The sequence below is a fragment of the Brachypodium distachyon genome, chromosome 4 (genome assembly GCF_000005505.3).
Source record: "Brachypodium distachyon strain Bd21 chromosome 4, Brachypodium_distachyon_v3.0, whole genome shotgun sequence".
Taxonomy (NCBI): Eukaryota; Viridiplantae; Streptophyta; class Magnoliopsida; order Poales; family Poaceae; genus Brachypodium; species Brachypodium distachyon.
The window spans coordinates 18,162,460-18,303,786 of NC_016134.3; the positions used below are offsets into that span (position 1 = coordinate 18,162,460).

The window sequence follows — 141,327 nt, forward strand, 5'->3', positions numbered from 1 at the left end:
GCACGACATCATCGTCGTCGTCGCTGTCCCCTTCCGCAGGGCTATCAACACCCTGGAACCCTTCGTCCCCGGATGTGTCAACAACCTCGCGGGAGACGTCGTAGCCGGTGGAGGCGCCCGCCGGCTCCTCGGAATCCCTGTCCGAGTCATCCTCCCCCTCGATCGGCCACCGGCTGCTTCCCGGCTCGGGACCTTGGTCACGGGGGAGGGTTGCTTGATGGTGTCCCCGCCATGATTCCCCACTCGTTGCAGGGTGGGTAATTACTTGCGCCCGGGTTGGCAACTTCCGCGAGGAGGGCCGTCACACCCAGCGGAAGCTCGGCGAAGGGGGGAATTGTCGCCGGTGATCCCCCTTAGCCAAGTTCGGATCTACTCCATCATCAGCCCACCCCGTTGTAGCCTCATCCGGTCGCTCTCCCCAAAGTAGGTCTAGACCAGGAGGGTTCGGTGTTGCAGCGAGGCGATGCGCCTAGCAATGAAGCTCCGGGCCACGTCCAGATCCGTGAGCCTCGTGCGCCGCAGCGCCGTGATCTTGTCACAGATCGGCGCAAGCTCGGCGTCCCTTGCGTCACGGTCCCGCCAGTCACGGGATTTCTTTGGCAGCGCGGTGGGCTTGGTGTAGGCTTCGTCGTGCTCCTCGATGTAGAGCCCACACCAATCCGCATGCCACTCCGACTTGATCTTCCGGTCCTCCGTCACGATGAACTCCGACTTGAGCCTGTCCCGGAACCGGAACGAAACCCCGGAAGACATCGCTTCACCCTTCTCGACACGAGGATAGTAGTAGTGGCGGAATAACGCCACGGATGGCATCACCCCCACAAACGCCTCGCAGAGGTACTGGAAGACAGCGAGCTTGAAGGAGGTTGGGTGGATCTGCGCCAGTTGGAGACGATAGGCAAAGAGGATGGCGTGAAGGAAAAGAGAGTGCGGCAGCACGAACCGGAGAGAATGAACCGCACGAACACTCGGTACTAGTGCTCGCAGGAGTTTGACCCGACGGGCAGGATGCGCATCAGGCCGTGTTCGTTGTGCTTGGTGGCCACCGCCAGGCGCAGCTTCTCAACGGCCTCGCCATTGTAGCCGGGCCTGAAGAACGCATGCTGGGCCCTCTTCTCCTTGTCTTTTCGCTCCTTCTCGGACATCTCCTTCTTGCTGCTCTTCTCCCCTTTGCCGCTGGCGCCCTTGGGGCGTGCTGGGCCTTTGGGTGCCATTGGTGGACTGGGGAGAGGGGGAGGGGGGAAGCTTCTCAGGAGTTGGAGCGCAAGGGGCTTGGGGGAGGCAATGGCAGGGGCAGTGGCAGTGGGAAATCCTTGCGGCGACGCCCCTGGGTATTTATACCAGACAGGCGAAATTGCAACGGGCGCCCCCCACGATCGGCAATCAAGTGCCCTAAAGTTTTGGAGGAATCAAGACGGTTTGCGCGATGTGGCCACAACTCCCTGTTTCGCAGGTGGGGAGTGAAGCCAGGGATCGTGCGCCCGCCCCTTCCGTTCCGACGGGAGGAGCCGTAACGGCGGCCTACGTGGCCGGGTTCCCAGCTTGGCCTGGGACCCATGCGTCGGGAGGGGGTAGCCCGGCAACCGACCTAGGATGACACTACCCGAGAGCTCAAGGTTGCCGGCCCACACCCGAGGGCTACTATCGTACCAGTGGCCCACGGGGCCCCACTGATACGGGACGCGTGGGTCGCAACGGACGAGACCCCGCTAGGCTGGCTTCCCGGGAAGGGCGAAACCAGGAAGCTAGCCCCCGAGGAACGAGCCAAGGGGGGAATATGGAAAGACGCTTAACAGCAGGACCGCACAGGGGTACTAACATCATTGGCAGCATCAGGGCCATGGCCAGGATAAGAAGGACAACCATCTCAACGGCTACCCGGGAAGTATCATCCCGGGAAGTTATCAGCTCGCCGCCCCCACAACTAGCCAGGCAATGGTACCGGGATACCTCCCGGGTGCTAGAGCTTTGGGCTTGCAGGTGGGACCCGCGGAACAGTGGAGACAAGACGAGACAGCAGGCACAGTGCAATTAATGCGTCGACAAGGGTCACATCGGCAGGGTTAGTCTTGCTCAACAAGTCTAGAGCGGCTACCCTAGGATACATTTTATTTACCATGCACAGTGGCATGGGCGTTGCATGAAGCCCAGGGTGGATCTACAGTAAGGAAATTCATGTGGCAATGATACGCGTGCCGTTAACGTGTCGTGCTGCATGCCTTGGCACCTGTGGTATCCCCTTGTCTATAAAAAGAGGACCAATGCCACCGGTCAAAGGGTTCCAACTTTAGTCAATAGCAAGTAGCATTGCATTCACCTGAATAGCAGAGTTCCTTAGAGGAACAAGTAGCCAACCCGGGAAACCCCCGGGTGATCTGTAAAGCACTCTAACTCGTGAATATAACCAAAAGCAGGACGTAGAATGTTACACCTCCGGGTGGTCCGAACCTGGGTAAACATAGCTGTCGGCATTTCGTGTTTTTAGTCATGCCGATGATCACCGGAGCGATCTCCTCACCCTCCACCGAACCAAAAAAGGGGGTGTCCAACATCCCCGGTGCCGGAGTCCTGTGCTCCGACAGAAAGTTATACAGATCATACAACACTGACAAATGTTATCCGGTAAACACACACTTGGTGGTCGATCATTCCAAGAAGTACCAAGTGAAAGATCCATAAAGTACTATATTTGGGACACGATTGCTAGGATAGGTGATTACTCGTGCAAAAATGTACTCGTCAATGTCAGTATCTTGAGGGGTTTCTTTTCCCCTCACCATATCTCTTAGGGTGACCACAGTGTGCAAAAAAGCTATCCTTAAGGCTTAGGTGGCAAGGCTTGTGGTTGACCTTATACATTGTAAAAAAATTGAAGTTGTCCTTAAGCTTATGGGTGACCTGAGACTTGTGGACAGCACATAAGCAATAAAATATTATTTTTCTTCCTCATCTCCCTCTTGCATGCATCTTATGGCAAAAGTGACTTTATACATTGTGACTATTTTCGCAAACTTTATGGGTCCCAGCTTATGGCAAATGTTAACCTTATACATTGGTCATGCCCACCCACAACAGATTCTTGGTTCTAATAAAGCAGAACTTACAGCAAAATAGCCTGGGAAAGAATAAGAAACTGACACATTCTTAACAGAATCACCCATGAAACAAAATTGCTTCAACGCTTAACCACAAACTGGGAATGAAAAATATGTATTAACTGGTTTTGTCATTTTGAACTGGGAGATAACTATACTGTTGAGTTATACTGGATATAAAAATAACATGAACTGTAAAAAAAATATCTTAATTTGCAAAATTCAAGGATAATGCCTAAATATAAATAAGATAAACAAAGACGAATCATGCAAGCCTAGGACTAGTAGATATATTCCTCTTTGTTGGATAATCCTATTGTCCATTTATAATCGAATTACGTAAAGCTACCGATATCAAATTTAGGAACTTGGCATAGGCGACCATTAGACCTGAAATTATGAATAACTTTATATGTCAAAACCATTCGACGATCACATGGGACACTGTAACAAGAACAAACAAGAATGATGCAAAGTAAATATTTCATAACAACTGTACAAGGCTACCAAATGTCATACTGTAAAGAACAACGGTGCAATGTGGTTGGTGGATGATGCACATCAATGACCATGCTCCACATTATTCTCCATTGGACAATGGATATCACAGATTTCAGTAACCATCTACCCTAGCAACTAATGATCTCCAATTCGTCGAAATATTCAGCCACCCTTTCAACTAAAAAATCCACCCATACAGCTAAGTTTTTCAGACGGTGGAATCTAAGCGATATCAATTGACATCAGAGGATCACAATATACCTAGTTAATTAGTGAATGGGCGCAACTCATCCTCATTCTTGTGCCACACTCTTGCCACCTACACCCTTCATCGGCAAATGCTCCATCTCCGCAACAGCCCCCGACGATGCCACCGTAGGAAGGGCTTCATAAGAACCTCCAACACCATTATGCCTCCTACCCGTCCCCACGCTTGCACCACCACCCCCAGCGTCAACTCCGCACCACCTTGCCACCCCAAGGTACAAACCGGCCACAGCAGCCGCCGCAATCACGCAATGCACGGAGAGCATGAGGTCCATGACAGCCACAGCCCGGAGCCTGACTTCGCCGACATCACAGCGCGTGGCCGGCGCGAGGGCCGCGTCCATTAGCCGGTGGCAGCCGGCTGGGACACAGGAGTCGACGTAGAGGCTGAGGCCGGTCTGGAGCGACCAGAGACCCCCGACAGCTCCCGCGAAGGCGAGCGCCGTCTCGGCCAACAAGTGGTGGTGGGTTCTGGGGGGCGACAGCGCGGAGACGAGGGAGGCCGCGGCGGCCGCGAGGAGAACGAGGGCCGCGACGGAGAGCGCGTGGGCCTGGAGGTCGGAGGAGGGGAACGCGGCGGCGAGGAAAGCCCCCGCGCGGGCGAGGAGGGAGAGCGGGAGGGACAGGAGGAGCGGGCGGAGGACTAGCGGGAGGTGCTGGTGGCAGGAAGGGAGAAAGGGGAGCGGCAGCAGGAGGAGGAGGGGAGGGAGGAGGAGGAACGGGAGGAGGCGGGAGACCGGGGCGACGGGGAGGAAGGGGAAGGGGGTCGCGGCGAGGACGGGGAGGAGGCGGAGGGTCGGGTGTTCTCGGAGGAAACGGAGGCAGCGGTGGTGGTTCGCGTGCGCCGGGGATAGGTGGGCGACGGCGGCGAGGAGGAGGTGGGAGAGGGAAGAGGAGAGGAGGGCGAGCGCGAGGAGGATGTGGCACGCGAGCAGCAGCGCCTCCGCCATCGGTGGTGGAGCACGATTTCCGAGGAGTGGGGAAGGAAGGAAGGGAGGCTTTGGGACAAGATCGAGAAAACGACGGGTGGGCGCGGCGAGGAACGCGGCGCGGCGGCGGGGACTGGGAGAGGCGGTCAACTCTGCCCGTGGACGGCGGCTGTGGCGGTGGGACGAGGCCTTGTGTTTGTTTGGGCCGAAACTTGACAGGTTGTGTTTGTTTGGGCTAAAACTTGACGGGTTGTGTTTGTTTGGGCTGGAACTTCACGGCTGCAGATTCTACGGTTGCAGCTCCTAGAATCAGCTGTCCCTGCTAACTACTGCTGCTGTAAAATTGAAGTTGTCTGATGTGTCTTTGTTTCATAGCTGTGGTCGCAGCTGAAATGTGCTGAAATGATATAAATGATCCTATAGTTCTGTAGATTCGGTATAAGTACTGATTGTATCATTTTAACTGTAGACAAGTCATTTAAGAGTTGTTTTTACCTGCAGCTGACCAACTTTCATTGAATTAGACGGTGTATATTTTAAGAGTGTATTATACATGTGACAAGAATTTGGTTGACCTATTTTCAAGTCATAGCATCTTACAGAAATACACATATATACATCAAAAAGAACGGTGAGCAATTTTGCAAAATTTCGACACATTCACGTGCATGCATACGTTAACTCACATCCGGTCATGTTTATACACTAACTCACCTCCAGGCATGTTCATTCAGTTATGCTGCTAAGTGGACTATTTATAAACAGATAGACAGTATGACAATGGGACCTAATAGTTCAGGTCTCTTCAGTCTGTGGTCTTTATATCGAGGAATATGTAGCGATCTCCAAGTCTCCAAGAATAGAACTAGAAGAACATAACCGACCAGAGTACCAGACCAAAAGCAGAGGGAGAAGGTGGCTCCTTCCGGCCGCATACTCCTACCTAGCAAGAACGGAAAAAAAAACCAGAGAGCATCCCAAATCGAGACAACAACCCGAATCGAGAGAACGGAGCGAGCTGGGCCTGGAGCAATCGACGCTTAGGCGCTCCAGTGCCTCCACCTACTCAGCTGCTCTGGCGTGAGCTGTTGTATGGGGAGAACTCGGGGGAGCAAGGGGCGGCGGGAGTTGCTGTAGCGCGACCGGAGGTACGAGGGGGACGGCGGGAACTCAGGGGAGCAGGGGGCGGTGGGAGCAGGATCGCGTGGCGGCGGCCTTGGAAGCTTGGTGCGGCGTCGGTGGCAAGAGATCGAGGGGCGGCGGCGCTGGTTGAAAGAGATCAAGTGGCCGCGCCGTCCACGGGATAGGAGCTCCGAGCTCGTGGTGGTGGGCTGGTGGCGGTTGGGGGCCACGGAGAGGAGGGATGCAGATCTGTTCCGCCATCCTGAGGAGCAAGGCGGAGGAGCTGACGGCCGGAGAAAGAGGCGACGGCCGCCGCCGGTGGCTGGAGAGATAGAGCGAGATAGGTGGCGGCCAAGAGACCGGAAGGGGTCCAGTCGTTCGGGTTGGTTGGGAATAGAACGAAGGGGTGAGTGGCAATTCGGGTGTTGTATGTGAATTGGTGGGAGGGTAAATCGGTAAAATGTTCAGTTCTGGAGCTGCAGCAGCGGTCGGAAGCACCGAAATGGCAGCTTCTCGTTCGTAATGTATTGGTTTGGAACGCTCCACGGTAGCCGTTGGTAGGAACCGGTCCAAAACAAGTTGTTTATTTGGGCTCCAGCTTCTACATCTCAGAAGCCGTTGGAGCAGATTCTTGGAGCCCAAACAAGCAGACCCCAAGAAGCACTGCCGGGCACCGGGATTCTCTGGCATGTACGCTTTACAAAAATAAACCAAACGTTTATCGCGAAACCGTTTATCGTTCTCCTGCTCCTCGCCCATGCGATAAGCCATACATGATGATCCGAATGAACATTGCATACGGATCCCCAACACTAGCATGTCAATTCTTAGTTCTGTCCCGTGACCCGGTAGCTAAATTAGCGTGGCTTTGGCCCTCGTGTTTTCGATAGAGGTGCGCTAGAATGCTAGACGGCCTATGATATTTCTCCTAGCCAGACCGTCACCTTTTTTTCCAGTCCGCATTGCCCCCATTGCAAATTAGTCCTCTATGGATGTTCACTTTTGGTTGTAGGAATAGCAAGAGGTTACATTCGCAGTTGTAGAAGCCATGTTAGCAATGTTAAAGTTTGCTAGTCCCTCCGATCCATATTAATCGTCTCAAGTTCATCCAAATATGGAAGTACCTATGGCTAAAAAGAGTTAGATAGATGTAATATTTTGACAATTAATATGGATCGGACGAAGTAATAGAAACCGCTTTTGGGATATTCGCTTTTGGGCACACCTTTTACCCAGTTGTACAAATATACATAAAAGATTGCTGCAAGTTTTGGGATCTACTCCCTCCGTCCCATATTAACTTTCTATTACATTTATCTAGACGTGTTTTACTATACACATACGTTTATATTTAGATAAATTTGAGTCACTTAATATGGGACAGAGGGAGTATAATACTACATACATACAAGTGCCTTTGATCGCTTCATGCTAGCTTACAACAAATTGAATAAGATGCAGTTCTCGACTGAAATGTCATTACAAGTTTGATGAATGAACAACTGACCAATTGGCGCCTTTTCACGAACTGCTAAATCTTCCAGTCGACACCATGGTGTATGGTACATGGGTTGGAAAGTAACACTACGTACCAGTTAGTTGAGCAATACTGCTGAGTTCCTGCCAGAAGACTTGGGAGGAAACTCGGTGATGTTCTCTGTTACGAAGAATCTGAACCGAGTTCTCAGATTCAGGTCTCAAATTTGTTCAATAAACCATGCCATGACAGGTAACGCCGTTGATCAACAGCATTTGGGGTTAGCGATTGTGTATTCCATCAGCCACTGCTAGCTAAACAAACTGTCAGTGAATGCAGAGATGCAGTTCATGCCTTTCCATCGAGCATCCTGCAAAATTTCCGGGGAAGTCAGACACGGAATGACATATATAGTTGTTAAAAGCTGGAGAAAAGATGAAATTCAGAGGTTTAAGATGGTACCAGGTCATGTATAGGTATAGTCCGTCACGCTACATGTTCATGAGTTTACTTAAGGAATACTGTATATGATTGGAATGCTTGGGCTTGCCTGAATTGCCAATACCACCACAAGAAGGGACCTTCCATGGTCCGACTAATCAAATACCTCTGTTTGCTTTCTCATTTTCGTGAGCATGAATAGTTTGCTCCATGTTATAGTGGTTGTCAAACCTTCATTTTGATGAAAGAATCTAGTACTTCACAAGGGCGGGCATTACTGCATAGCAATCTGCTAAGCAATGAAAAAGCCAGTTCAGAAGTAGTGTATCTGGCAGAGTGACCAGAAGTTCAGCCTGCAAAAGAGCAAACTTGTTAATACATGGGAAAAAGAATTTTCAAAATTGTACAAGTTGGAAAGGGTAGATACAAGCTCCCAGGCTTTAGTGCAAAGGAAATTTATGTGTTGCTTGTATGACAATAAATCTTCACGAGAGCACTCAACAATGCAGCTTTTATCGAGCACCATGAGATGTTATAAGTGGACCAAATCACAAAATTCTCGGATACACACCTAAACGTGTGTCGTTTTGTATTAGAAGAAAACACCAAGGCACAAAGCACAATACCACAAACATGGCTGCAGCCAAAAGCCAGCAAGTATACAGAAATGAGAAAACACTAAAAAGTAAAAAAAAAAAACCCAAAAGAAGTGCCAGCCTAACCTAACAAAAAGCAAGAGAAAAAGAGAAAGCAGAAAAACAAAGCTAAGCTACGGCGATCTTTTTTTTTTGCTCGAAGCTGCGGCAATCGGTTGCAGAATCTCAGGGGATCAAGCGTGCAACCGCAGCTTCCTGAGCTCCTTAGCTCCAGCCAGCCACCAAAGTGCTGCCTCGTTGATAACGGCCCTGTTGAAATCTTCACCATCACACCCTTTCAAATCTACAATTATATGTCCAATTGGCAAATAGGCTTACTGAGTGACCCTTGCCAGCAGGAGTAGAGTCATTCTTGTTTTTATCTCTTCCACTCAGACAAACCAGTCACTTATTTATTAATAGAACGATGGAATTCATTGCTGCACATAAATATACTTCTATGGACAGTCAGATTTTAGAAGAGACCTTACGAGTACCAACAACTGTCATACACATCTATTAATAGTCCATATATGAGCTTATTGGATTCTCCGACATAAAAGCTTTGAGCGTTGTAGTCAATTATGTAAAGCAAATGAGAGTTTTGTTAATAAAAGCACGACTTCTCTCAATGATTCCTTTTAAGGGGATTTTCTCACATACTCAAGGAAACAGCATACCATTGTTTAGCACGCCAATACTTTTCACGATGAGTATTTATGGGGATTTCCTTTCGAGATCTAACATGCTCACAGAAACTACATGGGATGTCTTGATATTTACCTTAATTTCCTTTCCAGTCAATGTTAAGGAGTTCCGATGTGTTTCAGAAGCCATTGCTTCTACCATGAGCCTAAAAACCTTCTTGTTCATGTTTGTTTTCATGATGATCGTTTTGCCAGATGGATATATTCGACAGATACCAAGATCTGCTGCCATCCGCCTCACATAGAGCTTTTTCAATAGCAACTGCGAGAGAAAAAGGCATTAAACCACCAACCTGTAACATCAAGAACACTTAGTATCAGTGGAAATATTAACAACTGTAGACCTCCATATCACGGGGCTCCTTCCCATATTGTCGACGAAGATCTTCTGTGAATTGTGTTAAGGTCCATATATCCTTTTCTGCAGCTTTTGCTGCTTCATTGAGCAATTCAACAGGATTCTCAAGATAACTTATGTATTCAGAAGAGAGATGTGCAGAAATGTTTATATCCAGCTGTGCAAAGAATAGAGGCAATCAGATAGTGTTCGTGAACAAAGTAAAAGGGCAAACAATATGAATAACATGCCAAATCGGTGATTGTGTAAAGCTGTTCGACCCAAAAGGTATTTTAGGTTCACCTGAACATCTTTGTAAGGAACAGGGTTAATACAAAATTGATCAACCTGAAAATAAGAAAAAAGAACTGTCAAGATTCGAGAATAATTACAGCAAGAAGCATACAATGCAGTAATTTAAGCACAACACTTGGCTCATGCTACTACTTAAGCATTTTAAAAAGAAAAGAAAATCGCAATACAAATACATCACCCAATCCCAATGTACGGCCTCCAGAAGCTTTCACGCATGTTCATCTTAATTTAATTGTCTCTCCCATTTTCTAGGAAGTGTAATTATGATTGCAGATTGATCACTTTGCGAAACATGGTTTTTCTTTTCTTCACTCACTACCATCACGCCTGGAGATAAGTGTTGAATATGTATGAAATCGATCAACGGTGTGGATCTTACATCTTTTGAGAGCAAGATAATTAAACTGTACCAATGAAAATCGGGGTCAAAATCGGTCAATCTGACTTAGGGGATGGGGGGGGGGGGGTATTCTAAACGGTTTTATAGTTAGAGGGGTACTTCAAACCAAAGTAGAGTCAAGGGTTGTAATGTGAACTTTGATACAAGTTTAGGGGGTAATGTGCACTTATCTCTAAAAGATAAGTGTTGAATATGTATGAAATTGATCAACGGTCAGTGTAATGGTGATCATACGGTCTTCTACGAACACTCAAAAGGGAAAAATCACTATCTAGCAGTGTATGTAGATGACATCATAATAACCGGAGATGATGAAGAAGAAATAACAAGATTGAAGAAAAATCTGAGCCAAGCATTGGAAGTTAAGGATCTCGGAAATTTGAGGTATTTCCTTGGAATAGAGGTGGCCAGATCAAAGGAGGGAATAGCACTATCACAAAGAAAGTACACGCTGGATCTCCTTAGTGATGTTGGCATGTTGGGCTGCCGTGCTCTCCAACTCCTATGGATCAAAACCATAAAGTTACAGCTGAATCGGGCGAGCCAATTGACAAGGAGAAGTATCAAAGACTCGTAGGTCGATTGCTATACCTATGTCATACAAGACCAGACATCGCTTATGCTGTAGGAGTCGTAAGTAGGTATATGCATGAGCCTAGGAGTGAGCACCTCGAGGCAGTATACAGAATCTTGAGATACTTAAAGGGGACTCCAGGAAAAGGACTTATTTACAAAGGCAAAGGACATCTTGATGTAGATGGATACTGTGATGCTGATTGGGCGAGTTGCTTGGATGACAAAAGGTCAACTTTGGGCTATTGTGTGTTTGTTGGAGGAAATCTAGTGTCATGGAGAAGTAAAAAACAGTTAGTTGTCTCTAAGTCAACAGCTAAAGCAGAATTCAGAGCCTTGTCCCAAGGATTGAGTGAAATGCTGTGGGTGACAAACATGCTGTCTCTAAGTCAACAGCTGAAGCAGAATTCAGAGCCTTGTCCCAAGGATTGAGTGAAATGCTGTGGGTGAGAAACATGCTTAGTGAATTGACGGTGCTGAAGAACGGATATTTGAACATTTGGTGTGACAACAAGTCAGCAATCAACATAGCAAATAATCCAGTGCAACATGATAGAACCAAGCATGTAGAAATTAACAGATTCTTCATAAAAGAGAAACTGGATGCTGGAATCATAAAGCTGGATTATGTGACTTCAGGACAACAAGTGGCAGATTGCTTAACTAAAGGCTTGGGGACAAGAGAATGCAATTTAGCTTGCGACAAGATGGGAATGATATATATCTATCACCCATCTTGAGGGGGGTGTTGGATATGTTACTAGACATCTTTATTACTCAGTCAGCTCAGCCCATGGTGGCTATGACCTAACTACTTAAGGCTTTCCTGGAGGAGCTCCCCTTGGCTCCACAGAACACAACCGCCACACACACTTCACACACAGCAGCAGCAGTGCAAGGTTAGTCTCTGCTTCCTCCTCCACACCACAACTATAAATGTGAGTTTTCTTTTACACAGCATATTGCGTCAATGAGGGCTTGTTTGGCACAGGTGGAATTCACGGGATTTTGAGGGAATTCTGGGGATTCTATTTCAAAAATGAACAACCATCCACAAAATTCCCTAGAAATTCCGTGGAATCCACCTGTGCCAAACAGACCTAAAATTATTCATAATACAGGTGTTTCCTAGTAAAAAGGTCTAAATGCTCAAGCCTGAGAATTACATCAGATAAACAAGAACATGATCATAAATATGAGATGTTAGAAAAGCAGGCTCTGTTGCAGACCTAAAACCAAGTAGTATATTATGAACAGAATGACTATACCTTTGACAAGCTATCAAAAAGCATATCAAAGAACAAATCGATGCCAACATTTGCAACATCTCCAGATTGTTGCTCGCCAAACATGCTTCCGAAACCCCTAATACCCATATCCTTCTCTGCAACATGAAAACCTTGACCAAGATCCGAATGCTCTTCAATAGCTCCAAGTCTATCCTGCAGATGCAAGCATTGAGTTGCAAATGAAGATACGTGAAGGTCTACTAGATTGTGGGGAAAGGCGCATAGTTTTGGAAGAAAGCTACTCCCTCCGTTCCATATTAATCGGCACGGATTTAGTACAACTTGTACTCCCTCCGACCCATATTACTTGTCGCAGATTTAGTACAAAGCTGCACTAAATCAACAACAAGTAATATGGGTCGGAGGGAGTACTAAATCCACGCCAATTAATAGGAACGGAGGGAGTATATTTTTGGTAAATCGGAGGTGGAGTCCATTCTCCATCCTAATAGGACACAATCTTTTCAGGTTGCAGGTAAAATAAGATGGCCTTCTGTCGTGCTACTTCCAAAAGGAAGGTGTTCTAAACTTAATTTTATGTGGGACCTCTCCTTGAAAACGCACAATGGATGTGGAAGAGCTTTTTGCCCAAAAAAAAACAGAATCAGCAGTGGAGGAATCAGGGCATGAAATTAAATGGGGGACATGGAACCCTCAAGGAAGTAGGATACAATAGGGCCATGCAAGATAAGCATAGGTAGTATAGAAATCCAGGAGATGATAAAGCATCTTTACCAATGCCAGTCTAATGTTTACAGTTATATGAGTTTTAACTGTTTTCAGATAAGGTGATTCTGTTACTGTAATCCCAGAGAGCAGGTTGGTCGTTGCACATCTGTTTGGTCACACATTTAGAATTGTTATTTTGTAATTCTTCATACAAGACATCTGGTTCTGACTTTCTAATTTTCTATAATAAAACTGGGGGAAGTACTGTTTCAAGAACCAGCGAGAAAAGGTAACTCTAGTTATCAGAAAATTGCATGGACAATGAACTACTCAGCTAATGAAAAGTTCAGTAAGAGCCGGGAGAACTGTCCAAAAGATGCAGCGAAGCAAGGAGATGATGAAGACAGTGGTTGAGCTGTTGAGGACGGCTTTAGTTTCACAATGGCATAACACAAAACAACCCTGAACTCACTGTGCAAGATATCTTAAGGCGACACGAAATCAATTATCCTTTTACAACATACCCAGCGCAGATTCCTCATAAAGATCAGACATCAGATGCAATAAAAGCAGTAGGCACTAGGCCCCATAATGTAGTTTGCTACATCTGACTGTAGAATAAGACAGAATATGAAGGGTTTATTTCTTATTTTACCCGTTTGTACTTTTGTTTACATAAGGATCTTGCAGACTCTTTTGTAAATGAGTTTACTCTTTAATTCATTTTCAGTTGGGATTCCCCTACTGCTCCCTGTACAAAAAGGAGTGGTGACGCTAGAAGCATCAATACTAACCAGAAACTTAGTTGAGAACATTTAGAACCAAGTTGTCTTCAACAAAAATACATCTAAATTATAGGTACCATCGTACAACCAAAACTGGACAATAGGCCTTAGAAAATATTTGTTATTGGAACTTCAATATTCTATAACAACCCAAATATGCTTTCAGCATCAGGCACAGGTACGTTTAATTCTATGAGCATAAATATTCAATATAAATAGGAAATTAGAAGGCAACATAGCTCACCATAGCAATTCTTGAGAGCAAAGACTTATCAGTGTAGAAGAGGTATGTGAAACCCTCTCTGCCCGATCTTCCTACTCTTCCTCGCAACTGTGAAGGAAAAGCATAGCAGTGAACTTGTGATTTAGAGACATGGATCAGAAAGAACATGAAAGGATAAGGCACGGATTGGATAAAAGTACTATAACAGTGTCTCACAGCAAATTAAGTAGAAAAGACAGAAATCAGTTAACAGTTTATGGCAGCAGCGGGCAAGATATCTTTCTTCATAACTTATTTTGTATTTGTACAATGAACAAAGATTCCAGCAAGATGATCAAGCAATGCTTGTCCATGAGTATTATTATTCTATTATTAAATAATCAACCAAATTTACATGAACCCAGATTTAAAATATCAATATTTTGACAAAAAGGCAAAGTAAAACACAAAAGAAAAGAAAGCCACCTGATACAACTGGGCAAGCCCAAATAGTTCAGCATACTGAACTATCATTGTGTTGGCATTTGGAATATCTATTCCACTTTCAATTATGTGTGTGCATACAAGAATTTTTATTTCCCCGCAAGAGAATTTTTCCATGGCAAGTTGTATATTCTTTGACACTTTCTGTGGGAAAAATATTTCACGAGAAAATTGGTTAGTGAAGCCAAAACAACATTCGTCTATGCAACAAGAACATAAATTATTATCAAATGTAGGTACCATCCCATGATAAGATGACTTGAGTAAAGCGAAGTCTACATAAATTGAATGGGGAAAAGCGACAAATAATTCTTCCTCATCCCGCTTTTCCTCTCCCATTCCGTCCTATTCCACCTTCCCACTTCACCTCCTCTTGTCCTCCACTCGACCACCACCACTGCACCTCCCCATCCCCCCCCCCCCCCCCCGCCCCACACACACACACGCACCACGGAGGCCATTCGCCTAAGGCCAGGGGCACCAGTGAACCCATCCACCGAGCATCAATCCATCGCCGCCTCGCAGGTCAGCATCCTGTCCATCTAACTGCTCCTACCCCTTGTTCCTCCTCCAGCTTCTTCCCTTTGCAAGGAAGATGAAGCACTCCCTTTCCAACTCGTCCACAAACGCACCATCAGATGGCCAAGAGAGGCATTCGCACAACAAGACCAGGTGGAGAATGTTCTCCATATAGATTTACAATTATGAAATATCATGGTAAATGCAGAGTCTTGCATACTTAATCAGCTTAGTCAGCTAACCTTCCCATGAGCAACAGCCATCGGTACATCTGGAAGAGAATCCTTGAGAAATTGCAATACATCGTCTATTGCTGTTGAAAAACGAAGCAAAACATGAGAAGTGCATAGGCATTTTAAAAGGCCAAAGTGCATTGTTATACCAAGGTGTTTGCATGAAGGAACATGATATTCAATTAGATTTAGTGCATCGTTACATATACTGAAAAGGGCACATGCACATGGTAATAAATTGGGCTGGCCATTGGTTTGAGTGACGAGGTAGAAAAAGAGTTTGACAAAGCCATATATAACAACCTAATACCAGTTGACCAATACAATTTTGGCATTTATCTCATGTTCTTGCCTATAACAATGATTCTATCATTTTCTTGCCTCTAAATTACTCACTGCAATAAATATATTATGTCAATCTATGTGTTGCTGAGATTACAATATTTTCTTTTCAGTGGCAGAACTTTTTCATAATCATACTTCATTTTGAGAAGTTTATTGCCATTCCATCAATGAATGTGCAGAAAGTTCAATTCAAATTATGGCAAGCATAATCCTTTACATACAATTTATTTATTCTATATTATAAGGCTCAGTTCAAATTATGGAAAGCATGTATAATAATGAACTTTTGCTTTCAACATTTCAATTCCAATGACAGATGTATTACAGAATACAGATACGTTTCTGCACTCTAGATATACAAGGTAAATTGCACTACTTGCTAAAATAAAGAAGGTAAATTGGACTACAGCGGTATGCAAATGTTGAACAGTTGGTATTTGTATCATCCATGTTGCCTTCATATTGCTAATTGTCACGTATATGCCTTGAATTGAAACTTGCACGATTAAAATACTGAAAAGAGTCTATGTTGTTTCAAACTGAGGTCAGGTCTGCTGAAAAATGTTGTCAAATCATTGTTTGATCGGATGAATTCTAGGAAAACCAATTGCTTTCCATACTCACAAACCTGACTTAAAAAACACCAGACTGCACATTGGTAAAATATAAAGTTGTGTTCACACATCATGAAGATATATTACTATATCGTAAAAATGTCATCTGAAGATAACAAAGTTGTGACCTTTTATTCGAGGAACAACGTAGAAAACTTGACCACCACGCTTCAGCTCCAATTTGATAGCTGATAGGGCCCGTTCTCTACTAAATGCTGACACATAGGTCTTGACAGCAACTCTTTCTGGAGGTGGTGTAGACATTAAACTGAAAGCAAGAATACGCTTCTGTTAGAAAACAAAAAAAGTGAAAACCACATGACAGAAGTATGATTAAATTGTCAGATGTATTATGTACTCACATTACATTAGTGTTGACGAATTCTGTTTGCAATCTATATTAATGCATCTATACATTGGCTGTAGTACGGAATCTAAATGATCCATTGACAGCACAGGGCTAGCAATCGCTCATCCTTTTACCAATAGACGGTAATCCTCCAAAGGTTGCACTATCAAAATGAGTTTGTTTGGAACACTAAGGTAAGGGAGCTAGCAATCATCCCTCTTTTCAACAATCAAACTAAATTGTAATAACACAACAAACTTCTGTTGCATCTTAGTTTTACAGTAACTTCACCCACACAACACACTTAAGTGATATATCAGCAAATAGTTACAAGCAAACAACATTAGTTCTGCCAGCTAATGTTCTCCAAGCACCAGAATTTCTGGTTGATTACACCCCATAACCTGATAACCATCATTTAGGTCTCTAGCAATTATCTCAAAAAATCGGTAACCATATAGTGCCATCAATAAACCATATTTGTTTAAGAAAGAGAAACGTCTTCCTCCCAACTAAAAAGAGAAGGTAAAGTATAGTAAGCATTGCAACAAAATCTTACTACCTTGCGTCACGAAAACCAGTTAAAGCAAGATACAAAGTTCGTGGAATTGGTGTTGCAGAGAGAGTGAGAACATCAATAGAAGACTTGTAGGATGCAATCTTCTCCTTTTGTTGGACACCAAACTTCTGTTAAGAAGAAAGATAAAAGCTAATGAAGATGTGTATACAAAAATATGGCAAGCCAGGAGTTTTCTTGCAAGATATTTATCCATACTTTTATTAGTAACCATTTACTTGCACTTTCTTCCAAAATGTCTATCACGGCATTAAACTGTGGAGCTTTCTAAGAACTAAGCTTTCAGCATTTACAAAGAGTGAATTAAGTTCTTTTATTAAAATGAAAATTACACTAACTTTAAATTAGTCTTCTATCTCTTCGATACATCTCCAACAACGTACTTCACCAATGCTATATCCCCTCAAAAAATAGTCAAACCATTTTTTATGCATACTGGTACAACCATCAGTATCAAACTAATGCACATCACCAGACTAAACGAAGACAGCTCAAGGATATGAAATCAACATAAGAGAAACATAAGGATTCATAATCGGTACCTGTTCTTCATCCACTACTAGGAGACCAAGATTGTTATAGGCCATCCGTTCTGTAAGAAGAGCATGAGTTCCAACAATTATTTGTAAATGTCCACTCTTAATCTGTGTTATTAGCTCATCTTTTTCTTCCTTGCTCTGCAAAGAAGATACATATCAAGTCAGGCAAATAATAGTCAATCCATTAAGCAAACAAATGTACTTACTATTGAATAGCTCTCATTAACAGAATTATTTATCATGATTTGAGGTCCTAGAAGAAAAGGATGACGACTTGAGAAGATATTTCCTTAAATGAATTTGTGCGATAAGAGTACGAACATTGAGTAAAATATGAAAAAAGGGAAACAAGATAGTGCTGCCACGAATAGCAGAACCCAACATGCATTTTAAGACCATTCATCTTTTCTGCACCGTGACAAACTAGAGTATCAAGAACGACGATATTAGGGTGGAACACTTTCTAGGGTCAAGATAAACTAAACATGTTTAAAAGCGAAAAATTACTGGAAATAAGATATTATTTGGAAACAGAGAATGAAAATCGATGCAATAGGCTGTACTAAGGTTAATCCTGTTTCAGATCATGGTATACCTGAGCACCACTAAATATGGCAATTTTTATATCAGGGTAGCTGGAGAAACGATCAGACATTACATCATAGTGTTGATTAGCTAGTATCACAGTTGGTGCGAGAACCATAGCTTGATATCCTGCAGATACAACAATGAATATAGCACGCATTGCAACTTCCGTTTTACCAAATCCAACATCTCCACAAATCAATCTGTCCATTGGTGTTTCTCTCTCAGTCAGATCTTTCTCAACATCTATGAAAGCCTGCCATTAAAATGCAGATGCAACAATGAATTTCCTAAAGCGGGCTGTAACTATAAAGGGAGCTGCTGAAAGGCTCCCAAGCAGAAGTAAATAAAGGTGTTCCTGAGCTCAGAAGCAATCAAACTATCATTACCATGCATTACACTCTTTATGTAAGCAAACACTGCGCTATCAGATAGTATGTCAACCGCATTAGTCCATGAAAGAATTAACGAATTGTATTCCACATTCAAAATTCAAAGGAAGAACAGACGCGTTTAATTGAAAACAGACCTGATTTTGATCTGGGGTAGGCTCATAAGGAAATTCAGCAGCAAACTGGTCGATTGCCTCAGGCCTTGTGTATGGAGACCTTCTTTGCCTCATCCTCTGTAAATATAATTCCATCAAGTTTACAACCATCTTCTGAACAGCAAGCTTTCCTTTCAGCCTCCTCTTCTCCCATGTAGAAGGATCATTCAGCTTACTCAGACTCCGTGGACGCTTCTTCTCATGAGGCCTGCATAAAACATCAAACTGGATAAATGGTCAACATGAATTTTAATTTCCAACAAACTCAAGGGACCAGACCACAATATAACATAAATCAAACTGCAAGCAACACCAGCGAAAGAAGAGGTGCAACTACAGTGCTTGCTTAAGCACATTTCAGTATACTCAGTGGGGTTTTCTGGTTCTAAAAGATTGAAATTCAGCTTCCAAGGAACTGTTGTGGGAAGTTCCTATAACACAACCCATGCATTAGTTCATTAATTGTTGGTCAAAGCATGGAATTGGACAGTATCCAACAGCTTCCCCAAAATTGACCCCATATCCCTATATAGGTGATCCCTATAAAAGATTTGTCCACCATATTTTTGTTCTCTCCGGATTCCCCATATTCAACTCTCCTGTATTTTATTAATATTATAAGTAACAACACATATATAAGAAAATTAAGCATGCTCATGGTACTTTATCTACGTTGAAAACACCAAGCAACATCGTAATTAGTAATTACATGTAACATAAGAACTACTAATAAAAATAACTAGCATCAAATTACATGATTAGCGCATAAAAATGATTAGCACCAAAGTATCACTAATTAGAATACAATCATAGCACGCAACACAATCCTTCACATAGATTAGCACACGATAATGATTAGCATTAGGGATAGGGATCCATATTAGCACACAATAGGGATTAGCCTCAGCATCAGCATTAGCATCAAATCCGAGCAGGATATGGGGAATGGGGAACGGGATAGGTTATCTGTTGGAATCGATTTTTGGGGTGTAATCCCCAAATAAGACTGTGGAGAATGAGATACGGAACCACTTGGGGTTTGCCTTAGATTTTGCCACGAGTTAGAAATTAGAAGAGCTGCATAACATAGATATGAAACGGGAAGAGGTGGGTTGGGTTAATCGCGGGGGCATACAGGTTGTATCGGTAGAGCATGCGCGCGGCCTGGTCGACGGCCAGCTTGGCCATGGCGTCGGCGTACTGAATGAAAACGTAATCCTCGCCGTCCTCTCCGCTGATGCAAACAAACTTGCCGACGCCGACCTTCTTGTGCACGACGTACTCGCCAGGCTCCAGCTCCCGCGGGTCCACACGGTGCCCCAACGAGCTCCCGGCTGCCATCCCCTTCCTCCTTCCGCCGCCCTCCTCCTCCTCGTCCCCGTCGTCGACGCCGCTGTCTCTCTCCTCTTTCTGGCCGGCAGGGTCCCGTCGGAGCTGGCGGAGGCCGAGGCGCTGCTGCTCACGGATCATGTGGAGGTAGGCCTCCGCCTGGACGGGGTCCATGGAGGAGGAAGCGGATGAGGCAGAGGAAGCGGCGTCGCGCCGGCGAACAAGCACGCGGAGGCGGTGGTTGAGCTGGGCGATGTCATCGGGGGCCGTGGCCGTGGCGGTGGCCGCGGCCGCGGAGGCGATACGGGGGCGGCGAATTGGAAGGCGGAGGCGGCGAGGGGGGGTTAGGGCTGGCGGTCTGTGGAGGAGGAGGTGATGGGGATTGGGTGGCGGAGCGGGGGGGATGGGGGTGGCCATGAATGTGGCGCGGAGGTGGGGGTTAGGAGGAGAGGAGCAGCATGGGGGTTTAAGCCGAGTGGATAGTGAAGGAGGCTGGGGAGAACGAGAACTGACGAGAGCTACGAGGAGAAGGATAATTCCTCGAGTTTTCGTGGACCGGGTTCACAGGCGGGGGATATTTGGTCGAGGGACCAGCAGCTGGGATGTGGGTGTTCCAACACCGGGCAACCTCGAAGGAATTTCACACTAAACTCAAAAGGGATTTCGTACGAAAATTCACTTTAGATGCACTCTTTTCCTAGTAAACAAGCAAAATGATTTCTTAGAAATCTTATGAAATTCTTTTGTTTTTGGACGAAAATGAACATTAGGTCTAACATTTTTTTTTCATAGGAATGAAGTTGGATCAATTTTTTAGAATGGCAAGTGCCACTAAGGGTTTATTCGGTTCACAGGAATGCATTAGGATAGAAAAAATAGGAATAGGATAGGAAAGCATATGCAAAACAGAGGATTCAAATACAGAGGATTGCAAAACAGAGAAATTGAAAAGTGAGGTCTGAATGGATGTTAAAATTCCTCTGTTTTGGCCTTGAGGGCTCATTCGGTTCAAAGGAAAGCAAAACATAAGAAAAGAGCAAACCTTACAATTATCATAGGGTGGAACTTGCCATCCTAAGGAATGATCCAACTTCATTCCTATGATAGAAAAGAGATTGGACATAATGTTTATTTTCCTCCAAAACCAAAAAAAAATCAGTGAGAATTCTAAGGAATCAATTTGCTTGTTTCCTACGAAACGAATGCATCTACAGTGCATTTTCCTAAGGAATCCTCAATCCTTTGGATTTCCTTTGAAAATCCTGTGAAACGAATGAGGGCTGAAAGATTCCATAAAAGAAATTCCCCTCCACTTTTCCTATGTTTCATTTCTATGAACCGAATGCATGAACAGTACCATCAAACGAAAAAATCCTATCCCTGCATTTTTCCTGTTTTGATTTTCCTTTGAACCGAATGAGCTCTCAACCTGTCCAAAGTTCAAACCGAGCACTTCATTTGGTGTGTGTGCTAAGGATTGAGGAGGAGCTTGAGAGAGACGGGGAGGGATCCTATTGGCGGAGAAGCTTGGTAGTTGAGGCATAGGTGCAAGAGAAAACATTACAGCAAGCAGAGAAAGAGAGGGACATGACTGAGTGCAATGTACGTCCGGGTCGATCAGATCGATGCAGTCAGGTGATCAAAATTTTCTCCAAAAATTCCATTACAGCTCGTTTGGCACCCATCATTTAGAATTCTGAAATTCATTTGAATTCCAGAAATAAACTTGTTTGGTTGGCACGAAATTGGCAACATGAACTCAATCTCAAATTTCATGGAATTGCTCTATAACTAACCCCAATTCCTTTCCAAATGTTATCATTTCTCTGAAATTGTCTCTCACTCTACAAATGCATGTGGTAGACAAACATGATTTTTGAACAAGGAATTCAAATTCAACCAATGAAATCGTATCAAAAATTGGATTTCATTTCATTTCTACCAAATGAATGAAACGATGGTTGCCAAACCAGAGTCTAATATGAACAATCTGAGAAAGTGTTGAAGTCAACACCAAAGGCTTGGATATTATAAGGTCATATATTCAACAGTGTTCAATACATATTCAAAGTGCAGACGACAAAATTAGGAGCCAGAGTGTTATAGTTGTGGAGCATCTGGAAGTCCTATCAAGAAAAGACAAGGAAACAACGAATTTGACTCAAAGAGACTTGGATGCAATGGGCGATTTTCTTTAATTTTTCATACATGTGGTCAATAGAAGGAGGATGAGTTGAAATAAATTTTATACCTCACACTTAATAATCAAGTTTTTAGTTAAATGAATACTCCAGGAGCTGGAAACATAAAACAAGATTGTCTACAAAATTCGTTTTTGGCGGGTGGAATCATATGGAGTGAGCTGTAGTCGTGAGACTTAGAAAACTAAAAGGAAGGTATTAAGATAAAGAAAACTGAAAGAAAGGTCTTAAGATACACGGAGGTTGTTTCATACATCCTTCGGGATGACGGGGGACAAAGATGACAAAATTCACCAAGGTTTAAATTTATGTCGAATACATGTATAAATTGGACTATAGTTAGACATACAATTAGTTGGTTAAATTGGATTATAGTTAGACTTAACATTAGTTGGGTTAGGAGTATTTTTGGATGCCGACCAAACTTTAACCTATCAAAATTTTGGCCGTTGAGCAAGATTTGGTTCTTGTTGGGTGAAAACCAATTTTTTGGCAAGCTAATCAGAAGTAATGAGCAAATAAAATCTTTATTTATATTTTGCAACCAAATTTTGTATAGGACAAATGCGGGCTTAAAGCAATCAACCCCCGATTTTTCGAGTAACTGGATATCCGGTCTATCTAGAGGCACCATACGGGAAAAAGATATGTCAACATATTACTCCCTCCATTCTAAAATTTAAGGAGTATAGCCCTCCGTTCTAAAATATAAGGACTATATGTTGACTGTCTAATTTTATTTGACCAAATGTATAGAAAAATTATCAAAACATAATGTGTCAAAAAAAGATCATGAGATCCATTGGGAAATATATTTCATGACATTTTGGTTTGACAGTATATATATGTTGACGTGTTTTGCTACAATCATGGTCGAACTTTAAAAAAGATTGTCAGTCAACAAGCCCTGCATTCTGAAACAGAGGTGAAACAGAGGGAGTAGTAACAATGATGCCGGCTTCCGTGGCAATAGTAGTATCAGGATCAGTGCTTGTAGACAAGGGACAACGGTAAATATCGGAACAAACATTTGTTTGGTGTTTGTAGTTGTGATTGTTCCTTGGTGAAAGTGCATGTTGCCTCATGTATGGTTTTGGTAATTAATGACAATCCCTATGGACTAATGTTTTAGTTGAGATGTATTTGAAGGAATGTTCCATAGGCAATGCATAAAGACCACTTGTTAATTCAATGATAAATGTCATGAAGATAAATATATGCATTGAGTTGTTGACAATTGGATGTGTGGTTTTGGTAACCGATGACAATCCATATGGATAAGGGTTTGCATTGATCTTTATATGAAGGAATGCTAGTAAGCAATGTATATGGAATTGAAGGCATGAAGTTATTGGATTTCAATGAGTGAATCAAATATTGTAAAGAAGAAGAAAGTGAAGTTCCCATGAAAGATTAATATATTGAGAGAATGATAACAAGATAAGGATTCAACATACGGTTTCATGATGATGTTATGTTGAGCTCATGAGTTGAGTCATGGTTAACCAAGTCATGGAGCAAGTAATCGAGTGAAGAATCCATTTGGTGTCTCAAGATTTTGTATTAGAAGATGAAGAGGACTAAAGTGATATTGATGATATCATAAAGATAGTGATAAGAAAATATAAAGGTTGATCAAGAAGAAGTGCAAATATTGGATTCAAGTTGGTCAAGTCACAAGCGTAATTATGTACCACATGGGATCTAGTGGTATGGTAAGCATTTGTTAATTGCGCTTTGTGAACTAAATCATAAACTATGCATTTGGTATATCTATATGTGGGTTAGGTGCAACTCCTGGGTTCGGATCAAAAAGGAAGATTTCATATAGCCCATGAGAGATGACATCAAGTGGTGATGATTCATCAAGGTTGAGAAGAGCAAGTTCAAGAAAAGTGCCTCGAGGATTATATGCATGAAGCATATGGTAATTAATTGTAAATTGAACTTGTGAACTAACCCATACTATGTAAATGTTACTTGGTTGAGGGTTAGGTGATACATATGGGAGAGCTTTGAAGGAACAACCTTTTATAGCCCATATGGAGAGGGTCATCAAGGTCAAGTTCAAGATGAGCATACAAAGAGAGTAAATGATTGAAGCTTGCCATCAGTTTGGTTGTAATGTACATGTGAAGATGTGATCAAAGTGAAGGTCTCCCACATTAGAGTTTTGGGGAGCAAATTGAGTATTTTCACAAAGTGACCGTGATGAAGTGGAGGATTTCAACGTAAGACAAGCATGAAAGCCTACATCAACCTTGAAAGGGCATTTCGATCCCTAAGTGTTTTGGTGTTAATGACAACATGACACGTGGACTAACCGTGTGCTCGAGTGTTTCAGATTTGAGATCAAATGGCACAAGACGGTTCGTTGCCCTCAAAAAGGAAATAAACGTAGCGGTGTTTAGCGGCTTTTTATTTATATTGAGTCGTAGGAACTCAGTACTATTAAGAGAGAGTCCACATGAGAAGGTAATGGGTGAATCAACTTCACGTACACAAACTGTCATATTTGCACCCACATAAAGCCTACCCGTGCGAGAGAGAGAGCCACCCAAAGTCTAACTGTGTTGCCAGGTCTGTTCCAGGACCGGAACTTCCGGCCTACCTCCGGTAGGGCGGAATTTCCACCCTACCTTCGGCCTACCTTCATGATGCTACTGGAACTCATTTGTGTTGGCCGGACGTTGGACCGGAACAAGGGCGGAACTTCCTCCCTTGCACCGGAACTTCCACCCCTGGCAGACTAAGTGCATAACGGTTAGATTTCGGGACCCCCATAAATAGTCATCTCCTACCTCGGGATGAACTGATCCGAAGCCCAACTCTCTCCACACCATTTCTAAAGCTTCAAAGTGCTAGATCTCCCTCCATAGAGATCCCCCTTTTTGATTATTTGAGGATTGGAGGAGAAGACCTAGATCTAGGGTTTCACCAAAGCAAAAAATTGATTCCCCTTGTTTTATTTATGGATTTTGTTACTCTTGAGATTTTGGGATCCCTAGCTGAAAGGTGTCTCTTCAAGGCCTCCAATCTTGTGAGGAGGAGCTTGAGGATTCGGGAAGAAGCCTCCAATTAAGTTGCGGAGTTGTGCCTTTCTCCTTGTTTGTAAGGGTTCGGCGTTCGCCCTCAAGGAAGCCACTAGTGGAACTCACCTCGCCTTTGTGGTGTTGTGAGAGCTCATCCCATATTTGTGATGTGGTGAGTTGGAGAATAGAGTGAGCTTTTGTGGTGCCTCTACCTTTGTGGTAGAGCACTCCTCCAAACGAAGACGTACACCAACCCCAATAAGTGGAACTCCGGTGAAATCTTCGTCTCTCTGTGTGGTATCATTCTTGCCCCCTTATTTCTTTGCTAAGCTTAATTGTTTATCTTGTGCTTCGGCTATTGCATCATACTAGGGGTGTTCATCATTTAGACATTTTAGTAAACTCATGTATTGATGCTTGTGTCCCTTAAAAGTGAAAAGTAAAAGTAAATTTGTTAGTCGCCTATTCACCCCCCCCTCTAGTCAACCATACTGGTCTTTCAATTGGTATCAGAGGCTCGTCTCTTAAATATGGCTTAATCGCCTTAAGAGTATGGCCGGCGTGAGTGCGGTGGTTGGAAACAAAGCTACTATGGGTACCAAAGTGAGTATGGATGTGTTGATTAAGCTTTTGAGATATCTTAAGCCATCCATGCTCATTGAGGTTAAATCCGTAGTAGCCAAGAGCCTAAAAGCCAATGCTCCCACTACATCTTATACCAACCCCGAGTTGCTCAAATCCTCACCCGTTGAGGAAATGAACAAACTGGGTGTGGATGCCGAAGCAATAAATGCAAAGGCTAATGCTAGTGATGTGAGAGCAAACCATTTCCAAGGAAAAGGTGGCTTGGGGTCATATGGTGAGGTGTCCTCATCTCAACATTATGCATCCCCTTCCATTTTCATGCCTCATATTGTCCCTCAAGGCCCTCCACCAAAGTTAAATGCATCTAACTTTATTAATTGGTTATCTTGTATGGGATCCTATATTTGTAGATCAATAGAATTATGGAGAATCATCGAGGATGGGTACAAGCCACATGATCAAGGAAACTTAACTCTGAGAGAGCATATTGATTATCAACTCAATGCAAGTGCATTGCATATTATTCAAGAGTCTCTTCAAGTGAAAAATCTTCCTCATATCCATTCGTGCACCACCGCCAAAGAAGTTTGGAATTATCTTGTCACAAACCTTGCTTTGAAGGTCAAGGTGAAACATCAAGAAGAAGAAGAGAAACAAGAGAGAGACGAAGAGGAGAGTTGCCCCGAAGCAATACACTATGCTTATAATGAGCATATGGCTCTAACTTCAAGAATGTTTCAGGACAATAATAATAACTTCAAGCCAAGAAACTCAAATTATATTTCAACCTTCAAGCCACAAAGTGTGTTGGTAGCTCAAGAAGAATACTTGTCGGGAGATGATGAAGAAGGACAAGATGACGAGGTAGTGGGAGTGGCCCTTGTTGCCATTTCCACCTCCTCCTCACCTTCAATGTCCCTATTTGACTCCCCCAATGAAAACAAGAGCTTCACCAACAAGTGCCTCATGGCCAAAAGGAACATCGTAACTCCTTCCAATAAAACTATCATGCAATCAAGTGCATCTTTGATGAATTGTGTGGAAGAACAAGATGTGGCCAAGATTGAGGTAAATGGTTTTAATAAGTTCATGGCTAGCATAAAGGGAGAGACCAAGAGGTTTTTTGAAGCCCTCTTGGGACAATTAGGTGAAGCCAATGCCCTTCTTGAGGAGAAATAAGAGATCATCATTGAGAAAGAAGGTTTTGAACGTGAAGCCGCTAATGAGATCGCGGAGCTTACTCAAGCTTTGGAAGAAGAGCAAGCAAATAGGGAAGCTATTGAGGAATCTCTTACTTTAGAACTTTCTAAGGTTAAAGATTCTTATAATCATGCTATGTCGCTTGCGGATGAATATTTGGCTAATATTGTAAATATTGAGGATGGCCATGCTAGACTCATAGGGGACTTTGAGCAACTTGGAAAGGACCACAAATCCTTGAAGAGTGAGCTTAAGACACTCAAAGAATCTCATGATCATCTTCAATATTCTCTTGTGAAAGAAATGGTTTCTAGCCCTCCTAATGTTAATGTTGCTTCAACTAACCCTTGTTGTGAGCATGCATCTATTGTGGAGGAGAACACTAGGTTGAAGGCCCAAATTGAAAAGGGTCTAGCCACTTGCATCCAAGGGGAGAAGAACCTCAACGACCTTTTGAGCAATCAAAAGGAATCTATAAAGAAGGAAGGGCTTGGGTATACTCCCAAGTCCAAGAGCAACAATAAGAAGAAGAAGGCCAAGTCTACTCCCCGAACTAACGTTTCTTTTGTGAAGGAAGGGGAGTTGGCTAAGGAGAAGGTTAAGAACAAGAAGGGTGACAAGGTCACTTATGATAACTAGTGGTTACCCCGCGCGTTGCTGCGGATATTAAAGAACAATACATCTGCCCATCATTAGTGTAAGAATGTGATGCAGTGTAAGAAGGTGATGCAGTCTAAGAATGTGATAAATAGCATTGTGCTAAAACACTTCAAAATTTGGCTAACATTTTATTACTCAAACAGCCATGGGCATTGTGCTAAAACATACTCAAACAGTTACATAATAAAAGCATTGTGCCAAAACACTTCAGAATTTGGTAAACAACCATGTGCATTGTGCTAAAACATATCCAAAGTAACAACGTTACAGCATAAAGCTAACAAAGTTTATTAACGATGTGCGTCAATGCCCACGAAAGGATCATTACACATTATTGATGCTCCTGTAAACCTGGCATCACTTGCTGTCCTCTGAAGATGCCTTTTCTTCAGTTCTGTATCAGGAACATGAGAAAGTCATCATCAAATCTAGGACACTGAATATCATAAAGGAGAGATGAAGTGGCGAAAATCAGTTCTATGAACAAACAAATTAATTATATGACAACACGCAACACATTCTTATGACAAACCGACGACATTAGCTATACAACAAGACCAAAGAGTGTCATCTGGACGTAATAACAGGTGCTAAGAACTTTTTATGAAAAAAAAATAGCTACCTTGGTTTTCTGAGTTTGTTCACGTCATTGTCGTTATCAAAATCAAGTTGTCTCTTTGTTTTTGACTTGTCTTCTGTCTGTTTGGGAGGAGCTGCGGCTGGTGTACTAACACTGCATTTGAAAGTGAGGGAAAAAAGCAAGTATATAAAGAGAAGCATGCATAATTTTAGAAGCACAATGTGTAGGTAATATGTACCTAAGTAGGTCATCAACAGCAGAGTCGGATGTATTTTCCCTTGGAAGAACGGTTGGTGGTGTAACTGTCTGTGGTGTACTAAATCTGCAATTGCAGAAAAAAAAAGTGTAGAAATAGGAGGCTGCATAAGTTTAGATGGATAAATTGTAGAGAACATACTCTTCAGAAGTGGCTGTGATGTTCTCCTGTATAGAGTTCTAGGAGAATTAAAATATCATCATTAGAGGTAGAGATTATGTGATAAGACGGAATTATATATAGAATAATATTTGATGGTCTTATACATTTACCTGGCTGTTATCACCGTGAATCTTGTAACTCTTTTTCAGGACATGATTGATCGAGAATCTAGAAAAATATTTAGGATTCATTCCTATTGAGAAAAGCCTTTTCTTCCCAATAGCTTTTTCAAGAGCTATTGCATGATCTGATGCATCTATCTTCATGTTTTGGGAGGCTTGCATAGCAGTTTGCTCAAGTAAATCCTCAACTACAAAACTGAAAGCAATTGTCTCCATGCTTGCTATGTCATCCGTGACCTTGAGAGAAAACTTGTACCTATATAAGAATAATACGATGGGCAATAGGTGCATAGGAATTTCATAAATAGAATAATGATGTATAAATAGGTTAGTAAGTGAGATGATACATTGGTTTGGGGTCTAAAAGAGGACATGAGCATCTGGTTGTGTTCGAATTGTTGTTGTACCCTTCACCACAACTTTTGCAGACTTTGTAATACCATTTATTGGATGGCAGCAAAGCTTCTACCTTCGCAATGCAACTGAATGAAGCACCTCCCTTGGTGTCATGCAGATCAAATTTAGAAAAGTTTAATATAAGGCAAAGATGAAACATTTTACAATGAGGAATATATATTAGAAGTTACGTATGTATATATATATAGAACTATTAAAAGGAGAAGACACCTTGAAAGATGAAATTGGCAGCGTAGATATTTCTTCCAGCTTGTAGAGTTTGCCTGCTGCTTGTAAGGGAGTCACATGGGTAATTTGTGGCTGTTGTTGGCGCAAAACCGGAACTTCCCATTGATTGCGTGCATGTTAGTTAATGGAAAAGAATGTGAACCATTTGTTATAAAAGTATTGATGAACCTTTTTTATACTGTTCAACTTCTGATATTTCCATGTCAATGTATATTTTAGTAGCTGAACTTGAAGAGGCCTCAAGTTTATCTGTATAGTAATAATTCCATGCGATGCTTCGGGTTAATCAATAAAGTTATAATGCAATAGAAATCGTAATTTCCTAAGAACGTACCTAAATACTATCCAACGGTCAGGCCAGCAAAAACACAAACAACAATCTTCTCATCTGATTTGCTGAGGACCGCGCTTTCGTCAAATGTTTCACCATCCTCACCCCAAAGGTTTATTTCCTGTGTTTGTTCACTACAAAGAGAAAATAGTGCATTTAGATAAACAGAAGTGAAAAATACATGGGGAAAAAGACTTACTCTTGGTTACGGATATGTATCTTCCTGAGCTTGTACTGAGACGTTGGGCTAGCGTAGTCGTATGGGCCAACGTAGCTAATGACTCCAATCAAATCTGTTTGAAAAAAGCATGTAGAAATTGGATTGTTGGTTGGAAAAAGATGTATCATCAGGAAATTTGTTAAGCAATACCTAGAAGGGGTTTGGATTGATTGTCTTTTGACGGAAGCTGATCAAACTGGGAGAAATCAAAGGCAAATCGAGGAATACTCGCTCCTCGCGACTGCATTAGATGGACCTTCGAGCTTGTTTTAAACTGAATCATGTAGCTTTGGTGGTGGTAAATGAACTTCTTGTATGTAGCATGAACAACACTAACATCTGTCAACATGTAGACAGAACCCAGAGAGAGCAGTGGACGAAATTGTTTTTCAACCTTTTTGGGTATGGTTATCTGTACCATAGCACCCTGCAATAGTGACATTGGTTAAAGAGAAAGCAATGCAAGGCTAACACTTTAAATGGAAAAAAGACAGGAATTATAAAATTTAGTGAGTAAGTTTAATGCTTTACATCTACATGCATTTGTTTGATGCACATCTGCTATAGCTTATGGCAGATGGCACACAGATCTTCTGAAATGAATGGAGAAGGATTGGGAACACGTTCATGATTGTAATTCCAATATGTTCATGATTGTTGCGCAGTTGCAGGGAGAGATTATTACTCCGTGATAAATACGTCCATCCACCTAGAACTCGGCCGAATGAATTCAATTGACGTGCACAGGATATGAACATTTAAGAGGGAAATAATGAAAGGTATGCCAAGCAATGAATAGTGGAGTAAATGGGAACCTGGAAAATAGCTGTACAACATCACTCCCTAAACCCTAGGTTCTGATTCTATGCCTCAAAGATGCAAGAAATTTCAGAAAGTTACCAGTACTTGACAGGTGGACATGATCAGATGGAATGAGCAAATATGCTAGGTAAATCTTGCCCAAGACCCAATAATCCCACTATTTGATAGGTGAGTACAGTTGTTCAGATTATATGCACGCCAAATGAGGCAGAGTTTGAGTGATTTGCTGTGTCAGGTCCACACTTGAACAATCATGCCAACACTCTCGACAGGAGCAAAAGGATATAACTGAAATTCAGCTAAACAAAGAGTGCAGTTTCTGTCCCCTTCGGTTATCAGATTACGGTTCTTAAACGGCTGGACCAAAATGCGTGAAACGATATGTAGTTCTATGAGTCCTCAACACGCTGTAAAAAATTCAGCTCAATCCGGCATCATTTGACCCCTCAAACCGACAATATCCCAACACTGCGCATCTCTGAAGTTCCAGCAAACAGATATGACGAAACCACTCACTAATCCAGCTCAAAATTAAACATCTAGCAACATCAGATCCAAAACACTTCGACAGAAATACAGAAAATGGGTGTTTCAGTTAACATGCGAAAAAAGATCATCGTCTAATCATTGCCATCACTGGTGTTTCAGTTAAAATGCAGCCCGGGTGGTATGCAATTGCAGGTGCAGGCACTGGAAAATTGCAAAAATATGCAGGTGCTCAAATTACAAAAAGGAAAGAATAAAACCAAATCATGCAGTGCAGAGACATAGTCAGCAAACTAACAATTAGATCATCTATTTCGTTATAATAGCCCTCTCTGAAATAAGATTCGATGATCCAAAAGCACTTCTGGGAAATATCGACAACAAAAGCAAACCAGTGTGCTTTCTGGGATATATATATTGAGCTAAATTAGAAGGAGAAGAGCTAAATTGTCGCTGCTCATACAGAAAAGCATATGGCAAAGCCAGAAAACAGAAATCATTGAACAATCATGCCAACACGTATCAGGATTGGGAATCGCATTCGTCAGCGGCAGTAGCCTACTAACTGTATACGGTGACAAATTATAGAACACAAGATTCAAATATGATGACAAAGCATTAGGCCATCATTCCTGGTATTAGCACTTCAGGAATTGGGGTTTGGACATGTTTAATTAAGACCTCCTAATTGGGGTTCAAAATGTGTTAATTTATTTGAAGAAGGGAAAACAGAGGGCAACAGGAACTCAGGAAATCAAGCTCATAATATGCTAAACTAAAAATTGGATTGATGCTACTTACATCTTCTGCAAGAAACTCCATCAATGCTGAGAAAAGAATCAGTAGTCTTGGCGTATTTATTTTTTGCATCCCATAGCCGTATGGGCCGGCCGAAAACTTTAAAATTTTGTTGTCCTACAGTAATGTCTCCAAACTTTGTAGGAGATCCCATGGCTGATGTATATCTGGAAGAACACATCGTTATATCATTTTGTCTACACGATTCAAGCATGTAATATTGATAGAACAACATAAAAGTAAAATGAAAGTTAAATGATTTGAAGGTAATCTATTATATATTAAAAGTACATGACGGTGCAACCACAAAAAAGATAGAGACTAGAAAATCTCACAAAAAAGCAAAATTTCTGACCATCCATTTAGAAGATAACCAATCTCAGCCGATAGATCATGTAAATAACCTAAGTTCAAAGCATTACCCACCTCTGCCCTTAACTAAATTTCCCCGGACCTCCTCGGCCGCCTCCCATCACCCGGCAGCTGCCCGTCCCCTATCTGTGCCCAGGCCCTCCCAGGCTCCCTCTTTGCTGCGGCTGATGTGATGCGCTACATGTGGGCGCTGGCGAGCGGCGGCTTGAGCAATCGCAGTCAGCGACAAAGGTGCGGATGGTGGCGCGAGCGAGTCGAAGGATGTGACGAAGGCATGGACGCATGGTGAGGCGTGGGCAGTGGGCACAAACGAGCCGTCGCCGGGCGAGTGGAGCTCCGTCATCGACCCAAACGACGACGCGGCGGCGGCGACATCTGCGTTAGCCAACGGGGGTGGCGCGTACTCGGTGGTCGTCAGTGACGACGTACAGGCGGCGGCACCAACAGAGCAGCGTGGAGATTCTTTGCAGCAACATCACCCGGTACTTTGTTTGATTGATGCGTTGGGCAAGACGAGGAACTGAACATCGAGTTCTACAACTTCCATTTTCCAATCGAAGGTCCTCCGCTTGTCATCGTCGGTTGCTGCACCGCCTCTGCCTGGTGGCCGGATCTTGTGGACGTGATTTCGTCCACCTCCGCTGTCCTCTACTTCTTCTCAGGCATCCAGACCGTTGGTTGATGATCGGATTTTGAAGGAAATTTTGGTTAAGTTGGTTGGTTAATTCTTCCTGCTTTTCGGTAAGTTTGATAAAATTAAATGGTATTGAATATATATAGGGAGATTTGTTTATTTGTGAGGTAATTCCTTATGAGAACATCATGTGTTTCAAGATCATAAGTTCAGAACTACTGTGCACTGTGATGATTTCTTTTCAGATGAATCCAAGTGTGTACTCCAGAAGGTTTAATTGCATTGCACCCATTGTTTTAACACTTCAACCTAAACGTCTGCCTCGATCCTTGACCTGGTAAGTGTATGACTGTATGTATCCTAGCATGCATTTTGCTGCAAAAAATGCACAAGATACTACATCAAAAGAACCCTTAATTTTGTTCAGCTAATATATAATTAAGCCCTGATGCTATGGAATTCACATTCTTGAAACAGGTAGCAGGAAGTTTTTTGTTCTTATATTTACTAATCTAGAAAAAAGCTTACCCTCTAGCTTATCAAAGCATAACATCTACAATAATTTTCCTGCCCTTACTATTTTGAAATACAGGGAAACCAGTCCTAAATGGATTCTGGTGTTTTCAGTACAGACGATTGCATGCAGCCTACTTATATACTTGGTTTATGAAATTTAGGAGTTAGAAAAGATCCATGTACAGATAGGTAATGGCTTTTGTTCTTCTCATTTCTACATTCCTCCTTTTTTTTATTACTCTTTAGCTAAACTAAAGAAGTAGAGATGAATTATGTTATGCTTTGCAATATAGATATCTGTGCATGAAAAGTTTGATTGAGTGGGTTGCAAGATGCCAAATAAAAAAAAACATGTCTTAAGTACAAATTTTATTAGTTGTCTATGTTTTCGTTCTGACAACTGATAACCTCAGACTTTATCCATTTTGGATGGATTCAGTTTGTTTCGTATAGATCATCTCTTTTAACAACTCTCACTTTACTGTAATTACTCTGAACAACATATAAACTGCAATTTCCTTTTACTAAAACTTATCTGAAGCTACGACTACAACTAGCTAGCCTAAGACAAGGAGGTGCCGAACAGCCCAAGGGAGTACATGGAGAAGGAAATGGTATGCTCAATTGCTGACCTGCAAACTCTTTCTAATTTCAGTTCCCAATCTCTTTCTGAAGGGAAGGGAGTACATGGAGAAGGTAACATAGTTCACCTTGGCTTGAATTTGTGCTACGACTATGTTGTAGAGTTCATTCTGAGTCCACATAAATAATAAAGAAGATTCCATATGGAAAATGATTCATGTGAACAAAAGAACTTTATGTTGATTCTCATTGTACATCTGTCATTGCTCAATGGATATATTCCATATGTTGGTGTGGAAGAATCTCAGTTTATGTTTTAAAAAAAGTCATATCGAGGGAGGGAAGAACTCAGTACCAACTAATGATGTTTTGGGTAGTAATATCGAAGTGATTAGTGGTAAAACATCTATATTTTCTTTAGGGGTTATCAAAGTAGCATGAATATGCATGCATATGGGAAATGAAGTAAAAAAATTCACATACTTACATGGCTTCCAAACAGATGCTGGAAATTGTAGCTATTTATTCTGCAATTATTGGAAGATTTCAAGTTGATTTAAAATGAACGGTGGACTCAGCCCAAACGAATTTGGATAGTCGACAGTTCACAATCATTGAATTTTAACCAATCAGATTGCTCAATGTAGGGTGCACTTGGTTCCTTTTTAAAAATTTAACTCTATATATTGGACAAGCTGAATCAGACATACTGTGGTGATTAAGGGACATTAATTGCTATTAAAAATAAACAATATTCCCTATTATCAAAGAAGTAGATGTCATTTACTACCACCCACCTATCATTTTAGAAATTTACCGAACACACATTTTCTTCTCTAAGGAAAGATCCAAAATATAAAATTCCTATTACTAGATTAATTCATAATATGCTTTTATACATATAATTATTTTTACATGAGGCAACATGTCAGCACAAAAATTGATGGTCCAGATACCATCTTCTTGAAGACTGACAAATCCTAAAAGATCTAAATTTTCAATTATAAGAACTACAATCCATGTTAGAAAAATTGTAAGCCTCTTTTGATCCATTTGGAGGCAGTTAATTATGATCCGAGCAATACGCATTTGCAATCTCAATTGAGTACGCTGAATTGTACATCCAAAACTATGATGTTTCATGACTACTAAGTGAACTTTAGCCAAAGCCCCGAACCCACTTGCTCAAGTGTGTTATTTAACTATTCACATATCCTCTGTAATAACCACAACATACTGAAAAATTAGTCAATGATTCCCTATTAACATATTTTTCTTTTAAAATAGTATGTTATGAGTAAAAATAGCCGATTGGCTCTTAGGTGAGTAATGTTTCGATGCTCTATTAAGCATAAATTATTTTTAAAATATTTAAGAAACGTCAAAAGCGTTACCTGCGCAGATGCGCATGCCACTCTGCTAGTGAAAACAAAGATAGTGCCCAAGATACCTTTCTGATTTAATGTGGTTGTTTATTTATTTGACTGAAAACATCATGGTACACTACATTATGAGTGCAGTTGGCATGTGATGAAGGACTATTTTCAATAAGCACACGCAAGCCATTGGGGGATGTTACCCGTGAGAAAGCGACATATAATTGTCCATGAGAGAAAACTGGGGTTGGTAAATAAACACCGACTCTATTGAGAGTTTGCTCTTGACTTTTATTTATTGTCATAGCATATGAAAGCCGTACAGGGAACTGCCTGCGTTTCAGTTTGAAGGGCCATCTAGATTGAGCAGAAGTGGTGACAATGCGTGGGATATACACCCTCGTACCTTTAGCCTTTCCAGTAATTATTTCTCCTTCAATTATACGTTTAGTAAGCTGTGTAACTATGAGCCTAGTCCCATTACAAAGACCACGGGAGGGGTCAAGGTTACGCAAAATCATTATGGGCACTCCTATTTTCAGATGCAAGACATGATCCGGAAGCCCGTTCATTGAAATTGTATTCAGAAATTCAGGGGGATATAATGCTTCTAAAGTTGAATGGTTGGAAGAAGCATCATCAATAGTGTCTGCACTGTAATATGACATCTCACTTGCTTCAAGTTCAGAAACCATTCTGGTATTTATCTGGGAAACAACCTCATTTGTGGGAGCTAAAATGGCACGGTCACAATAGTACGAAGCTGCATTTTCTTGTTGATGTCTAGAGTTATATACAAAGGAAATCAAGCCATCGAGATTTCTACAATGGGATGGGAGGAGTAGAGATTGGGGGATCTGTATGAATGCATTTTCAGGCTCATTTTCAATTGCAATGTAAGGTTCTGTACCATCCCCTACTCTTAACAGCCATTCAGCAAATATCCTGAGGTTCTCTCTATCGGAGGGTGAGAGAGATCGTGAAGCAAGCCTCATATTTTCGGTCAAGTGGAGAACTGTACACTCACGCCATATATAAGAATTAACAATGCAAGCCTTCAAAATATGACCCTTTTTTGCATTTGGGATAATTGGAAGAGTTTGCCGAAAATCTCCGCTAAGGACAACAGTTATGCCACCAAATTGTTTGTTCTGTGAGTCTGGTCTAATATCTGACAGCATATCTCTAAGTGTGCGGTCAAGTGCCTCAAAACAATATCTGTGATTAACAGGCGCTTCATCCCATATAATTAGCGATGTCTTCTGGATAAGTTCAACCAAGTTTGTATTTTTCTTAACATTGCACATAGAATTTTGACGGATTTCCAACGGAATTTTAAAGCGTGAATGGGGTGTTCTACCACCTGGAAGTAAGAGCGATGCAATTCCAGAGGATGCAATCGCCAAAGCTATTTTCCCTTGGCTTCTTACAAAGTTGAGGAATGTTGTCCATAAAAAGGTTTTCCCAGTTCCTCCGTACCCATACACAAAGAATGTTCGGCCTGATGTATTTAGGACAGATGCAGAAATAGCATCAAAGACACTTTTCTGACTGCTATTAAGTCTAGAATATCCTCGGATACTGATGTAGACAGATGAGTAGCATCATAGCTTATTTCATCTAACAACAACCTATTTTCCGTGGAAGAACTGCCAATATCATCTGGTAGTAGTAAATTGAAATGTGACAGAGAATACCCAACGTCTCTAAGCAATTTATCCAATTCAAAGAGGAGAAAAGAGACAACAATTTGTGGAGATGAATTGGCTCTCAGCAGAGGGTTCTGATTTATTCTATATGTACTGTCTTCGCTCATGGATGAGACATGTTCATCGAAAAGCCTCTTTGGATTTGTAACTCACAGAATAGAAGCATTGTGACAAAACGTTGTCGTAGCTGAGGAGCAGTAGCCCATGGCGCTGCATCTGTGAGAGCACGGGACCATTCTTGATCATCCCCAAGAAGGCCTAAAGATTCACAGGCTGCACGGTAGGTTGGGCATTCGTGGTTCCCTATAGTGCGGATTTCAGCAAAGGACTTTGAACCCTTGACAACATAGAGCAACATGCGAAGGTAAAAAAGCTCTCCTTGTGCAGGGCAGACATTAGCTACACGGCCAATTTTTCTTTCGGAACCTTTACGCACATCCCAATATTTTGTATCTTTGTTGGAATGCCAAGTCCAGTGCTCAGGAAACTCAATATAAGGGCATCTCCAATGGTGGTTGTGAAGCAACCTCCCCCGTACACGGGTTCGATCTCTGTGGTTTAGTGCTAGTCCCTGGATCGACTCACTAGCACACACAGTTTCAAGATGTAATATCATAGAACAAAGGTCTCAATATTACAACGAATCATCCAAAATTTAAAAGGTACTTACAACTCGCATAACCTCACGGGTTAGCTGGAAATAAAACAACTGTTTAGCAGCGGAAAGCGAACGATACAAGGGCACATCAACACCACGGTGAGAGCGTGTTGGAACATAGGCCCGTGACCAAACAAGCAGAATGTACATCTTACTCGTCGTCGGAGCTTCCTGCAACATTAAACGATGCAGCCACTAGGATCAATACATTGAATGTATTAGCAAGATTCACCAAGGGTTATACCAGACCTACCAAGTATATGCAGTATTTGGCAAGGTGGAGTTCAGACTGTTTGCGTGGAAGCAGAACATGAATTACCCTACTACAAAGGAATGTTATAATAATGTTAACTAATGGACACGAGGTAGACACACCCATGCTCCTATTAACCTAGAGCACATTGAAGTGGATTCATCAAGTGCTCCTACCCTGTTCAAACCATTCATTTTATTTAAGAAATTGGAATGAGTGAGACTTTCCTTACAGCTCCACATCTAGTTGCTCAAATTGTCCATTGCCGGGGACACGGCTAAGTACTTAGTTTTGACGCTCTCGAGAGTTTGTACACATTCCCCACAAGAAACCGACGTGTTAATCCCTTGCTGTCCTCAGGGTAGAGTAGCAACGGCATCGATTACGAGATTTTCAGAGGTAATTCCCTAAACCACGAGAGAATCACGCTCCCCCTACACATTCTACCTCAGTAAAGTTCCTCGGGTCTAGGTTCATACAACTTACTCTTGTCTCGCCAGAGCCCATATAGCATTGTGGTTGTACTCGAAGCTTCTAAATAGGAAACTAGTCCAGTCTCGGTTACCCCAGGTGGCATTCCACATTTGCAACGTAAGCGCTCCCTGAATCCACGGGAGAGACGTCCATGGACGATCCATTCCTGAATCCACAGGAACTCGACTCAGAGGGACCCATAGAAATGGACCTGACGCCGCTAATCCTCAAAATCCTCAAAGCAGCCCACCCAGGATGGTTCATTGAATTAGTTGTTTTGCCTTACATCTAACAAAAACATTTCATATAGCCAACGGCATAACAATAACATAATGTAGTTATTTCCCCCACGATACTACCATAGCTTAGCATTCAACTACAATCGATCGCAATTTGGTGGCAAGATAATGGCGAGAGTAAACTATCCTACCTAGGATTTATAGTTAATAGTCCTATGAATGCATCTCTACCAACAACACTAATGCATAAGTATTTTAAAACAACAATAAGAATGGGATATGATCAAAGTGAACTTGCCTTGGCCAAGTTGTGATAGTTCTCGCACTCTTCGCAACAACAAGGAAAACACTCCACACAATCTAAAATAAAAGAAACATACACACAATAAACACAACATTCAATACAAAAATCATGCCATGATACATATGCTATGTTAATGCACACTTGGTTACTTTTAATGTAACAAGTTTTTTATCTATTTTGAAAAGTTTTTCAAATGATTTGGACAGGTTATACAACATCAAAGAGGTAATTACTATGCATGAAACAAGGATAGGGTTTAAATTAAAAGATTGTGTGGTTTTTGCAACATAGAACAAGATTTAAACTTGTATGCCATTATTATTCACAAAATAATTTCTTTTCTAGTCCTAATGGACAGAGAACAAGTTTAAATAATTTTACAGCAAGTTAACATGCTCGAAACTATTTTGAAACAATTCATTTGAAATTTAAACCATATTCAACCATTCTGTAAATTGCTTCTGACTAAGTTGTCCAAAACTGACATTAGACAGTGCCAAAATGTTCTACAAATTATGACGATTCCAGAAAGGTGTTGATCGTAAATTTTGGACAAACGGTTTGAAAGATATGATGCTTTGAAGTTACACGGGCTTTTTTGCAAAAGTGCAATTTTTATTTCGGCCGAAAATAAAATAAAATAAATACTCCACCACGTGGCACGACGGGGTTGGCCGGAACCTAGGGTTTTCGCCGGCGGCGGGGCGGTTGCAGGCTGCGGCGGCGCGGGCAGGCGAGGGGAGCGGCGCGGCGCAAGGATGGCGCGCAAGCGGCGGCCGGCGCTGGGGAAGACGGCATGGGCGACGGCGCGGCGGCGCGGGGCAGGCGGCGCACGGCGGCTCGGGGCGCAGCGCACGGCAGCGCGGAGCGGGCGCGGGGCGGCGGCGGGGCAGCGGAGGCGGCGCGCGGGCGGACTGCGGCTCGGGCGGCGGGGCGGCGGCGAAAGCATGAAGAACGGCGACGGCAGTGTCGAACTTCGGCGAGCAATTAATCTCTAATCGATGCGAAATTGGACGTGGGGTTTGGGGGAAGTGGTAGAGGAGTTCGGGGGCTTCGATATAACGCGCGGGGTGGCGCGGGCTAGGCTGAGCCGGTCGGTCCGGTCCGGTCCGTTTCGGCCGGTCCGGTCCAAATCACTTCTAATAAATTGCAACAAAATTTGTAAAATCATATTTTCATATGATCTAACTTTCGGAACAAGAATTACCTTAAAATAAAATATTTAATAATACATTTGCCTATAGAATGGCTTATAGGGCCTTTAGGCTATGAAAATAAATTATTTTTCAAAATAGTTTCAAAAGTCAACTTATGGGATAGCTTTATATATGCATCAAATCCCTTTTTGTACCAATACCCTCATGGGTTAAAATGCAAATACTCCAAAGCCAGATCAAAGCCCAAATTCAAATAAAAGCATTTTTGCAAAGGGTTTTCTGGGCAAATTTTTTTAGGGTTTTCAAAGTGATTAAATGCAAGGGTGACATGATGCTCATGATATGCAATGCATATGAAGGGTTTTGAAAATTGGGATGTTACAGACCTAACCCCCTTAAGATGAATCTCGTCCTCGAGATTCTTGTTGGTTAGCAAAAAGGTGTGGGTGGTCTTCTCGAAAATCATCTTCGCGTTACCACGTAGCTTCTTCTTCGGTGTGGTGATTCCATTGAACCTTGCAGAATTTGATGGTCTTGGAACGGGTATGTCTTTCAGCTGTTTCCAAGATCCTGGTTGGTTTCTCTTCATATGTGAGATCGCTTTGAATCTTGACTTCGTCAAGTGAAACTGTATCCCTTAGTGGCGTATCGGCCATTTCCGGGTGGCACTTCTTTCACTGTGATACATGGAATACGTCGTGGACACTTGTCAACACTTCAGGTAATTCCAACTTGTAAGCTACCTCTCCTTGGCGTGCTAAAACCTTGTAGGGTCCAATATAGCGTGGCGCTAATTTTCCTTTAATTCCAAATCTCTTAACTCTGCGTATCGGGGAAACTCTGAGATACGCTCTGTCACCAACCTCATAGGTGACCTCCCTTCATTTGGAATCTGCATAACTCTTTTGCCTGGATTGAGCTATCTTAAGTCTGTCTCGAATCAGCCTGACTTTCTCTTCGGCATCCTTTATCATGTCGGGTCCAAATAGACTACGGTCTCCTACACCAACCCATAGCAAAGGTGTCCTACATTTCTTGCCATACAAAGCTCCGAATGGTGCCATTCCAATACTCGCTTGAAAACTGTTGTTCTATGAGAACTCTGCATACGGTAGATTCTCATCCCAGCTAGAACCATAGTCTAGAGCGCAAGCTCTTAACATATCTTCAAGAATTTGGTTCACTCTTTCTGTTTGTCCATCTGTCTGTGGATGAAAAGCTGTGCTAAACTCTAGTCTCGTGCCTAGAGACTCGTGCAATTGTCCCCAAAATCTTGAGGTAAATTGGGTACCTCTGTCTGAAACGATCTCCTTGGGAACTCCATGTAGGCATACAATCCTAGACATGTATCGTTTGGCCAACTGAGCACTTGTATAGGTGGTCTTCACAGGTATGAAATGGGCAATTTTGGTCAGACGGTCGACTACTACCCATATTGAATCATAACCAGACCCTTGTCCTTGGCAAGCCAATGATGAAATCCATGCCTACCTTCCCACTTCCAGTCTGGCACTGGCAACGGTCGTAGTAATCCAGCTGGTTTCTGATGTTCAGCCTTGACTCTGCTACAAACATCACACAGAGCGATATACTCAGCGATGTCTCGCTTCAATCCTGTCCACCAAAACTTTTTTTTCAAGTCCATGTACATCTTTGTATTACCGGGGTGGATTGAGTACGGTGAATCATGAGCTTCTTGTAGAATTAGTTTTCAGATCTTGGGGTCTTGTGGTACACAAATGCGCTTCTCAAACCATGTGGTACCTTGATCGTCCTCAACAAATCCTTTTGCCTTCTCAATCGCCATATTATCCTTTATCGTTCTAATTTCTGAGTCTTCTTTCTGGGCTTCTCTAATTCTGTCCAGCAATGTGGGTTGTACTTCCATGTTGGCTAAGTAACCTTCCTAGACTATCTCCAATTTGAGATCCTTGAATTGCTCACACAATTCAGCAGGTAACTCTCCAGCTGTAAGTCCATTAACATAGCCCTTGCGGCTCAAAGCGTCAGCTACTATGTTAGCCTTGCCTGGATGGTATTGAAGATTCAGATTATAATCCTTGATTAACTCTAACCATCTTCTTTGTCTCAAGTTCAATTCCTTCCTCGTGAATATATACTTCAAGCTCTTGTGATCAGTGAATAATTCACAACGCTTTCCCATGAGATAGTGCCTCCAAGTCTTGAGTGCGTGCACTACAGATGCTAGTTCCAAATCATGAGTGGGGTAATTTCTCCTGGTTCTTAAATTGTCTTGAGGCGTATGCTACGACTTTTCCTCCTTGCATCAAAACACATCCCAATCCTAGACGCGAAGCGTCACAGTACACTTGGAAATCTTCCAGTAAGTCGGGCAAAACGAGGATGGGTGCTGATACTAGCCTCTTCTTCAAATCTTGAAAACTTTCTTCACACTTTTCAGTCCATTCAAACTTCTTTTCTTTATTCAAAAGCTCAGTCATAGGTTTGGCTATCTTGGAGAAATTCTCTATAAACCTCATGTAATATCCAGCAAGTCCTAGGAAGCTGCGAACATCTCCGACGTTCTTAGGAACTTCCCATTTAGTCACCGCTGCTACCTTAGCGGGGTCGACGGCAATTCCATTTCCTGACACAATGTGTCCCAAGAAACCAACTTTAGACAACCAAAATTCACACTTGCTGAATTTTGCATAAAGATTGTGCTCTCTAAGCTTTTCCATGATTAGACGCAAATGTTCTTCGTGCTCTTCTTTGCTCTTCGAGTAGATCAAAATGTCGTCGATGAATACTACGACAAATTTGTCCAAATATTCCATGAATACCTTGTTCATCATATTCATAAAGTATGCCGGGGCATTGGTTAATCCAAAAGGCATCACTGTGTACTCATACAGGCCATAGCTAGTGGTAAATGCTGTCTTGGGTATATCCACTTCTCGGATCTTTAACTGAAAATAACCTGATCGAAGATCGATCTTTGAGAAAACACAGGCTCCCTTCAACTGATCGAATAGATCATCGATTATGGGTAGTGGGTACTTGTTCTTTATCGTCACCTCATTTAGTGAACGATAGTCTATGCACATCCTTTCGCTCTTGTCTTTCTTTTCCACAAATAGGACAGCTGCTCCCCATGGTGATGAGCTAGGGCGAATAAATCCTTTGGCCAACTGTTCTGCAAGTTGCTTTTTCAGTTCCTTCAATTCATCTACAGCCATCTTATACGGTCTCTTGGCTATAGGTCCACTTTCGGGCAATAACTCGATAAGAAAATTCTACATCTCGGTCTGGTGGCATGCTTGGTAATTCCTCTGGAAACACTTCCGGATATTCTACCTCCTTTGCAACATAAATTATAGGATGGGTTTGGTGTATTTCTGTCTCGACGGACACGCTCATCGTAGCAGAAGAAGGAATGGCAATGCACACAATTATGTTGAGGGCCTCCAAGATATAAAGGTGTAAAAATTGTTCCTGAAGGAGCATAAGAATACAACAAAGTGAATTAGGGTGTGTTCTTTTTTCTGATTGCAGCTCACAAAGGCTAGGAATATCAAAGCTTACGTCGATGATGCTGGGTTGGGCTTGTGACAGAAACAGAAGGCTCTGGTAGCTAAACAAAAACATTTTGTGTCATAGATGAGCTTGTTGTGTTCATGTTTTGTTCAATAGACGAAGAAGCCCCAGATACATTTGCTCGCCTGCGCCTACAGCGAGATCCAGCAGCAACAGCCCAAGTTGGAGTAGGCACTGGATCAGGCGATGTCGTGCGCCGACGACGGCCACATCGACCTCATGGAAGCCCACGGTGCGGTGGAAGTGTAACATCCCAATTTTCAAAACCTTTCATATGCATTGCATATCATGAGCATCATGTCACTCTGCATTTAACCACATTTGAAAACCCAAAAATTTGCCCAGAAAACCCTTTTGCAAAAATGCCTTTATTTTGATTTTGGGCTTTGATTCTTGCTTATGAGTATTTGCATTTTAACCCGTGAGGGTATTGGTTTAAAGGTGATTTAATGCATATATAAAGCTATCACATAAGTTGGCTTTTGAAATTATTTTGAAAAATAATTTGTTTCGATAGCCTAAGGGTCCTAAAAGCCATTTTATAGGCAAATGTATTTTTAAATATTTTATTTTGAGGAAATTCTTGTTCCAAAAGTTAGATCATATGAAAATATGATTTTACAAATTTTGTTGCAATTTATTTGGAGTGATTTGGAGCTTCAAATCAATTTTGAGGTTCAAAAACAGAAAATAAATAAAGGAAAAGGAAAAACCGAGGAAAACCGGCCGAACCGGACCGGACCGACCGGCTCAACCAGCCCGAGCCGCCCGCGGCCACTGCTAGGCGGGCCCCACGCCCCCTTTCTTCCCCAATTGCCTCCGCGAAACCACCCCACGCCTCCACTCTGATTTTTCCGCGCACGAGCCTCTACTCCCGAAACCCCGTGCGTCACCTCGAGCCCCTCTCTTTTCTCCTCAGATTCCCCCAACTTTCCCACTCGATTTCACATTGGTTAGAGATTAATTGCTCGCCGGAGTTCGACACTGCCGTCGCCGTTCCGGTGAGAATCTCCCCGCGCCGACCCCCTAGCCTCTCTCCTCTCCTCGTTCCGAACACCGTGACGCGTGCGCTTTATTTTTTTGAAGCTCCGCCCGCGCTGTTCGCTGGCCGCCGCCGTCCGCCGCCGCTCGCACGCGTCGGCCACCCCGCGCGTGCCGCCCGTCTTCTCCAGCTCCGGCGGCCGCCCGTCCGCGGCCCCGCGCGCCTGCTCCGTCTCCCGCGCCGGCGGCCCGCGTGTCGCCGTCCACCGTCTCCCGCGCCGTGCCGCTCCGCCCTGCGCCCCCCGCCGCCCCGCCGCCCGCGTCGCCGCCTCCGCCCGCCTACCCACGCCCGCTCCGCCCCGCGCCGGCAGCCGCGTCCGCGCCGCTGCCCCCCGCCGCCCCCGCGAGCCCGCGCCGCCGCCAGGAAGCCCTGGCTTCCGGCCAGTCCTGCCATGCCACGTGGCGAGGTCTTTTCTTTTTGTTTTTATTTTATTTTGAGCCGAAATAGATAATGCACTTTTGCAGAAAAGACCCTACAACTTCAAAGCATCATATCTTTCAAACCGTTTGTCCAAATTTTGTGTTCCGCACCTTTCTGGAATCGTCACAACGTGTAGAATATTTTAGAACTGTTTAATTTCAGTTTTGAAAAACTTAGACATAAGCTATTTACAGAATGGTTGAATATGGTTTAAATTTCAAATGAATTGTTTCAAAATAGTTTTGAGCATGTTATCTTGCTGTAAAATTATTTAAACTTGTTCTCTGTCCATTAGACCAGAAAAGAAATTATTTTGGGAATAATCATGGCATACTAGTTTAAATATTGCTCTATATTGCAAAAACCACGCAATCTTTTAATTTAAACTTTATCCTTGTTTCATGCATATTAATTACCTCTTTGGTATTGTATAACCTGTCCAAATCATTTGAAAAACTTTTCAAAACAGAAACAAATCTTGTTACACTAAAAGTAACCAAGTGTGCCTTAACATAGCATATGCATCATGGCATGATTTTTGCATTGAATGTTGTGTTTATTGTGTGCATGTTTCTTTTATTTTAGATTGTGTGGAGTGTTTTCCTTGTTGTTGCGAAGAGTGCGAGAACTATCACAACTTGGCCAAGGCAAGTTCACTTTGATCATATCCCATTCTTATTGTTGTTTTAAAATACTTATGCATTAGTGTTGTTGGTAGAGATGCATTCATAGGACTATTAACTATAAATCCTAGGTAGGATAGTTTACTCTCGCCATTATCTTGCCACCAAATTGCGATCGATTGTAGTTGAATGCTAAGCTATGGTAGTATCGTGGGGGAAATAACTACATTATGTTATTGTTATGCCGTTGGCTATATGAAATGTTTTTGTTAGATGTAAGGCAAAACAACTAATTCAATGAACCATCCTGGGTGGGCTGCTTTGAGGATTTTGAGGATTAGCGGCGTCAGGTCCATTTCTATGGGTCCTTCTGAGTCGAGTTCCTGTGGATTCAGGAATGGATCGTCCATGGACGTCTCTCCCGTGGATTCGGGGAGCGCATACGTTGTAAATGTGGAATGCCACCTGGGGTAACCGAGACTGGACTAGTTTCCTATTTAGAAGCTTCGAGTACAACCACAATGCTATATGGGCTCTGGCGAGACAAGAGTAAGTTGTATGAACCTAGACCCGAGGAATTGTACTGAGGTAGCCGTGCAGGGGGAGCGTGATTCTCTCGTGGTTTAGGGAATTACCTCTGAAAATCTCGTAATCGATGCCGTTGCTACTCTACCTTGAGGACAGCAAGGGATTAACACGTCGGTTTCTTGTGGGCAATGTGTACAAACTCTCGAGAGCGTCAAAACTAAGTACTTAGCCGTGTCCCCGGCAACGGACAATTTGAGCAACTAGATGTGGAGCCGTAAGGAAAGTCTCACTCATTCCAATTTCTTAAATAAAATGAATGGTTTGAACAGGGTAGGGGCACTTGATGAATTCACTTCAATGTGCTCTAGGTTAATTGGAGCATGGGTGTGTCTACCCCGTGTCCATTAGTTAACATTATTATAACATTCCTTTGTAGTAGGGTAATTCATGTTCTGCTTCCACGCAAACAGTCTGAACTCCACCTTGCCAAATACTGCATATACTTGGTAGGCTCTGATATAACTCCTAGTGAATCTTGCCAATACATTCAATGTATTAATCCTAGTGGCTGCATCGTTTAATGATGCAGGAAGCTCCGATGACGAGTAAGATGTACGTTCTGTATGTTTGGGTTACGGGCTTACATTCCAACACGCTCTCACCGTGGTGTTGATGTGCCCTTGTATCTTTTGCTTTCCGCTGCTAAACAGTTGTTTTATTTCCAGCTAACCCATGAGGTTATGCGAGTTGTAAGTACCTTTTAAATTCTGGATGATTTGTTGTAATATTGAGACCTTTGTTCTGTGATATTACATCTTGAAACTATGTGTGCTAGTGAGTCGATCCAGGGACTAGAACTAAAGCACAGAGATCGAGCCCTTGTACGGGGGCGGTCGCTTCAGGAAGACGGGAAGGACTTTCCCCACTATCCATACTGGCAGGGACACGATTGTTTTTAAACAGAGTTTTACAATTTATTTACTGTCCAAACTGAAGACAGACAGCTACAATGCTCACTTTATAACAGGATTACAATGGAAAGTTAAATGGCTGCTGTCAAATCAGTTTCATTCTTCATTATAATGGCTGAGTAAAGAGGTGGGGGGTTGCAGGACAGTTTTTAGGGCATGTAACATCTTTTTCATTAAATCTGTAACACTTTTGAAGCAGCTATAAAACGTGAGATATGAAAGTAAACTTATTCCATTGTGCTACACATCCAGTGTTCTTTGTTCAGCTGCATATGGAGCATCCACATGAAAACAGCAGATATGTACATATGAAAACCTTAATTTCTTTTTTTAATACTCATCTCAATGCACTTTCTCGCTAATATTTTCCCTACAGGATGTCAATCAATTCAGAGAGGCAAGCTCAGAAGAAATTTACTGAAGTAATTCAAGAGATAAGGAACACTAAATCGCCACCGGTGTATCTAACTTTCAAAAGCATATCTTCTCATGCCACAACCCCAAAGTTTGATCATCCATTCGTCAACATTGAGTTCATGAAAAATGGGACACTACATTTCCTGGTTTTTCCTATGGAAGAACCAACTCAGAGGAACACCAACATGTAATACATCTTACATAATATCTTTTTTATATCCTATAATATTTATTTAACTCAACTGCAATCCAGTTGTCTTTTTGGCATGGACATAAGCATTCAACTTTATATGAATCAAATTTTATAAGACAAAAGGATAACACAAAAAAAGATCTGGAGTACATACCGTCAGGAGAGAGTTCGCTGATATAGATGAAATCAATTCGCACAAAAATCCGACATAATTCCGCTTGCTGCTGTTGCGGTCAAACTTCAGAAACACAAATAAATTTGAGAAAGTGGCCTGCAAATCCCTGACGAAAATAACAAATTCAACACCCCGCCAGCACACAATCTGGACACCTACACAAAAACCTAAGATGGGAAGTCCCAAACCTTGGAACGACTCCTGGAATCCGGCAAGACGCAGGGGTGAAGAAGAACCGCGTGGAAGAAGGGACTAAATAGAGGGCGCCCCATGGCCGCCATTAATACTGACCCGAAGTCCCTGCGAATTCAGGTGTAGTGGCTGCCATTTCTGCTGCAAATGAGATGGGAATGAAAGCAGCGGTTACTTAGCGAGGGCGGAGGTGGAGCGACGGCCGAATCTGACCGCAAATCACAAAGCAGAAAAATGAGAACATTTGTTACGTGTCAACACCAACCCGGAACAATTACGCCAAGATTGTGTACCTTCGAGTTTTAGAAAAAAATAAATCAGAAAAAAGACTGTGTACCTTCGCAGATGACGCTCGACGGCAGCTGGGGCTGAGCCCGAGCCCGTGGGCGGCGGGGATGCGGTGGTCAAGTATGAACCCGAGGGTGGCGGGGACGGCGCCCGGCGGCGGCCAGAGACGCGGCGGTCGGGGCGGAGCCAGTGGGCAGCGCGGTGACAGGGGATGCGACGTTCGGGGGCGGAGCCAGTGGGCGGCGGTCGGGGATAAGACAGGGGCGGCGGGGTCGGCGGTCAGCGGCGGCCGGTTCTGAGCCCAGGGGCGGCGGGATCTGAGTTAGGCGGTTGCAGCCCGCAGCGTCGGGCCAGGGATGCAACGGTCGGGGCGGAGCAGGGGGCGCCTGGGACGCGGCGGTCGGGGCTGGCACGGGAGCGGCGGAGCGCAACGGCGGCGGGGGCAGAGCGCAACGGCGGCAGGGGCAGCAGTCAGGCTAATTAGAAGCGGCGACCAGTTTGAGCGGTCAAGCTAATCAGAAGGGGCCGGCAGGTTGACGTGGGACGGATTAGGAGATGAAATTATGAGATGCTGACATGTACGCTGACATGGACGGCTTGCAGGCGCAGCTTGCAAAATTTACTGCAGTTAGTGGGCTTCAACTTTATAGAGTTTATAGATGCATCCGTCTCTAGCACAAATGGCTTGGAAAAATCAGGGAGAGCCAAGACGGGCCTGAATTAATGCTTGTTTCAAGGCCACAAAAGATGCCTGTTCCTGGGCTGTCCATACATAAATCACATGCTTTTTAAGCAATTGAGTTAAGGGGCGACTGATCAGACCATAGTTCTTGATAACTTGTGGTAGTACCCAGCTAGGCCAAGAAATCCCCACAACTGCTTAGTGTTAGAGGGAATAGGCCAGTCCTGAACTGCACTTATCTTTGCTGGATCCGTGGATACACCAGCACCACTGATGATATGGTCCAAATATTCCAAGGAGCGTTGAGCAAACGAAAACTTACTGCGCTTGACATATAGGTGATGCTGACGCAAGAGGAGGAACACCTCGCGAAGATGCAGTATGTGCTCTTCCAAGTTCTTACTATAGACCAAAATATCATCCACAAAGACAAGGACAGATTTGCGAAGTTTGGATGCAAAGACCAGATTCATGGCAGACTCGAATGTCGCCGTGGCAGAGGTGAGACCAAACGGCATGATGCGGAACTCAAAATGCCCATGATGCGTGCGAAATGTTGTTTTTAATTCGTCTTGCGGCATCAATCGAATCTGGTGATATCCGGAACGCAAATCTAGCTTGGTGAAGAACTGTGCTCCCACCAATTCATCAAGCATCTCGTCTCCCACTGGCATGGGATACTTATCCTTAACAGTAACGGCATTCAAATGTCGATAATCGACACAGAAACGCCATGTGCCGTCTTTCTTGCGGACAAGCAGAACAGGAGAAGCGAAAGGACTATGACTGTGACAAATATCCCTTGTTCCAACATGATGCGCACTTGCTTTTCAATCTCATCTTTTTGTTGAGGAGAATAGCGATAGGGCCTGACAGCCACAGGTTTTGTGCCAGGCAGCAGAGGAATGTGATGATCATACTCTCAGCGTGGCGGCAAACCTTTGGGCTCCTGAAAACAATCAGCAAATTCGTCAACAACCTCTTGAACAGGGAAACGTGTTTGCACATATGCAGTTGGAGTTGCCACAGCACACAATTGAACCAGTTGCGCCAACTCCCCACGATGGATCAGTGTTCGTAGTTCCAACGCAGAGATCTGAGTGCAAGACTTGATATCATCCTTCAAACCCCGCAGCGTGATGCGTTTGCCAGCATGCTTGAAATGCATCATTTTCTTTTGCCAATTCACCCACATATCTCCGCAGTCCTCAAGCCAATCCATGCCCAAGATAATGTCATAGCATGCCAGCTCTAGTACACGAAGATCATCCGTGAACGTATCCTTGGCACACCCAAACAGCATGAGAAATCTTAGCATTGCAAAGTAGATGACCCCCATTGGCAACTGTCACTTTGGCCTCGGGCACAGGTTGAGACACCAAATTCAAGGCTTCCACTGCGGTGGAACTAATGAAGTTGCTTGAACTGCCGGAATCAATTAAAACCAACATTGGACGCCCATTCAGAATCGCATGTAATCTCATGGTTTTACGCCGTGTCGTGCCAGCTGCCGCACACTGAGATACATGCATGAGACCTTCGTCAGATTCAGAACCAGAATGTTCATGGGATGAATCAGAATCCTGAGGAGTGTCATCTTTACTTTGCAACAGACACAACAACTCATCCATTAACTGTAATCGAACTGAAGGCAGAACACACTTGTGACCGCGGTGATATTTATCTCCACATTTAAAGCATAAACCTTTCTCACGCCGCATTGTTTTCAAGGCCTCGAGCTTCTGTTCTAACATGCTTTTATCTTTGGGTGCTATCTTGGGCGTAGGCCCCGGCCCCATCAAACTTTTCTGGTGGCCAAATGATTTGTAGCCATGCTTATAGTCATGTTTATATCTACTACTCGATAACTGACGAGCCTCCTCGAGCAAGTCCTCTTCTGTTTGAGCCAATGACAAGGCAGCATCCACAGTTCTTGGTTTCTGCAAACGGATAGCTGACTGAATGTCTGGTCAGAACCCTTCAAAAACTTGTTGACAAAAAAAGCCTCATCATAATGTTTGTTGTGCATCAGAACACGATGAGTCAGCTCATCAGGCTAATTAGAAGCGGCGGCCAGTTTGAGCGGTCAGGCTAATCAGAAGGGGCCGGCAGGTTGACGTGGGAGGGATTAGGAGATGGAATTATGAGATGCTGACATGGATGCTGACGTGGACGGCTTGCATGTGCAGCTTGCAAAATTTACTGCAGTTAGTGGGCTTCAACTTTATAGAGTTTATAGATATTGCCGGGGATTTCAATCCCTCATATGTTCTTTGTCGTGCTAATGATGGGCATGTTTATGCTAAATATGTTGGCTCTCCTTATGAATATATTGAATGGTCTATTTGGGTTCCTAAGACCCTTGTTGCTAACAAAAGGGGATCCATTGAAAAATGGGTTCCCAAGACCAAGATTGATCTTGTAGGTGTTTGCTTCCGGTTGTGCGTCATGGATAATTGTTAGGGATGCTGCAAATCATATGACCGGGAGCATGCAAGGATTTGGTTGTTGAGCTTAAATGTTACATCTAGATAAAACCAAGTTCTATTTGGGAACTTTTCAAATTAAAAGGTATTGAGTCTACGCAAGGTGATAATCTCTTTGAATTCTTCCATTGAGAATGTCATTCTTTGTTGAGACTCATTCAATTTTCTTTCCATTTGTCAATAAGCACTTATGAGCTTTCCCTTTTTATTTGGTTTACATCATGTGATCCTTTTATGGAGCAAGACTGACTATGTTGGATATGTGGAAAATGGTTTTTGTGTGGTAGATTTCTCCAAAAAACCCACTAAAACCGAAACATGTCTAATGGTTAAATTTGATATGGGATGGTTTTGGCATTGCCATTTAACCCCTATGTCAATATGAGTTTTTTGCAAAGTCTTCTAATGGGGGAACATGTGTTTGGTCTAACCAATGTGAATTTTTCCAAAGATTGTGCTTGTAGTGTGCTTGCATTGAAGGTAAATTACATGAGAAGAGAGGCATCCCCACAAGAACATTATCACTTCCAAGAGGCCCTTGGAGCTCCTTCACATGGATCTCTTCGGTACTCCAACTAATGACAGTTTTGTTGGTAGGAAATATTATTTGGTTTTTGTTGATGACTATTGTAGATACACATGGGTATATTCTTGAAGTCAAGATTGAGACCCAACAAACCTTCAACGATTTTGCCCATGAAGCCCAATGCCAATATGATACAAATATTTTGGCTATTGAAGCGATTTTGTGGATCTAGTTGGAGGAATCATTTGTTAACTTCCTCCCTTGTTCTTCCTCTCTAATTTCTCCAAGACATTTGTTGATTTGGGTGAGATTTAAGAGAGAGGGATTTGAGCATTTCTTGTGTTCTTGCCTTGCATTTCGTGCATTGGTTTGAGCTCTTCACCTTGATTAGTTTGAGTGAGAGCCCGTGAGCTTATTACTCTTGGAGGTTCTCCTCTTAGATGGCTTGGTGGTTGTTGCCCCGGTGACCTCTTCGTGGAGATTGTGAAGAGGCCCGAGGTTCTCCTTTGTGGTGCTTTGTGAATTGGTTGTGGAGTTTGCCATCTCCGGAGTGGAGGAAGAAGCTACCCATCTTAGTGATTGAATTCCTACTTTGGTGTGGGAGGCTCAAGGAGTTGGGTGTGCCTTTTCACGGCTATTTGGGTAACCTCACCTCTCCAACGGTGATTAGCTTCATAGGAAGTAAACACGGGATAAATCATCGTCTCCGCGTGCCTCGGGTATTCCTAAACCGAGTTCATTCACTTGTGCTTTAATTTGTGATAACCATCGTGCTTGAAGTCATATATTATCTTCTATGTACTTTGTGCTAGCTTATTGATTAATATAAGTGCTCATCTTGTTATTGCTTAAGTTGTTGGTGCACTATAGTTGAGCCTAGCATATTTAGGATTTGTGCTTGAAACTATCAGACTAGTTTAATTCCGCATTTAGGATATATAGAGCAAAATCCGTAGAAGTTTTCAAACACCTATTCACCCCCCGTTAGGCGACATCGAGGTCTTTTCACTTGGTAGCGCCCAGATTTTTTTTTTCAATTATGATTGTTTGTTCCTCTGAGCTTCTAGGCGAAAGCGTCCAGGATTTTCTGTGAGTTCTAATTATGATTGTTAGAGCATCTACATTCCCCCCCCCCCGCCATACGGGGGTGCCGGCGTCAAAAAAACCGACCTAACCCACCCCCTAAAACCAAAAAGACACCGGCGCAGCCCATCAACTCATCAGGCGCACCAACTCGCGCGCTGGGTGGGGGGGGGGGAGAGCTATCGGGGACCCCGGCTCTACCTGAAAAGTATGGCGGGCCACCTCTGTCGGCTAGACAAACCAAAATTCTCTCCAAATTTTTGCCGGCCTCTCCCTTTTCCCTACACTTCCACGCCAACACATATTGGAAGCGGGTGAAGGCCGCATATGGTGAGTGCAAGCTTATAGATCAAGAGTATAATACGTTGATCCATGATCGCAATGAGTCCGACATGTGCACCGCTGTGGCATGATCCAACAAGCGTGCAACAAATGACATGCCATTCAAGAAGAGGTCCGTCGGCACCCGAGAGTGGCACCAACGTCGCCGATCAAATAAGGCGACGTCATTTTTACATTCGTGTTCATTCTGTCGCCGTTGTGGCATGCTACATTTGCCAGCGTCTTATTGTAGATGGTCACCATGTTCACTGCCTACTTAGAGGACAACGACCGCATCGAGTTCAAGTTCATCCACGTCTTTGCAAGAATTGAGACGTGCGACAAGTGGGCAGAGAAGCGGAATGCTCTCGCCAAGTCCAAGGATGCCTCCTACGACCCAAAAGCCACGACATCGGCGGCCCTTCGGCCTCGGAGGGCCGCCCCATCGGCCGCAAGAAGGTCAAGGCGGCGAGGGATACCACACCGACCACGGAGCGCCTGTACTCATAGCATTGAGCCCGCCGCCACCGCACAAGCCGCAAAGAGGGAGGAGCTCGCCACCAAGAGGGAAGAGGTTGCGGCCTCACGGCAGGAGACGGTGATCAAGAAGTAAGACTTGGAGTTCCAGATTCTCAAGACGAATGTCGCGACGAAGAAGACTTGGCACTCTTGAGGTGCGACACCGACGGCATGTACGAGGAGGTGAAGACGTGGTACGATGGGCAACACAAGCTTATCTTGTCCGAAATGAGAGCGTCGGCAACTTCAACATCACCACCGTCGACCACGACTGCACCATCGGCGTCCGACACAGCAACACTGGGCACCTCGACACCACCAGCGAGTGCCTTCTACACCTGCGGAGGATGATCCTGGGCGAGTGAATCTGTTTATAAGATGTAAGATGTATCTTGTTCGCCGAGACTATGAATTTGCAAATTTGCAGCGGAATGTAAAGTGTCGCCTAAACTATTTATATGAACCACGACTGCGCCATCAGCAGCGAGTGCCTTCTACACCTGCGGAGGATGATCCTGAGCGAGTGAATCTGTTTATAAGATGTAAGATGTATCTTGTTCGCCGAGACTATGAATTTGCAAATTTGATGTAAGATGTATCTTGTTCGCCGAGACTATGAATTTGCAAATTTGCAGCGGAATGTAAAGTGTCGCCTAAACTATTTATATGAATTCTATTTTAGGGCCGCCTATTTATATGAGCTGGTACCGGCTCGACCCCAAACAAACAAATTTAGTGCGACGGACGTCGTATTGGGGGGCTGGGTGGTATGCTCTTATAGACCGTCTGGGCTGGGGAAGAACGACAAGGTCTGTGTGCACCCGAATAACACGACGCTGAATTACACGACAAGCGAAGGGAGTACGGAGTAGAAGCAAAGTTGAGGCAACGAGGTCGACGCACCAGTGCAGTGCAGTAAACACCCAGAATATATACCAGAGCAAGGAAACAGTTTATTGTCCAGCGACTACCAGAGACCAGAGCTCTCCACTGGATATGTACATCAGCACGTCAGCATCACGTGCAAGTTGGCGATACATCGTCCGTCCCCGCGAAAAGAAAAGAAAAAGAAAACGTTCGCGATACATCGGTCGGCTTTAGTAAAAAGGGCAGCCGATCTGACCACATTATCCACACTAACTGAAGTGCAGAACTAACTAGTTTAACGCAAGAAACCAAGCTTAGTAGTAGTAGTAGCGGATCGACGACGATCTGGCCGGCTCTTCTGGAAGTAATCAAGCGTGGTTCTTCCTGAGGATCCTGTCGAGGATACCCTCCCTGCTCTGCTCAGGGATTCCCGGCGGGTCCACGCCGACGTCCTTGAGCGTCACCGCTTTCCTCACGCTGAACACGCAACAGAACCAAAAACCAACATGAGCATCACACATCACATATAACACGAGCTGAGGCGGACAAGGGACGTACGGGTATTCTGTGACGGGGTCGGCGACGCCGGCAGTGAGGGAGCGGTCGTCCTGGACGTGGGCGACCTTGCGGAAGAGCGAGCTGCCGACGAAGCGCTCGGCCTCGTCGAGGGCCAGGTCCGGGTCGACCACCTCGGGCACCGTCTCGCGCTTCCGCTTGTCGAGGCGGACGTTGGGCGCGTGCGCCAGCTGCTGCCGCGCCGTGTGCAGCCCCAACGTCACGGACAGCGCTATCATGCCCAGCGCCACGTACACCGGCACGTAGTCGCCCACGGGCTTCGCCTTCGCGCTCTCCGGATGCGCGGCCCCCGCCGTGGCGGTGGAGACCGGCCTCCGGTAGCCCTGCAGTGCGGCTGCGCGGAGAGCGGCGGCTGCTCGTGAAGCCATCATCATGGCCACGGGTCGGGTCAGGAGCTTAGCTGAGAGCAGCGGCGTGGATCCGTGGAGGGGAGGAAATGCTGGTTTTGTTTTGCCTGTGTGCGTGATTGGGCTACTCTGCTTCGTTCTGAGCTGAAAGGAGTATGCGGTCGACACCAGGTATTTATGAGCAAGCTCGGTGGCGAAGCGTCTGGAAAGGACGGGAGCGAGGTGTCGCGAGAGGGGACGCGCGGCAGGGGGACGATGCGCCAACGTGACTTACACGCGCCCCGAGTTGGCTAGAAGCGGACAGGCGATTAGTTAGGTCCTGCTTCCTCGTGATTCGTGAATGCACACGCGGCGCCGTATTTGCAACATTTGTAGTCCGAGGGAAGCGAACGCTCCCGCAGCTTCTCAATGAGTAATTGTAAATTCCGAACTGTCATAAGGTCGACCGTCGTTCCGTCAACATCGTTAGAGTCGGTTCTTCCGGGGTGTGTTTTGGTTGGCGAGTGAAGGAGGGTGGGTTGGTCCCATCAGATATTTTGGGTGGGACAAACTCAATTTACGAACATGGTTTCGTGTTTGGTTGTGCAAGTCGGAAAAGTGGATTGACCCCTTTTTCATGTTTAGTTTAGCTGAGCAAACCATTGAAACGAAAATACACTTTCTTTGCATATTCAGCAGAACATGAACACAATGAATCATACACAACTCATAAAATTCACGCAAAATTGACACTTCAGTGTTACAAACCAGTGGCTCATAAAATTCAGATGTACAGTGATAATAATACAACAAGAAATCAATCGATCAGACCAAAACACATAGAAATCGATCAATTTCCAGATTTGTGTTTGCATCCCCGTGATCCTGTCTTGGTCTCCAGCTGCGCGCCCCAAACTTCTAGCTGGTCTGCACGTCCGCCGCTGCTGCAACCTTTGCCTCGGTACGACAAGGAAGGAGCAGAGAAGAGAGAGAAGAGGGAGGGGATTGGGTCAGCCATGGAAGAAAAAACATGTAGGAGGTTGGGGCGCACGGGGTCACCAAGAGGAGGAAGAAGGGCTGGACGGGCCCAAAGGAGGAAGAAGGAAGGGGACGGGTTATCTTCTTCCGTCGCCGGCACTACCAGAATCCCAGAGTTTAGTGAAAGTGATTTTTTTTCGTGTCGGGCATCAGAAGTACCGTCACAAAAATCATATTTGTGACGGGCATAATACTACCGACACGAAAATCACCAAAAATGCCGTCACAAATAATAATTGTGACGGGCATAGTACTACCGACATGGAATTATTTATTTTCGTGTTGGGCACCGGAACCTGACACAAAAATAATCATTTCTGTGTCAGTCTTAACTATTTACGTGTTGGTTCACCGTCACAACAAGCAAATATTTGTGGCGGTGATGACGTACCCGTCACAAAAATAACACCGTCACAAATATTTTTTTATCACTTTTGTGAAGCAACTACCATATGTCTTGCTCTAAACAATCTAAAAAAAATTGAACTTGCATAGGACTGTATTTGGTAGATTTTACATGAGTGTGGTATTTTTTATACTTGTTGGCTATTATTTAGAATTAACATGTATTTTAACCAAATTTATTTCAAATAACACCCATATGTGCTCCGAAAAATATGAAAATCAATCAGGGATCCATTTAGGTACTAGCAAGGTTGCTATAATGTTTTGAAGCCATTTGAGAGAACAATGACTATACATTGCATTGTGATGGTGGCATCTCATAAGATGTGCTATGATCTTTTGGAATGAGAGTGTGAAGTTAGTAATGCAAATGAAACTTGAAAAATCATAGCTAATTAATAAAAAATCAAACAAATGTGCTTATGTTTGTTGTACTTCATTTCAGTTTATTATCATGTTGGAACAACAATATCACATAGTGTTTCTCAAAAAAATGATTTTCCGTTTTCTAAATGCAAAAACTAGTGTATTTTGTGAAGCAAGCACAAGTTTTATGGTTCAAAGCGCACCTATCCAATTTTCACACATACTAGAATATATTTAATTGCTAGTGTTCAAAAGGTTTTGAATTTTTAAGCTTTATTAATACTTTTTCCCATTTAAATGAATTTTCAGTGATTTTTCAAAAGTAATTCAAATTTGTTCTTAAAAAAGAAAATCTGGCCCATCCGGACGGCCAGAAAGCCCTAGGGTTTGAGGTGTGGTATAATACCCCTCCTCCTTACTTCTCTCTTTCTTTCCCCAGCCGCCACCCACGCCCCGCACTCTCTTGGACTCTCTTCTCCATGACTCCACCGCGAGCAGCCTCCCTGCCCCGGCAGTTTCATCCCCCCGCCGCCTCTCTCCCCCCGCTCGCGCCGCCCTCCACCCCCTCCCGGGCGAGACGGCCTAGATCCGGGCTTCGCCGGCTCCGTCACCGCCGGATCCCGGCCCCTGCCCACCTCCCCGCGCGACGGCGGCCACGTCCACCCCGACTCCAGCGCCGCCGACGGCGGCCACTGCCATGGCGCCACCCCGCCTCCCCATGCTACAAGGATTCACAAAGTTTGAGGTGATATCCAATTCATAGTCTCATATAGACCATTATGTAACTTTCTCCACTCTCCAGGATGTTTTACTTTGAATCCTTTTTAACCACGACACTGCAGAGTAGAGATTTAGTTGGTTCTTGGAACCTTTTCTTCCTAGCACATTAGAAGTGTTACCTTATTCCTCTCATTAGATGTCTTGAGCCGGCTTTAAAAAATAAATGCCCCACATATTTGGTATTTAATTACTTATACACCTTCCTGTTATATCCTGTTAGCACTTTGATTTGTTTCCACATTTTGTTTGATTGAGTAGTCTTGAGTTGTAGAAATATCACTACCAAGACTTATCTTGTTCAGGTCTTTAAAGTGAAGACCAAGGAAATCAAGCGGACAGTCCAGAGGATAAAGAAGCAAGAAGATTCAGTGTCCATATTTATATCGTAAAGAATACAGTCCCTGTAGGTTGAGAATTATTTTGTCAAATTTAGTTATGAACTAACCTAGGTTTCTGTCAGTTAATGCAATGCTACGACTGTGATATAATGCCAGCTGTATGCTACTTTTGACTCCCATCAGCCTGTTGCGCCATACCAACTTCATCATAAAAAGACTTGCACATTGGTAAGCTCTTTAGCTTGTTTTCGTTGGATGTATGTTTATGTCATCTCATTTAAACCTGAGAGATCAGAATCTGTAACTTGCTTTATCCTCACGTTTGGCCTCAGGTTCTCATGTTGTCTTCTAGTATATCTCTAGGTCAGACCATTGGGCACGACATAATATACAATTCACAGGTTTGAGTTACTTGTACTCTTGCTGTTTTCCAAACTCCTACCCCTTCATAAGATGGAATTTGTGCTTCCTTGTCTGCGCAATAGACGGAGTGAACCTCATGTTCCTTTGGTATACCCAGTTCGTTCTGTATAAGTATAACAGTTTTGTGCCTAGAACTCTGAACTACCCTTGTTGTTCAGCTTAAACAGGTTGCTACCAATAAACAATATAGTTGCTTGTTTTGTCTGAGTCGTCATCTGTTAGTCAGCACTGGGAAGGGATTTGCTCTACAAATTCTAGCTTGTTTCAACCAATGTGACCAATATCAATATATATTTGTTTCAACTCTACAAATTCTAGCTTGTTGCATATGGACGTATAGTGGTTGGGGTCCTAAAAGTACCATACTTGAATGGCTAGAACAAGAAACCCGTAAGTTTTTGGTTTTTTTCGCTAGAACACTTCGGATAACCTTATTCTTAGTAAGTTTTTGGTTTCTTTGGTTCCTGGGAAGGCTAAAATTGTTGGGCTATCCTTATACCAGATTAGACGAGCATAATAAACAACTGTAAAAAGTATATGTGGCAAAGTACATATTTTCCTTTTTGGTTTATGGTCTCGCATCATGTTTTCTTATGGACAAGCATAATAACCAATTATCGTGGCTTTCTGTAGAGCACACCTGGTTCTTCACATGCTAGCTCACAATCAATCCAAAGTGATGGAATGGATGGTGCTGGAACCAGTGCTGATTGCAACAACAGTGCTATGAATGTGGAAATCAATGACACTGCTATTGGCTTGGACCAACAATGGGGGTCAACGTAGATGGGGAGAATGAATCTGATGATGATGGTGAAGCCGATGATCGATGATCCTAGTAGCAATCTAGAGTGGTATATTTATTTTGATGCTTGAACCTAGTTGCATATGGTGATGTATGGACACAAAATGATGTGTACGACTTTTGTTGGTTTTGATTTGGATGAATGCAATGTCATGCATTTCTGGAACTTTTTATATATATATATATATATATATATAGTTATAAAAAAAACCGATCTGGAACTATTTGTCATTTTCTGGAGCTATCAATTGTGAAATTCCATTTTTCTGATGTGTTTATTTTACTGTCGGTTATTGCAACGTTAGAAAGCATTTTTTCTGACGGCTTTGTTATTTCTTTGTCGGCTACTAGCTGTCAGAAAATATCATATTTGTGTCGGGTCAACCGACACAATTTATTTTCCAGTCAATATTTTCTGACGGGTGAGTCGTCCAAAAAAAAGTTGATGAAACCGGACGCCAAAATGTTTTTTTGTCGGCCACCGTTATTTGTGACAGGTCACTGCCACGCAAATTCCTTTTTTCCGACGCGCCAGTTCTGACGGTATTTGCGTGACGGTTGACCGACACAAATTATATTTGTGACGGTTTTTGGGCTATTTCTGACGGTTTTACACCGTCACCAAACTCTAAAATCCTGATAGTGCGTGACTGCGTCACGCGCAGGCCGCCGCCCGCCGCCACTGCCGCCTCGCAAGCAGTCGCCGAACTCAGCAGGGCGCCGCCGCCTAGCAAGGCCCTCCACCGGCGGCTTGCCTCGCGGAGGTGGCTGCGACCACCTGCCATGCCTCCTCGCTGGCTTCACGGATGTGGCTGCGACCACCGGCCATACCTCCTCGCAGGGCACAAGAAGGATGGACACCGGCGGCAAGGGGAGGAGCTCTGACGGCGAGGGCACGGGCTCCAGCTGCGATGGGAGGAGCCCCTGCGGCGAGGGGGTAGGCTCCAGTGGCGATGGGAGGAGATCCGGCGACGAGGGGACGAGATCTGGCGAGGAGTACGAGAGGTGCGCGAGAGAGAGAGACGAATGAGAGAGCAGCCAGAGAGAGGAGACGCCCCGCGTGAGCCGGCCAAAATCATCGACTCACGCGAACCACTGATTTGGGAGAATATTCGCTCGTGGGTGGGATCGCTCCGGAACCAAACACCCGAAAAATTGACTTTGGGCCGATTGGCACCGCGCGGGGCGGCCCGACCTGCTGAACCAAATACATCCGTACAAATTCATCTCACTTAATTTCGGATGGAGAATACATGATTTGTTAACATTAAATGTGGGGTGTACAACGGTAAAAGGTTACATCTTAGCTGGCTCTAGTCGACCCTTGGCTCTAAAAGGTTACATCTTAGCTGGCTCTAGTCGACCCTTGGCTCTGAGTCGGTTCCCTTTTACCTCATATTTCTATTTTCTCCGCATCATCTAATTTCACTTAAGAATTGATCTAGTGTTGACCTTTGTGGATGATGCCCTTACACCGTTTGGCCCATGTCATATTTTATTGCAGTCCACAAAACACCTCATATAATTTTTCCCATTTACTTCACAATATAGCTCATTTTTCTCTTGGCTACCCCATCCGGCCAATCTCACTCATCTGAACTTAAACCAATGTGAATGGTTAGGTACGGATGTGGCGGAGCCAGGAAAAAAGTTAAGAGGGGGCAATTAGACACTCTTAAGCAGATATAATTAAATTTAGAGGGGTCATCAATGGTGAAAATCTAAGATTTACTTTGGTATGACATAATTGAGTGAGGGCATTAGCCCCCATGGGGCTTAAGGTGATCCGCCCACGAGGCACGGTAAACAAGAGATGTCTTGGTCTGCACAAATCTATATGAGTTATGTATCAATTAGAAGAGTTTTCATCGCTGACCAACAATTCAAGTTGTGCCAATCCAAACAATTTTGTTTTGCCCAATGTGTCAACATTTCTTTTGTCAAAGGTTTAAACTTTAGTCAAGATAACCAAATAAATATTGGGAAAACTTTAATATTTGGATCAAAAGTTAACAAAACACACATTTCTCTAATTTTCAGTCAAAGATTAATCATAGTTATTATGTCTACCATTTTTTTGTCAACAACACCAAAAAACTTTGAGAAATTGTTGAATATTTGCACCGAGATACGTTCTTAAATAATTATCCCAAATAGTTAGCATATTGACTAACTAAATTCTTATATTTTGAAAAATAATCCCAAATAATTAACATCTTGATTAATTAACTGTGGTTGAAAAATAGTTTGTTAATTAGATTGTATATTTTTTTATAGAGACACTGATGGAAATTCAGAAGGCCCGAACAAATGCACATTTAAATTCAGCGATGTATTAACTTGTCTTAAAATTAATTCGAATACCCAACAATTCCTACACAACAGTTGCAGCATCTAACACGATTCTTATATCCATAATTTCGTAAACGCGTGATGATTCTATTTAGAAACAAGTCATCTACTTTGAGCAACTCTTCGACCAAGTTGGTGCTTGTGTAGGACGTGATTATCAAGAGCTCAGGCCTAAATCAGAAGAGTCAACTGAGTTTTATCGAGAATGTGGATCTCAAGGAACCAATAATGACCAACCTTGTTGATAGCGGAGTACTAATAGACGACACAACTCAACGTGTTTGAAAAGAAAAAAGAGTTGCATCTCACGTGAGTGTAGACTGAGAGAGCTCTTCACCTGCATCACCATACGAGGTCTAACTCACTGGTCATGCCATAAAAAGGTGAAAGAAGAAATACTTCATGAGTCATGATTTAAAAGGTGAGAAAATAAACAAAGTTTACAAATGTAAACAGAGAACTCTTCGACTGCATCACCAGTCTAACTCGCTGATCGGTGTCGGAAAAAAGTCAGAGAAAAAACACTTTATGAGTTATGATTAAAACGTTGAGAAAATAGACAAAATTTACAAACGGAAAATAAATTATTTTTTTAGATCTGTTGAATTCCGGCACCATGATACAACCAATGCCTATTCTCTTTTTTTCACATGGGCCGGAGCCCACCCCTCTGTTTCCTTTCTTTCACGTGGGCTGGAGCCCATCTCTCTCTCTCGCTTTCTTCCTTTCCTTCGCGAGCCGCACCCCTCCCTCCTTGTGGTTGTGGCCCATCTCGTTGCCGAGCGCCCAAGGCCCCTCGCTCCGTCGCTCGTCTTCCTTGTTCCTCCTCCGCGAGCGCCGCCAGTCCGCCACCCCTCGCTCCTTCTGGCCCATCTCGCTGCCCAGCGCCCCAGCCCCCCTCGCTCGTCTTCCTCCTCGAGCGAGCGCCACAACCGCCGGTTGATCTCCCCTTCGATTCTCTCGCTCCCGACCGTTTCTCCTCCCATCAGCCCACAAACCAATTCCGCCCTTTAGCTCCCCGTTTCATCTCCTTAATATCCCCCAATTCGTAACTGAGGCAAAAATCAAGGTAGGGCGGCCGCCCTACCCTACCTTGCCCTAATGGGTCCTCCGCCCGTGGAATCGAATCAACTTCGTTCAAAGATTGACGAGGTTTTAAGGAGCCGGTATGGTCCAGATTGGGAAAATCAGCCAGAGGTAGGTTGAGGGCCAGCCCTGTTTTGTTTTCAGCAGGTCAAGGTTTTCAGGAGATACTGATTTGTTTGCTTCTGCTCTGGTGTTATAACATGTGATCCCAGCTGAAGCAATTGCAGAGTTTGGTAAATCTGATGACTGATGCAAGCAGGTGAAAATCTCTATGATCAACTTCAGTTTAATAATTGTATTGTCAGTGGATTTTCTGCTCCTTTGTTGGGTTGTGAAGTTCATAATTTTGGAAAAAATGTGTTATCAATAATAACTGATACTCCCTCCGATCCTAAATTGTTGTCGAAATATTACATGTATCTAGACACTTTTCAAGAATAGATACATCCATATTTGAGCAAATTTGAGTCAAGAATTTAGGATCAGAGGGAGTACATAGTTTGTTAATCTTGAGATGTTTATTTTGCTATAGAAGCCTCTTTGCTATATATGGTAGTTATAATCTTAACACATGTTCTTGCAATATCCCAGGTTCTATCGTAAAGCATTTAATGAGCTATTCTCAAGTGCTAGTACTTGTCAGGAGTCTGAATCGACTGCAAATAATCTTGACTATACTTGTTTTGGGTGGCTACTTTTCTTAACACTCCGTTCAAAATCACCAGAACTGTTTAAGGACTTGGTATCCTGCATCCATGGATTAGTTGCCATATTGGTCAGTTTTCTTCTCTCCTGTTTTGTTATAATTTTTGAACCTGTAGTAACGTGAGCTGGTACTTATGTTTAAGAGACGAGTTTCCCAAATAGCCACCGCTTGCTCTTATCCTTTCTGTGTCTTAATTTGTTGAACTTATTTAATACCTTTGCAGGCTATACTTTTAATCCATGTGCCTGCAAGATTTAGGAGCTTCACAATCGAAGGTTCTTCTCATTTAAGTAATAATTCTGAACTTTGTGTCAACTTTATCTTGAAACAGCATTCTTTAGTTTATTTGTCAGCAGTGCAACACATGATTACAATTTTTTTGTTTTTGCTGTTCTAAATTTGAAATGCAGTAAAACAAACAGAGAGAGGCGTGGATCTCCTTGCTTCATTATGTCATAACTATCATACCTCTGAAGATCGCTTGAAAGAGATGATGGGGAAGTCTCACCAGGCCATAGAGGAGTATTTCAGCATGAAACCGCTAACTGCTTCAGAATGCAAAGCAGAAACTTTGGATAAAATAGATACAGGCACGGCTTTGAATAATGTTTCTCTTTTGTACATGCATGCTTATGGTGTGCTGGTTATTTGGCTAAGGTTTAATTAGCTGAATTGTTATTTTATTGTGATGGTGGCAGTTGGTCTGAAGTATTTCAAACATCTGCTTGACGAGGAGTGTTTTCAGTCAAATTTGGAAAATTTGGAGAAACTAAGTAGTACTTCTAGTTGGGAAGGGGAGCTTGATTTGAAAATGTTTTTGATCAATAATGACAATATAGTCAGTGCTGAAGACTCTTCTAGCTGCCCAAAGGTATCCTCATTAATTCATAATAATTTCAGTAGTCTAGACTGAATTCTTTTGCACATGATTGTGGTTCATCTCTCGTTTTGCAGCATGTCTTCGAAACACTAGTGTCGCCTACAAAGACAATAAAGAACATGTTGACTGTCCCTACTTCCCCTTCATCACCTGTGAATGGTGGTTCAGTTAAGATAATGCAGATGACACCAGTAACTTCTGCCATGACAACTTCCAAGTGGCTTCGTGAGGTAATATCTTCATCGCCAGAGAAGCCTTCGTCTAAGCTTGAGCAGTTCCTTTCATCTTGTAATAGAGATTTGACCAGTGATATAACAAAAAGGGTCAACATAGTTTTGGAAGCAATTTTTCCAACAAGGTCTTCTGGCGATTGGGGTGGTTCCATAGGCCTCAATTGTGCAAATGCATTTGATATTCCATGGGCTGAAGCAAGAAAATCAGAGGCCTCCAAATTGTACTACAGGGTGTTGGAGGCAATTTGCAGAGCAGAATCACACAATACTAACGTCAACAATTTGACTCCATTGTTGTCAAATGAGCGTTTTCACAGATGCTTGATTGCATGTTCAGCTGAACTGGTATTGGCAACACATAAGACTGTCATCATGATGTTCCCTGCTGTCTTGGAGAGTACTGGTCTGACTGCCTTTGATTTGAGCAAGATAATTGAAAATTTTGTGAGACATGAAGAAAGCCTTCCAAGAGAACTAAAAAGGCATTTAAATGCATTAGAAGAACAACTTTTGGAAAGCATGGCATGGGAGAAAGGTTCGTCGTTGTATAATTCACTGGTAGTTGCGCGGCCATCACTTGCTTCGGAAATAAATCGCCTTGGTCTTTTGGCTGAACCAATGCCATCTCTTGATGACATAGTAGCACACCAGAATATTCATTCTGAAGGCTTGCCAGCTACACCATCTAAAAAAAGGGCTGCTGGTCCAGGTACATTGCTACTCAACGTTGCTTTTATTTGATGTTTTTTTCAGATACCCAATCTTCAAAATGAGTGGTCCTTGTTTTTTGAGGTTGCTACTTACAGATTGCTCGTTTTCGGATCAGTTTGTTGCTTAATGTTTTGCACTTCATGTACCATTTGACTCCCAGGTGCTAATGTCTCGTACATTAGGTTAGGTCTCAGTTTGGCTGCAAAATGTTGCCCGAAGCTATAAGTTAGCATGATAATACACACAATTCTGCTAAGCAATATGTGCAGACAAACCATGGTCCTGAAAAATCTATAGAGCAGCCTGTACATAATGTGAAAAAAAGTAATATGCATCAACAAAACCTGAGTTCACAATAAACTTGGTTACTCGCAGCAGCCTGTATATAATGTTAAAGAATGGAGCAGCCAGTACATAATGTGAAAGAATGGCTGGCAAACGAACATGTTCATCCTTTTCAGGTCACATACATATCATGGACTCAAATTTTGCAGCCCAGCATGGGGGACGTGTATTTTTTTTATCATAGTTTTTAAGCTTGTTCCTTTGCTGCTTCTGACTCTTTTTTGTTATTCATTTATTGCATCTTTTTGTAGATGACAATGACGACCCTCAGTCACCAAAGAGACTATGCAAGGAGTCCAGGAACACATTGGCAGACCACAATTTGCTGACACCACCACCAAAGCAAAGCCATATGGTGAAAGCAAAATGGCATCCCCTCCAGTCAACATTCGCGAGGTTTTCTGACATTTCAGTTTTACCAGTGTCCAAACATACACTATTTTTCTGTCAACGAAATATCCATTACTTTTCCAGACGTTATATCTAAAGTTTGTTTCTTGTGCAGCCCCACTGTTAGTAATCCTGTTGGTGGGAATGAAAAATGTGCTGAAGTTGGGGTTAACATCTTCTTTTCCAAAGTACGGTCACCTTGTAATTAAATTTCATTTTCTATCATTTCTTTTTGTTGTTGACATTTCTAATTCTGGGCTGCAACTCTTATAGATCTTGAAGTTGGCTGCTATTAGAATAAGAAACTTGTGTGAAAGGCTCCGGCACGTGGAACAGACAGAGCGTGTCTATAATATCTTCAAGCAGATTCTTGATCAACAGACAACTTTATTTTTTAATAGACATATCGACCAACTTATTCTCTGTTGCCTCTATGGTGTTGCAAAGGTCTCATATGCTAGCTAATAATCTCCATATACCTCTTTCCTATTACCTGGGCTGAATATACCTGTTCTGACAGGTTTCCCAGTTAACACTGACGTTCAAGGAGATTGTCACCAATTACAAAAGGGAACAGCAATGTAAACCAGAAGTCTTCAGAAGTGTATTTGTTGGTAGTACAAATCGCAATGGAGTATGTATCTGAACTCAAGATTTCACTTTTGTTCTGACAGTTCTTTTCCAGACTTCTGATTTCATCTTTGTGTTCTTCTCTTCTGACAATTCTTCCTTTCTAACAGGGACTTGGGTCACGACATGTTGATATCATTGTTTTTTATAACGAGGTGTTTGTTCCTGCAGTCAAGCCTTTCCTAGTGGATCTAATTCCTTCTGGTGCTCGTGCGGAGGACAAGAAGAATCCTAGTAGTACTTGCTCTGCTCTTCTACTCAGCTTTATCTTCTGTTATTTCCTTGTAATTAACTAATATATCAGTTTTCTTACCTTCATTGTAGGCCAAATTCCTGGATCACCAAAGCCATCTCCTTTCTCAAATCTACCAGATATGTCCCCAAAGAAAGTCTCATCTTCCCATAATGTTTATGTTTCTCCTCTGCGGCAAACAAAGGTTTGGCATTGTTTTTTTTTCTCATTTCCATGTTCAATTTCAGTATCTCTTTCTTATTTATTCAGCATTTACTTAAATTGTTAGGCTGACCTATATTTCCTGTCGGTTGTCAGTGTTCTTTTAACTTGATAGGTTTATGTATGATCTTTACATTCACATTTGCCTTTATTCGAAATTCAATCAAGGCTAGTAGGTTCTTGTTTCATGAAGCAGAGGAAAATTGTCCATGGTTTAAATGACATGAGTATGGGAAGAACTGAAAACTCATCAAGTGAAAAGTTCATGCTCCTGACTGCATTTTCTTTACTGACACATCAGCGATAATAGAAAATTGACACTGGAAAGAAGCTGTAGTAGTTTGAATTCCAACTGGGCTCTCGCGCCTTTCCATTCATTGAACGGAAATACTTAGTCTCGTACAGATTGAACTAGGAGGAGAGAAAGAGTAGGAGAGTTGAGCAGTTGTAGGAAACCCACTGTTAGTGCCTGCAATCGGAAACACCAACTGTAGTAGTTTGAATTGTCCATGGAACTACTTAAAAAACTAAAACACACAGTTTGATCGTAGTTATCAAGGAAACACAGATGACTGAGCTAATGTTTCAGGTTGCACAGTACATTAAGCAGTTAACGAAGCTAAAGGTGAAACTGGCACAGTATTCCTCATACACTCTTGTGAAGGATGCCTGAAACTCCAATGTGTGGTACTGCTGTTATGTATCCTAATAGTGTTTCAGTTTGGGGACAGAGATGGACAGAACTAGCATCTGACTGTGCTATGGCGAGCTTCAAGCTTGGCTATGTTTGCAAAAGCAAAACGATTACTTAGATCAATGCAAAAAAGAGCCTTACTAAATTACTTATTGGAAATCAAGGAAAAGGTTGCACCGCTAACTTTCATAAGTCATATATGCTACTCTATACTATGCTATTACACTAGCAAACGGGCGACTGAAAACACTGATTGTCTGAGTACAACGAATCATACGTCATTAGTTGTTTATCTTTTTTATTTGTAACTTTGTTTTTGCAACTTACATTATCAAGGATACTATAACTGTATCTTTGTGAGCTAACCACACAGCATTCCCTATTCCATTAACGCGTGCTTCTCTTTTCCACATGACAGAAGGATGCATTGCTTTCACCAAGTTCAAGGAGTTTCTATGCGTGCATCGGCGAAAGTACCCATGCTTTTCAGAGCCCATCTAAAGATCTGGCTGCTATAAATAACCGTCTAAATTAGTATGTAAACTTCTGGGACATTTTTCTTGCAACATTAAGTTAGTGTTTGCAGCATTCATTGACATACTCATTTCATGCTAAACCTGCAGTACTAGCCGGAGAATCAACACTCGAATAAACTTTGACATGGTTAGCGACTCAGTGGTAGCTGGTAGTCTGGGCCAACCAAATGGCGGACCCGCCTCTTCGGACCCAGCAGCTGCATTTAGTCCCTTGTCAAAGAAGGGTAAACCAGGACCTGAGTCTTGAGCAAATAAATGGGTGGGCATCTAGCCCTGTATATAGCTCACAATCCAACAGAAGGCTTTCTTATTCTTCTGAATAAGTGGGTGATGTTGACTGCTTCAACTGTACATGTATGTATTAGGGAGTAGTAACAGTATAAAAGAGGCTGATTAGAATTAGCATTTCTGATGTACCATTTTATTTTCCAGCCGACAAAACATTGGGGTGTGAGCTGTGTAAAATGCTAGCTGGCAGTATTTTTCAGTGTATAATGTGTTAGTTTTTTTCCTGTAGAAAACCTGTTTGGAATGTTTTCAATATCATAACTTGGCTGCTGTCACCTATTTTAGAGGTATAGTTAAGCTTATGTTGAGTTCAAGCATGAATTTATTTCTGAACTTCGTGATATTTTAGAAAACTATGTCCACCCAATTTTAATGAGTAAATTTCATAGAATCAATCCAAGAATCCAATTCGGACAATCCAACATCTAGGAGGTGCAAATATAGACTAAGGTGAGGGGGCTGGGAAAAAAAGACTGATTGACGTGGCGTCTCGCAAGTGGTCCCTCCTTATCAGTTTTCCTGTCAGAATGTCTAATGGGACAATTTGGGTAAAGTGAAAAATATTACCGTCAAACATGTGGGTCTTTGTTACAAATGCTTGGACCTATGTCTCCTTGAAATCATAGCCTCAAAACCTGTGGTTCCGTGAAATTTACTCAATTTTAATTTGGGAGCATTTCAATTTGGTTTGGAATTAGCAAGAGAAAAGTTCTAGGAATATTCAATCCCAATGTCCTCCATGGCTTCTTCGTTTTTGACATCCATCCATCAGCTTTATGTTTCTGTTATCATTGTTGGTTGCAAATTGATCCGGTCGATGAAGCGCTGTCAGTGGTTTAGAAGCATGTATTCTTTCCTTTCTTAAGATAGTATGGATTTAACACGTCAAATACTAAATAAACTTTTTTCTGTGAAGAACCTCCTTCTATGTCTGTAATTACAGTAGTCAGGACTCATGATTCAGGACACCACAGGTTTCTTATTAATTGAAGAAAAATGTTGAAAAGATATAACGAGCAAAAAGTTACAGTTAAATCCAGAAGGCTGAAACATCTCACAAATACAATGTAATGGTTAGCTTTCAGGGTTCCATTAGTTCTCAGCATCATCCTTTGTAGAACAGTTATTAATCCTCCCATAAATAGGTAGCACCTCTCTTCTAGTGCTTGCACCATAATTTTCTGCCGATGGGAAGCCTGACACATCACCAGGTCCGCCATCCATCAAGATCTCAACCGCTGGCTCCCGGAGGTTCAGATAAAGAGCAACATCAGCAAGAGCAGAGCATCAGCAGAATGCCACAGCTCCATGAGGCACAGACGGTGGCACCACCATGTATAGGTTAGACGACTCCGGCAACTCCGGCGAAGGCGGGACACCGAAGCTGCTCCCAAACAGCATCTGCTCCTTGAGCTTGTCCAGCGCTTCTCGCATCCAGTCGTACCGAGAGAGACTGTACGCCTCCTCGACCGGTACCTGAATCACACACATAAACGCAGGATTCAGTTAAAAGAATTCTAGAAAATGGCTCAAATTCAGCATAGTTTGATAGTGTCAGAAATTGAAAGCTGTAGGATGAGTTGTGCTCAGGGCTCACCCATCTCCTGCCATGGGTGATCTGCTCAGGCCATGACTCCAGCAGCTCAGTGACCTGTAGTGCAAACATGAATCCCTTGCAAGCCCCTTCCAGGCCACAGCTGCCCTGCTTGCTCTTGCTCTTGAAGATCCATTCTCCTAGTGGAACCACCTGAATATATCCATGTCATATCTTCAGTTGTTAGTAATCTTTATCCATGTCCAATGTTTTGCCTAATAGGTTTGGTAATTATCAGTCACCTGATCTTTTTTAACACCCAACAACTTGAAGCACAAGTACACCTTTCCTTGACCACATCGACACCAGAAATTCAATATTGATGGCCCATTTGTATGCCACCTCATGGAGTTCGTGTGAAAGAGATGTATCTAATATTCTTAGATTAATTCAAAACTAGCATGGCAGTAGTTGTGCAGCTTAGGACTTGTCGGCTAACTACCAAACCAAGGATTGGTGTATTTGTTGTTGCCACTTGAGGCAAGAAAATGACAAGATTCGGTATGCCCATGATGCATGCGCAGGTTTTTGGCAATTATTTTTAGTTTTGTGCGAAACATTTTATTTCTTCTCATTATCAAGTTACTGCATGTAAAAATAAAACAGCTCCTTGCAATATACCAAACCACTATAAAAACCACCATTTCCTTGCCAATAACTGTTTTTCTCTTCAAAAAGAGGGTGTTTCTTCGGCCTCTACATCCATCTATGCACACTGACTGCCTTTTCTAATGTTACCGGCCACTTAACATGGAACATCTTCTACCCATCACATCCAAAAGGACACATTGCTGCCATGATAGACAGACCCACAATACACATGTTTTCATTTTCATTAATATATTACTAGTATATTTTATCCTGAACAATTTGCTCTGAAACCCTGATAAACTAGTACTCCTAATATTTTATATGCCACGTAACTAGGAGAGAGAAAGAGATATCAGATATATGTATAGAGAGAGCAGGCACCTACGTTTATATTGCCCTTGACGCCGGCTTCCTCGAAGGCCTCCCTGCACGCAGCTTCGTCGACGCTCTCGTCGTCTTCCCATCCACCCTGCAAAGACCAGACCAGCCACGTCATGACCTTGTCACCAAGAGCTTTTCCATGGCAGTTTCTTCGAACTTCTATAGGCAATTATATGCTGTTTTAATTTATTCGACCTCCACGTGGTTCAAAGCTGCGTACTTTTGCGTATAATCACTTGCTCACCTTTGGGAAGATGAGATCACTTCGCTTTGGCGTCGAGATCATGAGCACTTGCAGCCTGTCCAGCACATGATCATCCTTCAGGCAGCTGCTCTCTTCGTCTTCCTTGAGCATGTAAGGGATGCATCTGCTCAAGGAAGGGAAATTAGTAAAGGATTTAAGATGATAGATAACCAGCTGGCTATATATACAGCGAAACTATGATCCATGTGACAAGTTAAATCATGTATGTAAATCCAATCTAAATCCCAAATACAGTGCATCATTGAGAGCCATTTGATTTGACATCGAATTTGTGCTGAAACCTAGTATATGAGTTCTTCTAAATACATTAGCATGTGATTTCATGTGACTATGCATGCCAGTGATGTGGATATCTGGTATGAGTGTTAAGCATACATAACATACCCTGAGACAAGGCGGTAACAGCCCTCGTACCGCTGCCGGTGGCGACCCTGCCTGGCGCAAGCCATGGTCTCCACGGCCACCGTCTCCGCTGCCGATGAGGATGCCATCTTTTCTTTGCTGGAAAAGAATGTATTCCTTATCTCAACAAGAACCTATGAGCACAATTACACTTCTAAGTCAAAGCCTGACGACCTGAGCTTCTACACACATGCAAGCTGCTTAACGCCATCAGCTAAAGACATATAAATAGAGTGAATTGTGAGCTCTCACCTCAAGCAGAGATATCCAAGAGCAACTCCAACTCATAACACACCAGCAAGCAATTGGTATTCTTCCGGCCTGATGTCACAAGCTTCTCCCAGCTGCATGCCACTGGCATCAAGAATCTCTTGCTTTGCATTAGTCCACTGGTTCTAGTGCAATTAAAGGCTACCTAGTTCTAGATTTGGGAGATGTGTGGCTGCGCCCAATTCGATTGGATATTACGTAATGAGAACCCAATGCTCTCAGAATCAAATCTCCTTATCTAGTTTACCTAGCTAGTAGCCTTGGAATTTTTTCCAATGGAGATAAGGGGGATTCTTGCTTCCTGTGATTGTTGGAGCTATTTATAAGGAGAGGACAAGAGGTTTCTGTATAATATGTATTAGGCTCCTTGAGATTTCTTATAAGTCGGAGTGAATCCTTAGATGGCTTTCTCCCTCGTCTGGTCAATGGGCTGGTTGCCTTTCTTCTTGTGTCAACCAAACCATGTTTTGTAGGAGACCGCCAATATGGACGAAGGATTAGCTTCGTCGTATGTGTTGGCCTTGGATGCATATATAGAGTTCTTCAAATTTTTTTTGCGGTAAAAGAGTTCTTATAGTTAAATGAATTGAATAATTCTTTTTGTGAGCACTGAGTACAATGCATATATGAAGATACAAAAACGCACACTACAACGAATGCACACATATACAATGCCTACTAAGGACCGGAGTTGTGCAGTTTCGAGATCAATAAAATCACACCAGCTGTATCTTGCTATCCATGGGCTATTTTTTCAGAAGAAAAAAAATCTTGCTATCAATGGGTAACACGTTGTCGACCATGCAAATAATAATTTGCCTTGATTGTCTTGCTGAGAATCTTGTTCTCCGGTGAATTAATAGATTGAAAATATACTTCTGGTCCATTATGTCGATTGTACAACTGGCGCTGGCGTTGTCTTATTGAATCATATTCTTCTTGCGGGTTGATACTTGACAAGCCACAGTTAGCTTCATGAGTTTGCAGCACTCAGAAGCCAGAACACACATGTACCTGTTTGGACTACTACTAGATCAGAAGTTCAGAAAGATTAAAACACATAGTCGACATGCAAGTTAGCCATCAAAGAGTCATTTCATAAGAAAACAGAGGTCTACAGTTGATTTTTCTTGAGTAACCTTTTCGTATTCATGCATCTTTATGGCGCTAGCTAGCTAGTAGTTATTGGTAAAATGGAAGCTACTCAACACCTTCCTCCTGCCCCATATTGCAACCAAAGCCTTCGACATAGTTCAGAATTGGTGACGAGTTCAGCTAGAGGCACGAATGAACTTTGGACAGCACAGAAGAATAAAAATCTGCATACTACTACTTCCATGCAGGTGATCTGGCGAATGGTCCTGCGACACCTACGCTCATGGAAACCTTTCTGTTCAAACGCAAACATATGCTTCGACGGTTGGACGACAAGTCGGTGGAGATCCCAAGGCTTTGCCTGAGATGAAGAAGAGAAGGACGATCTCGATGCTGACACTCAACGCCTGCCAGGGTATCATGTCGATGCCCCTCCAAGACTCATCCCCGTGAAGATCAAGCATTTGACGCTACTTTGCTGCTATTTTGTCCAGCTCTCATGCTGAAAGTTGTAATTGCCTGGTTAGAGGCGCTGGAACTACTCGTTGTTTAGCGATAGCATTAGGGACCTGTGTGGCCGGAAGCTCGTTGGAAAACAAACTGCTGAGACAGATATTTTGTTTTGTTTCGTTCATATGAATGGAATAGGGGCAGGAGCCCTATCTTTCTAAAAAAAATCTGCATACTACTCCGTAGTTTATTTGGATCCTGGAACTGCACAAACCAGTGCTCCACATGAATGCCTTCAGGAAAGAAATGCTGCCGGAACACCGTCTCAGTCGGGTCTGAAAATGTAGCCAGTAAGGAAGCTGCATTATGAATTAGAAGAAATCGCGAGGGGCAATCGTGAACCGAGGCGGACCAGCTAGCATCATGGCGAGGCCGGAGACGGCCGGAAGCAATGCAACACAACTGTTTGATGCATACGTCTTCGTCCGATCGATGCGTGTTCGACGTCTCTGTTGACCGCGAAAAGGTATCTAGTGCCAACCATGCCTGGAACAGGAACAGGATAGACTTGTTGGGAAATTTCGTGTGTTGGACCAGTTCAACTGACTACTGACGTGCACCCTCTGAAGGATCTATGAGCCACAACTTTTAATTCCCCCCTTTGGCTCTATGTTGCTCTGGAAAAGGACAGGTCTTTTCATCTTAATTATTACTGCCTCTGTCTTTTTTTAAAGGGAGCATGTGTTTCAAGATCATCAATTTAATTAACAAAATATGTATTATATTGCATAACAAGTATATATGGTAGTCAAATAAACTTTTGAATGCTATATTTTTATGTCATATAACTTATATTTTGTTACTTAAATTAATGACGTTGGAACATGTGCATGGCTTAAAAAAGGGGGTGGAGGTAGTATAGAGATCTTCGAAAAAGACAATATTGGACAAAAATTGTTGCAGGTACGTATCTGGACGTGGACAACCGGGGATGATAGCTATTTGATAACCCTAACAATTCTGTATATTTTCAGTGGTAGACGACGTACCGTTCGATAGAAAAGTATCGGTGATGACTTCACGATCTCAAAACTTCACGATTCCGGTCTTCTGTAGATGTTGTGTAAGAGAGAGAGAGAGAGAGTACATGTGTGGTGTGTTTGGATAGGTGCACATACAATATAATTGACATTTCTAAATTAAAAGAAAAAAATTGAATGGCATCCGTAGTGAGCAAAGCGTGACTACACACTACTACAGACAATAAGGAGAGCACAATTGCTATGACAACAGAAACGCAAGACACTACTACTGCATAGATCCAGTTCTTTATCTCACACAAGTAAAACCATTATATTTGCGTCACAAAACAGGAGAATAGCTTAACTTCATAGCCACCGTCGAAGCACCCCTCCTCTTTGCTGCTGCCTCTCACTCTCTGCCGCCGGGGTGATCGTCAGCTAGCTGGCAAAGCCCGCGGAAGAAAGCGGCTGCGGGGTCTTCTTTCGTCTTGGGGTGGTGTTGGCAGCGGTCTCGGTACATATAGGTTGTTGTATGCGCAGATGGCTGTGGCAGTGGTACTTGTGTGGAGGTGCTTGGGGTTGACGTTAGTCTCAATGGTGTGCCAGATGACAGACTCCCCTATGGTCGCCCCCTTCGGTTTGCATTTTGCCTCCTCATGGTTCTCGGTTGTCTGGCAAAAGCTCCCGAGCATCCTTGAACTCAGATGAGCCCTAGTTTTGTTGGTGGCCATCAGATTTGGTGAGGGGTTCGACGACTGCGGGGTTTGGCTGGTGTTGGATCTCCGGGGTTGCCACTTTTCTGGCGCCAAGTACCCCTTCGTGGTTGGATGGCCACTTTGCAGGGAAGCAGGTGAAGCAGGCCTTGGGAAAAGCCGCACTCCGCCTTTGGCTTGGGCTAGCGTTGACGACGCCCGTGGGCAACGTTCAACCTCTTTTAGGTTTCATTGTTATGGCCTTCACTCCTTTTCTCTCCTTGTTATCCAGCTCTGAGGAAAGATCAGATCCAGTTTGGTTTGAATCGGGCGTTGGCAGTGCTCTCTGTGCGACTTTCCTCCTTGGTGACATCTCCTTAGGCCTTGTTCGGTTGCAACAACCCCTACAGGGATTGAGAGGGATTTTAGGAAAACTGAACTAAGTTTTCATTGTTTTCTGTCAATCCCCACCAGGAAGGACAGAACCGAACTGGTCCTTATTGGGCAACTTTTTTATTTTTAATTAATGGATTGAGTCATGTGGATTCGATTAGAAAATGACATTAACTGATCTAATCAAACATTCAAACATGTACGAAGCCAAACGGCTCAAAAACAAGAAGCTATAATGTGTACTCCCTCCGTACCATATTAAGTGGCTCAAAATTTGTCTAATGTATAAAAAAAGAGTCTAGATACATGTAATATTTAGTCACTTAATATGAGACAGAGGGAGTACCTAGTTGCGTCCACACACTAAGGCCTTGTTTGGTGTTACTATATTTTTTTGTCACTGGTGTTTTGGGTCCCAAAACACTAGTTTAAGAAGTGTTTTAATTTGGTACTCCCTCCGTCCAATAAAAGATGTCTCAAGTTTGTCAAAATTTGGATGTATCTAGACATGACTTAGTATATAGATGCATTTAAATTTAGTCAAAGTTGAGACATACTTTGTTGGATGGAGGGAGTACAAAAATGGAATGTTTTGTTGGGCAAACTAAGGATAACCTCCTTCAAACACTTTCTACCAAACAACCATTTGAAGTTTGTAGTGTTTTTCAATTTGGAACGTATAATACCATAGAAAACACCTGAAGAATTCTAATACCAAACAAGGCCTAAAATGGATAACTCTACGTTTGAATGGCCTTTTGATTGCATGGGTATAGCCGTATACCACCACATGGTAAAAGAACACGTGACGTTAATTGTACTTTTCTTGACAGAGAAGAAGTGCATAGCAAGTTCCTGCAGCCAAGATTCTTATGCATGGCCGGCCAGCGTACGTGTCCAAGGAATTGACCTCATCACTAGACTACGTACATATTAAAGTCACTGGAGCTCTTAACTTTCTACACTCGACGTGCAAAGCCAATCTGTTGACTCAAGAGGAAGAATGTGTGACTAGATGATTGCTCGTAAATGCGTTTTTTCTTTTATACTCAACTTGTACGAGTCTGGTACGGAGTACATCCGTATCCGTACCTCTTCTCAGATCTCACGGTCGCCCGCCGTACAGAGGAGACGAAGAATTCAGAGCTCGGAGTCAACGCAGAGAAGCTTCCACCGGGGCTTCTCCAGGCACCTTGAGATCTAGCCAAACCGGCCAATTGCCCGGTTGGGCAAATCCTCAGCGCGTGCAATCATCAAACAGAGCTGAACCTGATGTCGTTCTCCTGCCCTGGCTGGTCACGTCTCTGAAGCTGACGAGGAATTCAGAGACCCGGTGAGGCACCTACTGAATCTGAATGTTGAATGGAATGGATGGGGACATTCAGTTTGGCTTATGCTATGGTTATGCTATGGATTATCAGTTTACCATGGTCGATGGGGCAGCCACCAAATCTGGTCAGAAGGGTTTGTGTTTTAGTATTGGTTTAGTCTTTTGGTATTGGTTTAGTGTCCAACGTGCCATGTGCTGTCTGACCAAGTTTAGTCTCCATTGACCAGATTTGACCTGTGTCGAATGAACTTGTCTGCTATTCAGAAATTACAGTAACCCTTGAAGCATCTATCTAGAGGACGATAGAAAAGAGAAACTAAATTATGTCGTCAAGGACTTGGAAGCACAAAGATGCTATGCCATCAGGCAAAAGTATCAGGTGAAAACAAGCTTGCGGTGCAAATCTGAAAACTTCACTATCAGATAGACAACCCTGACACGAGGTGGAATGCTATCCAGACACTTAACATCATTTTGCGAAAACCCGGAAAACAATGATAACAAAATGCACCAGAAAACACACAAAAAAGCCTACTGCTGAGGATATCATCCGTCGAGGCAAATGGAATCTGGGTCCAGCGCCATACCTTTCAGACAAAATTGTTCAGAGCTCAGACATTGACACCACCTGTTACCCTACCCATCAATTCATCAACCATGGACAGCAAGTGAAAATTTCAGAAGAAAAACACGCGTAGATGTGCTGTAGCACGCTATCAGACCATAGAATTCATATATGTTGTTACCATTTGAGTGCATACAAGTACGAACTTAGTACTCCAAACTTCAAATACTGTAAATACAAACCTACTGCATATACACACAAGATAATAATTACAAGTTCACTGCCCTTCTGCGTATCACTAGTTATTGATCAAGCAGATAATGGGTCTAAATATTAGTACTCTTACTTACAGCCAGGCACCACTAAGTTTAAGTTTAGCACGTGTCCAGAGCTGCAGCTTCAACCCTAAACCCTAAACTGACAGCCACATAAAGCCGATTATTATGACAGCGGTAGATCACTAACCCCCTGAGTGCTCATTTGTTACTGTCAGTGGCACACAGCCATAAAGAGGCCATCATTAGCTTCTTAAGACTGTATTCTGTCACGCAGTGAGGGGCAATCCTTCACCCAGTGCCCTACCATGCCACAGTGGTAGCAAGCGTCTTTCTTAGGGCAGTTCAAGGCCCAATGTCCTTCATCATGGCATCGGTAGCAACCACCTGACCGAGGAGTGATAGTACACTTAGGTGGCACAGGTGATCCCTTTGGTGGTTCTAGTTCCGCCATAGCAACTGGTTGGTGCAGCATAATTGCTGATACCCGAGTTGCTACAGGAATGGATGTAGGGCGAGCAGGCACTGAGTGTTCTCTGGGTACAAGATCATATACAGGGGGTTGATGAGGATTTGATGGTCTAGTTTTGTTGTGGTCTTCCATCATAACAAAATCCCGCCCATTAGCTTCCTTCTTAACTGGATTGTACCCCAAACGTGCACTCTCCCTTGGATTGTTGTAGCCAGTTAGTGGCGATTCTTCAGCAGCAACGTTGATTAGCTCGCGGTGAGCGCATGAACCATGTCCCTGCAGAATGAACAAATCCTGACACCTGCTGACCTAGGATATTATGATGGTAAGAGGAAAACCACGTGGACTACATATGGAAGGCAATCACAGATTTTCTTTTTCTGCTTATTCCGGCGGGGATTTGGATGTACAAGGTATTCAATAGCTTGCTGTTGTTTTACCTAAATCTTCTTTAGAGAGAGATAGTAGGATGTGGTGAAGTGTAGGAATGCACACATACAAAAGCCCCCGATGAAGAATTGGTGGTGGGTCCATGGCAGCGTATCTTCCATTACCATAGTAACAATGTACTCAGAACTGGCTGACGTTAGTGATGGAACGTGCACATGCACAGACAAAAAGGCCACATGAACGATTATTGACCTAAAATGATAATTCTAGAATTTCAGCTTTCTGCAAAATCAGGTGCGACAAGAGGCATTTACGAATAACTAGTGGATACACACCTTTCGAAGATTCTTTTTTCACTTGGTCTTTTGATTTCTGAAGCCAATAAATCAATGAATGTTGAGGTGCAGATATCAGGGGACTGAGATAAGGGAAATATGTATAAGAGTGGCAATTGAGAAGTTCCGTACTACTCCGTAGTCAATTTTGTATGTCTTATCTTCCCCAGTAAATCTGTAGGTGTAACCTTCTAGGTTTGCGTTTCTAAATTATGGCAAACTACTGTATAAACATGGATTCAAATCTCTTTCCAAGGCAAGCAAGGAATAAATATCTCTACTACTCCGTATATCTCTTCTTCTCCTGTCCGGCTGTATGCCTTCTACCCTATACCTGGACACCCTTCTGCCCCTCCTAGCTGAACTAGTACAATCAATAAAAGAAACTAGCTACCAAGAGCTAAAACATCTTGTAAATAACAGACCAAGATACTATTAATTGATTGTAATCATATGGAAGAATTAAAACATATCAACAGAAATGAAGACAAGAATACTATTGAATAAAAACAGTACCTTTGGTATATGACATACATAGTAGCCTTTGTCTATTCTGCACTTCCCAGCAGTACACATGCAGGTCGGTGGTTCGCAATTGGATCTAGCAACTCGGGGACTAAACTTAACTGGAGTTGTAGCGACAGCGCCCTGGGGACTAACATTAAATGCAGCAGTAGCACCAGCACCATGGAGGTTAATATTAACCGGATTTGTAGCAGGAACGCCTTGGGGATGAACATTATCTTGAGATGTAGCACCAGCCCTCTGATTGCTTGGAGTGTTAAATACATGAGAATTGTTGAGTTCAGCATGACTCCAAAAGGCAGGCTGTGAAGTTAGATTGGGACCATACTCCCCACACCAAACAGTATGCCGGCACTTCTGAAAAGTGAGGTTCAACAAATAAATACTTTGTCAATTTTACATGTATGAATTGGAGAAATTATTGAATACAGAAAATGCACTAAATTTTACGAAGTCAGTCAAGAGAGGCTGTGTAACTGATGAATACACCACTCAATTGGTAGAAGATTAAAACAAAAGAAAATGCCAACCAAATATTTTAAAGCATCTGAAATAAGCTTGAGGAAAAATATACAGACGGTGAGAGTTTGCCTGCACCTTCAGAAAGGACTATACACATAGAATATGTTGATTATCCTTCACATACTGTCTTGCAGCAAAGATTTTCCAATACCATATCTTTTTGGACCAAAGATCTAACGTGTCCAGCATGTGCTGTGTGGGTGCGTCCACTTGCACGTGTTTGTGATCCTGGCCACTTGTTAGATCTTCGGTCAAACGTTTGATATCAGAGCAGGGTGCTCGTGGCGGGGAAGCAAGAAGGGCAGCGGTTAGAGGCCATTGAGGGAGTATGCGTGGTGCTGCGCTGCTATGAGCCCACGAAAACAACTACAAGAGTTGGTCCCTCATCATGAGGGTGAATATGCAGGCCCAAGGAGCGTGCACAGCTATTGAGGACGACACAGACAATGAGCGGCAAGATAGGATGGCTGTTGCCATCATCCTTCAAGCGGTTACCGACGAGATGGTCCCCATGCTTGCCATGAAGTACTCAGTGCAGGAGGCATGGAAAGATCAAGACTATGTCTACGGACGGAGAGCGTGTCCGAGAGGCCTATGGGCATAAGACTGACCTCAAAATTAAGAATTTTGCATGCCATGCTATAAATAGCATATATTAATTGCAAGTTTTTCAGATATCACACTATAATAACATTGGATTTCATAAACTGAAAAGGAAAACCTAAAGAATTTATAGAGTAACAAAATTTGACTAGAGTCAGATCACATAAGTTATATGATCACATAACTAGACAACCTTATATTGATGTGTTACTAAATCACCAATACTTTATACTCTACGCCACCTAGATGTCCGAAGTAGAATCTATGCACATGGTTTAGTAGCTCTCATGATTCATGATGAGCTAATGATTCAGCAAACAGTGCATATGTTTTACTAAACATGGGCCAACCAACTGCCACGAGAGATATTCATTCACTGGAGAAAGATATAAAAATTCTAAAAAAAGATATAAAAAATGGCATGATGCCCTTGCAGAAGAATGAGAGATTATATATTGTTCTAACAATAGAGAAAGTTTATACAGGATGGTTCCATAGATAGCATATAGTTCGCTATTAGTCCTTGCAGCTTCTCGAATATTTCAAAAATACACTTTTTCTTCTTCTTCTTCTAATTCCTGAGCAAATGAACTACAGAATTGCGCCATCATAGTCAACAAGGAAACAAATCTTACAAACTGAACTCTAAACTCAGAGAACTTGATTAGACAAGACTGGATAAATTAATCTAAAACACTGAGATCCAGATTTTGAGCCTAGACCATGAAAATTGTTATGATGCCGAAACACTACGACTTGTATGCCCTTTGGTCTTTGCCATTAGGTGGAATCAGATTGGATGGGCATCCAATGAGAAATGGCAAGTTACTGAAACATTTGAAAGTCTTTGACACAAGATGTATCTCCCAGTCCGATGTCACAAAATCAGGGATCCATATTCGGTACGCACCCGAGAAATATGAAAGAAAAATTCTGATAGAATTCAGCTACTATTCACAAGATGCGTCTTATTTATTTCTTGTTGTGTGCAGCCAATGTAAATTTGAATATGCGACAGGATAGATGTCTTCTGTCTTCTTAAAAGAACAGATTTTTGTCATGACAGTTCAGAATTCAGATGTCCATCTGGCCTGATTTCACCGATTCCACCTAAAGAGGTAAGTACCCATGTGGCTCCCTGACCAAAGCCACTTGCAGATTCTAAATTATAGTCAAAGAAGAATAACATTTTTTCATAATTAAGCAAAACCTATAACTCTTACTATGGTGTACATAAAAAGGACCACCGTGCCCAATTGCATATATTCTAAACGTTGCATTTGAATATCAAACTATCAAAATAAATGACACATGAGAATAGGAGATGATGTACTTTACAGCAAAATCAGAAGTTGCTGACTGGCAAATGGCAAACTATGTCAGTGGCTGAGCATAAGTGGTCAGGTCGGTATTAAACCTCTGTCACGGTTTCACCTGAAAGCGATGGCCTCTTGACAAAACGAGGAGAAAACACTGCAAGAGCTCAGAAAAGTAGGTATTTTTGGAATGACCAAAACCAGGAAAGCACCGCAAGAGCTCGAGAAGCAAAGAAACCCTCCCCCTGTCATCCTGCACTGTACTCCCCCAAATATCAACATCGTCATTGCATTATCTCCACAGCCCGAAACAGAAACCCCAACAAATCACCCTCTTTCCGTCCAGCATACATCGGAATTTCCCCTTGAGGAAACAATCCAGAACAGTAACAGAAAGGGGGAACCTTTAGAGACAGTTCAAAGACGTTTGGAGAAAGTATTTTGACCCCAAAAGGAGGCAAACATTAGGACCAATGTAGATGGTAATGAGAAGGGGAGGCTCACCGCCGGCGCCGAGCAGACGTACGCCCAACCCGTGGGCTTCTTCCACTCAACGCCACACGGCCCGCGACCGCAAATGCACTGCTTCACAGGGAAAGTCGGGGGAGCCACCGCCCGTGGCGGTGGCGGCGTCGTCTGGCCGTAGAGGCTCCGCTCCATCTCCTCTGCGGCGCAGCAGAGGAACTCGTCGTCGTCATCCAGGTTGCCGCCGCCGCAGGTGAAGTCAAGCTGCCGCCTCACGGGAAGGTGGAGTGCGTCTTGAACCGTCGCCGCGGCGGCTGCCGGAGATGGGGAGCGGAGGGGAGCGGGAGCGCGGCAGGACGCGACGCTCTCCGCGTAGGCGGTGCTGCTGCTCATCCTGGCCTCGCCTCCCTTCTTGCTCTCTCTGCCTGTCCTCCGCGATCACATCACATTCTCTCTCTTTCCCCTCCTTAAGATTCTTTGTCCTCTCTAGTCTCTAGCGTGTTGCCGTTGGAAGGAGCCAAAAAAACCCAGGATTCATGCCTCATAGGTAGGGTTTCTTCCATAATTTCATTCGTACAAAAACCATACATACTAAAATGAAAAATCCATTTACGAACCTAAACTAGTTTTATTAAATCCATCATGACATATTTTTCTTACACCATAGCACTCCACCCTCACCTGTCCCTTTTGTGCGCCAGGGCAATCCAGTACAATCGACCGGGCTGCTGCGACACGGCGTAGAGGCCCTTCGGGCTGGGCGCCGTCAATCTGGTGCACCAGCTGACGCGCAGAGGAAGATGGTGGCTAATTTTCATGTAATTTTTTATTGCTAACTTTGCTCTGCTGTGAATGCATGCCACGATGCAATTGTGATTGCTAATCTTGTTTAATTTTGGTATACGAACTTGTATTTAGGATCTGTACGCATATATAGATTTCTTGTGGTGTCCAAATTACTGCTTGTATCTCTGCATATTTTTTGTGATTAATTGCTTTATTTGATTCTGTGATTCGGTGTATTGACGAAAGTGCGGGCGCCTGTGCCTGCCCTTTTTTAAAAAAATCGCAAAATTCATATTAGTGCCGGTCGGGCAGGAAGGCGGGCAGGGAGGCAGGCAGGGCTGATAGCATTTTAAGCCCGTTACTGATGTCCTGTTTTTTTTGCCTGTTTTGTAGCGGTGCATCTTTTGTTGGACGGAGGGAGTAACTTTGAATTACGACAAAGTTACGACTTTTTATATTAAGGGACGGAGGTAGAAGTATTTAGCGATCTAACGACAGTGTAATTTTACTTTTGTTCATGGCTTAAGTTTAGTTTAACCATGTTTATTAGAATTTTTGTTTTTCATGTTTCTATGAATCAAACGTAAATATTGTTTATGCCGTTGTGCGTAGGGTTTGCCAAAGAGATTGTGACGTTGTGTCTATTTGTTTTCATTTTGTGGGGGTGGGTGAGGGGCTTTTGACGCTGTTGCGTGTCATTTTTTTTGGTATTCATGCTTAATGAAAATGAAAAAGGCAAAGGTTTTCCCTCATTTCTAAAAGAAAGAGCTCCGCTATAATTTGAGTTGGAAGTTTACTGTAATGTCATCTGAGTTAGAAGTTCACAGAAAGCCTTCTGTAATTTTCTCATTAGTCTGGTTCAGAGAGTTTGTATTTCACGGTTGAAACCTGCCACTTTTCGTGCCTGGATCCTTTTCTGAGGGAATTGGAAGTTGACAGAGATGGGAGCTAAAAAGTATAAACTACTCTCTCTGATTTTAAATTCTTGACTCAAATTTGTCCAAATATGAATGTATCTATTTCGACATCATTTTATGATTGGAGGAAGTAGTTTGTATGGTACTCACTATGTTCCTCAATATAAAAAGTTCTACTTTTGTTCTATGTCAAACTTCTTTAAATTAACCAAGTTTAAAGAAAAATCTACGATCGATATGTACAATATCAAATGAGTATACTAGGAAAATATACATAATGACAGATTTAATAATACTAATTTGGACTTTTTGATGTTGATAAATTTGCCTACAAACTTTGTAAAATTTGAACTTAGTGGCAGAGTAAAACTAATTCTTTATATTTAGGAATGGAGGTACTTACTTGGATGAGAACGGAAACAGATTTCTTAATAAATCAATGGGCACCAAGATATATGCAACTAACCCTAGTTCTACCGGGGACACAGCCCATGGTCACCGACCCCAATACTGGTCGGTGACCTTTTTTTACGAGGTTCGATCGGAGTTTCTGGCTTGTCTAGCCCTCCATGCAGACTGGTAACGCGAACGTCTCTCGTTCATCATATAGCACTCGGGCATGCGGTTTGACAAATAATAATTGTTTGGAGATAAGTTCATGTTCATGTTTAAGCTCTCCTGCATGGGCGGATGCAACGAAAAATTATTTGTTACGAAATGAGGCGGATGCACGATTAAGGATGACACCGAAATACGATATTTGTTAACGAGATCCGTAGTCATGTCCCGAGGTTGTATTCGGCCGAACTTGTTAACAAAGAACGTGTCAAGATGTCATTCTTGATCGTACATTCGTGTAATTTTGTGACAATATTTTTGATATGCATAAGACAACCATAAAAACATCAATGCAAACTAAATTATATGCATTATCCTTATGAAAAAATGGATATTTTTTTATGTTCGTAGTACCTGAACTCACACACTCTATGCCTAGTACCCAAGTCAGACCTTACGATCTAATACACGCTTACTAGATTCCAAAAGTTACGAGACTCTATGGTATGTTGCACTACAACTACGGTACAAACGCAGAAGAGACGGAAGATGAGACAGCAAGAACGGCCCAACCGGGGATGGAACCTGAGCGGGTCGCTTGCTTAGGGCTCATTCGGTTCCGAGGATTTTCAAAGGAAAAACACAGGATTGGAGATTCCATAGGAAGATGCATTCTGTTTGTAGGAAATGAGCAAAACAAATCCTTAGAAATACTATTCATCTCCTTTATTTTTTAAGGAAACTCAACATCTAGTCCAACCTCATTTTTTTCCAAAGCAACGAGGCGAACTGAATCTTTAGTTTGGTAATTGCCATCTACTTTTCCTATGTTTTGTTTCAACCGAATAAGTCCTTAGAAATGCGCAGCTGCGAGGGCAACGGTGGCAGGGGCTAGGGACCGACGGGAAGTTGAATTGGATCGATGTGTGGGTGTCCAGGGATTCACGGGCTGAGGCCTGAGCGGGGGTAGATCCCTGGGCCAAGAGGGGGCAATTCCTTGTAGCCTGGACAATATTGTAACGGGCCTCACATCTGCTCCATGGGCCTTAACGCCGCCCATGGCTGCATCTCTACTTTGTGTCTGCCTTTTGTTCGTTTACTGTCTCTTGCGTGGTTGTGCCACATTATTATTCTTTGTGCTTGAATGGATGTTAATTTCGTGCCCAACTGCCCGTCTTAATTTGCGGATATTTCAAGCACTAATCGTATAAACTATTGTTATTCGAAACTGTCATATCAATTGAATTAACTAATTGTTGCATGTTTGTCTGAAAGAAGCATCAGCAACGTGAAAACAGCATTGAGAAGAGCAAGCAACGCTTGTTGAATCTGTAGGTCATGATGCACCCTGAAAATTCGAGCCAGTCATTTAGCGTTGGAATAAAAAAAAATAGCTCGGGTTTGTGCACCCTACTGTATGCACACGATAACTCTCATATACCAGAATTTGGTACTTATTGTTTCCTCTGTCGCGACTTATTATCGGTGGCATTTAAATTCCAATTGGTATAACGTGCAGCTGCACTTATTCACCCGAGCGAGCGCATGCACGCGCGCGTCGTCCGATCGAGCAAGCTGCATCGATCGCGCGCCCGACCAGGTGTTTTTCTCTCATCTCCGTTGTTCCCACCAAATCTTCTACTCCTGAACGGGCACGCAAGCGGAATAACGTGAATCTCCCATCCCTTCTCTCTCTCTCTCTCTGTCTCTCCTTTTTCTCCGCCTGCTCTGCCTCCCCTATTTCTTCTCGCCATTTTCGCCATCCTCGCGCAACTGCTGCCGAATCTAGGGAGGGGCCGGGGGCTTCGCGGGCGCACCTGCTGCTGCTGCCAGCTCTTGGAGCCACCCCAGCAGCGCCGCTGATTCGCGGGAGGAGGGCCCAACGTGGTGGCCGGGCTGGAGCGAGGGTTTGCGAAGGCGCGGCCGCGCGGGGGTGGCGGTGTTACCCGGCGCCAGTTCTGCAACTCCCCGTTCGAGAGGAGCAGTTAGTTGGTCCCTCCTCCCTTTCTCTCGGACTGCTCCCTTCTCTCTTCCCACTGGGTCTTCATGTAGGGTTTGCGGGGGATTTTTCAGGGATGCAATGCAGAAGATTTGGTGGCGTTCTCCACCGGACCGGGCGAATTGAGGTGATGGTTTCATCGGGAGGAATCTACAGATTGAGCACAAAGTTCGGCCCGTCTGCGTCTCACCCCGCCCCTGCTTTTTTTGGTGAGCTTTTTGGCCGAAATCTAATGGGCGCGTTATGGTGTCGATGAGGTTCAGATGTGGGTTAGATGCGTCCTTAGATGCCTGCTGGATGCTTTTGCTTTAGGCGCATGATTATGCACATACTTTTGTGATTTGTTAACATGCATTTGGGTCTAGGTTTGGTGCTGTATTTTTTGCTGCTGGACTACTATGTGTTTGTTTTGGCCCATGACCTATTTACAGATTTGTGTGGATGGGGGTTTAGGTTAGGCAGGTTGCATTAGGTAGATTTTTTTGTCATGGGGGTGTTCTCAAGGATGATTCAGTGCTTTGTGTCCAAATATTTGCTATATATAGTTACAAAGTTGCTTTGGGGTTTGGAATTTGATGCCTAAAATTGCTAGTTGGTAAATGGTTGGTAGTCCATGCCATATATTTGCTTAGCTTTCCCAGAATTTTGTCCAGCTTCCATATGAAAGTTGTTGTGGAAATAGTCGCTAAGTCATATGATGTAACTTGGGTTGATTGGGGGCTGAATATGATGTCCAACATGATATGATTTGGATAATTTTTAGCACTTACTGTTTGTGCCTCATATGGATCTGTCGTGATTTACAAGAGACTGCCATGGGGACGGGGTTCTCTTAATGATATGTTTGATTGTTGTGCGCATGGTGATGGGGGGGGGGGGGGGTGTAGTTGTGGGGTTCTCCAGCATAGTTGCTAAATCACATAGCATGCAGTTGCTATATTTTGTGCATGCTGGGGAAATATCTTTTTATTCATTACCCAACATAACTATCAGTCCGAAAGGGGAAGGGTTTCTCGCCCTCACAGCGCGCCATCTCAGTAGCTGCCCATGTATTTTGTGTTTTCTCAACATTGTAAGTTTTTTAGGTGGCCCGCTGTCAGTGGCCTTGCTCGGGGTCCCCCCCCCCCCCCCCCCCACAATCCGTGGTTTACCCGCTTTTCGCATGCCCGGGACGGCCTCATGCTCTTTCCGCGTTGGTCGTGCGTACGCGTTTCTCCTGGCTGCATTTGCCTGGTTGTGTTGTGGTCTCTCGTGGTATTTCGCATTTGTGTCGTGCTGGTTCTGGTTCCTGTCGCCGTGTTTGGGCTTGTGGCGATTCAGCTGTTGCCGTGTCTCCTGTTCCTGCCGCGCCGTCACTGGTCGTCTCTCGCGCTGTGTTTGTTCTTGTTTGCTTGTTTTGCTTCTGCTTACCGTCATTCTGCGTTTGTTGGCGATCCATGCATTCGTTCGAGCAGTGGTCGTTTAGGTGGCGATTGTGCTTTCTTGCGTCCTATTGTTCCGTCGCTGATTTTGTTCCTCATGAATCGGTGCAGGTGGTTCCGGTTCCTACCTCATTGTTTCTCCTGTCGCCGTGTTTGGGATTTGTGGTGGTTCAGCTGGGTGGTCGTGTCTCATGTTCCTTCCACGTCGTGGTTGGTTCATCTCTCGCGCTTTGTTTGTTCTTGTTTGCTTGGTTTGCTTCTGCTTACTGTCGTTCTGCGTTTGTTGGTGTTCCATGGGTTCGTTCGTGTGGTGGCCCTTCAGGTGGCGATCGTGCGTTCTTGCGTCGTGTTGTCCCGTCGCTGATTTTGTTCCTCATGTGCAGGTGCTGTGTTCCGGGATGTAGCGTTGGTTTTCCGGGTGGTCTTCGTTATCGTTCACTACTACAGAATCCGTTACTCCTGCAAGCTCCCCACTAGCTCCCCACTGACGCAAAACTAAAATGCGTCAGCATGGATTCTCATGTTTGGCGCTTCTTATAAGGATTGTCACTGGTAGCATCTGGAGGCCGCGGTAAGAAGATATTTTTGACGCTTGCGGGTAGGATGCATCAGACAACGTCCACACTTCTTACGACTAGTTACTATTGATGCTTACATGTCTTGCAAACGTCAGAGGAAGAACTAGCTATTGTGACACTTTACTTCGCGGAAGCGTCAACTTTGTTCACGAGGAATTCTCTGACACGTTGTTGTGTGTGGACGTCAACGTACTTTTTGACGCTCACGGACTTCTTTTTCTAAAGCATGTCAGAGAATTATTGGAACTCATTTTTTTACATGCACGACGCGTAGTTGCTAATTAATTCAAATTAAAGTGACGCTACAACTAATAAAAACACAAATCAAAACATCATCTAATAGAGATGCAATGCTAACACATACCACATAGAAGCTGGTCTGCTTTTGTAGCTGAACTTTGAGGTTTTCAATCAGTTTCTTCGCTTCTTATATCTTTGTTTCGAGATCTTCTATCACCCTGTCCTGGGCAGCAAGATTGAACTCTAGTTTGAGCTTATCAGCGGACAATTTGCTGTTCACCTTCTTTTCTTTCTTTAGCATGGTTTGCAGCTTCGACACTTGAGTTACCTCCACCATCCTACCTTCCTCAATGGATAGGAGATACTCGGATCATACTCTCTATGTCTTGGACGGAGGAGGTGCAGGAAACGGAGTAACTAAGCCATGACATCATTGATTCAGCACCATCGTTGGTGTATCCACTACGACCCATGAAGGATTAAAGGAAAAGATTTTGTGAGGGATTTTTTTTTCCTTTTAAGTCGTTTTGGCAATTTTATTTCCGTAAGAAGATGACCGGGGATATATATAGGTTGCTAGACAATTGACACATTTTCAAATGACAAGAGTCAGCGGTGCAAGCTTTTGAAGCTCAATAACCTTCTGACACTTGCAGTAGAAACGTGTCAGAAATATATATGGTCAAAGGATGTCTGTGACACGTCCTATGAAAGATGCGTTAGAGATATGTATGGAATCTATATAAGTCACGGGCGCAGGTCAAAAAGGCAGCGTGTTCACACTTCAGAGCGAGCTCAGTATAGGTGCATGCATAGCCATGGCGATGCATTGGGAAGACACTGGTGCTCCTCTTTATCCGGTCCGTCGCCTCCCCTTCCGGTCCATGGACTGCCTCGCCTCAGGGCAGATCAAAAAGCGGCAAAATGCAGTGCAAGTTGAGTAAGAACAACTCCACCATGGTTCGCAAGATAATAGCTGCGTACTGCCGTCTAAATGGGTGGGAGATCCAAGAGCGACCACGTTCGTCCACTACGCCGGCGTTGGCTGAGCCGACGCCTCCGAGGGGTCTTCATGCAGGCTCTCCGCCTCCGTCGCCGCCTCAGCCTTAGCCTCAACCTCCTCAGCTGCCTCCACCTAAGCTTCCTCAGCTGAGGATTCCACCGTTCACCGCCGGTGAGGCTCCGGCGGTGAAACGGCGTCGAGAGATGTCCACGACGTACCTCGGTGATCGTGATTACGTTCCTTAAATCACCTCCGTGTTCTTCTTCATTGCATCAACTACCTCCTCCGCCATAAGCACATTCCTTTTTCCTACGACCCAAAACACCGGCTCCTCTTGTTGTCCCGGACCGCGCACCTCGCCTTCTTGGGCATGGCGCTGCGCAGCTCATGGATGATGTTGCCGACATATCAGGGCGCTGTTTGATCATGTCGACAACGCTTTGATGTGTGTACCTTGTATGAAATGTAGCAGATCATTGTATGCAAATGCAATGTAATGTGGCGACCTGATTTGAAATCTAGCAGATCTTATATGCAAATGCAATGTATTGTGTTCGATCTTATATAAAATGTAGCAGATCTTGTCTGCAATGTAATGTGGTCGATCTTGTTTGAAATGTAGCAGATCTTGCATAATTCGCTCAATGTTTCCCTGCAATTTAAATTAACAATTTAATGGTTGAATCTAACGTTGACAAAAAAAAGATATGAGCTGTAACTTTTTTTTACTTACATAAGATCCATCACCGACGTGTTCTTTTTTAGGGAAGTGTCAAAGGTAAAAATTTTTGACGCTTCGTTAGGCCCAAAACTGTCAGCGAAAATACCACGATACGACTAATGAGGTTCGGAGAAGATCACTCCTGACACGTGCATTGGAAGATGTGTCAAGACGTATTTCCTATTTCTGATGCGACGCCACGCATCAGAAGTTTCCGAGGCATTTCTGACACTTGATTGCAGACGCGTCCGATTTGTGTTAGTATAGAGGTTTTCCGAAATGTCAGAAATAAGTGATTATGTAGTGTGGCTGGGCGTTTGTTGGCGGTCTATGCTTTCGTCCTTACGGTGGCTGTTCGTTTGGCTGGGTGTTTAGGTGGCTATCGTGCGTTCTTGCGTCTGGTTGTTCTGTTGTTGATTTACTTCCTTTTCACTCGGTGCAGGTGCTGTGTTTGGGGCCGTGACGTTGGTTCTCCTGGGGGTGTTCGCTGTTGTTGCCCGCCTCGAGGTCCGTGCTTTGTTCGTTTTGTGTCGTGCCTTTTTGTCGTGCGCTGCCCCTTCCCAGGTTTCTCCGCCTATGCCTCTGTGTGTCTGACTTTTTTTTCCATGACTAGTCGCGTGGCACGCAGTCGTGGGTCGGGGACCCAGGGTGGCGGTGGTTCTGGTGTACGTGGTTCTGTTTTGGCTTCGCGCGCTCGGGTGTCTGTTACGCGGAGTGGGCATGTGTTTCGCAACTGGGGTGGCCGGGGGCCTGCTCGACGTGTTGGGCGGTTGTACGGTACCCGGGGGGGCGCGTCTGTTGCAAGTAGGGTGCGCACGCCGACGTTCGGGAGTGGACGTGCGCTAGGTGACGGGAGGGGCCTGCGTCCGGTCCCTGCGATGAGAGCGTGTCTGGTCCCCGAGACGAGAGCGTCTCCGGTCCTTGTGGGTGAGAGCGTCTCTGGTCCCCGGGGTGGGAAAAGATTCAGTCCCCGGGTTCGGCGAGGCGGGAGGCGTGGTGTCCAAGGTCCGCATCTCCCTCTGTTTCCTCTTTTGTGGCGTCTGGGCTTGTTGTTTCTTATTGTTTTATCTGACCTGTTTTGGTTGGTTAGATCATGCCGCCGACCTCGCTCTTCCTGGTGCGGGTTCTATGCCTTTGGTTCCACCGATCGTGGTCGCTGAGCCATTCGCACTGATTCCAAGCGGTCGTGGTTCTCTGATTGGTATGCTGCGGCACGGGTTTTTTTCCCTGTTTTTGTTTCGATCTTCGGCGTGGTTGCCTTGTGTGGCCAACTCTTTTTCTCACGTGACAGGTAACCTTATTTTGCCGCGTGTTGATCATGTTTCTGCCGGTGCGGTCCGTCAGAGGAGACGAATGCATCGACGGCCGTGGTTTTCGGTTAGTGGCCGCCCGTCTATCTATTTTTGTTTTGGGTCTTTTCTAGCTCATCCTTTTACCATTTTTTGTGTGATCGTTGTTTTTGTTTGTTGCGTCTAGGTCACTTGTTCTCTTGACGAGCGACCGAGGCGAGTCGCCTGGCGTGCCTGGCCTTTTCTCTCGTGACCTCTGCGACACGCCAGGCCCGTGCTTCTTCTAAGTGTTCAATGGATGCTGACTGCCCTCCATCTGTGGCAAGCGGTGGCTCGGGTGTTTTTGCAAGGGGAGGCACGGCCACCGCGCTTCCAGACGATGGGAGATAGCCAGCGAATGTTGCTCGAGCAAAAGATCTCGGTGTATATTCCAGCAAGTTTTATTTTATTACCCAACAACCATTCTATATGCTTAATTCTAGCAAGTTTTGGTCATACTCTAGCAATTTCCTGCATATTCTAGCAAATTTTATTTCATTACCCAGCAACCTTTCGGTAATTTTAGTCATTTTTTGCAACTTTCTAATATGATTCCATCAAGTTTTATTCATTACCTAGCAACTTTTCTATATGCTTCCAGCAAGTTTTGGCCCTAGCAACTATTGCCGCAAACCTAGCAACTTTCTAAATGTTTTCTTTTTAATTCCTTCCGTGCCGAATGCTTGATTCGATAATGCGGCAAGTAAAGAAGAATAAGGACAATGTGCTAACATGGGAGTCAAAGTTGCTGGAATAAGAGCCCAAGTTTCCCGATATAGGAGACAAAGTTGCCGAAACATGAGTGAAATTTGCTAGAGTGGAGTAAAAACTGTTACCGGGTGAGAGTCAAACTTGCCGGTAAAGTAGCCAAAATTGTCAGTATAGAAGCCAAAATCTTTCTTGTAATGTAGCCAAAGTTGCTAGTATAGAGCCAAAGTTGTTAGCATAAGAGTCAAACTTGCTAGTATTGGGAGTCAAAGTTGCTAACGGTATTAGTATAGGAGATAAAATTGCCGTCACAAAAGAAACGTTGTCACTGAGGCACACCAAAGTTTGTTATGATGTAGTGAAAGTTGTCAGAGTGGAGCAAAAACTGTTCCCGAGTGAGAGCCAAAGTTGGCTTAATATGGAAGTTAAGATTGCGGAGTCAAAGTTGCTAGTATGGATCAAAATTGCCGGTACAGGAGCCGCAAAATTGCAAATATCTGAGTAAAAGTCGTCGGTATAGGAATAAAATTGCAATCTTGAGTTTAGAGCAACTTTGAATCATTTTGTCGGCAACTTTCTACTTTCTTAGCAACTTTCACTTCAATGTAGCGATACCGAAGAAGTTGCAAAAAAGTTAAGAAAAAGTAACATCGTTTAACATAAAAGTTGCTTGCCAGTTTATTTTTTATCAAAATATATCCAATTAGGATCTACTCCCTCTGTTCCATAATTCTTGTCAAAATATTACATGTATCTAGACGCTTTTTAGGAATAGATACATTCATATTTGGGTAAATTTAAGACAAGAATTATGAAACGGAGGGAGTAGTTTTGAAAATCTCGTCGCGATAAGGTCAATGGTGAAAACGGATCATAATTTCAACACTTGGTTCTGAAGTTATGGCGTTTTGAAAAATAAATAAACGGAATTAAATGCGTGTGCAAGCAACCGACGAGCGGGGTAAGAATATTTTACAAGGACGTGTTGGCGGGCACGCGAGACTGATTGATTTCCTTATAAAGATCAACCCAATTAAGCTAGTTGAAAGTTACTCCCTCTGATCCTAAATTCTTGACTCAAATTTGGGCAAATATGGATGTATCTATTGTTAAAAAGCGTCTAGATACATGTAATATTTCAACAACAATTTAGGATCGGAGGGAGTACCTAATTGGGCGTTGGCTGGCTGGCCTTAACTAGCCAATGGCCACTCCCTAGCCACGTCCATTTAAATTTGACATTACGTTTTTTAGGCAAATTTTGTTGACATATTCTTGACAACACACCATAACCAAACATCACAGTTTTATATAAAACCAGGACACTTATTTATAGTCTCAATGTATTTTTGACGTTCTGAATTCGAAATTCGTAGCGAAAAATAACATCATTTGGTAATCCTCGCTAAGAATTGTAGGACACTGTAATGGTATATTAAAAAAATACCACTACCATCCTCTTCTTTCGAAAAAAAAATGCGCTGGAGTGGTATCTTTTGACCAAAACCGTAGTGCCATTTTTCAAAAAAAAATGGTGATTTGCGATGGCATTTTTTGAAAATTGTAAGTTTTAAATTCGTCTGAATTGCAGTGTGATGTCGAATTAACCCAAAATAAATTGTGTTAGTACCTCAACTTTTGCTCTTGTAAGCACCAACATTGTTTTTTCTGCATCCAGTGTGCGACTTTTTACATTTAAAACCTCATCATATACGTTTACATATGTACTAATTCGTGATATTTTACACTTTAAATGTGTTTTTTTTTCATATCAGCTTTTGGCAGATGCCTTGTATAACTTATTAGCATCTAGTACAATACAGTTCTTTTTTTTAGGGGAAGCTTTAGGTCATTAAACCTATAGCAATTTTATTAAAATTGTAAGTAAATATTTACATATAATTACAATTGATGGCTATCTAAAGTTCTCAATCCATGATTGCATAGCATGGTATTTCTTTCTTTTTGCTCTATGGAAGACCAACTTGAGCTCATCTTTGAAGATGCGTGTGCATCTGTAGAGTGATGGGTTGATTCCATTGAATATGTAGCCATTGCGTGTCCTCCAGATACTCCAGTTGACTGCAGTGATGATTTCCATATGAAAAAGGGACTTGAAGTGCCTGCTTTATGCCCATGTTGTTGTCATGAACAGATTGTTGGGGCATGAATGTCGGACAAATATATCTCGAGCATGTCAACGCAAAGGGGCATGAGAAGAATAGGTGATCTCTGGTTTCCAGCCGATATTGGTTGTAGAGGATGCAATTGTAATCCTGTCAATGGAAGTTCTTCTTCTGGAGCATGGCCCATGTATTGAGTCTATCAATCAAAAGGAGCCACATGAAGACTTTATGTTTGAGTTGGCAACAAGATGACCAGTTCCACTTGAGTGACATGGGAATGTCAATGTGTGCAATGAAAGATTGATAGGTCTTCGCAGTAGAATAGCCTGGATTGTTCCATGGGTATAGCCATGTATCTTGTTCATTCGTTCTGTTCATGTTTGTCACAAGCTGTGTAAATTCCTGGAATTGTTGATGGGCTTCTGTAGACAGCGGCAGATGGAAAAGATCAATGAGCTCTTGTTGATTAGCAATGTCCCAGTTAGTGGAGGACTGGTTGATGACAAATGAGTGGTGTCGGCAAGTGGAAGATCATTCCATCTATCTAGCCAAAAGAGTACAATTTTCCCTATCTGGGCCTTGCAATGTGCAATATCTTTGAATGCAGATAGTTGCTTCAATGTGTCTTTCCACCAGAATGATGCCTCTGGTGTGGTATGCATGGGAAGATCATGTGAGTAGTATACTAGTTTTGGTTTTGGAGATGTGGGCTTAATCATTTGTCTTACTAATTAAGTATTTCTGGGTAAGAGCATAGACTGTCCATCTTTTATCCCATCTACTTTTAGCACATGTAATGTTGCGTTGGGGAACTAGTGGAAGAAATCATGTTATGTTAATTGGTGCTGATGATTTACTGGATTGTTTTTTCCAATATATTGCTACTCCCATGATTTACTAGGGCAAGCACCAATTCTTCTTGATGTAACTATCTTTCGTGCTATCAGGTTTTGAGTTATATTTGGATTGCTCAGTCGCATCTGTTATGAACTATTCAGACTATATGGTCAAGGTGGGATCATCTAAACTTAGCATCTTAACTGAAAATGGGATCTCTTATGCCTTTTCCTTCTTTGTAAAAGAGCTTAAAGCCTTTGCTTGCATTGCAGTCTATGTACTCCCTCCGTTCCTTAATTCTTGTATCAAATTTGACCAAAAATGGATGTATCTATTCCTAAAATGTGTCTAGATACATGTAATATTTCAACAAGAATTATGAAACGGAGGGAGTAGTTTTTTAGCAATCGCTAATTATATGGCCATATGCTACTAGGTGAGGTCTGATGATAAGTTGCCAACTGGTTCTTCCCAACCTGCAAGTGTTTGCTTCTGGACTGTTCTATGCTTCATAGTTAATTAGCTAACTAGATTTTCCACAAATCGTGTGATCTGTTATGTTGGGAAATTGATTTGTTCATCTGTTCAGGCACATATACCTACAACTGGCATAACATAAAATTTGGCGGTATATTTTCCTGTTCAAGGTCATCACTACAATTGGCCTGCAATTGGAAATGTCACCATGTTCTCACTTACATCCAATGCATTTCTGTTTATGTTGTGTGATACTCTCACTTGTGTTTTACATGCTTCTCATTGGTGATCCTTTTCCATTGACAGGTGATATGTTTTTTGGAAGATGGAAGACAAAGACGATGATGTCGCCTTAGCTTTAATTGTGTTAAATTTCTGTATTTTCGTTGCATGTATGATTTAGCATCTTGTTTGTCATTTTGATTGGTCAATAAATATGCGATCAACATAATATGTGTTAACAGTTTTTCTGAGCGTTTATATGACGCCTGGGATGTAGAGATATGTAATTCTTTCCATAATTCTTAAGACAAATCGAGTTGTTCATGAATATGGAATGAATGAATGTAACCATGCAGAAATAATTCCAAATTAATTGGAAAATAGTTACAAACAATATATAACTGCACTGGTATTTTTATAAAATTTTTTGAAAAAATGAATCTGAAATTTGCAATTAAATGTAATTGGTCAAAAAAAAATGGGCTGGATCAAATTAGCCATGGCCCAAACGAAATAGAACTTGAAAAAAAAATAAGCGGGCTTCAACTATGAGCTTGGCCCAATTAGCTGAGTATAGTGTATCTAAAAAACATTTTAAATAGGCTGATTTGTTGGGCTTGGCCCATACAAAACTCTTGAGTGGGCTGGCTCAAATTGGCCATGGCCCAAGCGAAATGGATCTTAAAGAAAATAAACGGGCTGGAACTATGGGCTTGGCCCAATTAACTGGATATAGTGTATCTAAAAAACACTTATAAATAGGCTGAATTGTTGGGCTTGGCCCACAGACAACTCTTGAGTAGGCTGATATTTGGTCAAAGTGGACCTAAAAAATCATGTTGTTAGAACAAAAAATGTGTTACTAGCTGTGTTGCTACATCTAAAAAGTGTGTTACTACGTCTGTTGCTGTACGATGAAAAAATTGTTGCTAGCTATTTTACTATAGCTAGAGAAAAGTGTTACTGGTGTTTCTAGTAACGTATATAATACTCCCTCCGTCCAACAAAGGATGTCTTAACTTTGATCAAATTTGAATGCATTTATACACTAGGTCATGTTTAGATACATCCAAATTTTGACAAACTTGAGACATATTTTGTTGGACGGAGGGAGTAAGTTTTACTGTAGTATAGTTGTAGCACATTTTTATTACATATAGTAACAAATATTACATGTTACACTACCATAGCTTGTAACACGGCCTAAACTAACACATAACAAACTGTGTTACTGAAGACCTTAGTAACACTTTTCTTTTGCTATATTCTCACATCCGTGTGTTACAAAAACTATGTGCTGGTGTAGTGGAGTAAGCCTGAATTTGCATCTTCCAAATGATGCCACCATGAAGAAGTCTGGTCTAGTAGAGGCAGGGACCGTGATGGGAAAATTCCATCGTCGCCAAAGTTCTTGCTAGAGTTTGATGCCAGGCCTTCGGTCAATGTTGAGGTTCATACCTTTGGCAGGGTTAGTCTCCTGTGCTGGTGGATGGTTGCTCTTGTCCGCCGGTACCTCCTTAGCCTGTTCCCACTGCTGTGAAGATGGGTTGAGTGATCGCAGTTCCATGGCGAAGAGATCTAGTGTGGTCGCCATGGAAGCCTCCGCTGTCATCGGAGCTGGGTTGGGTCTCGGTGGTGGGTGGTGACGAGGTGCTACCTTGGCAATACCCAAACTCGAGGGTTTTAGACTATGGAGAGCACGGGGTGCACCAGCAATCTCGTCGACTAACAAAGACTAGGGGAGTCGCAAGGTTTACCCTGGTTCGGGGCCCTCGGAGGGTAATACCCCTACGTCCTGCTTTTGGTGTATTGTATTGATTCAGGTTACAGGGAAGCTCAGAGGCTATGGTGCACAGATGAAATCTGATGTGTGTGTAGAGGATGCCCATTCCCGATTCCCCCTCCTAGCCTTATATACTGGCGGCTAGGTCTCGGGCATGATAATCGGGAAGGTTACAATCAGATCAGTACATTCTGGTATGGCAAGATGATGTTCCTTTGCTTGAGCCGCACTTTGAGGGACATGACCTGCATATACTTGATGGGCCTTCGAGTGGACCCCCTGTTGAGTTGTATCGGGTATATGAAGGTTGAGGACTCGAAAGGTCATTCCCTCGTCAGTTAGCTCCCGAGTCCCTGTTACAGGAGTAGACTCGGGTAGGGACTCAAGAGTTTTTTTTTCCGATTACTCGACTGTGTATCAAGCTGTAAATAATCTTCCTGCTTCGGATGATCGTCGGTCGATCGATTCAGGTGCTCGTCAGGCTCGAACTTCGAGAATTCTTAACCTGTGACTCAGAAATCACATGGTACTTCTGCAATTTATACTGATGCTTTGAGGGATGATTGCATAATGCGCCTGGAGTCCCTAGGCTCGAGCCTGGTTAACTGGCGGTATTCGAGTCAGACCAGCCAGGGGTTTTACAGACTCGAATCCAGCACTGTGGGGCGATCAACCAACGTGTCCGTCGGGATCTTCTCTTCATGCAAGCGCATGGATGAGTTGGAATCGCCTGAAGGTGCTGATTTCCAGGCCCGATGAAAACCATCGGGTCTTACCCTCACGTTATGGACGTGGCTTCGGGTATGTTTTGCAGTATGTGTGACTCGGATAATATTGTCGAGTGCCCGTTTGTCGGGCATACTTCGAGTTCCTGTGTTGTCGGGTGGAAGACCCGAGCTTTCTAGACTTTGATATGACGTCTTTGATGACGCTCTGATTAAAGAAATGGTCTAGGCAGTCGATGGGACGTACCTTATGCTTTATGCAAGGACTGAATTGAGTACTGTTGATGTGGTCAGTTTGATTTGACGATACAACGTGTGCGATAATTTAGGCGCAATGATAGCTGTTTTGGGTTCCTGAACCAGCGGAAGAAGAAACGGCTCGCTTCCGGTGGGGCCACGCGTCATACGTGGATGTGAAACACGTGGCACCACCCTAAATCGCATGGTGATGATTCCGCTCTTTCGTGCTGAAATATCAATTTCCTTCTTCCTTCTCCATTTCACCCCCTTGCCTTCTGCATTCAGCCCTTGCTTCCTTCTACGCTCATCTCCCCTGCTGATAGCGAAGCATCTACCTTCCTCGTCGCCACCCTTCCTCAATCTCGCATCCGCCAGCACCACCGCTCGCTCGCTGCCATGGGCAAGAAGAAAGCTTCCGCCGCCGGTGCCTGCGCCACTGCTGACAGTAGGAAGGCACCTCATGGCGCCTCCTCCGCCGTAGACAAGAAACAGAAGAAAGCTGCCGACGCTGCTCCTGCCGTCGATAAGAGGACCGGGGAATGGGAGCGATCCAGGATCTTGGCGTGCCATTTCTCGGTGATGAGGAAGCATGGGCTGATCCTGGGGAGGCCTCCGGCAAAACCCACATCCCCGGCAACGAGGTAACCCCCCGCCCTAGGCCTGGAGAACGGGTCATGTTTTATGACTTCGCCATTCATGGTCTTTCTCTCCCGGTCCACTTCTTCTTCCATGGATTGTTGCTGGCGTATGGGCTTTAGATGCATGATTTTACGCCCAATAGCTATATGCACATTGCGTGTTTCATCACGCTGTGTGAGTGCCATTTGGGCGTGAAACCCCACTTGGTCCTATGGAAGAAACTGTTCATCATCAAACGCCAAGGCAAAGGCGACTGGATTTACAAAACCGGAGGCGCCAACGTCCAGGTTCGTGGAGATGTGCAGTACTTCTCCCTCCACCAGATTGAGTCGGTGCATCAGTGGAGACGCCGGGGGTTTTATCTTCAGGATGAGCCAGTCGACGACAGGGTTTTCAGTCTGCCCGAGTTCTTAGCGTCCGCTCAGGGGAGGAAGTTGAAGTCTTGGGATCACGAGTTGTCAGCCGAAGAAGATGCAGAGGCTACTGCTCTGTTAAAGCAGGTAGTCGAGCTTCAACAGACTCTCGAGAAAGAGGTGAGTGGTTTGTAGCTTATTGCTCTCTTTATGAAGAGGCAGATTCAGCCGATCCAAGCTCGAGTCCACCCTATGTGGGAGTACTCGGGGCCGACAGATTCCACTCGAGTCTGCGCGCAAGAGCTGTCGGACGAGGATCTTCTGACCCGAGTTAGGGTGGTCACTCGAAAGGAGATCACCTTGGAAGATCTGGAGTCGCCTCTTCCACCCTACGGACCCGATCGATCGCGTGAGGTGGTGAATTTCATTTCCTTACTCGCCATTTATTACTCTGCATTCCCTAGGTTAGTCTCATCGAAAGATTTTGCTGCAGGGCCATCAGGAGCTCATGAGCCAGTCTCCGCTTGTCAAAAGAGTGCCAGTCGACGATGATGAATTGGCTGATTGTTCTAACTCCGACGCCCTTTACGAGGACTGCGTGGATGAAGATGAAGACGATCAGTCTCGGAAACGGGGTCGGTCGAGTGAAGTGGAACAGTCGACTGGAGATTCTAATCAGCATGAGACGCATGAAGAGACGATTCCTTCGAGTGCCACGGCCGCTTCCGACGAGCCGAAGCTCTAGTTGCCATCTCCGTCGGCTCCCCTAACCAAGAAGGCCAAAGTTGCTGCCAACCGAATGGGCGTCTTCACATCTTTGATGTTTCGTCGAGTAGCTCCTCCAGGTACGCTTTGTTGAAAAACCCATCTCTTTTGTTTGTTGAGGACTGTCTCTTCTAGGTTAACGGGTAATCTAAATCCATAGTGATGGTGATGCCGCGGCCAAGAATTCTCGTACTATTTCTCCGGCTCGGAGTCCTTCAAAACCGGGTGCGTCTCTGGCCCGATGCGAGGTCCAAGATTCTCCGCTAGTGAGGAACTCACCAACACGACTTCCCGAGACTCCACTAGCTCCAACGATCGTGCAGCCGTCGACTTCTGCGTCTCAGCTGCGCATTGGGTCGCTGGCACTCGAAAAATCACGTAAGTATTCTCCCGATGGGAGTGTTGAGTGAAAATTTCTGTTAAGGATATGCACGCTTGCTTGTGTCCATTGCAGCCTTTCGTTCAAACGCTGGTGGATCTTGGCGACCGCTATCTGATATTAGAGGAGGAGAACTGGCAACTACACCTGGAACTGGACCAAGCGAAAGAAGCCGCTCTTCACGCAAACGGTATCGCTCTGTGTTCCTGAGCCAAGTTTATTCTTCTCTATACTGTTTCCATGAACTGTCGCCTATTAACCAATTCTGTACTTGTAGGTTTGACCGAGCAAGCCAACCGACTACGCGAGGTTGCGGTTGGCCATAGTCAGGAGTGGCGGTCGAAGTATGAGCAGCTAGTCGTCGATTCTGCCAAGGAGTTGACGGCTGGTCGTGCTGAGGCGGACGCAGCCATCAAGCAAGCGAAATCGGAGGCACTGGAGGCTCTCGCACTCGAGAAGAAAGAGATTGCCTCTCGAGACGACAAGTTGAAGTCGCAGCTTTTGGCTGTCGTCGACGCGCTCACCGGTGAGTTGAACTTTCCTAAGAATTTTTACTTCCCCTGTGGCTGCTTCGACTGACGTGATTTTTTTTGCGTAGACTCCCTTGGATCCTTGGCCACCCTTCGGGGCAAACATCAGGTGGCTGAGCTAAGCGGTGTTGTGGGCTCTGTCAGGGAACTTTGCAACCATGCGGGTGATATGCTCGCGAAGGTGACTGCTTCCCTGAGGTCTCTATTCGCGAGTATGTATCCAGATGCTGAGGCACCGGGTTCACTCGACGGCTTGCTGAGTTTCTTCGATGGAGAGGACCCACTCGAAGATTTTACGCGAGGTCAGACGCAGGCCATTGCTGAAGCTGCGTTCATTCTGTCGCTCGCGCATGGGCTCGACCATTCGGTGCTGCAGAAGGTTGCTGATGGTGCCCCGACGACTCCGGACGGGCAGATTGTCGACTTGAAGCGCTACACCAAGCGGGGACGGAAGCTGGAGAAGAAGTTTACTGCCGGCATCAAGCAGTTGAACGCCGCGACTGCCCGGACCGCGCAGGAGGCTACGGATGAGGTTGGGGCTCGTCCTTCGTCGTGATACCTGTATTTGCCTTTTCCTTGCTGTAATAGCTCGTAGTGTCGACTCCTTAATGACTTCTTTTGGAATGAAACCAGTGCCATTGTGCCTTATTATGCTAAGTTTGATTCTCTTCGTGTGATATGTGCATCCCTTGATCATCTTTGAGAAAAATTTGCTTCTTTTTTTGTTTTATCTGGCACTGTAGAGCAATGATGACGAAACTCATGAAACGGCGCTTGCTGGGGTCGTCACCGTACGACCACAACCGGTACTTGCTATCACGGCGAATCCGGTGCCTTCTTCCATGTCCCTTCTTGACCCGACAATCTTGAGAGATCAGCTGAAAGGTCTTGAGCAAAAACTTCGAGTGGTCACGGGGGAGGTGGCTGTGCAACAGACCAAAGCCAAAGCCGCCGCTGACCGCGAAGAGTTCCTGATGAAAGAACTATCGGCAATGTGTGAGAAGCTAGCGGGTAACAGAAATTTCCTCCTTCGTCAACTTTGCGACTGTGACTGTTACTGATTCTGATGCATCAGGTCTTCAACTCGACCCCCAATTAGAGTCCGAGAGGGTGAATTTTTGACTGAGCAAACTGGAGACTTCCAACAGTTCGCCGTTTTGGTATGACAGGGACAGGGGTCGAGCTTTGGCGTTGATGCAAGATCGTGTTGACCAGGTTGGGGCTTTTGCCGACTCCTGTTGATCGACGCTGGAGCATGTATACCAAGCCTTGTTTCCTCTGCGTCGACCACCCACTGGACTCAACACTTTGATGCAAAAAATTTGTGGCGGCGCGGGGATACAAGATTTTGCACGGAGTCTGATGATCAGGGGTGCTCAACATGCTTTAGCTTTCGCCCTTGTGAAACATCCTGACCTAGATCTTGAGCACATCCATGAGCTTCCTGTGATGCCTGGGGAGACGATTGATATTCGTCCTCAGATGGATCGAACTTTGCAACCGGCTCGATGGATAATTTTTCTTCGTGAAGAGGCGAAACAGAGATAGCTTGAGGCGAGTAGGGTCGCAGATCAAATTGCTCCGTAAGCGCATAGGAGAAGAAAGACATCGGGTGCGCGATCAGCGCTCCCGATGGGAGTAGCCCCCGAGTGCGTGTCCAACTGCCTATAGTTGGGGACGGACTCGAAAAGCAAATTGTATATGGCCACTGCAATGGATCTGTTGTATTGATAGTATATGATGAATCGATATCCATGTGTTGTATGACTTGTCCATATTTGACGCTTGGGTTGTCGTTGGGTGCGCGGCCAGCGCTCCCGATGGGAGTAGCCCCTGAGTGCGTGGCTAACTGCGCGCAGTTAGGGACGGACTCGAATAGCCTTTGTGTACGAAATAGGAAAATATCGTCGGGTGCGCGGACAGCGCTCCCGATGGGAGTAGCCCCCGAGTCCGTGGCCGACTATTTATTGTCGGGTTTGGACTCATTGATTAACATATCTGTCTAGGTCAATTGCTTCGCCGCTTCTGCCGTGATGAGTCGCTCCAATGAGATCGTGTACCTTCGTGATCATGTGAGGGACGCTGAACATCAGCTCTTGGCGGTTCGCGGGGAGGTTGCTGTGTGGAAATCGAAAGCTCGTGCTGCTGCTACCCGAGAAGAATTTCTTCTGGGGGAGCTTGTGTCGATAAGTTCTAATCTGGGCGGTAAGCACTGTTTGTGGCGATTTTCCGTTATGTGCTGTTTCTTTTCGTGAGGCAAACTTCTTGTACTTTTAGAAATTATACCTGAGTCTCATGAGGAAGCCGAGCGCGTGCGTCATCGCCTGAACACTCTTCAATGTGCGGGGCCAACGGTTCCGTCCTTCTGGTTCGACTCCGACAGGGGGTATGTGTTGGCGCTTCTACAAGATCGGGCTGCCCGGGCCAAGTCTTGTTTGACTTCGTGTCACAAGATTATGACTGACATTCACCGGGCACTGTTTCCGAACACGCCGGTTCTTGACAGTCTCCGAGGTTTAGTCCGTTTGTTCACCGATTCGTCTGTCATCAAGAGTTACATACATGAGCAGCTTGTGACTGCATCTGGGGGGACTGGATCTGGGGGGACGGCATGTGGTGCCGTTTTTTGAAGATGGCAAGATTATCATGGAGTATTATTATGAGGCCGTTGAGTGGCATGCTCGGGAGCTGGTCAACCTTGTCGAGATGATATAGGCTTCGACTGCGTCGTGGAATTTTAGTATTCGTGAGGGAAAGTAGCCCCCGAGTATCCTCTTGCAATTAGGTGTTGAGTAACATGTGTTTCTTCTTCCTTCATTATGTCCTGCATTCAAAACTTTGTTAATTAAGTATTTGAAATACATACCTTTATCAATTGCTCTTTCTTCATGTTGTTGATTATCTTGTGACGTGCCGTGACGAAGTGCTACTATATGGCCGACTTGCGCCTGAATATCGCCTATGACAGGCGACAAGAGCGGTGATCTGACGCTCCCAAGTCCTTTCTGGGATAGGGATAAACGCGGTTTATGCAATGCTATCTGTATATAGCGTTTGTATAGGGATACTTAATTGGCGACTGAGCCACGCAGCCCCCGAGTCCTGATTGACCTTCAGGTAGGTGCCACCCGCAGGGTTTTAACAGTGGCGCTGGAGTTTCCCAACTCCAGCGATATTATATAGATACATCCCTCTGGTCTTAGATGAGACAGAGGGGTTTTATGCAGTGATTTAGCTCATGAACGAGGGAAAAACTAGTCTTTATTCAATGATATACTGGCGAAGAGAATACGAATAGACAGAAACTGAAAATGATGAAAAGATAAACAGAGTCTGTTTGAAGAAAAATCTGAGCGTAGAAACGTCGTAACTGCGCGGCGTTCCACGGCATGCCAAAATCAATGCTGGTTGCTGGATCTTTCAAAATGTAGGCGCCGCCTGGGATCACTTTTGATATTATGTATGGCCCCTCCCATGGCGATGCCAATTTGTGATGACTCTTCTGTTTCAACCGAAGGACCAGGTCGCCCTCAATGAATGAGCGACGACGCAGTCGATGGTAGTGGTAATTGCGGTGACTCTGTTGGTAGACTGCCGACCGAGCAAGGGCGATGTCGCGTGCCTTGTCTGCTGCGTCGAGTGCATCTTCCATACCTTCTATGCAGTCTGGTCTGACGTATGCTATGACTCGAGGTGCATTAAATCTCACCTCAGATGGCAGCACTGCTTCTGCTCCGTATACCATAAAGAAAGGGGTGAACCGTGTGGAGGAATTTGGTGTAGTTAGGAGGCTCCAGAGTACCGAGGGGAGTTCTTCGACCCAGGCGCCTGCTGCTCGCTGCAAGGGTGTCATCAGCCTTTTCCGCATGCCTTCGGTGAGCAAACCGTTGGCCTTTTCGACGTGATTTTCTCAACGGGCCAACCATGTTGAGTTCCCATTGAGAATCGTCTTGAGTTCGGAAGCTGGAGCGTGCGGCTTCGTTGCGAACATCTGACATGCCTGGTATTTGCTGACGATAGCCTGAGCATCGAGTAAAGCCGTGGGCCAGTAGAATCCAGCTCTGAAGGCTTTGGCGGCGATTGTTTTGCTTCCGGCATGGTGTCTGCATGTGCCCTGGTGGATATCTAGGAGGATATCATGTCCCTCTTCCGGTGCAACGCATCTCTGAAAAATGCCAGAAACACTGCGCTTGTATAACTCGCCATTGATCACTGTGAAAGCTTTTGATCATCGCATAATCCGTCTAGCTTCGGTTGTATCTTCTGGCAACTCCTGCTGGAGCATGTATGCGAGTAGTGGCTTCATCCATGTTGGTTCGATTGACATGACTTCAACTGCGCCGTCTTCTGCCTGCTCGACTGTAGGGGTATCAGGCGAAACTGTCGCGTCGGGTAGAAACTCTGAGTTGGACGACTTTTTGACTGAAGCATTTACGCTCTTCTCTTTGATGGACCGCTGATTAATGATTTCCAGAAAGACTCCAGGCGGAACTGCTGCCTGTGTGGATCCCAGGTTGGCCAATTGGTCGGCTTCTTCATTGCTGGATCGGCTGACATGTACTAACTCACAACCGTCAAAATTACCCTCCAATGTGTTGTACATATCACGGTAGGTGATCATGGTGTCCGATACTGTGTCGCAGGTCTTCATTGTTTGTTGTACAACCAGGTTGGAGTCGCCGTAAATCATTAGTCGAGTAGCACCACATGCTTTTGCCATCCGCATGCCATGCAGCAAGGCTTCATACTCGGCTTCGTTGTTGGAGGCGTTGCGGAAGTGCATCTGAAAGACATAGCGCATCTTGTCCCCTTTTGGCGAGATTAGTATTACTCCTACTCTTGTGCCTTCTGCTCATTTGGACCCATCGAAGTACATGGTCCAGGCACTTGACAAGTCGGGCGGGCTTGGAGTCTGCATCTCGGTCCACTCGGTGATGAAATCCGGCAATACTTGCGATTTGATTGCTTTCCGGCGCTCATACGTGATGTTCCTGGGTGAGAGCTCGATTCCCCATTGGGTGACGCGACCTGTTGGCTCTGGGTTATTGAGGATGTTAGCGAGTGGAGCCTCTTACCACAACGATCGGGTGCTGCTGGAAATAATGTTCCAACTTCCGGGCCGTCATGAATACTCCGTATGCCAGTTTCTGATAGAGCAGATAGCGTTGCTTCGTGAGGGACAACACTTCCCTAACATAATATATCAGCCTCTGGACTGGCTGCGCTTTCCGTTCTTCTGCTCTTTCTACTACCAAGGCCGTGCTGACCACCTGATTTGTCGCGGCGAGGCATAGCAAGAGCTGCTCGTTCTTGAGTGGGGCTACAAGGACATGCGAAGTTGATAGCATGCGTTTTAAATCGGCGAATGCGCTGCTGGCTTCGGACGTCCATGTAAATTTATCCCCCTTCTTGAATAGCTGGTAAAATGGCAGAGCCTTTTCTCCCAGTCTGCTAATGAACCGGCTCAGGGCTGCTACTGTTCCTGTAAGCTGTTGTACTGCATGGATGTTTGTTTGGTTCCTTCATTGTCACGATTGCTCTGATCTTGTTTGGATTTGGTTCGATTCCCCTTGCAGAAAGGAAGTAACCCAAAAGTTGCCCTGCAGGAACTCCGAAAACGCATTTCGTCGGGTTGAGCTTGATCCGGTACTTGTCAAGATTCTTGAATGTTTCCAGAATATCTTCTAACAGAGTGTCTTCAGTCTTTGTCTTGATAACGATGTCGTCGATATAGACCTGAACATTTCTGCCAAGCTGCGCCCCAAGACATGCTTGCATGCAACGCTAATACGTAGCGCCTGCATTTTTCAGCCCGAAGGGCATAGTTCTGTAGCAGAAAACCCCATAAGGTGTTATAAACGCTGTCTTGTCTTCATCTTACTTCTTCAATCGAATCTGACTGTACCTAGAATATGCGTCGAGGAATGACAATCGAGCACATCCCGCAGTCGAGTCGACGATCTGGTCGATTCAAGGCAGGGGAAAATGGTCTTTCGGACAATGCTTGTTCAGCGAGGTGAAATCGACACACATGCGCAAAACTTTCGTGTTCTTCTTCAGGACAAGCACGAGGTTCGCCACCCAGGTGGCTTGTTTGATTTCCCAGATGAACTTGGCGTCGAGTAAACAGTTGACCTCTTCACCAATAGCCTTTCGCTCGGGTTCTGAAAATCGTTGCATTGGTTGCCTGATGGGATTGCCATGCTTGTCCACATTGAGAGAGTGCTCGGCGAGTTCCTTGGGAATACCCGGCATGTCGGATGGTACCCAGGCAAAAAATTTCCAATTCTCGCGCGGGAACTCGACGAGCACGCTTTCCTATGCGGGAGGAAGGCTCGAGGATACCAGCACTGTCTTGCTAGAATCAGTCGTGTGTACCCGATGCTCTGTCGTGTCACTCTTCGTGCTGAACTCTATCTGTGGTGGCGCCTTCTTCGTCATGGGAAGGACGTCGTTGTCCGTCATCACCTTCAAAGAGGCGAGTTCCGTCTGCATGCCAAATGATTTAGCAAGTTTGTGGAACTCTGTATCACAATTGTCTGATCTCGTAAAGCTTCCTCGGATGGTGATTATGCCGTAGAGTCTAGGCATTTTTAGCATGAGATATGCATAATGCGAGATAGCCATGAATCTAGCGAGTGCTGGTCGGCCCAGAAGCACATGGTATTGCGATTTCCAGTCGAGCACTTCAAAATCGATCCGTTCTTTGCGAAAGTTGGCAGGGTTGCCAAAGACAACGTCGAGGCTTACCCGGCGTAACGGTACTGCTGGTTTTCCTAGAACAATTCCGTGAAAAGATGTGTCTGTAGCCTGGAGATTCGTCAAAGATCTGTTCATTGCCCTTAACGTATCCGCAAATCTGATGTTGATGCCACTGCCTCTATATATGAACACCTTGCTCATCTCATAGCCTCCCACCTGAGCGTCGAGGACAAGTGCTGACTTTCATGGCCTCGGAACCTGAGGTGGGTGATCTACCTGCGAGAATGAAATGGCGACCTCAGACTAGTCGAGATACTCTGGGGTGGCGGGTGGTGTTGCCACAGCCAGATGAACTTGTCGAGTAATAACTTTTTGATGTCTGTTGGGCGGCTTCCCGTTCTGTATCATGCAAATATTTCCCAAAGGTGCTGGAGACGCGTCAGCTGTGGTTGGTGGTGCTGATGGTCGTGACGCGGGCTGCGTGTGCTGTACTGATCCGGCGAAATTTGGTGGTAGCGGAGGGGGTGGCGGCGCGTTATGCGCGATCATGCCATCTCTGGGGGCGTGTGGCAAAGCCAAAGTGTTGGGATTGTTCCTTGCTGACTGCTGGCCTGGCCCCCGAAGGTAATCCCTGCCCGCTGGTGAGTTCTGAAACTGGCTGCACGTGTCCTGCAGCTCGTAGAAACGACGGCACTCGAGCAGTATGTGGCCGCACCTTATATTTCCATCAGCGTCTCTGGTGCCATGGAAAGGGCAGGGAGACGACAACTGTTGCGTCAACGACAGAGCAGGTTGCCCATCCCTTCGTATTCTCTGGGGCTGCCATTGCTGGTTTTTATTGCTATCTCGATAGTTGCTATGGTTGCTTCTATCCCAGTGTCCTTCGTGATTTCCATCACCTCGAACACCACCACTACGGTCGAATTCTGCTGCTACAAACTTGGGGGCGTTGGGCTCCCGCTCCTTTCGTTTCTTTCTTCTCTTGGTGTTGCGACCGTGTCCTCGCTCGGCTTCTTCATCATCCGGTGGTATGTTATGCTCATTCCGAATTGAGTCTTCTCCATCCGCCCACTTATTCGCTATCTCCATCAGATCTGCCACCGTCTTTGGCCTTCTCCGTCCCAGTTCTTCCTTGAAAGTGACACGCTTTAGCCCACGCTTGAAGGCGTCGACTGCGCTCTTGTCTGAAATCTCTTCTGCTGCATTTTTGAGGGATGTCGATCGTTGTATGTACAATCGAGTGGACTCACTTGACCTCTGAGTGCAGGCTCAAAGTTCTTCCAATGAAACTGGCCTTTTATACGTTGCCCGAAATGTGCGGGTGAAAACTTCGTAGAGGTCGTCCCACGAGCCTATTTCTCCTTCTGGCAAACTGGCCAGCCATGTGCGAGCGTGCCCCTTGAGCTGCAACTGTAAACATTGCATGGCTATGTTCTTCGTTCCTCCCTTGAGTCGCACCATCGTGAGGTAATCTTCTAACCAAGCTCTCGGCTCCTGAGAACCGTCAAACTTGATTGCGCTCGGGGATACTGAAAAATTATCGGACATCTTCGAGTTGCGGACGCGACGGCTAAAGCAGTCCGCATCGCAAGGTTCTTCTTCTTCTTCAGTGACGCGGCCAGCACGGGCTGACCGCTCGCGATCGATTCTCTGCTGCGTAATGATATCACAAGCATCTCCTCGCACGGGGGTGTTGCGGCGGCGATGAGGTTGTTCTTCTAGTCCTCGTTGTGGAGGAGTCGTGTGATTGTTTTGCCATGGGGAGCCGCCATCCCTCTGCCGTCAGGGCCCCACCTGGTTTGAGTTGGGGCCCATGAGGGCATTCCCGATGTGGCCCAGGCCGGCCAAGACCTGCTCGTGGATTGCTGCCTTCGGGTCATCGTCCGGTGGCATGGTGGATAGGAGGTATGTGTTTGCAGCGACGCCAGCTCCTTGTGGTGTCCGGGGAAGCAACTCTCCCTGGGTGTTGACCATCATCAGTTCGTCATCCAAACTGCATGTCATGCCGATGTGGTCTCGCTCGGGGACATTATTCAGGCGAGACTGATAGCGCGGCGCTCTGTATCTGGGGGTGCTCCGGGAGCACGCACTGCCCTCTGTGCTGAGAGCTGTCTGCGAGCACTCGAAGCGTCGGCGACTTCCCTCCGCCGTTGGAGCTCTGCTTGCTCCTCTCGGAGTCGAGCATACGTAGGGTCCAGCGCATGGTGGTAGGCCATCATCTCGTTGCGCGTGGAGTCTGCTGGCAAAGGGTTGGTGCCGTTGAGAGCGGCATCGACCCAAGCTTCTTCTTCCGTCGTGAGAATGATCGTAGGCCGATCATTGGTCAGGTCTCTTGCGCGTGCCTTGGCAAAGATGGTTCTGCCGGCTCGCTGTCCATCTCCATTGTTCTCCCCTACTTCCGCTGTGAAGACCTATGCCAAGGTCGTTGGAGCGATCATGATCGCGTCAGTGGGATTGATTGTTGCACTCGAACAGGTGTTGACGCTGTAAAGAGTGCAATGTTCAGCGAACACCGAGTGGTGCCAATCGCACTCGGTGTAAACATTTTTGGCCAAAATTGGCCTTGTTTCACCCAGCGAACATATCGTGGTGAAGGATCAGTCGGTGGTAGTCGGTGGTTCCACCGGAGACTCGCAGATCTGCCTTGTTGATGATAGATCTGTGAGGCTGAATGATGCCCTCGCGACAGACTCGGAGGTCAAAACCTCCGAACGACAGCTCCAGAGTACTGCGAAGGTTGCGGAAGGCCGAGCGCAGTGTCGGCGGGTGAGCTGAGAAGCTCAATGACCCGAAGCGGATCGGCTCCTCCATGGTTGACGTGTTGCGGATCGAAAGCGGCATGGTCGAAAAGATCGTAGATCTGATGCACTTCTTCCCCACGGTCGGCGCCACTGACGAGGTGCTACCTCGGTAATACCCAAACTCGAGGGTTTTAGACTATGGAGAGCACGGGGTGCACCAGCAATCTCGTCGACTAACAAAGACTAGGGGAGTCACAAGGTTTACCCAGGTTCGGGGCCCTCGGAGGGTAATACCCCTACGTCCTGCTTTTGGTGTATTGTATTGATCGAGTATACAGGGAAGCTCAGAAGCTATGGTGCGCAAATGAAATCTGGCGTGTGTGTAGAGAATGCCCATTCCCGGTTCCCCCTCCTAGGCTTATATACTGGAAGTTAGGTCTCGGACGTGATTATCGGGAAGGTTACAATCAGATCAGTACATTCTGGTATGGTAAGATTATGTTCCTGGGTTTGAGCCGCATTTTGAGAGATTTGACCTGCATATATTTGATGGGCCTTCGAATGGACCTCCTGTTGAGCTGTATCAGATATACGAAGGTCGAGGACTCGAAAGGTGTGGATCCACGGTGAAAAGCTCTAGAGACGCGGCCATGTTGATGGTGTTCGGCGGTGAGGGGCCGCCGGATCAGTCCGCCGTAGCCACGGAGCTCTCTCTGAGTGGCTTCGATTAGTAAAAGTTACAATACTGTTACTTCTAGTTAGTGAAACTACAAGTAAATGGTGATTCGGTATACGTATGGCTTCACGACTGTCACATCCGTGCCAAGTTGACCAATACCTTATTAATCCATGATTGTCCTTAGTACTTTAATCTAGTAATCCCCACCCCCGCCGCGGCCAACACGCACGACTGATAACCAACATGACGTGGTTTTCCTTTGGGCACAGTACAAAGAAAAAGAACGACCACGGCTTCACGTACGGTAGAATTAGACAGCACAGTAGTCGTTGATTATATATATTTTTGAACTCCTAATTATTATTGACTGATTCTAACGAACTAAAATCAAAAGTTGAAGTATAACTGTATCGTACATGAGCAGTTCCTCCATAGAAAAGCCGTGTGGATCAGTTCGATTTTTTTACTACGCAGATAATCACCATTGGCTCGTTCAATTTACTAATCATCCGTCCAATAAAGAATGTATCAATTTTGATTAAATTTGAATGCATTTATACACTAAGTCATGTCTAAATACGTCCAAATTTTGATAAACTTGAGACATCTTTTGTTGTACGGAGGGAGTAAAATTGTACGTGGCTCTGTCACAGGTGAGGTAGTCTCACGATGGAATAGAATACTGCTTAACGGGACGATAAAATTAGGGCACCTTCTTACTGCGCATTTTTATGATTCTGATGGAATCACCATTTACTAGTTGTATCGTAGGAAGGGTGTGTTTGATTCTAGACTATTTTTGTCCCGTTAATTTTTGCCGTCTACTATATTGGCTAGTCAAAATATTGGCTAAGGAGCCAAAAAGTCGTCAAGATTTGTGAAAATGAATGTGAAGAGATTGACAAGATTTCTTTGACAACCAAATTTTTGGATACCAACCTAATAAATACCAAAATTGTATGGTTTGCCAATTTTTTGGTAGTGCAAATTTTGGTTAAGAACAAACAGCCCCAAATCATATGTTACTCCGCAGTGCGTATTAAACTTGTTTTTTTCCAGGCCCACTCAGATTCAAATGAATTCTAAGGATATAATCTTTAGAATTTTTTCCTAAGTGTTTTTTTTTCATAGCATGAATTCTATTAAGAAACTTTTCTACTCCCTCCCTCTAACAAAAGATGTCTCAATTTTGTCAAAATTTGGATGTATCTAAACATAACTTAGTGTATAGATGCATTCAAATTTAGTTAAAGTTGAGACATCTTTCGTTGGACGGAGAAAGTATGAATTAATTTGTAATATATTTCACAGAAACTTCCATCCACTAAATTTCTTGAAAACTACGTCTCTTTTTCATGGTCCCATAAAACAAGCTTTGATAAAATAAAATTCTGTAGGATTAAAGTTGGTATGACATTGTAATCCTATATTTTTATTATTCCAACGTTTCTCTAATTCCATGAATCAAAGATGCCTGTACAGAGCGTGGAGTAGAAAAAGGCAGATGGAGTTATCCAACTGTGGACGTAACAGTGAAGATCACGGGACAGTACTATATTTTGACATCGCCATGGGTTGGCCGTTGGCACAGGTAGGCTATGTTATTCGAGCGTGCGCCAGCCGGTGGTAGGTGACGACTAAGTAATGGAGTTAATTACACACATGTAAGGACTGGCCCTTTACACAAATTGACGGGGCACATTAATTTCCAGGCACGAAACCTTTCAATTGGGCAGATGGAAAGAGCTTAAGGTTTGATTGAGGTTTGGCGTCTGATTTGTTGGAGAGGTTCAGATGCACAGCGACCCTGCAGCACGAGGCTTATTCCACACACGAATTAACGGACAACACTGCACACGGCACTTTTCTCATTTTCGGTATGAACAGACTCGAGTAGATAAAATCGGGAGAGACAACGTAAGAATCCGATAAATGGAAGCAAAGGGAATCAACATGACATCTCAACTTTACTCTCTTTTCTGCAATGTCTACGTGCATGTGTTGGTTGACTCGTCATCATCGGCGTACGTGCGGTGTTTCCTTCTTGAAGACTTTGCCTTGGAATTGTGTATTTTTAGTTTGATTCGGCCTTTTTATTACAGAGTTAGTGGTATTCTATCGCGAGGCATACGGCCTCAGGGTTTTTTCTTTTTCTTTTCTTTTTTCATGATCGATTTTGTTCGTCTTTACCTATCATTTAATAATATATGGCTGTGTGCATTAACTGTTATCCTCCTTTTAAAACAATTCATGCTCTTAACAATTCACCCACTGTTCCAAATAGTGCATTCAGCAGCACTCCTTTATTTCATTATCGTACTTCCGACGCCTTTTTGCCCCTTTAGTTCACCAGTGTCCGTAGCGCACGTCACTCTCTCGGTGGATATAGAATAATTATTTCCCAGTAAAGTCTGGACCGTCAGATTAGATGTCAATATTCATGCTGAAGTTTGTGGGTCGACCGACAACGGGTAAAAACTTCAATAAAGATCAAACGAACCCGAAGCTCCATGGCTACATGCATGCAGGATGATCACTTCCGATTAAAACCGAAATGTGTTTATTCACTTAAATGTTCGGAAGTGTAATTTTGTGAAGTAAATTTGCAGATTCCAAGATTTCCCTCGCTGATTATACATCAAACTATGTCCTTTTCCACACCACTAAATCTTTAAAATTAAGTATGCTCGACCAGTCAAATGGATACTGACTCTAGTGAGAGAGACCGTTCTCACTGGAGCCACCATGTGCCACTACCATTAACTTGGGTTGCAGATTGATTTGGCCAGACAGGCTCCAGAGTCGCCATGTGTCACTACCAGTGTGGCAAAGTTGCGTGCCATGGCTTGTTCATTTTTACAAAAAAAACCTCTGTTCAATATTGTCTTACAAAAAAACCCTGCATAATATGACTGTGAAAGGCCCTTTCCTCCCTCCCGGATCCCCTTCTTCTGTGCAATCCCTAACCCTAATCGACGAAATCAATCCCCAAACGGCGAGGAGAGGGGAACGGCGAGGGGTAAGAGCGACGATGATTGAGCGGTCGACAGAGAGAAGATGGAAACGACATGGTTGACATTGAGCAGTCGAAGGGGCACAGAAAGAAATAAGAATTTAAACATGGGCTTTTTTTGCATATTTTCCATCGCAAATGAAGGATGTGGACGAAAACTGATAATTTATTTTGATCAGAGGACTAAAACACAAAAAGACATATGGCCTCAGCTCCAGCATGACAGCCGCATGTCACAATTTGGACTAAATCGAGCTCTAATCAGCTAATTAACAAATAAATGTACCGTCTGGTCCCAATTTCCAAGTTGTTGTATATATGAAACTGCACGCGCAAGGCGAGTTGTTGTATGGCCAGTGTTATTACCCCAAAGAAGAAATATCGAAAGTATAAGTTGCTTGCACCTATTGCTCTCAATTGCAGTCCATAAACTGAAACCCCCTGACTGCGAAACGTCGCTCGATGTAGAAATCTGGGAATACCTTTGGTGATTTTGGGAGTTGTTCTTTTCACAAAAGTTAGAGAATTGCCACAAATTTTTTTGGAGAAGGTGTGTACCATCGTATTTTGTTCGATTGAGGAAAAACTTTGTGCCACTAAAAATACACTCACAATACTGATCAAGTAGCTAACAAATTCTTTAATAAGTAATGATAATGAACACTGCATTAATTGCTCTCTTTCGTCCATGGAAACCATCAAGTTCATATCGATTGGTCTGTACCAGCATCCTAATAGTAGTGAATCAAAGTTGATTTGAGTAGATATAGTATTTCCTCCGATCCAAATCAATTTGTTTTGAAGGAAAACTGTAAGGGAGATTTTGGAGTGGTGTGGACTTGATGTTATGGATAATTGTACTTATGATAATTTTATCTTTATGCTTGCTAATTAGAATCGCTACTCAGTTCTATTTCAATGAGGTGTCTGGGGACGCCACACATTATTAGGTTTCTTTATGAATAGGCTGGATTGGAAAATTCTGTCCTGAAATATCAGAGGGATCAATGGCTCTGATAAGTGGGTCCAGGTTCATAAAAAGATTGAAGAGAGTGGTTGCTCTATTATTTGCCTTCAGGAAACCAAGAAAGCTGATTTTGATCTGAAACTCATACATAGCATATGCCCCAAAAGATTTAACAAGTTTCACTTTCTGTCTGCTGTTGGTAGATCAGGAGGACTCCTGACAATTTGGAATGGTTTTGTCTTTGATGGTGATATGGTTGAGATGAATGACTTCTCACTCACCATTTCATTTAAATGCCGTTGTTCCAATGTGTATGGACCATGTCAAAATGATCTCAAGCTGAACTTCTGCAACTGGCTACAGAGTATTGACATGCCATCAGATTCAGATTGGTTGGTGGTTGGATATTTTAACTTTATTGGATCACCTGATGACAGGAATAAACCTGGTGGGTGGGGGGGGGGGAATTAATGATATGTTGAACTTTAATAAATGTATCAGTCATCTCGGGTCGGTGGAGCTCCCGATTAAAGGTAGAAAATTTACATGGAGCAATATGCAGGAGGACGCTCTGCTTGAAAAGCTTAACTGGTGCTTTACCTCGCTCTATTGGACTGCTAATTTTCCTGACACTGAAGCATTCCCCCTGGCTAAGACCACTTCAGATCATATCCCTTATGTCATTAAGATTTGTACTAGCATCCCCAGATCCCAGATATTCGGATTTGAAAATCATTGGATGGACATTTCAGGCTTTTTTCAAGTTGTGATGGATATATGGAATAAAGAATCCTCCATTCGTAATGCTGCTAAGAGAATCTCTCATAAGTTAAGAGAACTTAGACAGGTGCCGAAAAAGTGGACCAAACTAAAATCTGACCTCAACTCCCTGATTGAGGATCTTAATGCCATTATTCTCTTGCTGGACAACATTGAAGAATGTAGATCATTAAGCCCTAGAGAAATGGATTTCAGGAAAAGATGCAAAGAGCAGCTTCAGAACTTCCTGAACACCCGGAAGTCCTATTGGAAGTTTATCCATTCTCTTGCCACTATACATCACGGACGTAATAAAATGTCTTGCCTAAAAAGAGAAGATGGTTCTTTGGAATATGAGCATGATGGGAAGGCAACCATGTTTTGGGATACTTTCAAAGACAGGTTGGGCAAGAGCGACAGGCAACATATGCAATTTCCCCTTTCTGATATCCTTGAGAACTCTGTGGATCTGATTGGTCTACAAGCTCCCTTCATCAGAGATGAGATTGATGAAGTGATCAAAAGCCTGCCATCCAACAAGTCACCTGGCCCTGAAGGATTTAACACTAATTTCGAGAAGAAGTGTTGGCATACTATCAAATATGAATGATCTTTGTGATCAATTTGATTCATCTCTTTGATTCCCAAAAATGACCATGCAGATTCAGTGAATGATTTCAGGCCAATCTCACTTCTGAACCGCACTCTGAAACTTCTCACTAAGCTCCTTGCCAATAGGCTTCGAAATGTGATCTTGCAGCTTGTCCATCAAAATCAGTATGGTTTTATCAAGACCAGGACGATACAAGACTGTCTGGCTTGGGCTTTTGAATATATCCATGCTTGTCACAAATCTGGGGAGGAAATCATCCTGCTGAAATTGGACTTCGAGAAGGCATTTGATAAGATTGAATATTCTGCTATCCTATAGATCCTGAGAGCTTTGGGATTTGGTGATAAGTGGTGCAGCTGGATGACTATTATTCTCAACTCTGCTACCTCTCAGGTTTTGTTGAATGATGTTCCTGGCAAAACCATCCACTGTAAATGTGGAGTTAGACAGGGTGATCCACTTTCACCACTTTTATTTTCATGGTGGCTGATCTCCTGCAAGCTGTCATGAATTATGCCATGCATCATGATCAACTTAAACGACCCATTCTCTCGCATGCTTGCCCTGATTTTCCTGTGATTCAATATGCTGATGATACCTTGATCATCATGCAGGCATATGAAGACCAAATCCATACATTGCAGGATATTCTTTAGGCTTTTCACATGTCCACTAGCCTCAAGGTTAACTTCCATAAATCTAACCTCATTCCTATCAATATGGTTGGAGACAGAGCTCAGCAATTGGCTGATTTGATAGGTTGTAAGATTGGATCATTGTCATTCACCTATCTTGGTCTTCCCCTTGGCACTGCTAAACCAAGAATTCAGGAATTCATGCCCCTGATTCAAAGGATTGAGAAAAGACTTGCTTGTTTCTCCACTACGTTTTCATATTGTGGTAGATTGCAGCTTGTTAACTCTGTTCTTTCTGCCCTGCCCACATTTTACATGTGTACCTTTAAACTTCTGGCTGGTATCATCAACCAAATTGTAAATACCGAAGACATGTCTTTGGAGAGGTCAGGACCTCACTGAAAAATCCCCTCCCCTTGCTGCATGGGAGATGGTCAATCGTCCTAAGGAGGGTGGACTTCGTGTTAAAAATCTTGAGATTCAGAATAACTCCCTTATTATGAAAAACCTGCATAAATTCTTCAACCGGCACAATCATCCTTGGGTGAACTTTGTCTGGGAGCAGCATTACCCCAAGGGATTTACACTGAATAGCAATTTAAGTGCCTCATTTTGGTGGAGGTACATTGTCAAACTCATTGAAGAATATAAGATGCACTCTCTGTGTTCAGTGCATGATGGTAAAACCATCAACTATTGGTGGGACCCATGGCAGGGTGATTCCTTGGAGATCAGATGGCCGGAGCTTTTCTCATTTGCTGCCAAGAGTGACATGACTGTAGCTGAGATGCATAATTATACTGATCTGATCACCCTCTTTCACTTGCCCCTGTCTCAAGTGGCATTTGATCAGTTCCAAGAGATGTTGCAAAATTTTGAAAACCTCACCATTGATCAGTTGCATGACACATGGGAAACTGTTGGAGCACGGCAAGGCTTTTCTGTAGTTCGTCTATATAATGTTCTCATTGATCACATTGAGATTCATGATGCATTTCAGCTGGATCTGGGACTCTTGCTGCCAATATAAGCATAAGATCTTTTGTTGGCTTCTCATAATTGATAGGCTTAATACCAGGGCGATGCTTCACAGGAAATCTTTCCACCTGCCATCCTATTCCTGCGCCCTTTGCCATCTCAATGACATGGAAACTAGAGATCAACTTTTTTTCCATTGCCCACTTGCTTTGGCCTGCTAGAGATATCTATGTCCCTCATTTTCGCCTCAGCCGAATGTTCTTCACAATCTGACTGCCTTGAGAATGATGCTTGATAAGTCATTCAGCATGGAGATTGCCACTTTAGTTTGCTGGAGCATCTGGAGAGTCCGAAATGATTATATCTTCAATAATGTGTGGCCCTCGCTTTATAGATGCAGACGTATCTTTCTTGAGGAGATGAACCTTGTTTTTCATAGAGCTAAGAGAAATGACTCCGTTTCTCTAGGAGACTGGCTTTTTGCCTTGAGATAGATACTGTAATCTGTTTGTAAATATTCATTTTTAATATTATTGCAGTAGATCATTTGATCTATTGTTTCCCCTAAAAAAAAGGGAGGTCCCTACAGTATAAATTAGAACCTAAATTCATATCCCTGAGAACTTGAACCAAAGTGTTAGGATTGTACGTCCACTCCCCCAACCAAGTGAGCAAGGCTCACTCCCCGATCCAAATCAATTTGGTTAGAGTCGGTCAATTTGACCTAGATACGCACGAATCTAGACGCGTTTCACTGTGTAGGTTCATTTATTTTGAAACAAAAAGCCGCGACAATTAATTTGGACCGGAGGGAGGAGTAATTTTTTTGATTGGAGTCCAATATCAGCGTGTCGAATTAAATAGCAGTTCAAGAGAGTAAATTACCAAGTTTCGTTTTTAGAAGACAAATGCCATATATTAAATAAACTAGCCGTTACAAGACTATCTTTAGAAAATAGAAAATTACACACAAATTCTTGGGGGAAAACGATACACCATTTTCCTCTTGCACTCACCAGTGGTGTGCCTCGAGCGGAGTTTGATTCTGCCTCTGGGCCTCCGAACCACGTGGAGCTAGGAAAATGTGGTTGGGCTAGCAACCGAGAAGTCGCCTGCCGGGACCAGAAGACGCCAACTACAGAACGGACCGTCATCTCGAAGAAGAAGACAACGAAGCGGGTTAGATGACTATCCAGATTCTGCCACTACTTCAAAAGAGCAGGGACGAGACATCTCCCGCCCTCTCGACTACGCCGCCAACAAGATCGGGAGTCAGAAAAACGTTATCTTCTATATCTAAGTAGAAGCAACCCACTACATGATTTCTCTAAACATGCAAGCATGCCACATCATCACATAATTAATTTGTTCATACTTATTTAGTGAAAACTCATACTTTTGCACATGCATGCATGTTATTCCATCAAGCTATCCTCACTAGGTGAACAATGTACAATTTTATTATATATTTTTAATTTTGAATACTCTGTGTTAACTAAAAATTTCCGCAACAACGTGCGGGCATCATCTAGTTCTTATAGTGCACGAGCCGACACATCCACCATAGCACTGTTGCAGATGAACCAGACCCTAACTCTACGAGACCTAAATACTGCGCTGCAACTTAGACCTGGGGTCCCACCCCCTCCTACAACCTTACTGACATGCAGAGGAGGAAGGCGAACCGTGGTGGCACCAGCAGAGAGCGATGGTGTGGATGCGCTTTTTCATGAGAGATACAACTAGGTTTTGGGCCAAAACCATATACAGCGGAGCAAACTACAGTTACAGAAAAAACCTAAAAATTAATCCAATTTAGTAGTAACATGCTTTTATTATTTTTTACTAAACTCCAATGTACCACAGAACTTAAATCAAACAGCATGCATGGCCAAATATCTCTCCCAGAGGACAATAAATATAAATTTCTGCATATATTTGGATACAAGGTTTTCTATAGTTTAATTGATACGAACTTCCAGTATCAATTTGTTAAGGGAGTAATTTGGTAACGTCTCTCCGACAGGAGAAACTGCTTTAAATGTATATCTAGCTGGTGTAGAGACATCATGTACCACGAAAAGAAATTTGCTTTAAATGCGAATATCACCATGAAAAATACGTAGCAACTGTGCGATGGAGATGTCAGCAACACCTGTAGACTTGTATCGGAGAGGACAAACAGTTTAATACTGTATCGATAATAAACATGGCAGTGCTTGAGAACAGTTAATAACTGAGCTCAAAATTACGCACAAGGCCGATTTCGGAAGTGGTTAGAGTTATTGTTAGGTGGTTTCTTTAGACTGACTTGACGATATAATACTCACTCCGTTTCATAATTCTTGTCGAAATATTATATGTATCTAGACGCTTTTTAGGATTCGATACATCCATTTTTGGGCAAATTTGAGACAAAAATTATGAAACGAATGGAGTAGCACATATGGATAGAAGTTAAAACCTTTTCAAGCACACCAAGCAAAAAAAAAAACAGATAAAGAGGAACTTTGAGAGGCTGAGAGCTTACCTTTCTTTTTGTATTCTTGCGGTGGAAGAAACTAAAATACTATGAAAATGTTTTTAAAAATACATAGGTGCATGTTTCTTGAAAAAGTAAAAAGGAATTAATTGTTCCTCTGAGTATATTTCGACTCGTTCTCCTGTCTCTTCATGGGAACCGGCTGATTCCAGCTCCTGTCCTATAATAGTCTCGTTCTTATTAAGATCATGCTAACTACCTTTGGCACGTTGTCGTTATGGGATTTGTTGTCATACAGCGGCTGAAAAGACCAGCTACCCCGTGATTTTTAAATCTCCTGCGAGAGGAACCCTGCTACTTTGCCGTTATTACTTTTATGTGCTAGCGTCGTTTATAGGTAATTGTACGTTAGCTGCGACACAGAGTGGCATGCCATTTCACTACCGGCTGTGATGTTTTTGTGTTGGCCATAGTATTGCCATTTGTTCCCATTTTGAAGTTGACTTCCTCCGTCGATCTCCATCTCTAAAGCATTGGCTGAATAAAATCGGTATGTTCCTAATACATATGTCGTCGGAGCAAGGGCCGTTATTACCAATTAAAGTTTAAGTAAATTTCACCTCTTACCTTTGTTTGTAAATTTTGTGCCAGTATTTTATCTCATATTTGTGTCATATTTTAGCTCTTGTTGTTACATTGTGACGCAATTTATCCAATTTTAACAACATTTTTTGCAAGTCTTATCACGCTGGCCTAAATAACAGCCTACATATGTTAGATGACTGGATGCCAAATCGAAAGCATAAAGTTTCACGGTGCTTTCTCTCCTGCCCGATCCAACCGACCCGCTTACAAGTGATCCAATATCCTAGTCAGCATGATTTGGCCCGACTCGCTTACATGCACAATCCAATGCCATGTCCTCCCGACAACATCTCTAGCAGTTACCGAACTAGGGCGGCCCGAACTTAGCTTTCGGTTTTCGGCCAAAAAAAACGGCCCGACCAGCTACCAAAACCTGGTTCGGCCCGAATTTTTTTTGCGGTGAACCGAAACAATACCTCCGTCGCTCGTATATCTACGGCTTCGAGGGGGCTTTTCGGTTCCTAATTTGAAACTCCCTCCGCCGCATTCCACCACCGTGCCACCGCTAGATTTCACTGCGCTACCGCTATTTTCCGCCATGAGCCACTCTGCCCCTTCTTCGTCGCGCCACTGCCGACGGTCGGTTTCCTCGCCGCAGGGAAACCCTAACCCTAACCCGCCGGACATTTCACCGCCGTGGTGGGGAAATAGGACCACAGCCACGCTCCTCACCCCCGCCAACGGGGTGAGCCTAGGCGCTCGCCGGTGGTACTACCACCGGGAGCTCAGCGTGGACGCGCGCCACCGTTGGTTGGCGTTCCTCGCGGAGGAGGAGCGGCAGATCGAGGCCGGTGGAACCGCCGCTCCCGCGCCGCCGCAGCCGGAGAAGGTGGACGCGCCGGATGCTGAGGAGGTGGAAGGGCCGCCGGGGGCTGAGGAGGTGGACGAGGTCACGCGCCTTGTACTGGAGCAGTCCAAGGCCAGCTTGGCCGAGGACGACGCTCGCCGGGCCGCCATCGAGCATGCCTAGGTCGATGCCGCCATCGAGCTCTCCCGAGTGGAGGCGGTCATCAACATCGACGACGACTAGTTCTTGTTTTTTTTATTTTATCTATGTATGTTAATCTCTGTTCTAGTGTATGCAATGATGATGATGATGATGATGATGATGTGAACTAGTCGGTTTAAATCAATGTTAGTTCTGTTCACGCACGAATGAGTTTTTTTGAAAGTTCGGTTTTGAATTCGGTTTCTGTTCTGCGCATCGTGTTTCAAAACTGAATTTTGTTTTTCAGTTCAACCGAACTCGGCCAGTTTCAGTAACCAAGCATCTGACAGTTTGACCAGCAACACTGTCTGGCTCAACCAAAACAGCAGTGGTGTGTCTAGTTTTTTTTTTCAGTCTGGCAAACTGAGAACTGAAGCAAGCAAGGAAAGGTGTCAGATGGGTCGGGTGGATTGAGTAGAAGAGAAAAAGTTTGAAAATTTAAGCTTTCCATTGGAATCCAGTCATCTACCATGTAGGCATAATATGTGGCTCGTCCTGTCAAATTCGGAGGAATTTTTGTTAAAGTGGGTAAAATGTGGTACAGTGTCACAATATAGAGGATGAAATATTAACACCTAATTTAAATGGATAAAAACTATCAAAAATCAAGAACATGGGGTAAACGTGAAATATTCAGTTCTAATTTTTTTTATAACCTGTGGTACCGGAGGTTTATGACATGCTCTTGTCACCGGAACTGGGGATAGCACGGCAGAAGATCCCTAGACAAGGTGGTTAGCCGCTCCAATCTCGGCATCTCCACTGGGTCGTATAGGATTTCCTTCCCGGAAAAAATCCTATACGACCTGCAGTTGTGCGACCCGCCGCTGGAACCAGCCATGAGCCGTTCGATCAGGAACGAATCAGTTAGGATCCGGAGTCTGGTTTGTTTTACGATTTGATCGGCAGATCCAGCGATCGGGGACTGGTTCATGGTTGGGTCCAGCGCCACTGGGTCGTATAGGATTTCCTTCCTCCTCGCACCAGATTCCATCGGCTCGATCACGACAGTCAAGACCACAATACCAGCTTAAAGATTGTATACGACTATACGAGTACAACACCCTGCAGGAGGAATAAACTTATTTGCCTGTCATCTTCTCAAGTTTGCGGCAGAAGGATCTTGCGAAGTATCTGCGTCATGAGGATAAAATATTGGATGGATAAGCTCTTGGATATGCACCGAGCAATGCATGAGTAATTAAATCTAAGAGCATACTTAAGTTTTGGCCGGCCAGTTTACCAGTAATTTTGAGAGAGTCCACTCTTGGCACCCAATTATGATGTAGATTCGAAGCTTGAGCACATTACAGACATCCCAAAATTTTGCTTTCCTGAATAGTTCAAGTCCATATACGAGTAGATTATTAGAGCTTGCGTACTGGTCAGCGCTGCCTTTTGGTGATTAAATCAATTATCGTAACAGCATTCACAAGTACATCTCAAGAGTACTCAAAAGAAAAACATAAAACCTGAAAAGATCATCCATTATCCAGCCTACGCTCAACGCGCCACCCAAACTGGCTGTAGAAAGCCCGTGCTACCGTCTCCATACGGCTGCACCCAAAATCCATAAAATTCTTGGCCCCGGTCGGAAGCAGTGGGGACCAAGTACGGAGCCAGTACGCCGCCCGACAGATCATCTGCAAAAAATTGGAAACTGTCTTTCTGTTAAAAACAAGGTCATTCCGACAATTCCAAATAAACCAACAAATCGCACAAGACCCAACAAGAATGAGCGATTTGAGAGATTTCTCCATCCCAAGGAGTCAACGACCAAACATATTCGAGATGAAAGTTGGTGGTGGTGGATTAAAAGTCACAAAGACAACTCTCCACACCAAGCGCGCCACAGGACAATCGAAAAAAGGTGATGAATAGTTTCATTTTGATCACAAAAGACACACACCTTTTGCAACAAGCCAATTTTTTTTATCCAAGTTATCCTTAGTGAGTACAATCCCTCGGCATAGGAGCCATGCAAATATTTTAATCTTGAGAGGCATCTTAAGTTTTCAAATAATTTTATGGCGAAACTGAGAATCGGTATTAATCATGAATTGATAAAAAGAGTTCACGGAGTACGATCCCGAAGAAGACAACACCCAGAAAAAAGAATCTGCTTGGTCAACAAGCTGAACTGTAGCAAGCTTTGCACACGGCTCCTCCCAAACAAATAATTTCGCCCTAACAATATTCCTCATAAAGACAATATTTGGAGGCACAGTCGTCATCACCTCTGCAACAAAAGCCTGATGATTCAACGCAATCCTATGAAAAGAGGAAAACTGGTCCTTGAGAGAAATGTGCCGCAACCACCTATCTTTCCAAAAGTTCACAGCCAAACCACAGTTGACAGTAAACGAAACATGAGGGGAAAAAATGGTCTCACCCTCAACAAACCCTTCCAAAAAGGGGAGTCAGACGCTCTCGACTCAACCTGGGACAGAGATTTTGCATAAAGTGAAAGCTCTGTCTACGTACCTCTTGTACTGCAAACTTTTATATGTATTCCGGGTATAACAACTAGGAAAACAAAAGTATGCAAAGACTATTCTACCATGTCCAGAACCCAGCAATTGGTAGTACCCATTCTTAAGCGAGCTAATCGATCCCATTAAATAATTCACGGCCATGGTCCTACCGCAGCATATCTATAAACTCTATAATGTCGAAGCAATTGGTAGCAATTTAGCAACGTGCAACCTGCACGTGCAACCTATCCGCGTCTTCTAATAATCCCATCTTCTAGTTTCGCATGTCAGCCCGGCCGCTCGATCTCCTTGCACGACATGGTCTGCCTCGCGCTGCCACGCAGTGACTCCGCCACCATTGCGCGCTGCACCAGCCACGGCCTAGCTCTGTCCCCGCCGCCCACGGACTCAGCTCCGGCCGCCGCCGAGCGCCGTCCCCGCCGCCCACGGGCTGAGCCCCGACAGCCGCGTTGTTGACTGGGGGCCATCGCCTGGGAAAGAGGAGGAGGGTAGGGCCTGCGACCATGGCGAGCGGCGGCGACGAGCAGCAGAGGCGTCGGGGAAGCGGTGGCTGCGAGGCAGCGAGCAGCAGGCGGCGAGCGGTGGCGGCATAGGGGAAGCGGCGGCTGTGACGAGGCAGCGAGCAGCAGAGGCGGCGAGCGGCGGCGACGAGCAGCAGCTGCGTGGTGAGCGGAGGCGGCAACGCGTCGAGCGGGTGCGCGCGAGAGGACGGGCTCGGGGTCGGCGGCCGCAAACAGCAGCTGTGCGGGCAACGGCGGCTGCGGCGGCGCGACGCGAGGGAGATGCCCGATGAGGAGAGGATCGAGAGGAGTAGAGGACCAGCTCGGGTCAGGAGGTGACCTAATGCGTTCGCTTGGGCTAGATTGACTGTGGGTTCACGTGGACTAGATTGACCGTGGATTAATACTGGGCTTTGATTAGCTTGGGCTTTTGCTACAGTCTTTTGTCGGGCTGCTAGCTACTTAAAGATGTTGACAATGAACCCTTGTAGACTATTATCTATGCCTTCACATATACAACCAAATATAAACTATTCTAAAAAATATACAACCAAATATAAACAAGCCGTTGAATATGATCTAAACAACCAAAATAGCTTCCTAAGAAAATAAGCCAGCAAGAATTGCCGCCTCGACTAGCAAACCACCTGCAATAATGAGACCAGTAAGAATTTATATTATTTGAATCTTTTTTGAAATGCATACTTTCTCAGGTGTTGAATTATATATGTACATACACCAATATCATATTGTTTCGAACTTCTATCTATACAGCTATCAGGAACTCTCGGATTTCCGCGGCAACACGTGGGGAATCCACTTGTATATATACAATCTCCGTTCCAAAACACATGACCCATAACTTCTGTGGTACGGTGTCACCACTATAGAGGATAAAGTCCAGCTTTTACCTCTCTTTTGATTTTTAATCCGATAAATCAAATAACAAATATAGAAAATGTTTCTAAGGATTTCAATTTCGAAATTCTCTATAAATTTCTTTGAGTAAGATAAGAATATGCATCCGCATGTCGAAGCCTCAATTTCTGGACATCCGTTTCTTCCAAGTAAACAGCAGTCATTTACTAGTAGGGAGTAGCAATTCGTGACAAGTAGCTAGTGACACAATTTACCAATTTCTTTTATACAACCATGCTGGATTATATAACGCAATTGGTTTAACGAGATTTTTTTGAGGGAAAGACCGCAGGAAAAACACCTAAAGTATATTGTGAGTGGCAGGATTTGAACCGTTATGGATGGAGTCATGAACCTACAACTCCACCACCACACCAAAAATGTTCCTCCCGTTTAACAAGATTCATGGCATGGAGATGAATTCTGAATGACACGCTGAGTCAACTTGTTGAGTTAGGTGGACTTAGCTTCTAACACGCTGAGTCAACTTGTTGAGTTAGGTGGACTTAGCTTCTAATTCATGCTTTGGCCCTACCTAACGATGCGACTTTCAAACAGGTTAAACCCTGCCAACCTTTACAAATGTCAAAAAACTTTAAAGATGAACTAAAAACTGCGTACGATGGTTTTCGTACGACAAATTACGATCATTTTTTTCTCCTCTAATTGTCCCTGGCCAGACCAAGCCAAAAAAGACCAAGCCCAATAACACCACGCTGCATGTCGTACATAAATCTTACAAAATAATCGTTTTGCATAACACTGCCAACTAAACCTTGTGGGCAAAAACAAAGAGTCATGCACGTACGTACGTCTACGCATCTAGCTGTAATGAGCTTTCTAGACTGAGTAGATTGTGTTTTCTTTGCAATTTTATCCTTTTTTTTTTCTTGTTGTTCACCTTTGTTTGTACATGTAACCATTTATTTTTATATTTTTTCTTTCTTCAAAATGCAACCGAGTGGTTATATAATATTTATTAAAAAGAACGGCCAGAAATCCAGTACAATGCCGTCAAGCGACTACAACGCCACAGGTGGCAGTGAAACAAAAAACACTGTACGTTGCTAAAAGCAACTCGCTTATACTAAGGGTTGAAAAGGAGAACCTTGCCGTTAGTAGCCCGGCCCTCTCCAAACAAGTCGCCTCCTCAAGGATCTGCCGCAACCCCCTTACGCACGAAGGTGAAGCTCCATTGACCACGTCGTTCCGGTGAGTTCAGGTGGACCAAAATTCCAATGTGGTCGCCATCCAGTATCCTTATGAGCCTCACGAGGAACCGAAAGAGAGGCCCACCACTCCTGAATGTCCGAGCCACATCCCGCCGCCAGTCTGTCTGGTCCCAAAGCATCAGGATGGGCTTCCAAACCTGCCTCACCACAACGCAACCCAGTAGTAAGTGTGAAATGTTCTCCGGCTCTTGGTCGCAATTGCGGAGACCTCGCTGGATGCGGTAGCCCACGCCACTCCATCTAGTGGGGTCGTTCCACGGCGCCCTGGAATGTCAAAAATACACGTCGGTGAGGGGAATCGAACTCTAGACCTCATGCAAGAGTCACCAAAATCAGTTTGGTAACCAACCGAACCATCTTCTTGTTTATATTAATAGATTCACCATAGGCTACCTACTGTCATAAAAATATGTTGCCACCTTTTATCTTTTTTCCCTTTCCCCTTCCTTTCTTTCACGAGCCCTTATAGTCGACATACCCGACCCAATTAATACACCACTTGTCGCTGCAGCTAGATCGTCCTTCAATGGTCTCCATCCGTTTGTGCCATCTCACTCCAAGTTGGTTTCTCCTCACCTCCTTCCACCTACGTTATCGATCTCGATCATCAGCTATGTTGCAGGAATCCATGAAGCTTCCTTTCACGGATTGGGCGTCCATATCTAGCTATTATTGTCGGGCGAATGACCCCGGGTAGGGACATGACGACATAACTCTAGCAGAGATGACGGAGGCAAAGCCGGCATGGTTATGCATGTCGGCATCGTAACGCCAAACTAACACTAAGCCGGCATCTCAGGCGTATGCTGGCATGACTATCTTGTCTTATGAGTTTGCAGGATAAGGACGAGCACCTTGATCTCGGCTATGGCCGAGATCTCTCAACGGTCTTATCCTGACCACGCGGTGCAGAGTAAAGCAGTGCCATCATTATCTCAGAAAAGCAGTTAGCGCTTACGTACCGGTGTCAGGTGACTGCACAAAAGAAGCAACGAAAGAGAATCTCTGACGGAAGCCGGCAGATGATAGTTGTACTCATTGCAGGGTGCCAGGGAAAAGGAAAAATGTCTTGTCTCGTACGGTTCTACCTGGAGGGAACCAAGCCGCGTGCCCGAGGGGGCCCAAAGAAGATGACGTTAGACTCGGTCCACATGTCAGTGTGACATGGGCGGCCTATAAATAGAACCTTACCCCTCTGTAGAGAGGGATGGAGCATTTAGACATCTAGGGTTTCCCCTTCTTCTTCTTCTTCCTCAAGAATACATCTCAAGGAGCACCATTATAGAGCTTGCCTATCTCGGCTAATACAACAAAGCAGGAGTAGGAGTCTTACCTTGGCAAGAGGGCTCCGAACCTGGGTAAATCTGTGTGTGCTTGTGTAACTTGTGCGTGTTTCCCTTCACGTCCTCCCTCCTCTGGTTCCTCCTTCGTCCATGGGCCCTAAGTTAAGCCATCCTATGACATCTGCCTTGACACCACCACGACAGTTGGCGCCCACCGTGGGGCCAGCAGCAGCGCTGGCTGGAGTTTTCATCCAGACGGGAAACTTCCTCGTCACCGGAGAGCGCGTGGTCTCCGGTTTGGTCCAGAGATTCGGCTCTCTGGGCTTCATCGATAACAACACGGGCTGCTTCAACGACGCACCGCTTCCCTGCGCGGGCCGCTTCATCAACTTCGGCACGCACGAGGTTTATGTTGCGACTGACAGCCCTTGCAGGTACCCAGAGCAGGTGGTGGTCGCCGAAGACCCCCCCCCCCCCGCCATCCGCACGATTCGTGGCCGGCACGTCGACTGTCCTACTGACCGTGTGGAGGTCATGGTGACGACTCATGGTGTTGATGCTGCAAGGGACGTTGCAGGAAGTGGCGCGGCCCCAACCAAATCCGGCAGAACGGCAAAACTCCCGTTGGAGAAGCCGGAAAACATCGCTGCTCAAGCCGGCACGTCGGCCTTGCCGTCGAAGCCGACCCAGCTCCAGGCCTCCATCAAACGGCTGACTACGCCGGTGGCGTCGAACGCTAACCCGACCCAGTTGCAGGAAGAGTTGGAGTTTGAGCGACAAAAGCTGCTGAAGGAAGCTGTTGACGTCGCTGACGCTCGGCAACAACTGGATATTTCGCTCCGTGCGTATAACAAAGCCTATGGTCTTAGTTCTACTGCGTTTACTAACCCTAGCCGAGTTGGGGAGGTGCGTAACTGTGGCAAGAATTTGAATGCCGAGATGACAAGAGATGGCAGTGGTGTGCCGGCAGTATCGGCAAGTTACGCCTCGGCGCTAAAGCCAAAATACAAACCCCTGTCAAGAATCTTAGAGCTGCTGAGGCTGCGGCTGAGGAGCTACCGAATCTTACCGGAGAGGCACTCCGACAGCAGTAGCTGCGCGTGAAATAGCTGCTCCGCATAGCTAATGAGCAGAATGAGCCATACATGAGAATGCACGACAAGCCCGGTGCATCTCAAGTTATCCACTCGGCAGCGGATGCCGGAGGCCGAGTTGACAAGCAAGCGTCTTCGCCTGGTGGCAAGCGAGACAAAAGTGTCAATTCAGGCCGGGATAAGCAGCTGGAGCATTATGACCCAGCCATGGCCGAGAAACAGATAGTCAAAAGAGTTGATGACAGCCAGAGTGGCCTACGTCCCGGCGACAATCGTCGAGACCAGCAAGAGCGCTACTCGTTTGATCATGGACACCGACCTCGGGGTCCGGCACCCAATACTGCTGCAGGTCAGCAGGGTGTCGGGCGTAACCCCCCGTATCAAGGTGAAAATTGCCGGTATGACCGTTACGATGACGGATATTCGGCCATGGGCGACGAGGGTTATATCAGGCGAGAGTGTGATAATCTTGGCCCGCTCGGAGCCCGAGTTGGGAACAGGCAAGTGTCGCCCTTGGATGCCCGACATCGGCTTGACATAATTTATCTGTCTGAGCTTCTGGAGGAGCAAGGCCCTCCGGGACCGCGTTACTTTGTGCATCGGATCATGAGGGAGAGACCAGCCCCGGGTTTCCAGCTGCCCAGGGGTACGAGAACATATGACAGTAGCGCTAAGCCGGAAGATTGGCTGGAAGACTATGTCACTGCAGTAAGTGTGGCAGGCGGCAACCGCAGATGGGCGTACGTTATGTACGCCAGATGCTTGTAGGGCCGGCGAGGATATGGCTGAACAATTTGCCGGAAGGCAGCATCAATTGCTGGATAGACTTTGAAGAAGCCTTTGTCAGCAAGTTCACTAGCACCTACAAGAGGCCAAACCGTCCTCAACAGTTGTCCATGTGCAAGCAAAGAGACAACGAGACTGACCGGGATTACCTGACAAGATGAAATAATCTCTGCAATTCCTGCGAAGGGATAGTGGAATCACAAGCTATAGCATGGTTTGCCCAAGGATGCCGGCACGGCAGCATGTTGTGGCAAAAGCTGCAAAGAGAGATGCCGGCTACCCTATCTGAGATGATCCAAATCGCCGACATGTATGCACCCAGTGATCCGACTCAACCATCGCTGATGCCGGCAGAATCGCAAAGGGAGCAGTCGACATACAATCCTGCTAGGGTATTCCGGAGGAATGATGTCGTAGCATGGGGCTCAGACACCGGGGATGCGTGAGCATCCCCTTTTAGGTTCGGCAGTGGGCGACGGGGATCGCTTCGGCGATCGCCGGCGGGGCTGATGTAAAGCGCAGGGACACGATGAACACGAGAACGCTTTTACCCAGGTTTGGGCCACCCTGAGGTGTAAAACCCTACGTCCTACTTCCGAGTTTGTTGTTAGCTAGTGAACTAGGGTTTACAGGTTGCCGGGGGGAGTCCCCGGGTGCTCTCTCTTCTGGCTAAGTGCTACTTGCCACTTTTGGCTATTACTAGTAGTGAACTGAAGACCCGATCCTACAACTGAAACGGACCAAACCCTTTGACCGTTGGCAGGAGTCCTCCTTTTATACCGAAGGAGATACCATAGGTGCCTCGGTGCATGGGTGACAAATGGCAAACAAAGAGCTAGGGCAGCTCGGCCCTGCTACGCTGGCTTGCATGCAGGTTGGGTAGCCTTGCAACTAGGGCCCTAGGTGCCTAAAATCTACACCAGGCCAGTCACTGTAGGCTGACTGGACGGGGAATCCCCTTTCTGTTGGGGCATTTAATGCTTGAGTGTGCTTCACTCCTTGTCCTGACGAATCCTGCGCACGGGGAACCCGCCGTGCGGCCACGTGGCGTCGCTGTCCTGCCCACTCGGTCCTGCTCCTGTTGCGGGCGCCTGCGCCCGGGAACGCCCTTCCCGGCAAGTAACCTTCCCCTTAAACACGGATTTCCGCTGTCTATGCGCTGCTTCAAGGATTCTGCCGTTACGGGCAGAGTAGTGGGCACGAGATTTCCGCCCTAACCTCCCCCTTAAACACGGATGGTTAAGGCCACGCCCTGTGCTATCCTCTTGAAGCATAGTTATCCCCAGCGCACCCGTAGGATGCGGATGCGACCGTTGCTTAGCGTCGTGGTGCTATAAGAGCCCGCCGCTGCGCTGAGGAGCAAACACTTAGCCCCCCAGCCTTTCTTCTCCATCCTCACGCTCCCTAGCGCCCCTGAATCCAGCCAGCTTCCGCCCACGTTCCCCATGGCGCCCCCTGCTCCCAGGAAAGGGAAAGGCTCCAAGAAGCCCACGGCCGGCAAGAGCGAGGCGGCCCCCAAGAAGCCCGCCTCGGAGAAGGACCAGAAGAGGCGGGCGCTGAGGGCAACGTACGCCGTCTTCCGGCCCGGCTACAACGGCGAGGCGCTGGACAAGGTCCGGCACGCCGTCGCCTCGTGATTCAATGAGTACAGGGAGACTCTCATCTTCCCCGCCGGCGCCAACCACCAGGAGAATGACTTCCGAGTGTTTGCGCGCTTCATCCTCGCCGGGTTGGTGCCTCCGTACTCTCTGTTCCTCCACGCGCTCATGGAGGCGTACCAGCTCCGGGTGGCGTAGCTCCACCCCACCTCCCTCTTCCTCCTTGCCGTCTGCTAGTTCCCCTGTGAGGGGTTCGTCGGAGTGATGCCATCGGTGGCATTATTCCGGCACTACTTTCTACCCGCGCGTCGAGCAGGCGGGGACGATGTCGTCGGGGGTGGTCTTCCGCGCCCGCGACCGGATGAAATCAGAGTTCATCATCCGGTCGGAGAAGAAGATCGAGAAGGAGTGGCGCGCGGGCTGGTGCTGGGTTCGTGTGGAGGAACCCGAGGAGTTCATCTTCACGCCCACCGAGCTGCCGGTGCCCAATGACACATGGCGGAACCGCTACAGCCGGGACTCGAACTCCTCCCCATCGTCGAGCGGATCAAGGCCCTGTGGCTAGCGGGGCTCACCGACCTCGACATGGCGCGCACCTACATCAGCCGGCATGTAACATCCCAAAATTTCAAACTTTTACATGTGCATTGCATCCATGAGCATCATGCCACAATTGCATATTTAAATTCAAATTTGAATCTCAAAAAGGCTTTAAAAGTTTTAACTTCAACTTGAACCTTAGGTTATACACCCATTTGAGTTTTGGATTTTCAAACCAATAGGTTTTTATGTATAAAAGGGGTTTAGTGCATATATAAGCTATCCCATAATTTTTGGATAATTATTTGGAGTTGAGTATTTTATTTAAATAGATATATGGCCCTAAAGGCATTTATAGGGCAAATGTATTTTTACATATTTTATTTTGAAGAGAAACTACTTCCAAAAGTTGTATCATGGTAGAACATGATTTTACAAATTTTCTGGGACTTCTTTGGACCAATTTGGAGTTCAAAATCAAAAGATATCAAAGGAATAAGAAAAACAAAAAAAGAAAAAGGTAAAAGAAAAAAAAAGGGGAGCAAACGGACCGGCCCGGCCGAATTGGGCCGAACCGGCCCAACTCCCTCGCGCGCGCCGCAGCCCAGCCGTCCCAGCCGCTCGCCCGCGCCGCGTGAGCCACCGACAGGTGGGCCCCACCTGTCGGGGTCTTCTTCCCCGTTTGGAAGGCGCCCGCGACGCGCGCCGCCTTCCTTCTTCGCCACCGCGCGCCGTCACCGCCGTGATCTTCGCATCCCGTGCCTCCCGCGCCTCCGTGCCCGCGTCCCTATAAAACCAGCGCGCCCCTCTCTCTCTTCCCCCTCTTTCCCCTCTCTATTGCGCCCCCAGGCTCGAGAAATTTCTCGCCGGAGCTTTGCCCGCGCCGCCGCCGTTCTCCTCCGTCTCCGGTGAACCCTAAGGGTAAGCGCCGCCATCTTCTTTTCCCTCTTCCTCTACTCCTCCGTGCGCTTCGGTTGACGCGCTCCATCTTCGCCTCCGTGCCCTGCAGCCTCCGGACGCCGCCCGCTCGTCCTCGCCAGAGTCCGGTGACCGCGCCGCCGTCTTCGCGCGTCCTAGGCGAGCCCTCCGCCCTCCCGAAGTCGCGCCGACGTCGTCACCGAGTGCGCCGTGCCGCGCCGCGCCTCCCCGTGACTTCCCTGAGCCGCCGCGACGCCGGAGCACCCCACGCCGCCACGCCCATGCCCGCGCCGCCCGGTAAAACCCTAGAACTCCCCTCGTCCGTCCGATCCGGATCCGAGGGCTAAGATTAGATCTCGTTTTAATTTTTAACCGAACCGGTACGCACCAATTAGATGCTGACACGTCGCACCTGATTTTATAAAATAAAAATGTAATTTTAATCCCCCGAAATTAATAAAAGGCACTTTTGCAGATAGGCCCCTGTAACTTCAAATGATGATAACTTTAAATCTGTTTGGCCAAATTTAATGATCCACACCTTTTTGGAATCCTTAGGAAATTTAGAATCACATTCAAATTGCAGATTAGGGTTTTATGCCTTTGAAATCATAACTAATTATCTAGAAGTCCTTTTTGAATGAAACCAGTGCTCAAAAATTTGTTTTATTGTCCTCTGTCCAATGGGGCAGAGAAATAAAATTTTTGAATTAAATTGTTTGGCTGATGCCAATAAAACCTCATTTTAGGGTTTAAACCCTAGCCATTGCAATTTATTTAAAAACCCTAATTGCATGTGCTTAATTATCAATGCCTTGGACCAGTAGATCACCCAAATAAAACCAACCCACTCATGTCACATGTTTTGCATCGCATCATGGCATACATATTCTTTTGTCATGTTTGTATTGTGTGTTTATGTGTGTGTATATGTTTGTTGATTGTATAGTATTCTCGGAGAGCGAACCTTGCGATTGTGACGAGTGTTTGAACTCCAACTACTATCAAGGCAAGTTCACTTTGACCATCATCCCATTATTTTATTATGCACTAGTTTTTATTAGTTGCATTGTTAGGATTATTATTGTATCTATGCTATGCTATGATTCTCCTAGTAGTATAGGATACCTTTCCCATGTCCTTACCACCAATTGCCATCGTGCTAGTAAAATGCTATGCTATGATAATATACGAGGGTGGTATTATTACAATGTGATACTATTGAATTATGATATGATTTTCCTAGTGTATGGCAAAACAAGTAATTCAATGAACCGTCCTGGATGGGCTGCTTTGAGTATTCAGATGTCGTGACGTTAGGTCCATTTCTATGGGGCCCGCTGAGTCGTCTCTCCGTGTGATTCAGGAGCGTCCATGGTCGTCTCTCCGTGCGATTCGGGGAGCGCCTGCGTTACACTGGACTAGTTTCCTGTTTAGTAGCTTCCAGTACAACCACATGGTATTATGGGCTCTGCCAGGATGGAAGTAAGAAATGTTTACCCAGATCCGAGGGATTGTACTAAGGTAGTTGTGTAGGTGGGAGCGCGGGTCCCTTAGGTGGTCTGAGTGAACATGTTCTAAAAATTCTTGAAGTCGATGCCGTTGCTACTCCACCCGGAGGATAGCAAGGGATTAACACGTCGAATTCTTGTGGGGAATGTGTACAACCTCTCGAGAGTGTCAAACTAAGTACTTAGCCGTGTCCCCGGTTACGGACAATTATGAGCAACTAGATATTGGAGCTGTAAGGAAGGTCTCACTCATTCCAATTTCCTAATAAAATGAATGGTTTGAACTGGGTAGGAGCATTGATGTTTCTACTCAATGTGCCTAGGTTAATAGGAGCATGAGTGTTTCTACCCCGTGTCCAATAGAATTCAAAGCTATTTATCTAAAAATGATTGGATTTGAATAATGATGCTTTTATGCAAAATAGCCAAACCTCACTTAGCCAAACTATGCATGTACTTGGTAGGTCCTTTATAACTCTAGTGAGCTTGCCAATACATTCAAATGTATTGACCACGTAGTGGTTGCAATTAACAATGCAGGTGGATCTGACGATGAGTGAGGTTCGTCGTTTTGTCATGGGTCATGTGCTTACATTCCAACATGCTCTCACCTTGGAGTAGTGTGGTCCTTATGTTCTACCCTTTTCCGCTGCAGTATTTTGAAACATTGTTTTATGATGTTGAAACAGTATTTGTTTTATGCTGGCCCTAGAGGTCATGCAACTTTGTAAGTACAATTTAAGTTCTGGATGATACGATGTAATAAAGTACTTTTGACCTTTGTATCTTGGTATTACATCTTGAACTGTGTGTGCTAGTGAGTCGATCTAGGGACTAGCACAAGTAAGCACAGAGATCGAACCCTTGGTGAAGGGGGATCACTTCAAGGCATATCACGCCGCTGCAACTGCGCTCCCGCCACGCGTGGATGTACATGGGGCCTGGGGGCACCACCCGCCTTCAGCACGGGGGCGTGGCCTCGGAAGCAATCCAGGCGTGGGTGAAGGGGATCACTGGCGAAGACGCCCCCATCACGGAGCTGCCGCCGGGGGCTCCCTCCCTCCATGCCGGCGTCCCAGGGCCGCACAAGATCATTAGCGGCTAACTGCCCTGCGACGAGCGGGGGCTGGTGTCCGACTCCCCCGCTCAGGCCCCGCGTCCCCCTCCACCCGCAACCCATGGGAAGCAGGCATAAGAGAGTGGAGGAGAGTCGGAGCTCCGCTGGCCCAACCTCGAGTCTTCCGGCGACGAGGCGGGCCAAGTGGACGGGACCCAAGCGATCCTCCCCCCGGCGGAGGAGGAGGACGACGAGGACGACGCGCCCCTGATCTTATGAAGATCAAGAGCACCCGCGGCAGCGGCCACCTCCGCAGTGGCCGCTAGCGCCGCGGCGGCTTCCACGGCGACCGGGGGCATGGCGACCCCACGGGCGCCCACGGCCCTGCCCAAGCGGGGGCTCTTCTGGGGCTTCGAGTTCAAGCTCAACCCCCTGAAGGACGGCACCCCAACGGGAGCCGGCAAGAGGGGTAGAGCCAACTCGCCACCTGCCGTGCCGACAAGAGGCCGCGCACCCTGGCACCGACCTGGCCGGCGCGGGGGCTGGCGGCGCCGCCACTGCGCCTGCCTCCGACCCAATCCCAGCGGAGGAGGAACCGGCAACAGGTACTGACCCCTCCCTTGGCTCCATTGTTCATGCTTCTCCTGCCTGTTGATTTGCAACCGTGCTACTTTCTTGATTCGCAGACGAAGTCCAGCCCGCGGCGGGCGCTCCGGCAACAAAGGCTGGGACAGAGGGGGAGGAGGCTCCTCCCGCAAGCTCGGCGGTCCCGCAAAGTACTCGTTCGGAGCTTCCCTGCGTTCACCACCGGGTAACTTAGTTTACCTTTAGATTCTAACTCCTTTCTTTTTCGCAGTCCCGGCTGCGCCCGCGGCAGGACCGGGCGACGCGGTGGTCGATCTCGGCTCTGACGTCGAGGACGCGGAGATGAGAGTGGGGCCGGAGGCAGCGCCCGCCGTCGCTACCGAGGCGGAGCTCGGCGGCGCCCCCCCCCCCCCCCGCCACGCAGGCTGACGGCGCGGATCCCGCGGCCACCCAGCGGGAGGCGTCTCCTACTGGGGGCGCAGCAACTTCATCAGTCCTGCATCCCATGGGCGCGGGTGCGGGGGAGCAGCGGGAGGCTCCGCCGCAAGTGGACGACGCCCCGCCCGGCCAAACAGTGGTGGCGAGGGCCTCGTCGTTGTCTGCCGCTACCTTCGGCCTGGACCTCGGCATCCTTGCCGAGGTGACTTGGGACCCAATCACCTGGGACCCAAGCATCTACGACTGGGGGCACCAATTCCTTGACGCCATCAAGGAACAACAATTGGCGTTCGTCACCTCCTTCAACCAGGTGAAGGAGCGCCACGAGCTCGCGAAAGGCCAGCTCGGCGAGGTGCGGCAAGCCGTTGAGATGGAGCGGCTGGAGCTCTCCCGGCTACGGGAGGAGACGCGCCTGGCCCGGCAGGCCAGGGATGAAGCCGCGGCGTCGGTCGTCCCCGAGACAGAGCTCCACCGGCAACTGGAGGCCCAGTGCGCCGAGCGCCAGCGAGCCCTGGACTCGCTGGCCACGGCGCAGGAGATGACCAAGAAGGAGCACGAGGAGGTGCTCGCTACGGCCCAAGCTCACCTCAATGAGAAGAGCGAGCTGGTCTGTAGCTACCTCTCCCAGCTCCAGGGGCTGCGCACCAAGCTGGAGGAGCAGACCAAGGCTGCGGAGGACGCGGCAGTGGCGTCGACACGGCGGGAGAAAGAGCTCAACTCCGCCAAGGAGAAGAGCGCCCAACTCGAGTCTGAATTGGCCTCTACCCGGGGCGAGCTCGTCAAGATGGGCGAGGACAACGTGGCCAAAGCCACGGAGATCTTGCGGCGAGGTGAACTCCTCCAGCAGGCCAACAAGGCGGTGGTGCTGGCGCGTGGCAACCACGACAAGTTGGCAGAGCAGCGGCGGAGGGAGACCAAGAAGCTCCACGAGATCGCCCAGACCGTGCACGACCTGCTGCCGAGGTTCAAGATACGGGCCGCGAAGGTGGACGGCACGGACGTCAGCACATTGATCCCCTTCTTCTCCGACATGGTGGGGAAGCTCGGGGCGCTCGACGTGTGGATCTCCAAGTTCTGCGATGGGGAGATAGCCTCGTGCGCCAGGGAGATCGCTGAGACGATCCTCCCCGGGTGCACCTCCACCACCCGGACTTCCCCTTCGAGACGCTGCTGGACGCCTGGTCGGACAGCAAGGACGGCCCTACTAACTGCAAGGCGGTGAGCAGGTTCGTCGAGGAGGTGGCGGACCGGATGCAGAGGAAGCCGGAGCCAGAGGCGGAGCCCCCAGCCGAAGACCCCGGCAACTAGTCGCTGCCACCCCCCGCCAGTTCTCGTTTTATCTTTGTGTCTTTGTTTCTGATTCCTGCAAGTACCGCACTTGGCGCCGTTCAAACAATTAACGTTTTATTAGCTCGTGTAATCGTTCACTGCTTTTTATGGATTTCGTTTTCCGGTTCTACTTGTTTCTTGTTCCCGCGATTGACTCGTGGGGCAGATCTACTGGCCTTCGTGTGCTATGCCTTGTGTTGTCGGGGACTCGCGCGTTACACACTTAACCGGACAAGGGACCCGGGACGGACTCGCAGTGCCGACCTGGGGTCAAGTAGCGGCGGCGCCACTCCGCTTGGGGATAGCTACCCCCAAGCATGCGCTCACGGGACGGACTCGTGAGCCGCACGAGGAGCGCGCTCCCCCCGCAAGCGTCCTCCTAACACCCCAGCCACACGAAGGGCTCAATCCACACCGGCGAGTCAATGCTAAGCGTCAGAAAGTTAGGTGAACAGGACCATGCACTTAGCTGTTTTCTCTCGCACTTGGAGGGATGCGGCAGGAACGCTGTGGCGGGGCCGCCGTCGGCGCCAAGCGCTGATGGCAGCTCCACCATCGCGTCTCCGCGGCAGCCCTCGCCTCGGATCAACCTGTTGGAGGGGTGCGGCAAGGGCACGGCGGCAGTGTACCCATCAGGGTGATGGGTGCACTGCCGCCGTGCCTCCACGGCCTCCCTCGCCTCGGAATCTATCTTCTTCGCTTCGCTCTGAGTTTCTCCATGGCCACCACGCCCTTTTATAGGCACGGCGACAAACCTTGCCACCATGCACGCCGAGTCACCGCGGCACCCGTGGTGCCACACCCCTTGGAGTGCGGCAAAGGCCTTGCCCCCACGCGCGCCAAGTCGTCGCGGCACACGTGGCGGCTCCCTCCTGCAGCGGGAGCCTCGAAGTGCGGCAAGGACCTTGGAGTGCGGTCACCAATGCACTTCTGTGCACCGCTAAATGACACAGCCCGTGAGCGCTCCACGAGCCTCACCGTGCGTGCAATTCCGTCCTAGTCTTGCATGTCAGATTCTTACCGAGCCCAAGATGCTGCAAT

At 45.0% G+C, this 141,327-nt stretch overlaps 7 protein-coding genes and 3 long non-coding RNA genes across 30 annotated transcripts; 3 read left to right on the forward strand and 7 right to left on the reverse strand.

Moving 5' to 3' along the window:
- Positions 1-3,542: 3,542 nt before the first annotated feature.
- Positions 3,543-4,955, reverse strand: LOC100828130. Its single transcript, XM_003577460.4, has one exon. It carries the CDS (start codon positions 4,811-4,813, stop codon positions 3,890-3,892), a length of 924 nt encoding a protein of 307 aa, XP_003577508.1. The 5' UTR covers positions 4,814-4,955; the 3' UTR covers positions 3,543-3,889.
- Positions 4,956-7,112: 2,157 nt separating this feature from the next.
- On the reverse strand, positions 7,113-20,346 carry LOC100828428 (ATP-dependent DNA helicase At3g02060, chloroplastic). Of its 2 annotated transcripts, XM_003577461.4 has the most exons (15): positions 19,692-20,343; positions 18,539-18,764; positions 18,020-18,265; positions 17,428-17,562; positions 16,871-16,995; positions 16,088-16,227; positions 15,010-15,080; positions 14,231-14,392; positions 13,787-13,873; positions 12,068-12,241; positions 9,815-9,859; positions 9,519-9,689; positions 9,251-9,436; positions 7,854-8,185; positions 7,113-7,761 (listed from the first exon to the last, which is right to left on the reverse strand). In XM_003577461.4, the coding sequence occupies exons 1-14, from the start codon at positions 20,300-20,302 to the stop codon at positions 8,084-8,086; spliced, it is 2,481 nt and encodes an 826-aa protein (XP_003577509.2). In that variant the 5' UTR covers positions 20,303-20,343; the 3' UTR covers positions 7,113-7,761; positions 7,854-8,083. The 2 variants fall into 2 exon arrangements, with proteins under 2 accessions (XP_003577509.2, XP_010237679.2); XM_010239377.3 differs by lacking the exon at positions 18,020-18,265 and having other exon boundaries at positions 19,692-20,346.
- Positions 20,347-27,721: 7,375 nt separating this feature from the next.
- On the reverse strand, positions 27,722-49,187 carry LOC100843999. Of its 15 annotated transcripts, XM_014901876.2 has the most exons (15): positions 48,716-49,176; positions 48,375-48,519; positions 48,166-48,292; positions 31,989-32,152; positions 30,030-30,306; positions 29,859-29,952; positions 29,663-29,793; positions 29,497-29,577; positions 29,311-29,423; positions 29,031-29,182; positions 28,672-28,939; positions 28,541-28,578; positions 28,382-28,465; positions 28,186-28,296; positions 27,722-27,957 (listed from the first exon to the last, which is right to left on the reverse strand). In XM_014901876.2, exons 8-15 carry the CDS (start codon positions 29,528-29,530, stop codon positions 27,921-27,923), a joined length of 837 nt encoding a protein of 278 aa, XP_014757362.1. In that variant the 5' UTR covers positions 29,531-29,577; positions 29,663-29,793; positions 29,859-29,952; positions 30,030-30,306; positions 31,989-32,152; positions 48,166-48,292; positions 48,375-48,519; positions 48,716-49,176; the 3' UTR covers positions 27,722-27,920. The 15 variants fall into 15 exon arrangements, 8 of the variants coding, with proteins under 8 accessions (XP_014757362.1, XP_014757363.1, XP_014757366.1 ...); XM_014901877.2 differs by having other exon boundaries at positions 29,497-29,793; positions 48,375-48,516; positions 48,716-49,177; XM_014901880.2 differs by having other exon boundaries at positions 29,497-29,793; positions 48,166-48,249; positions 48,716-49,177.
- Positions 49,188-55,193: 6,006 nt separating this feature from the next.
- On the reverse strand, positions 55,194-56,234 carry LOC100828732. The gene is made up of 2 exons (XM_003577462.3): positions 55,709-56,234; positions 55,194-55,627 (listed from the first exon to the last, which is right to left on the reverse strand). The coding sequence occupies exons 1-2, from the start codon at positions 56,098-56,100 to the stop codon at positions 55,519-55,521; spliced, it is 501 nt and encodes a 166-aa protein (XP_003577510.1). The 5' UTR covers positions 56,101-56,234; the 3' UTR covers positions 55,194-55,518.
- Positions 56,235-58,285: 2,051 nt separating this feature from the next.
- On the forward strand, positions 58,286-60,386 carry LOC100829036. Of its 2 annotated transcripts, XR_732275.3 has the most exons (4): positions 58,286-58,606; positions 58,944-59,207; positions 59,312-59,380; positions 60,036-60,386. It is a non-coding gene; the product is annotated as an uncharacterized LOC100829036 (long non-coding RNA). The 2 variants fall into 2 exon arrangements; XR_002960459.1 differs by lacking the exon at positions 58,286-58,606 and having other exon boundaries at positions 58,613-59,207.
- Positions 60,387-63,550: 3,164 nt separating this feature from the next.
- LOC100844602 (retinoblastoma-related protein 2) lies at positions 63,551-69,814 on the forward strand. 3 transcript variants are annotated; one of them, XM_003575962.4, is made up of 15 exons: positions 63,551-63,756; positions 63,858-63,904; positions 64,237-64,420; positions 64,575-64,641; positions 64,762-64,941; positions 65,050-65,222; positions 65,306-66,173; positions 66,772-66,916; positions 67,026-67,098; positions 67,184-67,357; positions 67,431-67,544; positions 67,651-67,777; positions 67,865-67,977; positions 69,107-69,222; positions 69,312-69,814. In XM_003575962.4, exons 1-15 carry the CDS (start codon positions 63,661-63,663, stop codon positions 69,469-69,471), a joined length of 2,637 nt encoding a protein of 878 aa, XP_003576010.1. In that variant the 5' UTR covers positions 63,551-63,660; the 3' UTR covers positions 69,472-69,814. The 3 variants fall into 3 exon arrangements, with proteins under 3 accessions (XP_003576010.1, XP_010237681.1, XP_024310563.1); XM_010239379.3 differs by having other exon boundaries at positions 67,651-67,774; XM_024454795.1 differs by lacking the exons at positions 69,107-69,222; positions 69,312-69,814 and having other exon boundaries at positions 67,651-67,774; positions 67,845-67,977.
- A 651-nt stretch (positions 69,815-70,465) lies between these two features.
- LOC100844912 (nudix hydrolase 13, mitochondrial) lies at positions 70,466-73,321 on the reverse strand. 2 transcript variants are annotated; one of them, XM_010239381.3, is made up of 6 exons: positions 72,998-73,321; positions 72,728-72,844; positions 72,323-72,446; positions 72,083-72,166; positions 71,110-71,259; positions 70,466-70,988 (listed from the first exon to the last, which is right to left on the reverse strand). In XM_010239381.3, the coding sequence occupies exons 2-6, from the start codon at positions 72,832-72,834 to the stop codon at positions 70,800-70,802; spliced, it is 654 nt and encodes a 217-aa protein (XP_010237683.1). In that variant the 5' UTR covers positions 72,835-72,844; positions 72,998-73,321; the 3' UTR covers positions 70,466-70,799. The 2 variants fall into 2 exon arrangements, with proteins under 2 accessions (XP_010237683.1, XP_003576011.1); XM_003575963.4 differs by having other exon boundaries at positions 72,728-72,879.
- Positions 73,322-78,698: 5,377 nt separating this feature from the next.
- Positions 78,699-83,956, reverse strand: LOC100845217. Its single transcript, XM_003575964.4, has 3 exons — positions 83,505-83,956; positions 80,551-80,916; positions 78,699-79,585 (listed from the first exon to the last, which is right to left on the reverse strand). The coding sequence occupies exons 1-3, from the start codon at positions 83,856-83,858 to the stop codon at positions 79,091-79,093; spliced, it is 1,215 nt and encodes a 404-aa protein (XP_003576012.1). The 5' UTR covers positions 83,859-83,956; the 3' UTR covers positions 78,699-79,090.
- Positions 83,957-87,298: 3,342 nt separating this feature from the next.
- LOC106866806 lies at positions 87,299-93,472 on the forward strand. Of its 2 annotated transcripts, none has more exons than XR_002965916.1 (7): positions 87,299-87,714; positions 87,800-87,934; positions 89,530-92,195; positions 92,302-92,693; positions 92,779-92,889; positions 92,980-93,065; positions 93,165-93,472. It is a non-coding gene; the product is annotated as an uncharacterized LOC106866806 (long non-coding RNA). The 2 variants fall into 2 exon arrangements; XR_002965915.1 differs by having other exon boundaries at positions 87,303-87,710.
- A 31,214-nt stretch (positions 93,473-124,686) lies between these two features.
- LOC112268768 lies at positions 124,687-126,746 on the reverse strand. Its single transcript, XR_002960217.1, has 3 exons — positions 125,475-126,746; positions 125,246-125,336; positions 124,687-125,136 (listed from the first exon to the last, which is right to left on the reverse strand). It is a non-coding gene; the product is annotated as an uncharacterized LOC112268768 (long non-coding RNA).
- Positions 126,747-141,327: the final 14,581 nt, after the last annotated feature.

What these genes read in the sequence shown, in the direction of transcription:
- LOC100828130 (XM_003577460.4), bottom strand. Translation starts at nt 4,813, where the DNA reads ATGGCGGAGGCGCTGCTGCTCGCGTGCCACATCCTCCTCGCGCTCGCC.
- LOC100828428 (XM_003577461.4), bottom strand. Translation starts at nt 20,302, where the DNA reads ATGGCCACCCCCATCCCCCCCGCTCCGCCACCCAATCCCCATCACCTC. An exon ending in ATGCTCTACCGATACAACCT is followed by an intron (nt 18,765 to 19,691) that starts GTATGCCCCCGC and finishes TGTTTTATGCAG; the next exon opens with GCCTCATGAGAAGAAGCGTC. An exon ending in ACTGGTTTTCGTGACGCAAG is followed by an intron (nt 16,228 to 16,870) that starts GTAGTAAGATTT and finishes TCTTGCTTTCAG; the next exon opens with TTTAATGTCTACACCACCTC.
- LOC100843999 (XM_014901877.2), bottom strand. Translation starts at nt 29,530, where the DNA reads ATGGAAATATCAGAAGTTGAACAGTATAAAAAAG. An exon ending in TGCCAATTTCATCTTTCAAG is followed by an intron (nt 29,183 to 29,310) that starts GTGTCTTCTCCT and finishes CATGACACCAAG; the next exon opens with GGAGGTGCTTCATTCAGTTG. An exon ending in GCTGTTGATGACCTACTTAG is followed by an intron (nt 28,297 to 28,381) that starts GTACATATTACC and finishes TTTCAAATGCAG; the next exon opens with TGTTAGTACACCAGCCGCAG.
- LOC100828732 (XM_003577462.3), bottom strand. Translation starts at nt 56,100, where the DNA reads ATGATGATGGCTTCACGAGCAGCCGCCGCTCTCCGCGCAGCCGCACTG. An exon ending in GACCCCGTCACAGAATACCC is followed by an intron (nt 55,628 to 55,708) that starts GTACGTCCCTTG and finishes TTGCGTGTTCAG; the next exon opens with CGTGAGGAAAGCGGTGACGC.
- LOC100844602 (XM_003575962.4), top strand. Translation starts at nt 63,661, where the DNA reads ATGGGTCCTCCGCCCGTGGAATCGAATCAACTTCGTTCAAAGATTGAC. An exon ending in TTTGGATAAAATAGATACAG is followed by an intron (nt 64,942 to 65,049) that starts GCACGGCTTTGA and finishes TGATGGTGGCAG; the next exon opens with TTGGTCTGAAGTATTTCAAA. An exon ending in GTAGTACAAATCGCAATGGA is followed by an intron (nt 67,545 to 67,650) that starts GTATGTATCTGA and finishes CCTTTCTAACAG; the next exon opens with GGACTTGGGTCACGACATGT.
- LOC100844912 (XM_003575963.4), bottom strand. Translation starts at nt 73,033, where the DNA reads ATGAGTTGGAGTTGCTCTTGGATATCTCTGCTTGAG. An exon ending in TGTTACCGCCTTGTCTCAGG is followed by an intron (nt 72,447 to 72,727) that starts GTATGTTATGTA and finishes TTCCTTGAGCAG; the next exon opens with ATGCATCCCTTACATGCTCA. An exon ending in GCGTCAAGGGCAATATAAAC is followed by an intron (nt 71,260 to 72,082) that starts GTAGGTGCCTGC and finishes GGATATATTCAG; the next exon opens with GTGGTTCCACTAGGAGAATG.
- LOC100845217 (XM_003575964.4), bottom strand. Translation starts at nt 83,858, where the DNA reads ATGAGCAGCAGCACCGCCTACGCGGAGAGCGTCGCGTCCTGCCGCGCT. An exon ending in ACGTCTGCTCGGCGCCGGCG is followed by an intron (nt 80,917 to 83,504) that starts GTGAGCCTCCCC and finishes CTCACTTTTCAG; the next exon opens with AAGTGCCGGCATACTGTTTG. An exon ending in ATGTATGTCATATACCAAAG is followed by an intron (nt 79,586 to 80,550) that starts GTACTGTTTTTA and finishes TTCATTCTGCAG; the next exon opens with GGACATGGTTCATGCGCTCA.